The sequence below is a fragment of the Haemorhous mexicanus genome, chromosome 16 (genome assembly GCF_027477595.1).
Source record: "Haemorhous mexicanus isolate bHaeMex1 chromosome 16, bHaeMex1.pri, whole genome shotgun sequence".
Lineage (NCBI taxonomy): Eukaryota > Metazoa > Chordata > Aves > Passeriformes > Fringillidae > Haemorhous > Haemorhous mexicanus.
The window spans coordinates 953,663-1,091,896 of NC_082356.1; the positions used below are offsets into that span (position 1 = coordinate 953,663).

The 138,234-nt window shown below is 54.8% G+C and overlaps 9 protein-coding genes across 9 annotated transcripts; 5 read left to right on the forward strand and 4 right to left on the reverse strand.

The window, feature by feature from the left end:
* Positions 1-2,691: 2,691 nt before the first annotated feature.
* On the reverse strand, positions 2,692-3,609 carry LOC132335039 (olfactory receptor 14J1-like). Its single transcript, XM_059861163.1, has one exon. It carries the CDS (start codon positions 3,607-3,609, stop codon positions 2,692-2,694), a length of 918 nt encoding a protein of 305 aa, XP_059717146.1.
* An 8,008-nt stretch (positions 3,610-11,617) lies between these two features.
* LOC132334522 (low affinity immunoglobulin gamma Fc region receptor III-like) lies at positions 11,618-105,449 on the reverse strand. Its single transcript, XM_059860629.1, has 9 exons — positions 105,401-105,449; positions 104,800-104,820; positions 104,481-104,711; positions 103,963-104,220; positions 103,282-103,359; positions 103,115-103,198; positions 12,139-12,160; positions 11,969-12,048; positions 11,618-11,883 (listed from the first exon to the last, which is right to left on the reverse strand). The coding sequence occupies exons 1-9, from the start codon at positions 105,447-105,449 to the stop codon at positions 11,774-11,776; spliced, it is 933 nt and encodes a 310-aa protein (XP_059716612.1). The 3' UTR covers positions 11,618-11,773.
* On the forward strand, positions 20,993-22,741 carry LOC132335045 (Fc receptor-like protein 5). Its single transcript, XM_059861168.1, has 3 exons — positions 20,993-21,326; positions 21,545-21,799; positions 22,428-22,741. Exons 1-3 carry the CDS (start codon positions 21,029-21,031, stop codon positions 22,739-22,741), a joined length of 867 nt encoding a protein of 288 aa, XP_059717151.1. The 5' UTR covers positions 20,993-21,028.
* Positions 36,239-37,172, forward strand: LOC132334499 (olfactory receptor 14A16-like). Its single transcript, XM_059860613.1, has one exon. It carries the CDS (start codon positions 36,240-36,242, stop codon positions 37,170-37,172), a length of 933 nt encoding a protein of 310 aa, XP_059716596.1. The 5' UTR covers position 36,239.
* Positions 64,464-66,895, reverse strand: LOC132334500 (serine/threonine-protein kinase pim-1-like). The gene is made up of 5 exons (XM_059860614.1): positions 66,353-66,895; positions 66,188-66,238; positions 65,617-65,983; positions 64,826-65,005; positions 64,464-64,570 (listed from the first exon to the last, which is right to left on the reverse strand). Exons 1-5 carry the CDS (start codon positions 66,893-66,895, stop codon positions 64,464-64,466), a joined length of 1,248 nt encoding a protein of 415 aa, XP_059716597.1.
* LOC132334501 (olfactory receptor 14J1-like) lies at positions 74,557-75,473 on the forward strand. Its single transcript, XM_059860615.1, has one exon. The coding sequence runs from the start codon at positions 74,559-74,561 to the stop codon at positions 75,471-75,473; it is 915 nt and encodes a 304-aa protein (XP_059716598.1). The 5' UTR covers positions 74,557-74,558.
* On the reverse strand, positions 84,624-85,556 carry LOC132334502 (olfactory receptor 14A16-like). Its single transcript, XM_059860616.1, has one exon. The coding sequence runs from the start codon at positions 85,554-85,556 to the stop codon at positions 84,624-84,626; it is 933 nt and encodes a 310-aa protein (XP_059716599.1).
* Positions 105,450-111,911: 6,462 nt separating the features above from the next.
* LOC132334523 (Fc receptor-like A) lies at positions 111,912-116,955 on the forward strand. Its single transcript, XM_059860631.1, has 7 exons — positions 111,912-112,372; positions 112,997-113,302; positions 113,386-113,395; positions 113,852-113,873; positions 113,959-114,037; positions 114,121-114,204; positions 116,789-116,955. The coding sequence occupies exons 1-7, from the start codon at positions 112,096-112,098 to the stop codon at positions 116,953-116,955; spliced, it is 945 nt and encodes a 314-aa protein (XP_059716614.1). The 5' UTR covers positions 111,912-112,095.
* Positions 116,956-127,449: 10,494 nt separating this feature from the next.
* LOC132334524 (olfactory receptor 14C36-like) lies at positions 127,450-128,491 on the forward strand. Its single transcript, XM_059860632.1, has one exon. It carries the CDS (start codon positions 127,547-127,549, stop codon positions 128,489-128,491), a length of 945 nt encoding a protein of 314 aa, XP_059716615.1. The 5' UTR covers positions 127,450-127,546.
* The last annotated feature ends 9,743 nt before the right edge of the window (positions 128,492-138,234 follow it).

A 138,234-nucleotide genomic window follows, 5' to 3' on the forward strand; every position in this document is an offset into this window, starting at 1 on the left:
CTTTTAAAGTATGTAAAGAAAACTTCATTAACAGTAACTAAAAGAAGAAATAATAAGAATCAGAATAAAACTTTTAGAACACTTCTCCTCCCTTCTACAACCTTTTCTTTCCCACTTAGAATGTACCAGAACAATTCAGTCAGTTTATCACCTCTAGAATGGTCTTCTTCAGTTCACTTAGGGAGAGGAGTCCCTCTTGTCATTTCATGGAGATTTCTCCACAAGTTCACAGTTCTCTTGTGGCTTTTAATTTCCATTAATAGCACTTCCTAGCAATCAGCAGTCATGAAGTCACTCCCATCTTTTCGTAGCCTTCTCACAGCTGTGTTTGGGGGCTATGTTCACTTATGCGGTGTTATTTTAAGGATGAGCTGTTCAAGAGCCAGAGGTTCTCTTTATCTGTCTCTGACATCATCTTCATCTCTGGGAACAGAGATCCTCTTCTTCTTCTCCTGGGGGCAAAGGGTCTTCATCACTCCTCTCTCTCTGTTCAAACTTCTTATGGGATCACAGCTACTTCAGCATCTGCTTGCTTTAGCAGAAATGCCTTTGCTCATAGCTACAATTTGAACACTCTATCCCCACATACTTTCAATGAGTTACAGGGAAAAAAGAGTCTGATGTGTCAATTATATTTTCTCCGTAGCCTTACAAGAGGTTTACAGCCCAGGACTGAGGCATCTCCTCATCCCTCCCATCTGGGACTTGACTTCTTCTTACTGGCCTTCATGTCTCATGTGGTTCTCTATGTGTCTTCACTCTGTCCTTTTCTCTTACCTGAGAAAGACTGAAGGTCTGTAAGTCTTATCTATGCACTGAAAGAGTTAATATCTCACCTGGGCCTGCAGATGGTCATGTGATTCCTGCCGGGTAGTGGCCAAAGCAATCAGGTGATGGATTTTTCAGGCTGCCCTGGGGGCTGTGTCAGGATCAGCTGCATGGCCGGTCTCTGGCCCCTGCTGTGTTCAATTCCAGGCACAGGGCCACTCTCTGTGTGGGCTTCAAGGCGGCCTCTGGCCTCAGCCACATGATCTCGTGCAGCGGCCAAGCTGGGTGGGGAAATGGCTGAGATCTCAGCTGGAACACGCCACGGACCACTGGCCTCCCCTCCCCCCTGCCTGGCAGCCACTGGTGCCCGGCTCTGCTGGGACAGGGCTTGGCCGGTGCCCTGAGAAGTGGCCTGGCCCCCTCAGCTGGGCCCACTGTGCCTGGCCCAGCCGAGAGGGGAGCCAGGCCAGCCATGTTACCTGTTCCCAGGATGGAAGGAAAAGAGAGCTTTTCCTGGGGTTTGTTAGTTTTTAACATGTGTGTTAATAGAGGTGTGTTAAGCTTTCTAGTGGTTTTACATGGTGTCAGTCTTCAAAACCGGGCACTGATTGGTGCTGTGAGGCACAGAGGAAGCTCTCAGCAGCTCTTCTCAAAAAATCATTTCTGTGGGTGGCTTCTTCCCTCCTCACCAAATGTCAATTAATGCAAAACCAGCACAAAAGGGAACAATTGTGACACTCTGGTGCCCCGTGGAACCAAGGGTCCCTTGTGACACTGCAGGATCTTGTGTGAGCTGGGAGTCCATTGGGACACTGCACCACCAGGGAATCCATTGGGGCACTCTGGAGCCTCATAGAACCAAGGGACCACTGTGACAATGTGTGGCCTGGTGGAACCATGGAGGCCATTGTGACACTGCAGGACCTCTTGTAATGATGGGGCCATTGTGACACTGCAGGGCCCCATGAAACCAAGGGGCCGGTGTTGCTGTGTAGGGACTCATGGAATGAAGGAAACATGTTTGACACTTTGGTGCCCCTTGGGACAAGGTAGCCATTGTGACACTGTGGAACCAAGGAGAGCATTGCTGCAATGTGAGACCTCATGGAACCAAGGATCCCTTGTGACACTGTGGGATGCAAAGATCCAAGAGATTTCATTAAACCAAGGGGTGCCTAGAACAAAGGGGCCATTGTGAGCCTGTTGGGAGTCATGGAATCATGGAGACCATGGTGACAATCTAGGGCTTCATGGAACAGTGGTGACCAATTTGCTGTAGGTGTTGTTCTGCTGGAGGGTAGGAGGGCTCAGAGCACGGACCTACACAGGTTGGATCCAGGGCCCAAATCTGACAAGGTGAGGTTGAACAAGACCAAGTGCTGGGTCCTGCACTTTGGCCACAACAACCCCTGCAGCACTACAGGCTGGGGACAGAGTGGCTGGACAGTGGCCAGGCAGAAAGGGACCTGGGGGCACTGATGGACAGCAGGCTGGACATGAGTCAGCAGTGTGCCCAGGTGGCAGGGGCAGGGCCACGGGAGCAGCACTGGCAACAGCAAGGGCTGCTGCTGCTGGGCACAGCTGCTGTGCCAGCACTGATCTGCCCCCAGCTCTGCACACAGACATTGCTGCTGCAGCTCCAGAGAAGGCAACAAAAGGGCATCTCTGGTGAAAACTTGGCTGGGAAATCTTTTAGTTCATTTATAGCCACTAAGAGGACAGCTCTTCATTGACAAAGTCTGGGGACACAGGATATTTTGAGAGAAACAAAATGAGAAATGGAACAAATATTTGCCCAGGTTTAGGGACAATAATAGAAACTGAAACACAGGAAAATAAATACCCAAACAAGCAGAACTATCAAAGATTACTTTTATTACATGTGACTAGCAGAAACTGGCAACCAATTCAATGCTGCTGAAATTATTCAGTGATTAGTCTTAACAGTGAAGCCTTCAGCTCCTGGTTCCTCAGGCTGTAGATGAGGGGGTTCAGTACTTGAGGAACCACGGAATAGAGAACTGACAGGGCCAGATCCAGGGATGGGGAGGAGATGGAGAGGGGCTTCAGGTGAGCAAATATGATAGTGCTGAGGAACATGGAGACCACAGCCAGGTGAGGGAGGCAGGTGGAAAAGGCTTTGTGCCGTCCCTGCTCAGAAGGTATCCTCAGCACGGCCCTGAAGATCTGCACATAGGAGAAAACAATGAACACAAAACAACCAAATGCTAAAGAGGCAACAGCTACAATAATTCCATGTTCCCTGAGGTGGGAGTGTGAGCAGGAGACCTTGAGGATGTGTGGGATTTCACAGAAGAACTGGCCCAGGGCATTGCCATGGCACAGGGGCAGGGAAAATGTATTGGCCGTGTGCAGAAGGGCATTGAGAAAGGCACTGGCCCAGGCAGCTGCTGCCATGTGGGCACAAGCTCTGCTGCCCAGGAGGGTCCCGTAGTGCAGGGGTTTGCAGATGGACACGTAGCGGTCGTAGCACATGATGGTCAGCAGGGAAAACTCTGTTGCAGTGAAAAAGAGAAACAGAAATACCTGTGCAGCACACCCTGAGTAGGAGATGTTCCTGGTGTCCCAGAGAGAATTGTGCATGGCTTTGGGGACAGTGGTGCAGATGGAGCCCAGGTCGCTGAGGGCCAGGTTGAGCAGGAAGAAGAACATGGGCGTGTGCAGGTGGTGGCCGCAGGCTACGGCGCTGATGATGAGGCCGTTGCCCAGGAGGGCAGCCAGGGAGATGCCCAGCAAGAGGCAGAAGTGCAGGAGCTGCAGCTGCCGCGTGTCTGCCAGTGCCAGCAGGAGGAAGTGGCTGATGGAGCTGCTGTTGGACATTTGCTGCTTCAGGAAATGGTTTTCTTCTGAGAAGGAAAAGGCAGGACAGAGCTGAGACAGAGCAAGATATATTGCATATCCCATAGCAATTCAACCTTCAGGGTCTCTCTTTTAGGAACACTTCTCTGCATTCCCCTCACCTGTGCTCTGGTTTTGCAGGCCTTGAGAGCAGGGACTCACAAATGGGCTCCAGAGGATTCCTTCTTCTTGTGCAGGGAGAGGCAGCTGAGAATGATCTCCAATTAAATGGACTTGTGAGATACCAAAAAAGTTTTCAGCTCTGCTGTTCGCTTTTTGCCCATCTGAACAACTGAGCTGATGGAATTCCTTGAATTTGTTCATCCAGCTGCACCTGCCACAGTTAGGAGTGGTTGTGGGTGTTTGAAATCCCTGACATTTCTAAAGCACTGCAGGTGAAATCGTGTGGGGCTGAGGCACTGGGATGGTCTCTCAGTGCAGGGACAAGAGAGCAGCTCTGCCCAGGAGGGCTGTTCTCAGCTGCCCCTTGCTGGCAGCTTCGAGCTGAAGGAGGGGCACCCAGGGGATTTCCCCTACAGACAAACAGGGCAGTGCTGAGGGCAGAGGGCTCTGGGGGCAGAGAGCAGATGGACAGAGCCCTCCCCTTCTCTCAGGGTGCCCCATTAGGATCTCATCTGTCTCCTGCCAGGCTGGTGCACAGAGGCATCATTGCAATGCCCAGGTGCAGCTGCCTAGCAGCATTTCCCTGGCCCTGCCACTGAGCTGTCTCCTCCATGGGGATCCCAGGCAGCCCAGAGACAGCCCAGGAGAGCTGTGCCCTTTTGGAGGGCACCCTGCAGCCCTGCAGGACATCCAGGGAATCAGCTGAACGGCCCCTGAGGGCACCTGGGCACTCTGCTCTCACTGACACATCTCCACAGCAGGATCCAAAGGGTCCCTGCCTGGACGGGCACCTGCCAGCCCCAAACCCTTGCACTGCCTCAGAAAACCCAATGGTGGCAACAAGGACAGCACAGGCACCTGGGCATGGCAGTGAAATGTCACAGTGCCCTTGCCAGGGCAGGAGGGACACAGAGACTGATCAGGGGCTTGTCCTTCCTTCCCTGGGCTCTGGCTGCTGCAGGGGCTCTGCAGAGCTGAGCCCCCGCGGGATGAGGGCAGGGGCTCTGCTTAGGATGGGAAAGGAGCCCGGGGAGGAGCTGCTGGGGGAAGGTGTCTGAGCCACAGGGACAGCAGGGAGGTGCCACATCCCCCTGCCCAGCATTTGTGGCAGCAGCTCCCTGTCCCTCCCTGCCCGTGTCTCTGCTGAGGGTGGCTGTTCCTGCCAGCTGCGTCTCCCTGTGCCCAGCTCTGCTCCCTGCCAGGGCTCACAGAGCCTATCCCACCCCACAGCCCCGGGGCAGCTCTGCCTGTGCAGGGACCTGTCCTGTGCCTCTGAGGGGGCAGCAGGGAAGCCCCCCTCTGGAGCTTGTTCTGCTCCATGCCAGGACATCCAGGAGAGCCACCCTGACAGGTCCTGTCAGAGACGCTTCCAGGAACTCACCTGCATTGCCCTGCAGCCAGAGACTCACCACGTCCAGGGGCTGTGCAGACTTCTGCCCTGATGGGGTGTCTCCTGTCCTCCCTCCCCAGGCTGCCTTTCACCGCTTTGTCACTTGTGCTGCCTGCCCTTGCTGCCTGCAGGTACTGCCCTGTCTGCCCTATGGCCACCTCCTCTGCACCAGAGGAACTGGGAGAGCCCTTGCAAAATATCATGGAAACTGTGGGATGTGCCAGCCTTAGGAGAAGCCTCCAGGAATGGAAGTTGAACTTTCCTAGAGGCAGAAAATTATTCATTCAAACCCTGGGAAGATTTGTCCCCTAGCGAGAGCTCAGTCACCCTCCCAGCCCAGGCCGCCTCTCCTCTCTCTGTGCCTCTGTGCTGTGGCCGGGGTGGCTGTAGGCAGTGTCCCAGCCCTGCTGGGCTGTGTACAGGAGCTGCTCCTGGCCAGAGCTGTCTCTCTGCAGTACTGCCCTTGCCAGGAGCTGCCTCTCTGCCAGGAGCCCAGCCCAGCTCAGCAGCACGGACACAGCACAAGGACTTCTCTTGTGGGTTGGGTACTGAGACACTGAACATCAGTCCCTGAGAGGGAGTTAGAGAAATCTCTCAAGAATCCAAAGTCACAATCAATTTCCAAAGTTTCTCGAAGTTTTAATGGGTCCCACTGAGGGACACGACTGAGGAAGTGTCCCCAGGTTCCAGTTAGAGCAGAACACTGGAGGCAGTGATGACAGCTGGGGACAAACAAGGCCAAGGTGTCTCTGGTGCTGAGCAAAGCTGGATGTGTTCCAGGAATGCAAAGGGCCAAGGCCTGAGCCCCAGCCCCTGGCCAGGCAGATCCTGTCCCTCCCTCCTTGCTCAGGGCTCTTCCTGGGATGGGCACTGGCATGTGGGGATGTGCAGTGCCAAGGGCAGGAGCATGGGGCGGCCCCTGCCAGGCTGCTGAGCAGGGACAAGGAGGCCATGAGGCCCCAGGCCTGCAAGGGTCACTTGTCTCCTGCTCCTGGCTCAGGCCCAGGCCCAGCAGCCATGGCCAAAGTGCTGCCCAAGTTGGCTCTGTCAGGGCCTGGCAGCTGCTGCACAGCCCTGATGCTTCTGAGGCAGATGAGATGTGACCAGCAGAGGCCAAGAGCTGGCAGGTTTTTTTCTGGGAGATACCCTTGCATACGGGAAATTTTTTACGGGATAGAACAGATTTTCTCCATAGGTGTCTGAAAAGAGAGGCAATTCTTTTCCATGGGAAGGAAAGCATGGAGCCCCAGTGGTTCATGGGCAGATGAGAGGCAGCCCTTGACATTCCAAGATCAGCCAGACCTGTCAGGTCACCCCTGGGAGGCCAAATCAGCCAGAGCTGTTCCATGTTCCCCTGATTGCACAGGGCCCCACAATGTCCCAGTGGTGCCCTTGCTTCCATGAGGCCCTGAGGTGTCACAGTGGCCCCTTGGTGACACAAGGCCTTGAAGGGTCTTAATGGTCTCCATGGTTCCACGAGGCCCCACAGTGTCATGGTGGTCTCTTGGTTCCAAGAAGCCCCACAGTGTCCCCATGGTCCCAAAGTGTCACAATGGTCTCCATGGTTCCACGTGGTCCTCACAGTGTCACAGTGGTCTCCACAGGAAGGAAACAACCAAGCCCCAGTGTTCCAGGGGCAGATGAGCAGCATCCACCAGAGGCCATGGGCAGCCAGATTAGACAGAAGCTTTTTTCTGGGAGCAATTTCTGGACATAGGGAATTTTAGAGGTGGAATACCAGTTTCAGCCATGGATGCCTGGAGGAGAAGGACGGTTCTTTTCCATAGGAAGGAAAGCATGGAACACCAGTGTTTCAGGGCCAGATGAAAGGCAGCAATCACAGGCCAAGGGCAGCCAAACCTCTCTGTCCTGGCAGCTTTTGTCTGAAAGCAGCCCTTGGATATAAGGAATTTTGCAGATGGAATCCAAATTTTGGCCATTTCTGCGTTGATAAGAAGGACAATTCTTTTCCATAGGTAGCAAAGCACAGAGCCCAAGAGTTTCAGGGGCTGAAGTGGTGAGAGAAGGCTTCTGAGAGGCCAAACCAGCCAGACCTGTTTGACCTGGCAGCTTTTGTCACGGAGGAACCCTTGGACATAGGGAATTTGGGAGGTGGAATCTCAGTTTTGACCATGGGCACCTGATAAAGATGAATGGTTTTTCTATAAGAAAGAAAAGTGTGAAGCCCAAGTTTCTTGGAAGAACATAAGAAGTGACCACCCATGGGCCAAGAGAGACAGACCTGTTTCTCCTGACACCTTTCATCTGTGGGAAATCCTAGGATGTAGGGAATTTTTGAAGTGGAATCTCAGTTTTTTTGTGGGCACCTAGCCAGGAAGAAGAGTTCTTTTCATTAGGAAGTAAAGCACAGAGCCCCAGTGCTTTAAAAGCAGACTGGAGCCAGGTCTTTGGAAACCAAGGCCAGCCAGACTTGCCAGTCATGGCAGCTTTAGTCTGGAAGAAATCCTTGGATATAGGGAGTTCTGGAGGTGGATTCCCAACTTCAGCCATGGACACCTGAAGCTGAAAGGTGCTTCATTCCCATAAGAAATAAAAGCATATGGTCCCAGTGTTTGAAAGGCAGATGAGAGGTGGGCCCTGGGTGGCCAAATGTCCTGAGTTAAGTGTGTATTCTATTTGCCACCTGATAGAGATGGGGCAGTTGTCTTCTGTTAACTGGGCAGTTTTCATCTCTTCCACAACCAATCCACCCTCCGAGGAGACATCTGCTGTTAATGGGCCAGTGAGTGTCACTCATGGCTGAGAAAATTACATCATCCCATTGTGAGATGCTCCGCCCAGGGGGGAGAGCCAAGCATTCCTTCCTGGATAGAATCTGAGATTTTGGAACCCCTGAGAGCGCCCAGCAACCACCCTGTCCCTCAGGGTCTCAGCACTGGGAGCCAGATGAAACACTTATGACCCCCCTGACTGTGCACCCTCCCCTCTCTCCAAAACCCCAAGGACCATCCTGCCCTGCCCCCAGCACTGGGATGGAAAACTGTAGATTTTTCCCCCTGGAAATGTGGTGGGCATAGCCCCAAAATAGCTGCTACAGGGCTGAGACACTGCAAGGGTCTTGAACAATTTGGGGCTGCCCCATCCCTCTACTGCTCCCCAAAATTCCCCCTGTGGGATTTCTGTCCTGGGGCATGGGATGATTTGGGTTTATTGGGTTTTGGGAAAAATCCTGTTCCAGACTTCTCCATTCTTGCTTGTCCTCTGCAAGATCTGAGCCGGCTAGTGCAGCTTGGAATGGAGTCTCAGGCAGGAAGGAGCTCCCAAACTCCTGCTCCTTGAGGCCAGTGGCCATCCAAGGGTGGGGCCCAGCCATGGCCCAGCCCTACTGCACAGGGATGGCCATTGCCCAGCCCTGCTCTGGCCAGCCCCAGGTGGCAGCCAGGACCTGAGGGTCCCCCCTGCCCCCTTGGCTTTGATTCTGGCAGCTTTAGAGCTGCTGCAGAGGTGAGAATTCTGTTGGGGAAAGAGGCCTGCCTGTGGTTTGCTCAGCCCTGCAAGAAGCATAAAGCCCAAAGGGAGCCCAAGCAGTGGCTCTGTGAGGGCCTTTGATGGTTTTCAGAGCAGGGCTGGCTTGAAACCTGCCCTGCAGGGGCAGCTGGGAGGGAACCAGTCAAGAAATTCAGCAAGGTATCATTTAGTCCCTAGCAGCAAGGGACTGAGAGAGCCCCAGAACTACTGCAAATACTACACCAATCTGCTCAACAAGCTGACCTGGACCCTCCTTCTTGAACAAAACCTGCAGCCTTCTGGAACCTCATGGAAAGAATGTTTGGGTTCTGGCTCAGCTACCAGACAAGAGGGAAAAGTGTGGAGATACCGAGCAGTGGCTGTGCCCCGCGGCCATGCTGGGGCTGTGGGGAGTGACTCTGTCTGGATTCCAGGTGTCCCCAAAGCCGCTCCATCCCTGCCCTCCTCACCTGCACAGGGCACGGGGAATAGACAGGGCTCTGCCCCGCCCCTGCCTCGCCCTTTCCAGGGTACCCCTCCCCTTCCCAGAGCTGTGGGGGCCTTACCCTGGCAACGCTTGGTCCCGGCACATCGCGACAGTGGCTTCGGACACGCTGCCACAGTCGGTTCGGACACTCCGTGACCGTCCCGGCACTCACAGTGCGATGGCAGCTGGGCCCCTTCCCGGGGCTCCGGGACCACCATTGCTGTCCCTTCTTTCCACAGACCCCACCTCAGGGTCTCTGCTCCCCCGCCGTCCCAAGGTCTCCCCTCCGCCGTTCACTCGGGCTCCAGCAGCCCCAGGTGGGTCCTTCGGGATGTGCCAACTGCTCCCGGAGAGCTGCCCTTTGTCGGGAGCAAGCCCAGAGCACCCGAATCATCCCCAAGGCCTGGGCTGAGACCTCCTGTGAGGCTGAGCCCAAGCCCTGAGTGGTTTGGGAGCCCAATGGGTGTCACAGCTCTGTCCCAAAATCTGGGGGGAGCAGGAATGACAAGCTGTGCCCCACCATGGCCCAGCCCTGTGGGCCTCACCTGAGCATCCTGTGGAATTCCTATCGCTCCTGCTCCACCTGCATGGCCAGGTGCTGTTCCCGTGGGCCCCCTGCTCCAGCCTCTCCCGCCTCAGCTGCTGCTCCAGCTCGGCCTTCCTGGCCAGCCAGCGGAAAGCAGTGGCCACATGGCACAGGCACTGAATCATCCCCAGCACCAGCAAAAACCTTCCCGGAAGTAAAGAAAGCTCCTTGTGGGCAGAGGTGGGGGCATCTGACCCCCAAATGGTATCCAGTGCTACCTTGTGTCCCCTAAAATCCCCGTGACAGGCAGTGGAGCCATGTGTTTGTGCACAGGGATGCTTTAGGAGCCTGGCTGAACTTCAGGAACCCCAGCCCTAATTACAGCACCTCCTTAAGGGTCTGCAGCTCCCCGAGCAGGACAGGGGCATTGGCCCAAGCAGCTCCAGTTTTGCCCCATTTTCCCCTCCCAAGGCACTGCTCCCAGCCAAGGCTGTCCCTGTGCTCCAACTGAAACAGCAGAGCCCTCGGGGCTGTGGCTCTGCTCTCCTCTTACTACTCCCCCAGAGGCTTCTCAGTTGGGGCCAGCAGTGGCCCAGGAAGAGCAGGAACTCCAAACATGCTCTGGACCCCCTGAGGAGTCCCAGCAGAGTCAGCACGGAGCACCAGCTTTCCTCTATATCCCAGGGCAATTAAACATTTCCAGAGCTGCTGTGCCAGGACTGAAGGAGGAAAAGGGAGTGAAAGGCTGAGGCTTTGCAGGTATATTGGCATAAAGCCACCAGAGGTGCTGTTGTGGACCTGAGACTTGCCTTGGGTCAGGCGCTGCCTTCCTTCCTTTCGGGATCATGGACAGTGGTCATGGGTATTCCCTAAGGCATGTGCCTGGCCCCGGGACACTGCTACGCTGCCACTGGGCACAGGGATCCAATCTGCTGCCTTGGCGGCTTCTGCCTGCTGCCAGTGGTGGTGCAAGGACCGACTGGTGCCTGTGAGTTTGCAAAAGGAGCGATTTCCCCTCCTCCCTCCTGTCCGAGGCTGCCATGGCGCCTGAGGGGATGGAGCTCGATTGGGGCACCCCCTGCTGGCCGGGAGTGCTCCCTGCAGCGCCCCCTGCTGGCCGCGGTAATAACTGCCACAGAAGCCAACAGCACTGAGTGGGAGGAAAAGTTCTGGTTTTGTGTTGTTTGTTCTGTTCTGGTTTATAAATTTCCCAGTAAAGAGATGTTATTCCTTTTCCTACACTTCTTCCTGAAAGCTCCATAAACTTTGAAATGAAAAAATGTTTTAGACATGGGTCTTCTTTCCATTCTGGGAATGTTCCCACTTTCCTTGGCAGATATTTCTCATTTAAATGAGTTGCCAACTCCTGGGTTCCAGCATGGAGGGGACAGACACCCCAAGATAAGACAGGGTCAGGGACTGGGCCGCCTCATGCTCTGCCATTTAAGTCAGTCGGGCCACCAAGGGCCCTCTCCCCAGGTGGCACTTCTGGTCACCCAGAAACTCAGGAGCTGGCTTTGGCAGAGTGTCACACTGTCCCCAGTGTGCCACAGCTGACAGACTGATGGACAGATGGGGCCCTGTCTCACCAAAACCAAGGCCTGACCCACCCCTGCCACACACAGGTGTTCTAAAATGTCTGCAGACATCAAACTTTTCCTGTCTCTAGCACCCCACCCTGCACCATGGCCTGATCCCGACTGCCCTGGCAAAGGGGGAGGCTCTGGAACTCCCACAGGGCCTTTGTGACATCCTTGTGTGGGGAACACAGCAGAAGAGGGGTTTGGGAAAGGGGAGAAGAAAATCCAGAGCTTCCTGAAGGCTGCTTTGGCCATTAGAGCAGTGAAGGTCCAGGGCCCTGCCAGGTTCCTCTGGTGGGGGAAATGTGCTGGGAGAAAATGTCTGGGGCTTGGTCCTTTTTGGGGGCTTTCCCTGAAAGTTGTTCCTTTGGTGATAATTTGGACTCTGAACCTTGTTGCAGTTGCTGTTGGTTTTATTCTCTCTTGTTGCTGTTGCAGAAATTGTTCTTTTCTCAGCCCTTTGGGATCTTGGTGCCTCCACAGGGAGGGGAGGGGCAGATTTTAAAGGCAGCACACACACGAGTGGGTGCCCATGGGTGGGGACTCCCAGTGCCCCCCAGTTTCCCTGAGTGTCACAGCACATTCCCGTAGATGTCACTGGGTTCCCGCGGTTGCCCCTGGGATCCCCGCAGTTCCGCGTAGGTCACCTGGGGATCCTGAAGTGTGGTGGCACGGGGGGACACTGTGAGAGACACGGGCTGTGGGATCTGGGTGGGGTGACATTCGGGAGTGACATGTCCCTCTGCGTGTGTCCCCTCCATACTCACCTGCTGCCCTCTTGGTGACCACAACGTGGGTGTACAGCACCTCCCCCTCCTCTGGGGGGGGCGGGGGATCTGGGGGGGCCCTGAGGGAAAAAAGGGGATGTGGGGGAGGGAATAGGAGGTCATGGGGGTTGGGGTAAAAGGGGAGAGTGTGTTTTGAGCCCCCCACTCACCTTTCCTGATTCTTCCTGGAAACTGCAAAGGAAAGAGGGGAGGGGTCACTGTGGGGTCCCAGGCCCCAGACCCCTCTCAGGCATCCTGAATGCCAACCAGACCCTCAATTTCCCACAAGATCCCCAAGCATCCCTGAAGTCTCCCAGAATTCATTAACTTCCCCATTGCCCCCGACCAAATCAGCCTCAAGATCCCAAAGCCCAGCAGAGACAGAGACCTTCCAAACGCCCCCAGGGCCACTGAAAGAACCCCCAACATCCCTGCAAGGACCCTCCAGCAACTGCCCAAACCATACAGGTCCCCCAGTCAAGGTCATAATTATGGGGCTGTGTGTGCTGTCCTATTGTTCCCCAGTGCTGAGGTCCTTTTCAGCTCCTTGGGACCCCTGTCCCCCCATTGCCACCCACCCACAGGGTGCCACCGGTGCCAGGCCACAATGACACCCACGGGCAGGAGCAGGAACAAAAGGGCCCCACCGACCCCTGCAGCCACTGCAAGCAACAGAGGGGGACACATCAGGGTCACCCATCACCCCAGGGGTCCTGCACTCTCTGGTGCCCCTGTGTGACCCCACCTGTGTCCCTGTGTGTCTCTGTGTCCATGGTGTCACCTCCAAGACATCAGGGGTGATGGTGGCATTGGCCGCAGGCACTGTGGGGACAGAGACAGGGCTGAGGCCACAGGGAGGACCTGGCAGCCAGTGTGGGGGGATAGGGACAGGGGGGATGGGTGTGATGGGGGATTTCGGGGATGGGGTCACACCAGAGAGGGGTGAGGGGACAAGGGGAGAGGGGGAAGCACACAAGAAAGGTGTCATGGGGGACAAAGAGGTCCCCAGGCAGCTGACCTGAGCAGGCAGTGGGGGCTCCCCGTGCCATCCCAGCACTCACTGCGCACTGTGACGCAGAGCTGAGTGCTGCTCCTCCGCACGCCCACCTCGAGGTGCACCTGGCAGCTGTAATTCACCCAGTGGGAGACCCCCACAGCAGGGACCAGCATCTGGGGACCGCTGTGGGCCACCCACCACCTACCCATCCCGGTAGAACATGTGCAGGAGGGGTGCTCGAGGCCACAGTGGGCTGGGGGTGCTGAGGCAGCTGAGAGTCAGAGGGGACCCCTCGGTGGGCTGGGGGGATCCTCCAGCACCGGCACAGGGCAGAGCTCAGAGCAGGAGAGAGGAAGGGGATTTGTGGCCCTGAGTCTCTGGGGAGGGCTGTGGGGGTGTTGGGGTGGGGACTTTGGAGTGCTCACCATGCACTGTCACTGTCACCAGCCCTGACTCCTGCCACCCCCAGGATCCCCCCTGGCGCTTGCAGCTGTAGCGGCCGCTGTGGTTCAGCTGCAGAGGGGACAGGGACAGCTGGGTGCCATTGGGGAACACCCCCAGTTCCTCCTCCTCGTGGTAGAAGGACACCAAGGTGATCGGGTTGTCTCGCCAGCTCTGGCAGCACAGTGTCACCGTGTCCCCCTCCAGCAGCGCCTGCGCTGGCACCTGCAGCACCAGCCAGTCTGGGGGACAGGGGGGTCCTGTCACATCTCAGGGATATGGAGGGTCCCCATGTCACCAGGACCTCCCCATTGGGTCACAGCTAGCGCACCAGTGGTCCCCAGTACCCACACAGTTTCACCCATACTGGGATGCTCTAGGATATCCCCAGAGCAGGGGATAGGCTCTGCTCACACCAGGAGCTGACCCATGGACTGGAGCCCACCCAGAGCCCTCGGGGTCCCCGCATGTGCCAAGCTGGGGACGATGAAACCTCCCTCACCATCTGAGATGTTCATGGTGGGGCTGAGCCCACTGCCAGGTCTGTCACATGCGTAGGTGCCACTCAGGGTGACAATGAGGCGGTCACGTCCCTGTTCCCACCAGTGCCGCCCGTCCTTGTACCAGGTGGTTTCACGGGTGCTCCCCGAGCCCTGGCAGGTCAGTGTCACCTGGTCCCACAGCACTGGCGGTGTCCAGGGGGGCTCCACGAGGAGCTGGGTGGTCTCGGCACCTGCGGGTGACAGGGGACAGCAGCCTGCCAGGGCCAGTGCAGGGCTGGTGTCAGCGGGGTGGGGACATGGCATCCACCGAGAACTCACCAGCGAGGCCGAGGGTCTGTGCTGAAAGGGAGAAGGGACAGGGCTGGGAGGGGGTGGCACTGCAGGAACAGTGGCACAGGGGCACGGGGCGTGGGGCTGTCACAAAAGGTCTCAGTGGGGACAGTGGTGTGGCACAGAGGTCTCAAGGACAGGGACACAGCAACCAACACATTCTCAGGCATGGGGATCCTGTGTTGGCACAGGTCACCCTCACCAGCCCCACAGCAGAGCCCCACGGCCCTGTGCCCATGGTCCCATTCCCATGGCACCTGTCTCCATGACCCAAGCACATGGTACTTGTCCCCTTGTCCCTGTCCCTGCATCCCTGTGTCCCTGTCCCTGCCCCCACAGGTGCCCCTGCCCCAAGGTTCTTTCTGCCACATCCTTGTCCCCACATTTCCATGCCCCTCTCCATGTCCCCCCCACCCCTGTTCCACTGTTTCTGCCATCTGTTCCTGTCCCCACGGCCACCCCACAACTCTGGTCACACTGGACTCCATGCCCTGCTGGCATTGGGGACATCAGGGGACCGCACAGCCCCCCTGGGCACCCTCCCCTCCCTATCCCCAGGGTGTCAGGTCCGTGCCCAGGGCACTCACCCCACAGGAGCAGCGCCACCTTCCCGGCCATCCCGGTGTCCCCAGCCATGTGGACTGGCTGTCACTCGCTGCTGTGGCCACCGCTCCCCTGGCTGGCGGCTCTTGGGATGAAGGGGAAGGAAGCGAGGTCACGCCCATCCCCACGTGGAGGTGGCCCTTGGTGGGGGCAGGGTGGCCACAAGCTGGGCACAGGAAGGGGACAAGGTTGTGTGGATCAAGGTGGGACATGGATTTCCCAGGAGTGGGGAGCTCAGGGGGTTTGGGAAGGCAGGGTTGGGGTCCCTGGGGAATGGGGGTTCTGAAGAGGGGGAGTCAGTGGCAATGGGGGTGCCATGGGAATGGGGATCGCCAGAGCTGTGGGGGATTCAGGGAATGGGAGTCCCAGGGGAACGTGGGCTCCAGGGACTTGGGGTCATGGGATGGGGATGCTGGGGGAATGGCAGATCGCATGGGAATTGGGGTCCTGGGAGAATCAAGGTCCTCGGGAAAGGAGCATTTCAGGGGATGGAGTGACCGGGAGAGGGTTCCTTGTGAATGGGGTTCTGGGCCATGGAGATCCTGGGGAATGTCCATAGTGGGATGCAGGTCCCAGGGAAGGGAGGATAGAAGGAATGGGGCTCCCGTGATTGGGATCACTGGGGAATGGGGGCGCCAGGGATGGGCAGTGGCTTGGTGAGCCCGTGGGTCAAAGCTCCTTCCCTGGGTGCCTCAGATTTTGGGGTGACCCAGGGCCCAGCAAAGTCCCCCCAGGGTGCTCATTTTTGTAGGGTCACCCCAGGTAGGTTCCAAGAAGGTCTGGGTCCATGTCCCTATAGTCCCGAGGGGCTTTTTCTCCTCTTTATTTCCATTTCCATCAATTTTCCCCTCAATTTCACAAGCCCCCAGTTCATACCTTGATGATCCTGGAGAGGCCCTGAGCAGGGAAGGGGTTGGGGGAAGCCTAGGGTGGGGGAAGCAGGAGTGAGGGTTCTGCAGGGAGGGCTGGGGAGGCTGTGCAGGATAGGGGTGTCCAGCTTTTCCCTCCCAACACTTTAAATTTCTCTCTCCTGCAGAAGAAGGAAGAGGCTGTTTGACACGTTTTTGCACGGGGGTGGGTTCTTTCCTGGGGGGATCCTGTCCCAGGGGGGACACATGCTGGCCAAGGGGGTCCTGTCCTGGGGCATGGAGGGTCTGGAGGGTGGCCAGACTTCTCCCTTCTTGCTTGTCCCTTGCAGGATCTGAGTCTACAAGAGCAGCTTGGGAATGGAGCCCAGGGCAGGAAGGAGCTCCCAAACTCCTGCTCCTTGAAGCCAGTGGCCATCCAAGGGTAGGGCCCAGCCATGGCCCAGCCCCACTGCACAGGGATGGCCATTGCCCAGCCCTGCTCTGGCTTGCCCCAGGTGGCAGCCAGGACCTCAGGGCCCCCCCCACCCCCTTGGCTTTGATTCTGGCAGCTTTAGAGCTGCTGCAGAGGTGAGAATGCTGTGGGGGAAAAGGCCTGTCTGTGGTTTGCTCAGCCCTGCAAGAAGCACAAAGCCCAAAGGGAGCCCAAGCAGTGGCTCTGGGAGGACCTTTGATGGTTTTCAGAGCACGGCTGGCTGGAAACCCACCCTGCAGGGGCAGCTGTAGGGGAACCAGCCTGGAAATGCAGCAATTGATCATTTTGTCCCTTTGCCCAAGGGACTGAGAGAGCTCCAGAATTACTGCAAATCCCACACCAATCTGCTCAATAACCTGACCCAGACCCTCCTCCTCCTTCCTGCCTTGCCATGGGTGGACAGTGGCCGGATGTCCTGCACCCACCATAGCGGCTCCCTCACTGCCCTCCGCACCTGGATGGGAAGAGAAAATTGAGCAAAGGGTTCCTGGGCTGAGACAGGGACCAGGAGAGATCACTCATCACATCCTGTCATGGGCCAAACTGCCTCGGATTTAGAGATATGAATTGAACTTATTGCTGACAAAATCAGAACAGGATAAGGAGAAGTCAAATAAACCCTTCAATACACCTTCTCCCTGTTATTCATAACTATGGAGCCATTGGCTTTCTCCATTATATTGGTTTTTGCAAACTATTTTGATACAATACAGTTTGTAATCACTTTTTAACGGCTTTTGATACACCACCGTTTGTCAGCCTTTTTACCCTAATCCCTGTGCAGAACATATATTTTAGTGTGATAAATATATTATAGTTTAGGCTCTCACAAAATATCAAGATAGACACAATGTGCTGTGTATTACAACATTAACCATTGCAGAAGTGGCTAATGCCTTTATTTGTGTAACTAAGTGACAATGGTCAGAATAACTCAGATAATTTTGTGAAATAGCTAATGTTGATTTAATGTACTGGTGGAGTATCTCATCTGCATGATAAGAACACATTGAAAAGTAGCAAGTAAATAAACATCAAAAGAAAGAATGCAAAGAGGAATTTACCACTGACCCTTTGTTTATCAAGAACTGTCAAACCACAGAACAGGGGGGCCTTGTGAGAACATAAAATATATAAATTTACTCTGCAGTATGGCATGTACTTTATGAAAAGGAATCAAGGGCCAAACCAAGCAAAAGAATTCCTGGAACATGTAAACTGGAAAGAATATTTGAATATGCGTAACCCTCCTGAGTATGTAGTTAACCAATACAATGAAAAGGTATGTAAGATGAATTGTTGTAGTTAACAGTGTGCCTCTGGCAGTTGCCAAGCACCCAGCATGCTGTTTACTGATCCTTTTATCCCTTATTAATCATTTACAAATTTTAAAGAGTGAGCCAGGTTTCTCACATGGTTTAATCAAAAGCTGCATTTTGTGTACAATAAGAGTGAAAAGGGTCGTGTGCCCCTCTGGAACTGGGAGGGGGCATGAGGAGCCCCATGGGGTGCTGTGAAGAGGAAGAAGAGACCTCTGATGGGAATCAATGCCCCCCAGTGCCCCCCAGTGCCCCCAGTGTCACAGCACGTCATCGTAGTGACAAGGGTCCCTCTGTCCCTCATAGGTTCCCAACAGCTCCACGTTGGTCACATGTGGATCCTGAGGTGGGGCAGGGCCAGGGGACACCTGTGGGGGCCATGAGAGTGACACCAGTTGTGGGGACCTGGGTGGGGGGTGACACCCGTGGGTGATGTGTCCCTGACCCCTCCCTGAATTCTCCCACCGCCCGCTTGGTGCCAACATTCACTTTCTCTTTCCTGCAGCAGAAAGGTCATTGGTCTGGTTTATAGAATCCTTCTTACTGTTGCTCTCCCAACAACTCCCTCACAATGAAAACACAAACAAATCCCAAAGAAATTAGACTTTTTTGTTCCCTTTAGGGTTCCCTTTAGGATTCCCTTGGCGCATCCCACAGCAGCGTTTGCTTGTGGATAACACAAAGTGTGGAATCTCCCTGCGTGTCCAACAGCTCCAGGGGATTGTTCCCTGCCTGCTGGGCAGCAACCCAGCCCCTAAGGAAGCCTTTGGTTGGGCTGCCTTTAGGAACTCTCCCCATTTTCCTCATTCCCACCCTGAAACTTGATTGACTTCTCATGGAGGAAGGGGAGAAGCTCTGTCCATCCTTGGGACAGTGCACAGGAATCTCTGGAAATGCCCGTGTGTGCCTCAGGGTCTGATTCCCTGGTAAATCCACTCCAGCCTGCCCTGAATTCCCCTGCCTGGGCACTCCCTGCTCCTGCTGTGACACCCCTGTTCCCCAGCCCCTCGTGTGCAGCCCCCGCTCAGTATTTCCACACTTCTCCCTCTCCTCTGGTGTGCACATCCAGAACCCAAACATTCTTTCCATGAGGTATCAAAGGGCTGCAGGTTTTGTTCAAGAAGGAGGATCCAGGTCAGCTTGTTGAGCAGATTGGTGTGGGATTTGCAGTAGTTTTGGGGCTCTCTCAGTCCCTTGGGCAAATGGACAAAATGATCAATTGCTGCATTTCAGGGCTGGTTCCCTCCCAGCTGCCCTTGCAGGGCGGGTTTCCAGCCAGCCCTGCTCTGAAAACCATCAAAGGCTCTCGCAGAGCCACTGCTGGGGCTCCCTTTGGGCTTTGTGCTTCTTGCAGGGCTGAGCAAACCACAGGCAGGCCTTTTCCCCCCACAGCATTCTCACCTCTGCAGCAGCTCTAAAACTGCCAGAATCAAAGCCAAGGGGGTGGGGGGGGCCCTGAGGTCCTGGCTGCCACCTGGGGCTGGCCAGAGCAGGGCTGGGCAATGGCCATCCCTGTGCAGTGGGGCTGGGCCATGGCTAGGCCCCACCTTTGGGTTGACAGGGGTCCCCAGGATGTGCCACCCCTGGGACAGGCACCCCATCAGGAATGTGCAGGGACATTTCTGGAACTGCCACCCTCTGGTAAAGGTTCCCCCATGCCAGGATGTGTCACCCCCTGGGACAGGATCCTCCTGGATGTGCCCCCCAGGACAGAACTGCCTCCCTTTCCCATCTGAAACTGAGCACAAACAGCTTCTTCCTTCTTGTCCAGGAAAAAGAGTGAAAATATTGAGGGGCCACAGCCCAACACCTCCATCCCCCACAACCTCCCCACCCTTCCCTGCACCTCCTGCTCCCCATTTTCCCATTCCCCTTGGTCCCCCCAACCCCTTCCCTGCTCAGGTGCTCCCTGGGATTGCTGAGCCAGGAGCCAGGGGTGAGGGGACCTGGTACAAAAGTGAGGAATATAAGGAAGAAAGATAAATAAAGAGAAGAGAAACCAAGGGTAGGGGAGGGCACAGAAGCAGAGGATCGCCATGTGATGGCTGCACAGGAAATGAGCACCCCATGGGGGCTGTGCTGTTCCCTGGGTCACCCCAAAAACTGAGGCACCCAGGGAAGGAGATGAGATGCCTGTGCCCATCCAGACACTGCCCATCCCTGGTACCCCCCTTCCCCTGGGAACCCAACCATGGGGGCCCCATTCCTTATATCCCCCCATCTCTGGGACCCCCATCCCAGTACTTCCATTCCCCAGGATCTCCATGGCCCAGCACGCCATTCCCAAGGAACCCTCACCTGTTCATTCCGTCCCCTGAAGTCTCCCCTTCCCCAGGACCTCTATTCTCCCAGGACTCCCCATTCCCCCGGCAATCTCATCCCCAGGACCCCCATCTCCTGACCCCAAATCCCTGGAGCCCACATTCCTCTAGGACTCCCATCCCTGAGTCCCCCAGGCCCTGGGGACCCCCATTCCCATGGCACCCCCATTCCCAGTGACTCTCCCTCCTCAGCACCCCCATTGGCCAGGGACCCCATCCCTGGGATCCCCCCATTCCCCTGGACATTCTTCCCTAGCTCCCCAAACCCCTGAGCCCCCCCACTCCTTGGAACCCCATGTCCCACCTTGTCCCACCCACCCTCGTCCCCTTCCTGTGCCCAGCTTGTGGCCACCCTGCTCCACCAAGGGCCACCTCCACGTGGGGACGGGCGTGACCTCACTTCCTTCTCCTTCATCCCAAGAGCCGCCAGCCAGGGGAGTGACAGCGAGTGACAGCCAGTCCACATGGCTGGGGACACCGGGATGGCCGGGAAGGTGGCACTGCTCCTGTGGGGTGAGTGCCCTGGGCACGGGCCTGAAAGCCTGGGGATAGGGCAGGGAGGGAGCACAGGGGGGCTGTGGGGTCCCCTGAGGTCCCCAATGACAGCAGAGCCAGTCCGTGTTACCCACAGTGGACCTTGGTGGGACTGGGGATGTGGGGTGGCTTTGGGGACAGAAACGGGGGGCAGGAATTTGGGGATGGGGATGTGGGGACAGGAATGTGGGACTGGCACCTTTGGGCTCAGGTAGCTCTGGGGATAGGGACAAGGGAACCGGGATGCAGGGACAGAAGGGGACAAGAACTGTGAGGATGTGGCCATGGGGATGGGATCATGATCAGGTGGGGGTGACCTGGGCCAGCATGGGCTGTGTCCGTGGTGTCCTTGTGCCTGGGGTGTCCACAGTGTCCCCATGTTCTGCCTCAGTGGTCTCAGTGTCCCTGTTCCCAAGGCAGCCATGTCTCAGGAACGTGGTGCACGGGTGGCTGTGACACAGACCTATCCCCTTGCCTCACCAAATCTTTTGGGGACCACCCCCATGCACTTTCCCAAAAGAACTGCTGTCCCCATGGGGACAGTTCTGGACAGCACCCGCACCCTGTACCCCGTGTGCCTCTGTCCCCTCAGTGCCATCCCCACCCAGCCCTGTCCCTTCTCCCCTCCAGCCTAGACCCTTGGCCTCGCTGGTGAGTCCTCGGCCAATGCCATGGCCCCACAGCGCTGTTCCCACCCCACGCTGGCCCTGGCAGGCTGCTGTCCCCTGTCACCGGCAGGCGCCCAGACCACCCAGATCCTTGTGGAACCCCCCTGGACACCGCCGGTGGTGTGGGACCATGTGACACTGACCTGCCAGGGCTTGGGGACCGCCGGTGCCACCACCTGGTACAAAGACGGGCGGCGCTGGTGGCAGGAGAGACATGACCGCCTCAATGTCACAGAGAGTGGCACCTACGAGTGTGACAGACCTGGCACTGGGCTCAGCCCCGCTGTGACAGTCTTAGATGGTGAGGGGGGATCTTAAATGGTCTGGGTGGCCCCTGAAAGATCTGAGTGGGCTCCACTCCGTGGGTGGCTTCACACCCCTCGTGTGGCAAGAGCCTGTGCCCTGCACACAGGGACATCCCAGTGCATCCCAGTGCACCCAGATGTCCCCAGTGCCATGGGGACCCACCTCTGACCAATCTCGAGCCCCTCAGTAAGATGGGACCCTCCTGTCCCACAGATGATCTGGTGCTGCAGGTGCCAGCACGGGCGCTGCTGGAGGGGGACACGGTGACACTGCGCTGCCGGGCCCGGTGGAACAGCCCGGTCACCAAGGTGCGATTTTTCAAGGATGAGAATAATCTGACGAGGTCCCTTAATGCGACCGAGCTGTCCCTGTCCCCCCTCCAGCTGAACCACAGCGGCAGCTACCGCTGCAAGGGCTGGGTGAGGTCCTGGCCGTCAGGCTCAGCAGCAGTGACAGTGACAGTGCACGGTGAGCACCCCCACGGCTGGAACTCCCATCTCCTGACAGCCCCAAAGCCACTTCCCAGTGCACTCTGAGTCACAGTCCTCACCTCACCTCTCCTTCCCTAACTCTTTCTGGTGCCAGTGCTGGAGGGTCCCCCAAGCTCACCACGGGGTCCCCCCTGACTCTCAGCTGCCTCAGCACCCCCAGCCCCCTGCGGCTCCAAGCCTCCCTCCTGCACTTCCCCTCCTGTTCTACCGGGACAGGCAGTGGTGGGGGGCCCGCAGGGGTCCCCGCAGCTGCTGGTGCCTGCCGTGGGGGTCTCCCACTCAGGGAATTACAGCTGCAAGGTGCCCTCTGAGGGGGGAGGGCTGTGCAGAAGAGCAGCACCCAGCTCCGTGTCGCGGTGCGCAGTGAGTGTGGGGATGGGCACAGGGAGCGCCCATTGCCTCCTCTGGTCCCCTGCCTGGGGACCTCCATGTCCCCCTGACACATTTCTTGGGTCTTCTCTCCTCTGCCCTGTGTCCCCTCACCCCTCCGTGGTGTGACCCCATCCCCAAAATCCCCCATCACACCCATCCCCCCTGTCCCTATCCCCCCCCACATTGGCTGCCAGCCCCTCCCTGTGCCCACAGCCCCCTCTCTGTCCTTGCAGTGCCTGTGGCCAATGCCACCATCACCCCCGGTCACCTGTCACACCAGGTGCGTACAGGTGACCCAGTGACACTGCGCTGCTTAGTGCAGGTGGGCTCAGCACCTGTCACCTTCACCTGGCTGCACAACAGGCAGGAGGTGGCCCGGGGTCCCCTTCTGGAGTTCAGGGCCACCAATGTGGGACATTCAGGCACCTACCAGTGCATGGCCACCAACCAGGCAGACGAGCATCGCGTGTTCCGGGCACTCAGCCCAGAGCTGGCCCTGGAGGTGACACCACGGGACAAGGGACACACGGGGATGCAGGTAAGGTGACACAAGTTCACCAGGGATTGCAGGATCCCTGGGCTGATGGGTGACCCAGATGTGTCCCCCTCTGTTTCTTGCAGTGCCTTCAGGGTATGGTGGGGCCCTTTTGTTCCTGCTCCTGCTCGTGGGTGTCATTGTGGCCTGGCACCGGTGGCACCATGTGGGTGGGTGACAATGGAGAGACCGGTATCCCAGGGAGCTGTAGAGGCTCCCAGAATTGGGGAACCATAATGCAGCTCCCACAGCCCTAGAACTGTGACCTTTGCTGGGGGTCCTGTAGGGTTTGGGGTGGTGCTGGAGGGTCCTGCAGGGATGTTGGGGGTTCTTTCAGGGGCCCGGGGGCGTTTGGGGGGTCTCTGTCCGTGCTGGGCTTTGGATCCTTGAGGCGGAGTTGGTTGGGGGCACTGGGGGGGTTCATCAGTTCTGGGAGACTTCAGGGATGCTTGGGGGTCCTGTGGGAAATTGAGGGTCGTGTGGGGGTTCAGGAATCATGAGAGGGGTCTGGGCGCTGGGACCCCACAGCCACCCCTCCCCTCCTTCCTTTGCAGCTGCCAGGAAGAATCAGGAAAGGTGAGTGGGGGGCTCAAACCACACCCTCCCCTTTTACCCCATCCCCAAGACCTCCAATCCCTCCCCCACATCCCCTTTATTCCCTCAGGGCCCCCCCAGATCCCCTGGACCCCCCAGAGGAGGGGGAGGTGCTGTACACCCACGTCGTGGTCACCAGGAGGGCAGCAGGTGAGTATGGAGGGGACACACGCAGAGGGACATGTCACCCACGAGTGTCACCCCACCCAGGTCCCACAGCCCGTGTCTCTCACAGTGTCCCACCGTGCCACCACACTCCAGGATCCCCAGGTGACCCACGCGGAACTGCGGCGACCCCAGGGGCAACCGCGGGAACCCGGTGACATCTACGGGAATGTGCTGTGACACTCAGGGGAACTGGGGGGCACTGGGGGTCCCCACCCATGGGCACCCACTCGTGTGTGTGCTGCCACCAAAACTGCCCCTCTTCCTCCCTGTGGAGGCAGAAAGATCCCAAAGGGCTGAGAAAAGAACAATTTCTGCAACAGCAACAAGAGAGAATAAAACCAACAGCAACAGCAACAAGGTTCAGAGTCCAAAGGGTCACAAAAAGGAACAACTTTCAGGGAAAGCCCCCAAAAAGGAACAAACCCCAGACATTTTCTCCCAGCACATTTCCCCCACCAGAGGAACCTGGTAGGGCCCTGGACCTTCACTGCTCTGATGGCCAAAGCAGCCTTCAGGAGGCTCTGGATTCTCTTCTCCCCTGTCCCAAATCCCTCCTCTGCTGTGTTCCCCACACAAGGATGTCCAAAGGCCCTGTGGGGGTTCCAGAGCCTCCCCCTTTGCTAGGGCAGTCGGGATCAGGCCATGGTGCAGGGTGGGGTGCCAGAGACAGGAAAAGTTTGTTGTCTGGAGACATTTTGGAACACCTGTGTGTGGCAGGGGTGGGTCAGGCCTTGCTTTTGGTGAGCCCAGGCCCCGTCTGTCCATCAGTCTGTCAGCTGTGGCACACTGGGGACAGTGTGACGCTCTGCCAAAGCCAGCTCCTGAGTTTCCAGGTGACCAGAAGTGCCACATGGGGACAGGGCACTTGGTGGCCCGACTGGCTTAAAGGGCAGAGCATGAGGTGGCCCAGTCCCTGAACCTGTCTCCCTCTGGGGTGTCTGTCCCCTCCATGCTGGAACCAGGAGTTGGCAACTCATTTAAATGAGAAATATCTGCCGAGGAAAGTGGGAACATTCCTGGAATGGAAAGAAGACCCATATTAAAAATTTTTTTTAGTTTCAAAAATGATGGGGCTTCTAAGCAAAAGTGCAAGAAAAGGAACAACAGCTCTTTACTGGAAAATTTATAAACCAGAACAGAACAAACAACACAAAACCAGAACTTTCCCTCCCACTCAGCGCTGTTGGTTTTTGTGGCAGTTATACCCGTGGCCAGCTGGAGGCGCTGCAGGGAGCACTCCCGGCCAGCAGGGGGCGCTACAGGGAGCACTCCCGGCCAGCAGGGGGCGCTGCAGGGAGCACTCCCGGCCAGCAGGGGGCGCTGCAGGGAGCACTCCTGGCCAGCAGGGGGCGCTGCAGGGAGCACTCTCGGCCAGCAGGGGGCACTGCAGGGAGCACTCCTGGCCAGCAGGGGGCGCTGCAGGGAGCACTCCCGGCCAGCAGGGGGCGCTGCAGGGAGCACGCCTGGCCAGTAGGGGGCGCCCCGGTCGAGCTCCATCCCCTCAGGGGCCATGGCGGCCTCACACGGGAGGGAGGAGGGGAAATCGCTCCTTTGCAAACTCACAGGCACCAATCGGTCCCAGCACCACCACCGGCAGCGGGCAGAAGCTGCCAAGATGGCAGATTGGATCCCAGTGCCCAGGGGCACTGTAGCAGTGTCCCTGCCAGGGGCCAGGCAAGCGCCCTGTGCAACACTCGTGACCACTCTCCATGATCCCAAATGGAAGGAAGGCAGTGCCTGACCCCAGGTGGGTCTCAGGTCCACAACAGCACCTCTGGTGTCTTTATGCCACAATTCCTGCAAACCCTCAGCCATTCACTCAGCTGAGGAGGACAGGGATGCAGCAGCTTTGGGGACACCTGGAATCCAGACAGGGTCACTCCCCAGAGCTCCACCACAGCCATGGGGCAGAGCCACTGCTCGATATTGCTAGACGTTTCCCTCTTATTTGGCAGCTACAGCCTGAACCCAAACATTCTTTCCAGGAGGTTCCAGAAGGCTGCAGGTTTTGTTAGAGAAGGAGGGTCCAGGTCAGCTTGTTGAGCAGATTGGTGTGGAATTTGCAGTAGTTCTGGGGCTCTCTCAGTCTCTTACCTAGAGGAACAAATGATCAATTGTTGCATTTCTGGGCTGGTTCCCTCCCAGCTGCCCCTGCAGGGCAGGTTTCCAGCCAGCCCTGCTCTGAAAACCATCAAAGGCCCTCACAGAGCCACTGCTTGGGCTCCCTTTGGGTTTTGTGCTTCTTGCAGGGCTGAGCAAACCACAGGCAGGCCTTTTCCCCCCACAGAATTCTCACCTCTGCAGCAGCTCTAAAGCTGCCAGAATCAAAGCCAAGGGGGTGGGGGGGACCCTGAGGTCCTGGCTGCCACCTGGGGCTGGCCAGAGCAGGGCTGGGCAATGGCCATCCCTGTGCAGTGGGGCTGGGCCATGGCTGGGCCCCACCCTTGGATGGCCACTGGCTTCAAGGAGCAGGAGTTTGGGAGCTCCTTCCTGCCCTGGGCTCCATTCCCAAGCTGCTCTTGTAGGCTCAGATCCTGCAGGGGACCAGGAAAAAGGGAGAAGTCTGGACCCTCCCGGAGCTGCCACACCAGACAGGACCCCCTGGGCCAGCATGTGTCCCCCCTGGGACAGGATCCCACAAGGACAAGAGCACCCTGGATGTGCCCCGCAGGAAAGAACCCATCCCCCATGTGACAAAGGTGTCAAATGGCCTCTTCCTTCTGCTGCAGGAGAGACAAAGTGAAAGTGTTGGGGAGGCACAGCCAGACACCCCCATCCTGCACAGCCCCCCCAGCCCTCCCTGCGAGCCCCTCACCCCTGCTTCCCCCACCCTGGGCTTCCCCCTGTCTCTGTCCCTCTGGGAGCCTTTTCAGGAACCCCCGGCCAGGCCCGAGTGGGCAGACACCGGGGGGGCAACCCCGACACGGCCGACTGCGGGGAACACTCTCTCTCGTGCCCCGAGGGAGCTGAGGGCAGCGAGGCCAGTGACCTTTGCAGCAGAGGAGACACCAGAGACATCGGTGGAAGATAAAGGGCCGACTCTTAGCAGGGGTTAATCCAAGGTTTTATTCAGGAGCCTGGGGAGCTCCTACACCTCAGGGGTCCTCTGCTGAGAGCCCCGGGAGATGTGCCAAGGTTACATTTAAAGGGAGGTGGAAACCAAAAGTAGATAACATTTCACTAACTAATAAATGACCCAAAGGGATGGGTACTGGGGGATAGACATTTAGGACAGCATATAGGGCAAGTCTTGGGGGGGGCTGACCCCTGGCCTCTGGCTAATCACTCAATGTCTTGGACCGAAGCTTCTAGATGGAGGGGATGGGATGCTGAGTGATTGACAGAGAGCCAGGGTGGGGATTTGGGAATTATCTCATCAAGGGAGTGAGATTACATAGGTAAAGGAAAGGGGGTACAATCTGGGATAAACTATTTGGGAAAAATATGGGGATACAAAAACCAGACTACTTCAAAGTATTACAAAGTATAAAAACACACTACAACACAGGACGATCTCCTACTCAGGATGTGCTGCTAAGTGGTTTTTCTTTCTCTTCTTTATGTCAGCAGAGTTTTCTCTACTGACCATCATGTGCTATGACCGCTATGTGTCCATCTGCAAACCCCTGCACTACGGGACCCTCCTGGGCAGCAGAGCTTGTGCCCACACGGCAGCAGCTGCCTGGGCCAGTGCCTTTCTCACTGCTCTGCTGCACACAGCCAAGACATTTTGCCTGCCCCTGTGCCAGGGCAATGTCCCGGGCCAGTTCTCAAATTCACACATCCTCAAGGTCTCCTGCTCCAAATCCTACCTCAGGGAAGTTGGACTTCTTCCTGAAAGTGTTTATTCAGTCTGGCTGTTTTGTGTTCATTGTTTTCTCCTATGTGCAGATCTTCAGGGCCGTGCTGAGGATCCCCTCTGATCAGAGATGGCACAAAGCCTTTTCCACCTGCCTCACTCACCTGGCCATGGTCTCCCTGTTCCTCAGCACTGGCACTTTTGCCTACCTGAAGCCTTCCTCCATCTCCTCCCCATCCCTGGATCGGGGAGTGTCAGTTCTGTACTCGGTGGTGCCTCCAACCCTGAACCCCCTCATCTACAGCCTGAGGAACCAGGAGCTCAAGGATGCCCTGAGGAAAATGATGACTGGATGATTTCTGAAGCAACCAATTTCCCATTTTCTTCTGCATATCTTTTGGAATGGAACTCATGAAAGGCCCAACAGGCCTTCCGATGGCTTTGGTAATGTTCAGTGGGTTTTTCTCTCATAAAAATATCCTCAATGAAACTCTTTAATCCCCCCATCAAATTCACTGATTGCCTCTTGATCTTGACCCAGAAGCTCTGTAAACCAGGGTTTGTGCTATCGCTGCATTTGAAGAAAAGAAACTACCTTGCAGTGCCTGTTTTATCTGGGATCCCAGCTCAGAGACCTGCATGAAGTTAGAGGGGAGAAGGGGAAAAGAGTCCCAGCAGAGCAGCACGGGCAGGGAGCAGCAGGGGTTGGTCCTTTCAGAGCTGCCCTGCCCAACTCCAGCCTGTCCTTCCCAGCCCTGCTGTGGCTGTAAGGCCGGAGTGCTCTGGCAGCTTGGTCACTGTCCTGCTGCGTGTCCCTGCTGTGGCCACAGGCAGGGACAGGCCATGGGCACTGCTGGGACACAGCTGGGCTCCAGCACAGCAGCTCCATCAGCCAAGGCCATCTCCTGAGGCAGGGCAGGGAGGCTTTGCTCTCCTCCAGAGCTGCTGTCAGCAGTGTGCCCCAGGAATGCCCTGGCACAGCAAAGCCCAGTGCCTGGGGCAGAGGGGAGTGTGCAGGGGGGGCTCACAGCAATGTCCTGGCACAGCCAGAGCTCCTGGCATGGACCTGAGGGAGCAACAGAGCAGGGCCTGGGCTGTGTCTTTGTTCTGGGGACAGCCTGGGAAGGTGCCCCAGGGCAATTGTCCCACACCAGCCCCTGCAACCACCATTGCCAGCACTGGCCTCTCCCCACCTGCAGGAGGTTGTTTGTCCCTGCACAGAGGGATACCAAGTGACCAGGCCAGCTGGCCATGTCTGCTCTGTACTGAGGAGATCTCAGCAGTGCATCGTGTGTGTGGGGGGAGATGAACCCCAGTGAGCACAGACACCATCAGCAGCACCCGGGGGTGGCACAATTCCAGTGGCACAAACAGTGCCTTGAGGCCACTTCACTCTGAGAGTAACGTCCTGTGGGAAACCACCTGAATTCTTTGCTGGGTTGTGGTGAGGATTGCATGGAAAGAAACATCCAGGGCAGGGGGGCTCCAGAGAAAGTGCCCAGGTGTCCTGGGGTGGCTTTATGATGCTGAATTGTATCCCCATGTGTCTGTTTAGCCCAGAAATAGGTTCTGCACCTTTAAGACTGTTCCCAAGAACAAAGGCAGGGAAGTCACAGTGTGCAGTCTGTGTGTGCAGAAGCTTCATTTCCACTGCCCTGGAATTCTTTCTCTCTCTGTGTGTTGATCTGCAGCACAGGCAGCAAGCAGGAAAGAGCTCTCCTTTGCTTTTAGTTAGTTTATTTTAGCTGGCTGAGGCAGAGAAAGTCTCTGGACTGTGGTTTTTCCTTTCCTTGGAACTGTTCAGCCATGGTCTGGACCGAAAACCCAGAAGAACCCTGGGAGCTCAGGACTGTGGCCCACCAGGGCCCGGGACACGGCATTCCAGTGCCAGAGGGACTGAGGGAGCTGAGCCACAGCCCATGGAAGGGCTCTGCAAACCCCAGAATGACTTTCTGAATTTGCCATCTCTTCAGAACAGCGAGAGATTTGATTTGTTTAATATTATTCATTTTTTTTCATGTTTGAGTACTTTGCTTGTTAAATAAACAGTTTTATCCACTTTTCTCAAAGGAGATTTTTGTCTCCTCAACAAGTGGGGGGAGGGGCTGCTTAAATTTGTTTTCTAGATGGACCCCTTTGGAGGTTTCCTCCCTAAATTTGACCTAAACCAGGACATCAGGGCAGCCCAGGACTGCACAGAGACACCACTGGAGTGGGAGTCTGTGGGAAGAAATCAGAGCTGCCTCCCTTCTGAACCACCCCGAGGACCTGGACAGGGCTGTGCTGTGTGTGTTCTGGGCACTGACCTGGAACTGAGAGATATGGAAAAGGCCTCTGGTGTCAGCAATGTTGAGAAGGCTGGGCGGTGTCACTGTGGGACCTCTCTCAGACCCCTTGGAAAGGCCAGAGCCATGCCAGAGGGTCCTGGGCCCTTGGGAAGGGCAGACATAGAACCAGTCTGCAAACAGGGCAGGGAGGGGGACTGGGAGAGCCACAGCCTGGTCAGGCTCAGCAGGGAAGGGGATGTGGCAAATCCTCCTGCAGCCGTTCCAGGCACTGGCAGGACAGGGCAGGGACTGCAGAACCCCCGTGGGAGGGAAAAGAAGGGGATGTTGTGTGCCCAGACTTCAGCCAGGCCTGTGACAGGGTCTGCTGTGCTCTCCTCAGAGCCAGACTGGAGAGAGCTGGGCTGAAGGAGTGGAACATGGGGTGGGTGGGAATTTGGCTGAACAATGAGGGTCAAATGTCATCCATGGTACAGAGTCCTCTTGGCAGCCATGCCCTGGTGACATCCCTCAGCCACCAGCCCTTGACCACCAGAGTGGAATATTTCTATTATGTCTACAACTGCATGAAATGCACTTTCAGTTCCTTTGTGGATGCTGCCAAATTGCAGGGAGTCTCTGATTGAACTCATCTGGTTAATGGTGACTGCAAAACGTAATTGGGCAAGATGACTGGGTTTGGCAAATTTGTCTTGCTATCAGGTGCCAAGCAAGCCACAAGAAAGGGCAGAAAAAACTTATGCATCAGAGGAAAGGCAGTTCAATAGTGAAAAACCCAAACCAAATAAAAAAAAAAAAAAGAAAAAAAAAATCAAATAAAATCCAATCAAAAAACCCACAGCAACACCCACGCTCAACAGCACAAAACCCCCACCAAAAATCAAACCACAAAAAGAAAAGGTCACAAACAGAAGAAAAGCAAATCCACAGGAAATCTCCTACCAGCAGAAAATGTTTGACCACCTTGTGGCAGGGGAATATTCTGTATGTGTAGGTGCTGTTTTGAAAGAAAAATGTCTTAAAAAAGAAATTAATCCCCTACCCCCCTTCTCCCCCCACTTCTCTCAGGTGATTGCTGATCATGGTGTGACATGGAATGGAACATCCCTTGGGTCAGTCCAGCCCAGTTGTCCCATCCCTGTTCCCCCAGGAACACCTGCCCACCCCAGGCCCATGGGTTGGGGGGTTGCAGATGCCTCATGCGGGGCGAGCACTGAGACAAGGACAGGAGAAGAGAACAACATTTACTCTTGTCAAGGACAGCAGAACAGAACAGCACAGCCTTGGAGAAACTGATTAAGGATGTACCTCTGGCAAACAGAAGTCACACAAAATGCAAGCAGGATGCCAGCTCAGCTCTGCAAGGCTGACAAAACAGAAGTTATGCAGAACAACAATACTGCTGTAACTCAAAAGGGGGGTCAAAGAACAGCCACCTAAAAAGGACACTGGATGTTGCAGACAAAACCCAAAGAACCATGTAAGGATTTGTGATAAGGGATGCAACTATGTCAAAGAAACTTAAATGAAGTGGGGATAACTAATGGATACATAATCAGTGTGTGTGATAAAAACTCTGGTCATTTGAGGCTCAGTGCACCTGAATGGAGGAAGGATGGCCCAAGTGACCACCATGCTGTAATAAAGAATACCTGCTTTCAAATACTCAAAACTCTGTTCAGAAGTTTGTATCCAGCAGATTTCAGTATCAGTGGTGTCCTTCACTCCATTATGCCCCACAGTTTCACAGGGGCCCCTTGGTTCCATGGGGCCCTGCTGTATAACTATGGACCCTTGGTTCCCTTGGGTTCTGTACTGTCAAAATGGCCTCCTTGGTTCTGCAGTGCCACAATGCTCTCCTTGGTTCCACAGGGCCTTGGTGTGTCACAACAGCCCCTTGGTTCCATGAACTGCCAGAGTGTCACCCTGGTCTCTTGGATCTGCAGTGTCACAATGGACAATTGGTCACAAGCAGCCCTGCTGTGTCACCATGAATATTTGATTCCATGGGACCCCACAGTGTCACAACGGCCCCTTGGTTCCACGAGGTTCCACAGCATCACCATGGTCTCCTTGGATCCGCAGTATCTCTATGGACCATTGGTTCCATCTGTCCCTGCTGTGTCACAGTGGTTCCTTGGTTCCATGAAGCCCCACTGTATCACAATGGAATCTTGGTCACGAGAGGTTCTGTACTTGTCACAATGGTCTCCTTGGTTGTGGACTGTGACAATGGACCCTTGGTTCCATGACGTTCCATGATGTCACAATGGTCTCTGGTTCCTCAAGGCCTTGCTGTGTCACAATGGAACCATGGCTCCATGAGCTTCCATGGTGTCACCATGGTCTCCTCAGATCCACATTGTCACAATGGACAATTGGCTCCATGGGCCCTGCTGTGTCCCAATAAACCCTTAGTGCCATGAGGTTCTGTGGTGTCACAATGCTCTGCCTGGTTCAACGAGGCCCTGGAGTGTCACAATGGCTGCTTGGTTCCATGAGCTTCCATAGCATCAACAATGGTCTCCTTGTTTCTGCAGTGTCCTGCAGAATTGACCCTGGTTCCATGAGGTCCCTAAATGTCACTGGTCTCCTGGGTTCCTTGTGGCCCTGCTGTGTCACCACGGCCCCTTGGATCCATGAGTTTCTGTACTGTCAGCAATGGTTCCTTTGTTTCAATGAGGCCCTGCTGTGTCACAATGGACCCTGGGTTCCATGAAGTTCTCCAGTGTCACAATGGCCCCTTGGATCCATGATTTCCTATAGTGTCACCATGGTCTCCTTGGGTCCACACTGCCATAACGGACCATTGTTGCAGCTGAAATAGCTGCTAATAAAGCCCAGGGTAGGAAAGCAAAAAGGGCCTTTGCAGGGTATCCACAGATGTTTAATTCAGCCGTGCGGTGAGATGTTCCGGGTCACAAGGCAGGGCTCCTGGGGGGAGTCCAGGTTCCTGTATCTCCAGAGGTGGGGGCTGATCAGTGCCATTGGGGCAGTACAAAGATGGGGGCCAAGGGGGGAATATGGAGGGAGTGGCTGAGGGACATAGGACAAGGGGAAGGAGCCAATGGGGTCAAACAGCTTTTGAGGGAAGCTTCTTGTGTCTCCCTAACCCAGGGAATGCCTCTCAGGGTCTCCACAGCTGCAGAATGTCAAAATGGGCCCTGGGTTCTTTTGGGCTCCTCAGGATCACAGTGGCCCCTTGGCTGCATGAGGCCCAGCTGTGTCACACTGGCCCCGTGGTTCCATGGGGCCCCACAGTGTCACAATTGTCCCCCTTAGTTCCATGAGGCCTTGCAATGTCACAATGGACCTTTGGTTCCATGAGTCCCACACTGATCCATGAATCCTTAGTTCCATGGGGCCCTGCAGTGTCACAATGGTCCCTTGGTTCCCTGGTGCCACACAGTGCCACAATTGCCCTTTGGCCCAACAGGGCCTCATAGTGTCACAATGGACTCCTTGGTTCCACGGGGACACAAAGTGCCACAATGGCCCTTTGGTTTCACAAGGCCTCCAAGTGTGAAAATGGCCTCCATGGTTTCATGCTGCAATGCTGTGTCACAATGTCACCTGTGGTTCCATGATGCCCCAGAGTGCCACAATGGTCTCATTGATTCTGCACTATAAGAATCTCTCCTTGGTCACTCACAGCCCCACAGTGTCTCTGTGGTGCCCTTGGTTCCATAAGGACTTGCAATGTCACAATGCTCCTTTGGTTCCACAATGCCCCATGTGTCATAATGGTCTCCATGGTTCCATGAGGCCTTGCTGTGTCACAATGGCCTCCTTGGTTCCATGATGTCCCAAAGCAGAGCGATGGCCTCCTTGGTTCCACGGTGTCACAATGGCCCCTTTGTCCCATGGAGCCCCACAGTGTCACTGGGGTCCCCTTGATTCCACGAGGCCCTGCAGTGTCACAGTGGCCCCTTGGTTCCAGTGGGTTCTGAAGGGCCATAATGGTCTCCATGGTTCCATCAGGCCCTGCAATCTCCCAATGGACCCTTGGTTCCAAGGGCCCCGCAGTGTCACAAGGCTGCCTTAGTTCCACCAGGCCCTGCAGGGTCCTAGTGGCCCCTTGGCTCCATGAGGCAAAGCAGAACCATGATGGCCCCTTGGTTCCATGGAGCACCACGGTGTCACCATGGTCCCATTGGTTCTACAGGGCCCCGCAGTGGAACAATGGACCTTTGGTTCCATGAGGTTCCTGAGGATCTCAGTGGCCCCTTGGCTCCATGTGGCCCCACTGTGTCACAGTGCCAGGTGGTTCCATGAGGCCCCACAGTGTCCAAATGGTCTGCTTGGTTCTGGGAAGCCCTGCAGAGCCACAACGGACCCTTGGTTCCAGGAGGCCTTGCTGTGTCACAATGGACTTTTGGTTCCAGGAGCTTTCACACTGTCACCAATGGTCTGAGCACTGCAGTGTCACCACGGATCCTTTGTTCCATGAGGTTCCAGAGCATACCATGATCCTCTTGATTCCAGAAGGTTCTGCAGTGTCCCAATGGACCATTGATTCCATGCAGCCTCATAGTGTGTCACAATGACCCCAGGGCTCCATGAGCTTCCACACTGTCAGCAATGGTCTCCTTGGTTCCATGAGGCCTTGCTCTGATACAATGGACTTTTGGTTCCATGGGGTTCCACAGTGTCACAGCTAACTCCTTGGTTCTGTGAGCCTCTGCTGTCACCAAATGTCCAAAATATCAGAATAAGTCACCATACCATTAATTTGGTGTTTAAAAGGGCATAATTTATTCTGGCCTAAGGTCGAACATGAAATAAGTCCTATCCTTATGAGGACGTAATTATACCAGTGTGTTGCTTTTACACATTTGCTAAATGCAAATTACAATTTACCCATTTCTATAAAACCCACCCCAAGTTCCAGAGTCAGTCCGTTTTTCTTTTACTGCACCCTTAAACCAGATGCTTTCCTCTTGTGCTGAAAGTTCACAGGCAGGGTAAAAATGGAATGAACCCTTTTGGTATCAGCCCAAGGCTTTGTGTGGGCAGGCAGAGGCAGGCAGGAGGCAGAGCTGTCAGCAAAGGAAGGGGCCAGCCAGGTGGGGCAGCCGGGGGATGAGCACAGCCTGCAGGGACAGAGGCGCAGGGCAGGGACACCGTAGCACAGCCTGGGCTGCACAGGGCACAGGCATGGGCAGCAGCTGCCAGGCCCTGACAGAGCCAACTTGGGCAGCACTTTGGCCATGGCTGCTGGGCCTGGGCCTGAGCCAGGAGCAGGAGACAAGTGACCCTTGCAGGCCTGGGGCCTCATGGCCTCCTTGTCCCTGCTCAGCAGCCTGGCAGGGGCCGCCCCATGCTCCTGCCCTTGGCACTGCACATCCCCACATGCCAGTGCCCATCCCGGGAAGAGCCCTGAGCAAGGAGGGAGGGACAGGATCTGCCTGGCCAGGGGCTGGGGCTCAGGCCTTGGCCCTTTGCATTCCTGAAACACATCCAGCTTTGCTCAGCACCAGAGACACCTTTGCCTTGTTTGTCCCCAGCTGTAATCAGTGCCTCCAGTGTTCTGCTCTAACTGGAATCTGGGGACACTTTCTCAGTTGTGCCCCTCAGTGGGACCCATTAAAACTTCACGAAACTTTGGAGTTTAAATTTAACTCTTAATTCTTTAGAAGTTTTTTGAAGACACTCTCAGGGACTGAGTCTGATGTAAACAACACCAAATCCCTGAGAGAGTCATTAAAGTCCTTGTGCTGTGTCTGTGCTGCTGAGCTGGGCCAGGCTCCTGGCACAGAAGAAGGTCTTGGAAACCAAGAAGAGATTCCTCCTTCTGTGAAGATGGCACTGCATGGCCAGGGCTGCTCTCACCTTTCTCTTAAAGGGAAGGGAAAGGGGCTGTCAGCTTTGGCTGTGTCACTGAGACTCCTGCACTGTCACCCTGGGCATCAGCAGATGTGCCTCAGATTTCCCTCAGAAAGTGCCTCCTCAGACTCCTCTCCCTACAGACAGCAGCAGCAGCACCTTGGCTTGCAGCCTCTCTGTTTGCCTTCCCTGCCTTTAAGGCCCTGCTGCCAGGGAGATGCCCCTGGGCAGTGCCCTGTGCTGGGAGGGGTCTGCAGGGCAGAGCTGAGCCCCCAGGGCTGGGATGGGCTCTGGCATCACTGGCAGGGACAGGGCTTGGATAGAGAGAAACAGCTCCCAGTAGGCACAACTCCAGGCAGCAGAGAGCCATAAAAACCCTTGGCATCCCTCAACTTTCAGTGCATAGGGAAAGTGCGAAGAGTTTGGGGAGACTGTTTTTGAAGCTGGAGTCTTCCAAAAGGCCACGTTATTTTTAACTAGTTTAAATTTGTCCATGCTGTTCTAGAAGGAGGTAAAATCAGCAGAGGACACCTGTGTGGGACCAGCAGGTCTGACTGCACTGGGGCACAGGGAGCTGTATTTTCCCTCTGGGCTCCACAGTGTTCAGGCTGAGAGCAATGCTAAGAACAGGATTTTGCCCCTTCTAAAAAACACAGTTACTTAGCAGCCCAAGCCTAAACTTAAAGAAAAAAAACGTAAAAAGTAAATGAAATTTCCACAAAGAAAGAGAAGCAATTTTGAGGGATTGTGTAATAAAACAGGATAGGAGTGACTCAAGCTACTTTGTCCAAATTGTCAATGTCGTCTTTGAACAGCTCACAATACCCAGAGTGAAGAAATGTCCAACAGCAGCTCCATCAGCCACTTCCTCCTGCTGGCACTGGCAGACACGCGGCAGCTGCAGCTCCTGCACTTCTGCCTCTTGCTGGGCATCTCCCTGGCTGCCCTCCTGGGCAACGGCCTCATCATCAGCGCCGTAGCCTGCGGCCACCACCTGCACACGCCCATGTTCTTCTTCCTGCTCAACCTGGCCCTCAGCGACCTGGGCTCCATCTGCACCACTGTCCCCAAAGCCATGCACAATTCCCTCTGGGACACCAGGGACATCTCCTACTCAGGATATGCTGCACAGGTGTTTCTGGTTTTCTTCTTCTTTGGAGCCGAGTTTTCCCTCCTGACCATAATGTGCTACGACCGCTACGTGTCCATCTGCAAACCCCTGCACCACGGGACCCTCCTGGGCAGCAGAGCTTGTGCCCACATGGCAGCAGCTGCCTGGGCCAGTGCCTTTCTCAATGCTCTGCTGCACATGGCCAATACATTTTCCCTGCCCCTGTGCCATGGCAATAGCCTGGGCCAGTTCTTCTGTGAAATCCCAGAGAGCCTCAAGCTCTCCTGCTCCAAATCCTACCTCAGGGAACTTGGGCTTCTTGCTGTTAGTGTTGTTTTAGCCTTTGGCTGTTTTGTGTTCATGGTTTACTCCTATGTGCAGATCTTCAGGGCTGTGCTGAGGATCCCCTCTGAGCAGGGCCGGCACAAAGCCTTTTCCACCTGCCTCCCTCACCTGGCTGTGGTCTCTCTGTTTGTCAGCACTGGCTTTTTTTCCTACCTGAAGCCCCCCTCCATGTCCTCCCCATCTCTGGATCTGGCAGTGTCAGTTCTGTACTCGGTGGTGCCTCCAGCCCTGAACCCCCTCATCTACAGCCTGAGGAACCAGGAGCTCAAGGCTGCAGTGTGGAGACTGATGATTGGACAATTACAGAAGCATTAAACCAATTGCCAATTTCTGCAAATCACTTGTAATTAAAGTAATCTTTGATAGTTCTGATGGTTTGGTTATTTTTTTCGTCTGTTTTCATTTTTCTAATATTCTCCCTAAACAAAGGCCATTGTTTCAGCCACTTATCATTTTGATTCTCTCCAACTATGCTCTGGCCTCCATCTGTGTCAGTGAGGAGCTGTGCTCTTGGTGGCTTCAAATGAACTAAAGGATCTCCCAGCAGAGTTTTCACCACAGATCCCCATTTTATTGCCTCCTCTGGAGCTGCAGCAGCAATGTCTGTGTGCAGAGCTGGGGGCAGATCAGTGCTGGCACAGCAGCTGTGCCCAGCAGCAGCAGCCCTTGCTGCTGCCTGTGCTGCTCCCGTGGCCCTGCCCCGCTGCCCTGGTGGCCCTGGTGTTGCTGTAGGGCCTGAGTGCTCTCGGGGCCGGGCACAGCCCTGGGGGTGGCAGTGCCAGGGCTGCAGCAGGGACAGGCCATGGGCACTGCTGGGGCAGCGCTGACAGCTCAGGCCAGGCCCTGGGGGCTCCAGGCTCCTTGCCCAGGCCCTCTCAAGAAAACACCCAGGCCAATGCTCAGCACAGAAAAGCCCTGTGAGCAGCCCCAGGGTGGCCGTGGGCAGGCTGGGGGCAAACAGCATGGCTGGTGCTCTGCAAGGGCCCTGGGGAGAGAGGAAGGAGCAGCAGAGCCGGGGCTGATCCATCCCCACTGCGCTGGACAGCCGAGGGCAGCGTCCCAGAGCGTCCTCATGGAGCTGCCAACAACATCCCCCCTCTGCAGCCCTGGCCTCTCCCCCAGCTCACACAGGTGCCCCATCCTTGCAGGCACAGACACGGCAGCACTGCCTCAGCAGCCCCTGTTTGCATTGCACAGAGCAGGGGGAGCACCCCCATGCTGTTGGTGTGGGGACATGAACCTGAGGGAGCACAAATGCCATCAGTCTCTGGGGCCAGGAAGGGCTGGGGGACACCATGGAAATCACTCAGCTTTGTCTTGGGCTCTGCAGTCAGCCAGAAAGTTTGTTTCCATCAGCTGGGAGTTCCCTGTCCCACTGCAGACGCTGTTGCTCAGAGCCAGGGCTGCCTGGCAGCCACCCCCAAACTGCCCCAAGCATTTCCTTGGCTTCACCTTTGAGTTCTGTCCTGGAATCACAAGTGCTGCAGGAATTGTCTGCAGGCTCCTGCAGTGCCTTGTGCTGCTTCCTTGCCAGAGGCACCACAGGCCAGGGGGGCACATCTGGGCTGCTGTGTCTGGCTCTGGGGCTCCCTGTTCTGGGCAATGAGGAGGAGCTGCAGAGGCTCTGCAAGACTGACAGGATGAGCTTTGGGGCTGGCAGGAGAAGCTGAGGGACCTGGGCTGCTGGAGCTTCTGAAGAGGAGGCCCGGGGCACATCCTACAACTGCTCCAAGGGTGGTTTCAGAGAATCCCAGAATCAGCAAGGTTGGAAAAGACCTTGGAGATCATCAAGTCCAACCTGTGCCCTGACACCGCCTTGTCTCCCTGAGCCTTCTCTTCTCCAGGATAAACAACCTCAGCTCCCTCAGCCACTCCTCACAGGACTTGTGCTCCAGACCCCTCCCCAGCCTTGTTTCCCTTCTTTGGACACGCTCCAGCCCCTCCAGGTCCTTCCTAAACTGGGGGAATCACTGCCCTGCTCCTGCTGGCCACACCATTCCTGATCCAGGCCAGGTGCCATTGGCCTTCTTGCCCACCTGGGCACACTGCTGGCTCATGTCCAGCCTGCTGTCCATCAGTGCCCCCAGGTCCCTTACTGCCTGGCCACTGTCCAGCCACTCTGTCCCCAGCCTGTAGCCCTGCAGGGGTTTGTGGCCAAAATGCAGGACTCAGCACTTGGACTTATTAAACTTCATCTTACTGGACTCTGCCCATCCATCCAACTGCTCCAGGTCTCTCTGCAGAGCCCTCCTACCTTCCAGCAGAAGGACACACACTCCCAGCTTGGTGTGATCTGCAGATTTACTAACGAAAGCCTCAACACCCTCATCCATGTTGTCAGTAAAATACTGAACAGAACTGGCCCCAGCAGAGAGCCCTGAGAGCACCACTGCTGGCTGGCTGCCAGCTGGATGCAGCAGTGTTCACCACCAATCTCTGGGCCTGGCCATCCAGCCAGGTGTAGATGTGCTGTGGATGCCCCTCCTTCTTTTAGGGAATATTTTAAAAACTCTATATTTTCATGGTCACTGTGCCCCAAACAGCCTCTGACCACCACATCTCCCTCCAGCCCTTCTCTCTTTGTGAGCAGCAGGAGACAGAGCTTTCCTTGGCAATGGGAATTGCAGGAAACTTCCCCAAAGTGCAGCTTGGAAGGCTCAGCCTGGAGCTGAGGAGAAAGAAAAGTCCCTCCCAGGGCAGAATGTTGGTGCTGGAGGTGTCCCAGCGTGAGGCTGGGCCATGGCTGGGCTCTGTGTGCCAGGAGCCAGCAGTGCTGGGTGCAGGGAGCCCAGGGAGGGCCCAGAAACGCTGGGTGAGAAATGCTGGGGCACAGCGAGATGGGTGAGTGCAGCCGGCCAGGGCAGAGGAGCAGCACGCCCAGGGGGCACAGCCTGCAGGACAGATGGCCAAGGGCTGGGCAGGGCTGGCAGGGCCACAGGCACCCAGGCCTTTGTGCCCTGGGCTCGGGCAGCGCCTCCGGAGGCCCAACAGGAGGAACTTTCCTGGCAGGGGCTGCACTTTGGTTCTCCCTCGGCCTCCTCGGGAGGCTGGCAGGGGCTGCAGGCTGATGGCGTTTGTCCTTGCTGCCCCTCACATCCCCCTGCCCCACAAAGAGCCCCGAGCCAGCCGTGAGGGACGGGCCCTGCTGGCCCAGGCTGGGCTCAGGGCTTGGCCTTTCTGCTTCCTGCAGCCAAGCCAGGCCTTGCTCAGCATTGCAGTTCCCTGCCCAGAGCCTTGGGCTCCCTGCACTCCTGCCCTCAAGGATCTGCTCTCAGCACTCCCTGGGCAGCCTTTGGCACTCCCTGCCCTCCCTGGGGCCCAGCCATGCTCCAAGGCACTTGGAGTTTTGCTGCTGACTCCTTGAGCAGCTTCTTCCTCCTTCTCTCAGTGCCTGAGGCTCCTGGACCCAGCCCCAAATCCACCGTGGGGCTGATTAAAATACAGAAAGCCCTCAGGAGCTCTTTGTCTCCCTTCCATTGTCTTTGAGTCTCCAAAGCTTGAGCAGAGATTGGGGAGAGCTTGGAGTTCTGATAAGGAGGAAGATTCCAAAGTGCACCTCATTATTTTTCGTTTTAGTCAGGGAAATATTTTTTTTACTTTTCATTTCAGAGAAGAGGGGATAGAAGCATTCCTAAGTGATCTTGATGCTGAATGTCTCCTTAGGAGGTCTGGGACTGGAGAAGAATGAGCTCCTTGCAAGCTGAGTCTGTTTGGAGAAGCTGCTCCTCACCCCTAGCCTCACCATGTCTGACATCGCCCACCTGGGACTGACATGCCAAAACATATAAAAAATCATAGAATTTTTCTGTATAAAATAAATTTATTTAATAAAATTATAAATATAGTTATCTTATTTATAATAGCCTTGTACTATATTTTTATGTCTGCATAAAAAACGTATACATTTTTAGCAACTAAAAAAATGATTTGTCATTAGTTTAAAGTCATATATTTTCCTTCATTAATAATTTTCCACCTATTGGCTACTGATTTCTCCTTCTTTATGCTAATAATTTAGTACACCTACCATTTTATTTAGCATTTTCTCAGGCAGCATAAAAGGGGCCACTCTGGGGTCCACAGAGACATTTCTGGGGCACATTTGGGGCAGTTTTGGGTCTCAGGAGGGGATTCAGAGAGAACTTGAGGCTCTGGAGAACACTTGGGGGAGCCGAGTAGGCCCTTGGAGTGGCACTCAGGGATTCTGAGGGACAGTTCGGGGTCTGGGGCAGCACTTGGGGATCCAGGGGGGCCCTTGGAGGTCAGGGAGGGGAATTTGGGGCCCTTCGGGGTCCGGGCGGGCCCCTGGGGGACTCGAACGGGGCTCTCTGGGGCGCGGGGGGTGATGGGAGTTGTAGGCGCGGGTATCATTCGGTTGAACGGGGCCGCGAAGCATCACGGGAGTTCTGGGTGAACCCGCAATGGCTCTCGGCGGGTCGTGGAGCATTACGGGAGATGAAGTCCCGGCTGGAATAGCTCTGGGCTTGCGCCGCGGTGCATCGTGGGCGCAGTAGTCCCGGAAGTGGGTCAAACACGATGTTTGGGGGTCCAGGAAGGATCGTGGGGGGAACTTTTGAGTCCGAGCCGCAACTTGAGGTTCTCGGGGGAACTTAAACGGCTTGGGAGCACTTTCGGGGCGCTCGGGGAGCTCTAAGTGGGCTGTTTAGGGCGCAGGGCAGGGCAGCAGCTTTAGGCGCGGGACTGTGTTCTGAGGGGCTCTGGGGCAGCGGGGGCTGAGAGGAAATGAATTCCCAGAAGTGGCTGTGCCGGGCATCTGTGGGATGCACTCAGGGGGAGCACTCAGGGGGTCCAGGGACGCTTTTAGGGGGGTCCCGAATGGACGCTGAGGGGGCACTGAGGGATCCTGGTGGGTCTGGGGGACACTTACGGGACAGATGGAGGGCGGATCCCAGGGTTCTATGGAGCGCGGGGCATGACGGGTGTTGTATTCTCGGCCCTAGTGGGGCTCAATCAAACCGTGGGGCATGACAGGAGTTGTATGCAAAAAGAAAAAATGGCAGCCATGCTTGGCACCGCCCTTGAGACCCTGATCCCAGCGCTGATTGGCTGCTGGTATTGATGGGTGGGAGCTTTGGCAAATGGGATGCGGTGGAGGCGGGAACTGCCCATTCAACCTCTCCAGTCCCTCCCAGTACAGCCCAGTTCATCCCAAGCAGAATCCAGTACAACCCCAGTGCCCCTCCAATCCCTCCTAATACACCGGAGTTTATTCCCAGTCCCTTCCTGTTCACCCCCAATGTCATCCACAGGATGCCCCAGTGTCCCCAGTCTTCTCCACAATGTCCCCAGTGTCCCCAGTTTGTCCTACTCCTCCCCAGTGTCACTCCCAGTATGTCCCAGGATGTCCCAGTGTCTCCTACAGCTCAAGGCACAGCTTCTGTGAGCAGGCCAGAGCTCCTGAGGAGAGACTCTGGGTCAATATCAATCACAGATTGCTGCAATCACCTCTGCTCTAAAGAGAACAGTAATAAAATACACTCGTTAAAATAGGAATGTGTATTTCTTACAAGGTCTTTGAAATCTTTTTCCATAACTAGATTAGGAAAACTTTAATGACACTCTCAGGGCTTTGATGTTGCTTACATCAGATTCAGTCCCTGAGAGTGTCTTCAAAAACCTTCTCAGGAACTCAAACTTTTAAATTTAAACTCCAAAGCTTCTTCAAGTTTTAATGGGTCCCACTGAGGGACACGACTGAGAAAGTATCCCCAGGTTCTAGTTACAGCAGAACACTGGAGGCAGTTCAAATAAACAGGGCAGGAGATATCTCTCCTTTTTTGATGCCTTTATTAAAAGTGAACAGCTCAAGGTTGAGGGACCCAACAGTTCCACGGGTTTGCCGTTGCAGCTCCCTGGAGTGCCTCAGAGGAGGAGGCAAATGGCAGCTTTGGCCCCCGGGGGGCAAAGCTGGAGAGTCCAGCCTTACATCAGCAGGGGAAAGTTTATGCACCCCCAGAATCCCACTTTTGAGTTGGCAGCCTTGGGTCCTGCCTCTAATCAACATCTTCTCAAGTTGTGGTGAGCGACCATTAAGGTTTTCAGAGTCTCTGCTGGCTTCTCACCTCACCCCTGATGTCTAGAGACCACTTTGATCTCTGAATTCCATATTGGCTCGCTGGTTTAGGGGTTTATTAATTGTGTTTGGAATGGGGGCTTGCCCCATTGCATTTTGGCTCTAAACTTATCTGCATATCAACTCCTGGTTCCCTCCCCTCCACCATCCGGGGGGATGCCATCCTCCCACCTGGCCACAAGCAGGATGATGCTGATACAATAGAGTGAATTCTCAACCATAGATGGCTAAGGACCCGATACTTAACAGGTGATTACAACAAGCAGCTAACAAAAGCACTCCTCTGCCAGAACTGGTTAAACTTGTAATTCTACAACTTTTGGAAAAAAAATGGGTAACCCTTTTTTTGTTCATAACAGCAGTGATGACAGCTGGGGACAGACAAGGCAAAGGTGTCTCTGGGGCTGAGCAAAGCTAGATGTGTTCCAGGAATGCAAAGGGCCAAGGCCTGAGCCCCAGCCCCTGGCCAGGCAGATCCTGTCCCTCCCTCCTTGCTCAGGGCTCTTCCCGGGATGGGCACTGGCATGTGGGGATGTGCAGTGCCAAGGGCAGGAGCATGGGGCGGCCCCTGCCAGGCTGCTGAGCAGGGACAAGGAGGCCATGAGGCCCCAGGCCTGCAAGGGTCACTTGTCTCCTGCTCCTGGCTCAGGCCCAGGCCCAGCAGCCATGGCCAAAGTGCTGCCCAAGTTGGCTCTGTCAGGGCCTGGCAGCTGCTGCCCATGCCTGTGCCCTGTGCAGCCCAGGCTGTGCTACGGTGTCCCTGCCCTGCGCCTCTGTCCCTGCAGGCTGTGCTCATCCCCCGGCTGCCCCACCTGGCTGGCCCCTTCCTTTGCTGACAGCTCTGCCTCCTGCCTGCCTCTGCCTGCCCACACAAAGCCTTGGGCTGACCCAGGCTCCTTCTGAGGGATGTGTTGCTCCACAGCCCTGCCCTGGCAGGGAAATTCCTTGCTCTTTTTTCCCAATCTGGGCCTCCTTAGCTGCATTGATTTTTTTCTTTTTCAGGCTGTTCTCTACTATGTCAAAAGGATCCACCATCTCTGAATCCACCCTTCAGTCCCTCCCAGGGCTCTCCCCTTCTGTCCTCAGTCTGCACCCCACTGAGCACAGAGCTCCTCTGTCCCTATACAGTGCTTATGTGCTTGAGGACATGGGCGCCTGGACAAGAAGGACGGTTTGGTTCTTTCCTACAGGAAGGAAACCACAGAGCCCCAGGGTTTTGAAGGCAGATGAGAGGCAGGCACTGGAGGCCAAGGCCAGCCAGACCTGTCTGTCCTTGCAGCTTTTGTCTGAAAGCAACCCTTGGATATTTGGGGAGTTTTGGAAGTGGAATTCCATTTCAGCCATGAGTGCCTGGACCAGAATGACAGCTCTTCTGCACAGGAAGGAAATGGCAGAGCCCCAGTGTTTCAAAGGCTGATTAGAGGCAGCCCCAAGGAGGCCAAGGCCAGCCAGACCTGTTTGTCTCGGCAGCTTTTGTCTGGGACCAATCCTTGGATAGATAGAGTCTGGGAGGCCAAATCCCACTTTTCTCCATGAGCACTTAGACAAGAAGGACAGTTCTTTTCCATAGGAAGTAAAGTAGAGAGCCCCAGTGTTTCACAGGCAGGTGAGAACTGGCCCTCAGGAAGCCTAGGGATCCTAGACAGTCCTGGTAGCTTTTGTCTGAGAGCTGTCTTTGGATATAAGGAATTTTGGAGGTGTCCTGGTTTTGGGCAAATTTGGGAGAAAACTTTCAAAAGGGGCTCCTCTAGAAACCAAACTCACACGGCTTTTCTTCTAACCAGTTTGGGAAGGATTCCTCGGAGAGAAGTGGAAAGAACCTGTTTATTTAACAGGCACAGCACTCCCCAAGCACACAAAATGAACAATATTGGGTGGCACCACTCTGTCACCGTACTGAAAAAGATGACAAATTCAGAAAGTCTCTCTTGGGGGTGGTCGCTCTGTTATCAGTCCCTCCGGTGCTGGGGTAGCTGCTGCAGCCACAAGGTACAAACTTGGCGTTTCCCAGGTCCCAGTCCAGAGCAGGTTCGAGTAGGTCCAAAAAAGGGAAAGGAAAAACAGTCCAAGAAAAAATTTGGAGACACAAATGGGGATACAAGCATCATAACGTCACCCTAGGACATTCCACTCCTTATCTCCATATTGTCAATATACTACCACACATCATGCATTTTATTCACATAAACATTTATCTGTTACCCCAGAAATTACAAGCAATACCCATCATGCCTTCATCACATCTCTACACTGGACTACTGAATCTAGGCCCCATACTACAGAGCTGCAGGATTCCTCACTTTCACTTCACTCACTCAAAACTCCATCTTTCACTTGCTCAGACCTTCAACACTTACACATTTCTTTCTCCATCTTTCACCTGCTCAGACCTTTGACAGGCATTTCTTTCTATCTCCTGTCTGTGTGGTTTAATGTACAGACAATGGCAGTAACATCCAACAAACAGTGATATTTGCATATCATTCTCACCCCACAATCAGATCTCCCTGAGGTACACATTGTGTTGTTCCATCTCTCTGCATTATCCACCATGTGCAACCTGGTCCCTGAGCAAAGACAACCCCACAGATGGGTTTGTCTGTACTCAAGGCAGAATTGATCCACACAGTCTTCCCTAACAGACCTCTGACATGTACCACTGGGATCTTATCTCCAACAATTATATTCAGGGACTCAGACTGGGCGGGACCTGCTTGGTTGGTGGAACCTCAGGTGTTGCCTAACCAGGTAGCCTTTGCTAAATGCTGCTCCCAATTTTTGAAGGATGCCCCACCCAAGGCTTTCAGCTGGGTTTTTAGTAGTCCACCTCTCCACTTTCCCTGCAGCTGGTGCATGGTAGGGGATATGGTACACCCACTTAGTGTACCATGCTCCCTGGCCCAGGTGTTGATAAGGCTGTTCTTGAAATGAGTCCCGTTGTCTGACTCAATCCTCTCAGGGGTACCATGTCTCCACAGGACTTGCTTTTCCAGGCCCAGGAGGTGTTCTGGGCAGTGGTGTGAGGCACAGGATGGATCTCCAACCATCCTGTGGTGGCTTCCACCATGGTCAGCATGTAGCGCTTGCCCTGGCGTGTCGGGGGCAGTGTGATGTAGTCAATCTGCCAGGCCTACCCATACCTGTACTTGGACCACCGCCCACCATACCATAGGGGCTTCACCCGCTGGGCCTGCTTGATGGCAGCACACATCTCACAGTCATGGATAACCTGAGAAATACTGTCCATGGTTAGATCCACCCCTCGGTCTCATGCCCACTCATAGGTGGCATCTCTGCCCTGATGACCTGAGGCATCATGGGCCCATCGAGCTGGGAACAACTCCACCTTATGTTGCCAATCTAAGTCTATCTTTGACACCTCTATCTCTGCAGCCTGACCTACCTGCTCATTGCTTCGGTGCTCCTCATTGGCTCTACTCTTGGGGACATGGGCATCTACATGACAGACTTTCACAGATAGATTTGCTACCCCAGAGGCAATGTCTTTCCCCTCATCAGCAGCCCAGACTGGCTTTGCTCTATGCTGCCAGTTGCCCTTTTTCCACCTTTCCAGCCAGCCCCAAAGAGCATTGGCTACCATCCACAAATCAGTATAAAGGTGGAGCTTTGGCCACTTTTTCATTTCAGCAATGTGCAGGGCCAGCTGAATGGCCTTGAGTTCAGCAAGTTGACTTGATCCACCTTCTCCTTTGGTAGCTTGTGAAACCTGTCATGTGGGGCTCCATACGGCTGCTTTCCATTTCTGGTTCATCCCTTCAATGCAACAGGAACCTTCAGTGAAAAGAGCGTAGCGTGTTTCTTCTGCTGGTAGTTGGTTGGATGGTGGAGCTTCCTCAGCTCGTGTCACTTGTTCCTGCTCCTCTTCGTCAGTGAGACCAAAGTTCTCACCTTCCAGCCAGTTTGTAATTATCTCCAAACTCCCAGGGTGATTCAGGTTTCCAATATGAGCTCGCTGTGTGATAAGAGCAATCCACTTGCTCCATGCAGTGTTGGTGGTGTGGTGGGTAGAGGGAACCTTTCCTTTAAACATCCACCCCAGCACTGGTGGTCAAGGTGGCAGGAGGAGTTGTGCTTCTCTGCCAAATCCCCTCCGAGGCAGCTTGAACTCCTTCATAGGTGGCCAAGATTTCCTTCTCTGTGGGAGTGGAGTTGGCTTTGGACCCTCTGTAACTTTGGCTCCAGAATCCCAGTGCTCGGCCTCAAGCCTCCCCAGGCACCTTCTGCCAAAGACTCCAGGACAGACCATGGCTCCCAGCTGCAGAGTAGAGCACATTCTTCACCTCTGGTCCTGTCCTGACTGGGCCAAGGGCTACGGCATGAGTGATCTCCTGCGTGATCTGGGCAAAGGCTTCCTGCTGCTCCAGGGCCCTTGTGGAAATTGTTCTTCTTGCAGGTGACCAGGTAGAGAGGGCTCACAATCTGGCTGTACTCGGGAATGTTCATTCTCCAAAACCCTGTGGCAAAAGCTTGTGTTCCCTTCTTGCTGGTTGGTGGAGACATTGCAGTGATCTTGTTGATGACCTCAGTTGGAATCTAACACCATCTTGCTACTTTACTCCCAGGAACTGGATCTTTTGGGCAGGTCCTTTGACTTGTCTCTTCTTGTCAGAGAAGCCAGCTTCCAGCAGAATTTGGATGATCCTCTCTCTTTTTTAAATATTTCTTTTGCCGTGTTCCCCCAATGATGTCACTGATGTACTGCAGTACTACTGATGTACTGCACTGATGTACTGCAGATGTTCTGGAGCCTCACCCTTTTCCAGTGCAGCCTGGATCAGTCCATGGCAGATGGTGGGGCTGTGCTTCCACCTCTGGGGCAATCAGTTCCAGGTGTACTGCACACCTCTCCAGGTGAAAGCAAACTGAGGCCTGCATTCTGCTGCCAGAGGAGTGGAGAAAAACATGTTGGCAATGTCAACAGTGGCAAAGCACTTTGCTACCTTTGACTCCAGCTCATACTGGAGTTCCAGCATGTCTGGCAGAGCAGCGCTCAGTGGTGGAGTCACTTCATTCAAGCCATGATAGTCCACAGTCAATCTCCATTCTCTGTCAGAATTGCACACAGAGCAAGTGGGGCTGTTGAAGGGTGAGTGGGTTTTGCTGACTACCCCTTGGCTCTCCAGCTCACAGATCATTTTGTGGATGGGGATCACAGCATCTTGATTCATCTGACACTGCTGGCAGTGCACTGTCCAGATGGCAATTGGCACTTGCTGCTCTTCCACGTTCAGGAGTCCTACTGTAGATGAGTTTTCTGATAGTCCAGGCAGAGTGTTCAGCTGCTTAATGTCCTCTGCCTCTACAGCAGCTATGCCAAAAGCCCACCTGAGTCCCTTTGGTTCTCTGTAATAGCCATTCTGGAGGAAGTCTATGCCCAGAATACACGGGGCCTCTGGGCCAGTCACAATGGGATGTTTCTTCCAGTCCTTCCCAGTCAGGCTCACCTGGGCTCCCAACAGGGTAAATTGCTGCCATTTCCCCCATCACCCCAGCAATGGAAACAGATTCTGCCCCAACATGTACTGATGGTATCAGGGTACACTGCACACCAGTATCAACCAAGGCATCATATTTTTGTCACTATGATGTGCCAGGCCATCTGATGCACACCGTCCAGAAGACCTGGTTTGGCTGTGCCTCTTCCCAGCTAGAGGCAGGGCCCCTCTAACCCTGGTTATTATGTCTTTCCTGGGCATACACGGTAGAGGTTCCTTCAAGGGGATCTGACAGATCATACCTGGTAGCTTGGACATGGGAGGTTGAGGCTACCTTCACTTTAGTGGAACTCCCTCCGTTAGTGTTTCCCTCCTTGAGCTGACGCACCGTGCTGCCAGGACAGAAGTGGGTTTCCCATCCCACCTTCCCACGTCTTCCCCATGGTCACACAGAAAGAACCACAGGTCAGCCCTTGGGGTGTAGCCTCTCTCTCTAGCTGGGGAACGCTGGGCTGTGACTTTGGGGCCTGTGACTCACACTGGTGCCATGTGGGAACTGTTCTTCCTCCCTCCACCCTCATCTCTTCTTGTAGGCTCTTAATAATAGCAGAGACATGAGCCTGCATTGGGCCATTGATTATACTCTCACAATTTCTAAGCTTGTTGGCGACAGAGCCCACTGTCTTTTGGTTGGTATCGGCATTAATCGTAGCAATGAAGGTGGTGTATTGAGATGGCCCCAGATCTGCCAGACTCCACAGCATTTGCCCTGTGCACCTGATTTTGTCAGGGTCATTGTCATGCTGTCCATCCCTCCCAAAGAGTACCTCCAATACTGCCACTTCTCTCAGCTGTTGGATCCCTTCCTCGAGGGTCTTCCAGCACATTCTATGGTGGTGCTCCTGCATTCTCTCCCTGTGGAGAAACCTCTCTCTGACACTCATTATAAGCAGCTCCCAGAGGGAAAGGGACCCTGGATCCGATACAAATACCTGATTCATACAGGAGTCCTGGGTCAAGGGTCCCGAATTCCTTACCTCACCACCATCCAGTTGCACGCCTGTGACCATAAGGTCCCCGACCCGGAGTAACCAGGTTGTATAAGCCTCACATCCCTGGCGTACAATGTCCTTGTGCAGTTCATCCACAGGGACTTTCGTACATCAGGGACTCAGTGATGATCTCAACCACTGGCTCCCCTGTGGGTTGTGAGGGCCCTCCATTCTTATCCTTTCCTTGAAGCTCTGATTTCATCTTAGACCTCCTTGTTTCTGCAGGAGCGACTGCTGCTGGCTGTGACTGCCTTTGCAGTTCAGCTGGAACCTGGATGGTTGTAACATCTGTGGGTTCCACTGCTGCACCATCAGACTCTCCCTCTTTGAGGCAGGGGGAGGGTTTTCACCAGCTGGGGAAATGTACTCCTTCAGCATCTGGCCCATCTCCTTCACCAGTACCCCCACTCAGTCTGGGTGGTTCATTTCTGAGGTGGGCTGTGGGGCAGGGTCAGGCTCTGGGGCAGCAGCATCCCTTGTCTCTGGGGTAGGTGTCAGCGTAGTTTTCCAGGTTAATCTTCCCTTATCTCTGAATGCTAAATAGAACAGGCCTATCAGCAAAAACAACCACTCTATGATATCATTAGCATTTAGAGTGGATCTGAACCCTTTGAAAACTGATGGGGCAGACCCAAAGAGCTGGGTGAAGGGTTGAGAGAAAGTCTACCCCAATGTCATTTCCTCACAGTAAGTACCATTATTAAAATACCCCAAAAACACACAGTTAGTGTGTCATAGCTCTGAATCCATGTGCTCGCCTTCCAGAGGAAGTTAAAAATCCATTAATTTCTCACCTTATTAGGCCATAAAACAAACTGGATAACAGCCACAGCAGCCTTAGATATGGTTAGCCTGTGTTCCCAGGGAGGGCCAGGCTGCTCCTGATGGGGCAGAAGGAAGAGTTCCAGGCCCTCCACGAGGGTGAGTGAGGGCAGCGGGCTGTCAGCAGGGGCTGGCTGGGTGAGCTGCAATGCCTGGGCAGGGAGCTGCAATCCCTGCCCTGGCTGCAGTGGGCTTTGCTCCTTGTGTGGATGAGGGTGGCGTGGGCAGAGCACACAGAGATTTCAGGGACATGGGTGAGGGGATTCATGGCCAGCACCTTGCAGCTGATCCCCTTGGCCCCTCCTGTCTTGTGGCCATGGCAAGAGCTGGGTGGGATGGCCCTGGCAGGAAGGTCTCCTTGGATTCCTGCACATCCACGTTCTGGCTGTGGCTCTGTTCCTCTCTCTTCCAGCCCTTCAAGGCCTGAGTGGAAACGACATCCCTTCCCATATAAGCACATTTATACAGATGATGTTTGATGGAAGAGCTGCAGAACTACTTTCATCTCCTGGCTCAGAAGAACCAGTGTCTCTTTAAGACCTCCAGATCCCTTGGAAGGTGAAAGCACCTGGAGACCAGAGGAGACCAGCTGGAGCTCCAGGCACAGCTGATGACTGGCACAGCTGAGCCTGTGGGAAGCTCCCATAGCTCCCACCTTCTCCCTCCCTGATGACAGCTCCCTCCCTCCAGCCCTCAGACCCTGCCCATCCCCTTTCGTCCCTCCCAGCTCATCCCTTTGCTTCGCCTTCCATTAATAAACTATTTGGCTTCTTCACTTTACCCACATCTCTGTGGAGCTGGAGCGATGCAAATCCAGAGCCCTGGGACACACAGGCCCCTCCTGGTGTTCTCTTCCACGCCGTGTTTTGTGCACAGACACAGAGGAACGAGGGCAGATCAGGCTGGAAGGGTCCCTGTGCTGAAGGTCCATTTCCATGACGCTGTGGAGGTACAGACCTTGCTGAGCCCCCTGGAGCCCCTGGACTTTGGAAGAGCCAAGCTGAGGATGCTCGGAACCCAGCTGTGAGGCATTCCATGGCAAGCATCCATGGAGGGCAAAGGAGCTTGGAATGCTGGAAGGTTTCAAGAACACCTTCCTGAAAGCACTGCACAGCTCCATCCCTGCACAGGATGAGGAAGAGGGCAGAACCAGAGACCATGTGGGCTCAACAGAGAGCTTTGGGTGTGCCTAAGAGCAAATGAAGTAGCAGCATGGTGCCCGAGACTCAGACGCATGATCGTGCCAGTGCCTGGAGCGCTGCATGGCAGTGCTGGGATCCCGGGTGTGGTTCTTGTCCCCACAACCAAGGAATGGCAGCCCCAGGCTCAGACTCAGTCAGAAAGCCAACCAAGTGAGACCAGAGCAAGGGCACCTTTCCAGTTTCTCTTGGGCATGGCCGCGAAACAACCCCTGCTGCTTCTTCCTCCACCTGTGTTTGGGGCGTGCTGGTGGCAGAGCCAGCCAGGGTGTGCTCTGCATTCCAAAGCCTATTGGGAGCGGGCATGAAAAGCTCTGCGTGCACAGCAGAGAGTTCTGGAAGGTTCTGGCAAGAGCATCCTGTGGGGACAGGGCTCTGGGCTCTGGCTGGGAACAGCCTGGTTTTCCTGCCGTGAGCGCAGGCAGGAGTTGAGGCAGGTGAAGAGGCAGCGGGCACCTTGTGTTTGTAGAGGGCCTGGGGCTGCACCCCTGAACCTCCACCTGGAAACACACTTGGGGGAATAGGAGCTAGAGCTGGAGTGCCTGTCCTGAAAGGACCTGAAGTCATTCAGCCTTGCCAGCTTTTCTTAAGAGTGTGTTGGTGTTCCCCAGGAAATCTACACATTTGGGGAAATGCCTTTGGAGCTTGCTTCTCAAGGAAAGTGCTTCCCTGGGAGCTCCCAGTGAGGTGGGAAGGGTGATCCAGGAACCCCAGGCCTGGCAGCCTGAGCTTGCCACCGGGGAAGGCCTTGGAGCAGATCCTCCTGAGTGCCATCCCACGGCTCCTGCAGGGAACCAGGGCGTCAGCTGGAGGGTGGGAAAGCTCTGTGGAGGGACGGGGTCAGCTGGGGGCCCTGGTGGGGTGTTGAGGGCTTCTGGGTGGGAGTTTGGGGAGGTTGGTATTGGTGGAGTGTTGGGGAAGGAGTTGTCTGGAAGGTGAGAGGTCTAGGCTGGAATTTGTATCAGTTTGAAGGCAGCATCTGTGGTTTGGCACAGCTTTGGTTATGGAGGGCAGAAAGAATATCTGTGACTCTTCCTGTTCATGGTCCTGATTCTCCTGCAGGGAACAAGAAGGGAGAGCTGTACTTTACTGGCCACTTAGATATCTCTACCAGGGGGAGGATTAGCCCTTTTGCCATCTACTCATTTGTTTGGGCTACTTTTGTAACACTGAGTGGACTTTCATTTCTGGACAGCTTTTTTTCCTTAAGAGAATTAGGATATTATCATGCCTTCATAGAAAACCATTTGCAAACCAAAGAATGGCCTTTTTTTTGCCTCTGTGTAGTGTTATGTTCTGTAAAGTGACTCTCAGTGGATGACATTAGGGCAAATGAGTTGCTGCTTTGGGATGGGAATCAAAATTCCAACTCTTCACCTTCTCAGGCCATCCCAATGAATTGGGGAAGTTTGCAACTTTTTGGAACTCCTTGAGTTGAGCAATGGGAAGTAAAGCTTTCCTGAAGTGAGGAGTCTTAAACGCCAGATTCTTCTGTGCCTTCACCACTAAGGTGTTTCTGTGCTAAAGGAAATTACTTCAATAGAAAATAATTTCAGCATGGAGTGAGAGCTTCTGACCAAGTCTTGCCAGCATTTGCTCCAGGTGCTCTTGCCAACAGCCCCTGCAGGAAGGAGCACAGCCCCCAATGCACATTGGCTTTGGTTCCCTCTGGCACAGAAGCCCCCCGGGGGCACAGGTCTCTGGAGCAGGAGATGGGCACCAGCGCTGTCAGGGCTCAGGGGGTGGCAGGTCTGCTTGGGCAGGGACTCTGCCACACCTGCTGATGTCAGTGCTCCCCAGGCCCAGGGGTCAGAGCAGCATTTGTGCCCTGGCCTACACGTTCCCTGTCCATGTCACACCCACAGGTTTAGGATGGCCCCCAGCTGGGACGTGTCCCAAGGAGGCCATGCCAGCTTCTGTGGAAGGCCCCGTGCCCTTCCCAGAGCGGCTGCCTCAGCAGCCCTGGGGTCTCCTTCTGCTGCCCTGAGCCCAGAGAGCAGGGCACCGTTTGCTGATGGTCTGAGCTGTTCCTAAAGACCCTGTTGGGCTGCCTTAAACACTTGGGGTGAGAGATTCCTTCCAGCCTGGGCCACTTTGGTTCAGCTGGGGGCAGCCCCAGGGCAGGGGGCAGTGTGTGCAGGGGCCCTTTGTGACACGGTGCAGCATGGTAACCATGGCACAGAAGGGGTGTCCAAGGGCTCTTTGTGACACGTGGTGACATAGGAGCTGGTGGTGACAAGAGCAGGCCACAGTGCTCGGAGCAGGCAACGGGACAGGACAGCACAGAGCAGTGCCGTGAGGAGCCCCCGCACAGCGCGTTCGATCGTGTCTGACTCAGAGCCTTTCCGAGGCATTGTTCCTGCAGCTGACCTCGAGGCCAGACCACAGGACTTGCTGACCCGTGGCCGTCCGAAGCTTCTATTCTGCACTGCCCTCAAGGGCAGAGCGTGGGACTTGGTGCCGCGGAGCTTTTCCAAGGCATTTCTCCTGCAAGTAGCTCCAGTCACTGACATGGAGCAGAGACGCCCAAAAGTGCCCAAGCTGGCCTGGGTGGAAGGGGAGGAAGAAGGCCTTGGAGCTGCCCCAGCAGAGGAGACTGAAGAGGTGGTGCCATTCCATCCACAGCAGGAGGGTGAGTGGCAGAGCTCGGCCACAGGACTGGTGCCTGGAGCCAGCTTGACCCCATGCCATGCCATGCCATGCCATGCCATGCCATGCCATGCCATGCCATGCCATGCCATGCCATGCCATGCCATGCCATGCCATGCCATGCCATGCCATGCCACCCCCTGGGGACATGCCTATGGACAGGATGGAAGAGTCGCTGGGCAGACACCCTGCAGTAGCCGTGCTCCATCCCCCTGGAGCATCCCGGGGCTCTCCCTGCCTGGGGAGAGCAGGGCTGGGCTCTGTTCTCCAGCCCCTCCCGCATGCCCTCAGCTCTGCCTGTGCTTGCTCTTTGCCCGATCCAGCCCTGGAGCTCACACAAGAGCAGGAATCCAGCCGTGGCCGCTTCCGCAGAACAGCGCAGGTACCTGTAGCCACCCCCACCTGGGCTGGGCCTGCTGTCCCTGCTCAGCCGAGCACGGTGTGTGCAGCACTCCATGGAATACCCCTGGCTTCTTGACCTTCTCCTACAGTTCATCTGCAAATTCATCAAGAGCATTCGGCAGGAAGAGACCAGGGCCATGGGCATTGGCCTTAGAGCACATTCAGAGGTCCTCAAACATGAGACCATTGCTGCCCTCCTGTGTATGCTTGTAGAGGAAGTTTTTTACAATCCAAAGCAAGTAAGCAGCCTGTGGCCAGGGTTTGATCCTCCCAGGAATTGCTTGGCCTCCCAAGCCACGCCTGCTGGTCCCTGTGAGCATTTGAGGCCACATGGCAGTGTGGTGGGAAGGGCAGCACTTCTCTGGGGAAGCTGGGGACATTCCTCCCTCTGGCAGCTTTCAAAATCTCCCTGTGCCTTCTCCAGGTGCCCGCCCTGGTCAGGTACATCCACCAGCGGATCATGGCCAATGATTCTGTGGAGCACAGGCTGGACAAGCCCCTGCTGGATCTCACCGAAGCACAGCCAAATGATGCAGTAATGACGCTCCTGCGTGTGTCCCCGTCCTGTGACAGGTATGGGGCCCACCTGCCCAGAGGGCTCAGGGCTCCCCAGCCCATCAGCCTGTACAGCCTGTTGCAGGTGTCTGACCAACAGAGAGTTCCAGGGCCCTCTGGCTGCTCCCTTTGCCAGCCCTGGCGTGTCAGCCCCTGAGCCCGAGTGCTGCTGGCAAGGGCCAGTGGGCAGAGGCAGAACCAGCGGTCCACCTGGGCCCCTAGAGACGCCCAGGCCATGGTGCTGTGTCTGAGACCCCCCTGAGACAGAGCTCTAACCCCATAGAGCTTCCATGGCCATGTGGAAGACCATCATGGGCTCAGCCAGGACTGCGGAGCTGGCACAGCTGATACTCCTGGATGTGCTGGGGAGCTGGCCAGAGCACAGCACGTGCACCTCGGATGGGGACAAAACAGGTGTCTTTGCCCTGGCTGTGAGTTTCTGCAACTGGCCTTTGCTGGCCTCAAGGCTGCCTCTCCAGCAGCTCTCCATCTTCCTTCCCCCACTGTATCTCCCTGCCTCAGGCACTCGCCTGAAACCTGGCCCAGCTTCAGGCCCACCAGGCCCGGTGCTCCCCCTGCGTCTCTCCGGGCCTCTCCCTGCCACACTTGGGCCCTGCCACACGGACACCTCGGCACTGAGCACGGTCTTGGGGGACTTTGTCCTTTGCAGGCAACCGTGGTGATGTGGAAGATCCTCCAGGAGCCTTGTGTCCCATGTGTGGTGACGGCGTATTTCCCCCGCCTCTTTGTGCATCTGCTCTTCCAAGTGTTCTTCAGCACTCTGGATGTGCCAGAGGAGGTCGATACCTTCTGGATGGGATGCCAGGAAGAGCATGGCCTTGCCACCAGCCCCAACAGGTGCTCCATCCCACTCCTCTTGTCCCTGCCACGTGGCTGGTGAAGGAGCCAGTGCTGCCAGTGTGACCTGGGCTTTGCTCTGCATGCAGGTTTGCAGTGCAGACCCTGAAGTCCCTACTCTGCCGAACGCAACAGGAGGATGTGGTGGTGGCAATGGAACACAGGTGTGGCTGCGACACGCTGCTCTCTGTTGACACCAGCCACTATGCCGTGGGTCTGCTGGCCAGGTGAGACCCCCTTCTCCTCACTGCCTCTGACATTTGTGCTCTGTGTCCAGGTGCCCCACATAGTCCCCCTGGTTGTAGCCCAGAGGGCCTTGTCACTGAGGGACGGCCAAGCAGACTGGAAAAGGCTGGGAGAGGAGGGTGGACAAAAGGAGCCACCTCCGAAATATCCCAGGTGCACTTGCAGGATGCTGGGGAAAGACCAGACCTCTGTGAGTCAGTCCTGGGAAACATTTGTCCCCCTGGCTCACAGTCTTGGTTCCTTTTTCTCCTGCCAGGGAGATGTGCTGTGTCTCCCTCCCCTCCTGTTCCCGGATTTTTCGTTACCTGCTCCGGCTGCTCAGCACACAGGAGCCACGCTGGGATCTGCCCGCCCTGGCATTCCTTGTGGAGGTGAGCCTGATGGCCAGCACTGCCTCGCTCAGCTGCCTCCCAGCTCTCTGCCCTCTCGGAGCCACAGCTGCCTGGGACGGTGCCCGCGCCCTGTGCTGCTGCCTGGGCCCAGCCCTGTGCAGTTCTGGGCTCCTGCCGGCCAGGTCCCCTGTCACTGCCCTGTGCCTTTCAGGTCCTCGAGTTCCTGGGCTTGAGGGAATGCGATGCTGACAGAGTCCTGCAAATCTTCTCACGGTACCTGAAGAGCGAGTGCAGGGAGAGGCGTCTCCTGGCATTCAAGGCCCTCCTCAGGCTCACTGACAATCCCTTGATGGTGAGAAGGGGGCAGCAGCTGAAGCTGCACTGGGGAATGCAGTCGCTTGGGCTTGGCTGGGCTTTGGGTGCTGGGGCAGTTGCTCCCAGCTCTCCTGCCTCCCCTTCAGCTGCCCGAGTGCTTTGGGACAGGCATTTGGCCTCTAGGCCCTGCACCAGCAGGGTGGAATTTCATAAACTTGTGATCCACACAGACCAGAAAAATGTGGAGCCTGACTCAAGGACTTGTGAGGCTCCTGTGGGATGAAGATGGAGAGATAGTTAAGATAAAGGTCATGGTACTCAGCTTTATAATCTTGGACAAGGACACGCCAATACCCAGCCTGATCGCACTGCAGCTGGCTGAGGCACTCCCGCCTCTCTTTGACCATGTAAGGCTCTGTGCGCCCAGCCACAGCCACTGGGTGCTGCCTGGACACTTGGTGCCCTGTGGATTTGCAGGCTTGCACCCAGCTGAGCCCCTTGCAGCCCATGCCGAGGTCTTCTTTTCCTCTCTTCATTCAGAATAATAGCCAGGTGCAGCAGCTCTCCATATTGCTCTTCCAAACATTGCTGACTCTTCCACTGGAAAAGAAAATAAAGGCCCTGAAGACACAAGTGAGCCACAGCCTGCTCCCACTTTTCTTCCACTGCCATGATGGGAATCGGCGTGTGGCACAGGTGAGGACTCGTGGGCTGCTGCTGTCCCCCTGGCAGGGGGCTCGGCTGCCTCCTGCCCTGGCGCCTGCTGGGCTGCAGCCTCCTCCAGGCCTTGGCACAGGAATGTGAGTCCTGCGCCCTGGGCTGTGGGGCCATTTCTGTGTCTCTGCTACTCTCCAGGCTTCTAAGGAAACGCTACATTGTTTGCTCAAGTTCCTGAAGAGGAAAGATCTAGAAAAACTGGTGACGAAGGAGAAACTCTGGATTTTCGCCAACTGCCTAGTAAGGACAGCCTGCAAGCCCCAGCCTCAGCCTGGAGAAGGCCCCTGAGTGCGGTGCTCAGAGTGCGGGGCTGGCAGCTGTGCCCCTGCCCGCTGCTGCACCCAGAGGCCGCGCGGGCTCTTCTCCAGGCTCCTGTGGGCCCCAGCCAGGCGCCGATGCAGCCCTGGCCCAGTGGAGCTGTGGGGCGGGCCGGCACCGCGGCTCCCCGGGCAGCAGCTGGCCCTCTGTCCCCTCCAGAGCCCGGCACCAGCAGCTGCTGGCCGCGCCTCAGGGCTGTCCAGGCAGGGGAGGCCGAGGCTGGACACAGGCAGCGCCCAGCCAAGGGGCTGAGCCCTCACCAACCCTTCCCTCCTGCCGCTCTCTCCAGCTGGCAGACGATGAGGGCAGAGCGGCCGAGCACCTGCGCCGGGCCCTGCCCTACCTGCAGAGCCCACAGGAGTCCCTGCGAGTAGCGGCCATCAGGTTCATAGGTGAGCCACGAGCCCAGGCTCCCTCCCCAGCCCTCCGTAGCTCGGCCCCAGCCCCACCTGCTGCCACGTCAGCGCCACCCGGGCCCGGCGCCATGGAGCCCTGCCTGGCCACGGCGCTGCTGCCGCCCTCTCCCAGCCGTGCCCTGGGGCGGCAGCGTGAAGCAAAGGCTGGGCTGAGCCCTGCCGGGCCAGCAGGGCGTGTAGCCACAGTGCCGGCAGCAATGCTGGCAGAATGCTGTGCCGCTGGGGCTGTGACAGGCTCTGTGTTCCCAGGGATGGCCGGGCGGAGCTTGACGGGGAAGTATCAAGAGCTGAAGCTTATCTACAGTGGTGAGTGAGGGCAGCAGGCTGGCAGCGGGGGCTGGCAAGGGGAAAGCTGCAAGCACTGTCCCGGCTGTGGAGGGCTCTGCTCCTTGTGCGGACGAGGGCTGGCCTGGGTGGAGCACACTGAGATTTAAGGGCCATGTGGGGGATTCATGGCTGCTCTTTGGGCTGATCCCCTTGGACCCTTCTCCATCCTGGCCATGGCTAGTGCGGGCCGGGATGGCCCTGGCAGGGCGCTCTCCTCAGCTCCCTGCAGATGTGGCATCTGACCATGGCTCTGTTCCTCTCTGTTACAGCCCTGGAAGTAATGGCAAATGACATCAGCCCCTCTGTCAGCAGCCTGTCAATTCAAACTTGGCATATCCTCAGGGCATTAGACAGACCTCGATATTCCACCTTCAGGAATCTGCATGGTGAGCTCCGTGGGCCATGGAGGACAAGGCTTCGTCTGCTGGGGCTCAGCTGCCTGCGCTGCTGGAGCTCTGCACAGAGATGAGCCCAGAGGCTCTGTCTGCTGGGGCCACCTGAGCCAGCAGAGATTTTCAGTTTGTTCAAGACTGTTCTTTTCTTCTTTTTGTTTTTCTTTAGTATATAAATATAAGATGTGTTGTAATAGACAGACACCCAGGATCTTTCTTTTGCTGCCAGGACCTGCAGGGCATTGAAGAAGAGGGGAAAAGGGTGCTTGTGCTCAGTGAGCTGCCCAGGTGTGCAGTGCTGCAGGAAAAATGGCCCGAAGCCTTTTGGCCTTTGGTGGTTCTGCTGAAGCCTTTGTGGTGCCAGCAGAACAGTTGGGCAGGGGTTGGAGCTGTGGGGATCCCTGCGAGAGCGGTGCCTGGAGATGGCCACAAGCCCTGTCCCTGGTAGGCACCGCTATCTGTGTCCTCCTGCCTGTGTGCTGCTCACTGCGTTGCTGAGGGCTCCGAGGTGCCTCTGGATGGGGCTCCTCTGGAGCTGCTGTGGGGCTGCGGCGCTGCTGCCGGGCAGTTTGGCTGGGCTGGGGGAGACCCTGAGGGGCTGGGGCACTGGGAAGCCATGAGCAATTGTGTGCCAGAGGCCGCAAGCAGCCCCCTGGCAGCCGCCTTGTTCCTGGCACCCGGCTGCTCTGGCGCTTCCTCAGTGGGCGGTTGGAGGGACCTCCTGGAATCAGGCATGGAACCCTGGTCCCGGCCTTTCAGGGCTGTGGGGCCAGGAGTTGTGGGGCTGGGCGTGTGCCCTCCCTGTGCTTGAGACTGGGCCCCTCAGCCTTAGGCATTGAGCTCCACTGCCTGCTTGCTGAGTCTTGTTCCTGTGGGGGAGGCTGTTGCTGTGGGGGAGGCTGAGCTCTGAGCTTTAGGTGCCGTTGAGCCAGAAGAACAGCAGCTTTGAGCCCAGAGGGGCCTCAGAAAGGCCTGGACAGGGCATTCCTGGCATTCCCAGGGCAGGGACACATGGTAGTGTGGCACCTTCAGGGTGCCACACTGGCTTTGCACTGGGCCACCTCCCTGTGTGTGCAGGGCTGGCTCTTTGCTTTGCTGTGCTTGGCCTTTTGCCATCGTGCTCCTTTGGCTGCCTGCAGAGAGAGGCAGCCCTATAAGAAGGGGGAAAGGCCCTGTCTCCAACATTTCAAAGGGGGAAATGGAGCTCTCCCGGCCCTCAGCCCACGCTGTAAGCAGAGCAGAGCCTTTCCCCCAGCTCTGATGGCTTTCTGCCTGCTGCTGGGCCCTGGCCACCATGACCCACTGCACTTGCTCTGAGTCACCTACAGGATGGCTGCTGCCTCTTGATTTGCTGGCGGGACGTGAGGGTCACTGAGGGAAAGGTGGGTGTCCCAGTGCTGAGGGCACACATGGGTCACTGAGCAGACTTGAGGCTTCCCCAGCAGGTTGCAGGTGCCTTATGTGTCACTGAAGGGAAGGCAGATGCCCCATGTGTGGCCGAGGTGTCATGAAGGTCTCTGAATGGCATGCAGATGCCCAGCATGCCACTGAGGGCACATGAGAGTCCCTGAGGGGAGGTGGGTGTCTGTCTTGTCCCTCAGCGTACAACGTCGGTGTTCCTGAGGGAACCTGAGCGTCCCTTGAAGGGGACACAGGCACGCCACGTGTCGCCGAGCACACATGCCGCTCGCTGAAGAGACACCAGGGCCGCTGAGGGGACGTGGGCTCGCCCTGAGGGACACGGCAGGGCCGGGCCGGTCCCCGCTGCGCCGCCGCCGCCCGCTCCCCGCCGCAGGGAGCGTTTCCCGCCCAGGTGCGGGCGGCCCCGCCCTGCTGGTCCCCTCAGCCGCGGGCGGGAGCTCCAACCCACTGTGGCCGCCCCTCGGGGCCAGGTGCCGGGCGGCCTTCCAGAAGCCATAGGGGAGCTGCCCTTGGGCTGCCCTGTGCTCATACACACCAAGGAGGATGGGGCAGTGTTGTCTCAGGACTAGGGAGTGTTTCACTTTGAGAGGGGTAAAGCTGCAGTAGCTTAGAGCAAGAGAACTTCACAGCACAGGAATGCTGGAATTGCCTGGTGTCACCTGTAGGGCACGCAATGAACATTTGGGCTTTCAAGTTGAGATAATCACTGGACTGTGAGAATAATGAAATTGGAGGTCATCTGTCGAGTACATGTAGTGGGTGGACATTTCAGCAGGAAGATTTGAGGTCATCTCTAGGGGACAAAATTACTTTTGAGGAGAAGTCTGAGTAATTTCTAGAGGACACATAGAGATCATTTTGTGACAAAACCTGAGGGAAATGTTAGGGCAAAGACAGAACATTTGGGGGGTAAAACCTCAGGTTCTCTGACTTCCCACTACCTCATCCCATGCCCCAGCAGGGGAGCTTTGCCCTCCCTGTCCCCAGCCAGCCCAGCCTGGGCACCTCGGGGGTGCCCCCACCCTCCTGCTGAGGCCCGGCCTCGAGGGCTTCTGCCGCAGGCCTGGGAGACGCTCTGGGAAAGCACCAGAGCAGCCGGGTGCCAGGGACAAGGCGGCTGCCTGGGGCTGCTTGTGGCCTCTGACACCCAATTCCTCAGGGCTTCCCACCGCCCTGGCTCCTCAGGGGCCTCCTGGTGTTCTGACAATGAACAGAGGTGATTTAATGGACACACCACTGGAAATAATGTTCTTATTTTACTGTCAATAAGAAAGAACCACAGTGTAAGATGATAAATTCAATAAAAATGTGTGCTCGGTTTTTGTGACAAGCAAAAACAAGCAAGATAGTGCACCTAAATAAGTACTATAAGAGAGAGAGAGAGCTATTTAGAAAGAATCATTACCAATTGCCTAAATTGTTTATCATCTTGCAGATCTGCACTTGCTGGGGAGCCGCATTTTACACCAAGGACCTGGGGAACTGTTCCCAGCAATTGGGAAAATCCTAGGTCATCCATTCACCCAGAGATGAGGTTTCCAAATTTGCCCTGAAAGTGGATCCAGCTTTTATAGGCCAAAAAGAGCAATTCAACGTGACTCAATTATATTTTTAGCCCAGAAACCCCTGCAGCTGATGGTATACTTCACAGCCAGCAGGGACACAGCTAGCCCAAAGCTCAAACCTCTGCTGGGAGGGTTTCCCCTCAAATACCCTACAAACAAACCTCTATTCAAGTCAGTTGGGAAAGTTTCTTAAAATGATACATTTCTGGCACCTAACTACACAGGATTATGTGAAAGTTTCTGAAGCAGCTGGTTTGGAGTCAAAGAGCCAGCAATAAGAGTCCTTGTCATTTATTTGTAGCTAAATCACACTTCAGGGGACTTGAAGGAGTTTGGAATGAGTTAGAGACCAGACCTCTGAATTTTTTAGCTGTTGCAATTTCTTTTTCTTCTACATAGACAGGAAGGATGAGTTTGGCTCACATCTCCACCGCAAGGCTCAGAAGGTCACAAGACTCCTAGTTACAAGACCTTTTTAAGGATTTATTGGCCAATCAAACACTGCCAACAAGGATATTTATGTTTGTCTGGGTTTGAAAAGACAGGTGTCTGCTAAGGAAGGCAGGAGCCTCCCCTGAAATGGAAAATGTGAACCCCCTCCCTTTGAATTGTTATAAGTTTGAAATTAAGGGGCTCTAAGGCAAAGACATGGGACAAGGAATAACTTCTTTAGTAGGAAGGAAAAAAAAACCCAAAAAAACAATGCAGTAATACAAAACAACACTGGCAGAGTCAGAATATGGTCTGACTCCCTGTGTGTCAGGGTGTTGGTAGTAATCCCATTAAATGGTGGCTGCAGTTCTTCTGGAGAGACAGGTGAGGTTCTGTTAAAGCAGTGACCATGTAGAAGGGTGGAGTTTTCCTTTGAAGATCCAGTGGTGGTGTGGATTGGTCTGGTCTTCCTCTGGGAATCCAGTGGGAAAGGTGCTGTGGTGTTCCAACTGTCAGATTACATCCAGGAAGGAATGCTAGGCTCCATCCCCTGGGTGGAGCTTCTCCCAATGGGATAATATAATTTTATCAGTCATGCAGTCAGCATCTGCAGAGCCCGGCTGCAAGGAGAGAAAGCAGAAACCACCCGTCAGCTGAAGGCTCCTGTGCCCTTGTCCCAGCTGCCCACGGTGCCCAGGCCATGCTGGCTGTGCTCAGAGCGGTGCCCAGAGCTGCCCATCACTGCTGCTTTTGGCAGCAGGGCAGGAGGGCAGGACATGTGCCCAGCCTGCAGCCAGCCAGGGCACATCCACCTCCTCAGAAGCTGCCCAGAGCAAGAGGCTCCTGTGCTCGCTGCCATCTCCCAGAAGCTCTGATCCCACCATGCCAGGCAGACGGGGACCCACCTCACGCCCTCCCCTGCTGGAAGAAAAGCTGGTCCCAAACGATGTCCTCAGCCTTCTCCAAGGGCACGGCCCATCCACACTGCAGCTGGTCTCAAGCACTTCCTGATCCAGACTGGACCCAACCTATAAGGCTTCATCTAGGAAAACAAACAACAAATTATTGAAAATAGATTACAGACAAAAAGGGGAAACAAGAAAAGAGTTAAAAAAATCTTCTCTGTGTGGGGCTTAAGGAAGGCCACCCCCTGCATGCAAGGAAAAACCCACACACGGGTGAGGGAAGCCCAGGCTTTCTCCCTTCCCCCCTGCACTGCCCCCCACAATAACGCTGATCCCAAAGCAAACAAGGGCAGTGGAGCAGCCCAAGCCCTTCCTTGCCTGCACAGCAAAGCAGCCTCAGCACAGGTGCTGGAGTGCCACCTCTGCTCCCACCATGGGGTTTGTTTGTGTTGGGCTGGCTGCCCCAGCCCCAGCCCGGGGCACGGTGGGGGCTGGGGGCTGTTGGCAGGGCCAGGAGCCCACTCCCATTTCGTACCCAGCCCAGCCCATCCCCCCAGCCCTGCCAAAACCAGCTGGGCAGGCGACTGAAGGATCAGCTGCATCTGCCCCAGCAAAGGGTGAACCTTTGGTTCCCGGCCAGGTTGTGCAATGGCCAAATGTGGGAGCATCCCCCTGGGTGTGGACTCATCTGTAAATTCGCTGTGGAGCCTGGCTTTGGAGAAGGTGCCAAAGTCCATCATCTTCAGCTGGCCAGTGGCCAGGTCCAGGAAGAGGTTGCCATCCTTGATGTCATCCTCGCTGTCTCCAGCAGCAGCAGTCCCACCTGATACAGCTTCTCCAGGGGCTCCTTCTCCTTCCCTGGGGTGAGACCAGGCTCTCAGGTTCTGCCCAAGGCCCCAGCTGTCAGGAAACCAGGACAAGCAAAACCAGCTCGGATGGTGGCCACCAGTGCTGGGCAGAGCAGCTCAGCTCCAGCACAAGGGCTGTGTGTTCCCATCTGATGAGCCCTGGGCAGTGACACAGGCAGGAAAAAAAAGTCTGGCTTCCTTTGCTTCTGACTGCCAAGGCATGTGTGGAGCTGTAACTTACCAGGGCCCTGCATCACAGTGTGCCTGTGGCTCTCTCCCTTCTTCTAGGGCAGATGAATATCCTGCATCCAAGGATGACAGAGCAGCTCTTCTAATGAGGGCCTTTCCAAGTCCAGCATGGATAAACACCGCCTGATCAGATCTTGGCACTCTGGGCAGAGAAACCACAAACCGCTGGTCAGTTGGAGAAGGCTCCTGTTGGCTTTGCCCCACTATTCCCGTGCCCAGGCCATGCTGGATGTGCTCAGAGCTGGGCCTAAGCTTTCCCATCCATTCCCTGGTTTGGAGGAGAGCAGGAGAGCAGGACATGTGCCACCTCCTGAGCAGCTGCCAGAGCGGGATGCTCACGAGCCCGCTGCTGTCTCCCAGCACTGGTATTCCCCCGTGCCCAGAGATGAGGATCCACCTTGAGAGAGCCCTTGTGGCAGCGAGAGCTGATGGTCCCAGCTGATGTTCTGGCTCTTCCTGAAAGGGTGCTCCCTACAGACCATCTGGTGCAGCAGGATGCCCAGGGACCAGATGGTAGCTGGCCTGCCATAGTACCAGCCAAAGTGGGTCCATTCCGGGGGGCTGTATGACCGTGTTCCTATGGAATACAGATGGAGTTCATCAGGGGGATGCTGCTGCTCCCAGAGCCTGGCCCCAGCATCCCTGCTCCAGTGGCACATGGGGTGTGACGCACTGCCCTCTCACCAGCACCTGGGACTTGTGTAACGACTTGGGGTTGGAAAAGAAGCCACTGGGGTTGGAAGAGGGCAGTGGAAGCCCTGGCAAGGCCCCACCATAACAAAGAAGAAACCACTCAGTGCTGGGGGAAAATCCATGCCTGCATTGCTCCAAAAAACATTATGAACCCAAAACAAACCAGGCGAGTGGAGCAGTCCAAGCCCTTTCTCACCTGCACACCAGACTGGCTGGGGCACTGGTTCAGACCATGCCTTTCAGCTACCCCCACCCACGGGTGTTTTTGCTGGGCTGGCTGCCCCAGCCCCAGTCCTGGGCAGAGTGGTGGGCAAAGGCTGCCTGCAGGGCTGGAAGCTGGCTCCACACCCAGCCCTGCTCAAAAGCAACTTGGCTGAAGTCTCAGTGCCATGAAGGGCTGCAGAAGGGAGAATCCCCACTGCCACACCCAGCTTGGGCTCTGAGATGTTGGGCCATGAGATGCTGGGACCAGGAGCACACCCTGTGTGGGCTCACCTGCAAAGTGAGTGTAGGCTGTGTCCTGCAGGTAGGTGCCACAGCCAAAGTCAATCAATTTGGCCTGCCCGGTGGCCAGGTCAACCAGGATGTTCTCTGGTTTGATGTCCCTGTGCAGGACCCCGCAGCTGGTGCAGTGCCGCACGGCCTCCAGCACCTGGCGGAACAGCTCCCGTGCCACCTCCTCAGGCAGGAAACCCCGTGCCCGAATGAAATGCTGCAGGTCCTGACACCGCTCCGGGCGCTCCAGCACCATCAAGACGTCGTTGGGGAGCTCAAGCCACTCCAGCAGCTGGACCACACCAGGGAAGCCAGTGGACACCTTGGCCAGCAGCACGATCTCCAGGGGTGCGCTGGTGCCGTCGGGCTGCGGGAGGAGCACGATGCCGTCAGTGGGGCTGATGCCGTGCTGGGGCTCGGGAAGCCCTCAGCCAGCCTGGGATGCTCTGTGCCCTGCGCTGGCCCCACGCCCGCTCTCCCTCGAGGCGTCCTGGCGGCTTCCACCCTGTCGGGCCTCAGCTCATCCCCGCCCGGCACGGCCCGGCTGCTCCCGCTGGCCCTGCTCATTCACCAGCTCGCCCCAGTGCCCGACGCGCTTCCGGGGCACGCTTTTGATGGCCACCTGCAAGCCAAGGGAAGCAGCGGGCTGAGTTTGCCGCCCGCCTTGCTCAGCCCCATCCTCCGCCCTCCTCCTCCTCCGCCCCCTCCTCCTCCTTCTCCTGCGCCCGCCGCTCACCGGGGCGCCGTCCGAGAGCCGCGTGGCCGCGAAGACGCTGCCGAAGCTGCCGCACCCCAGCAGCGAGCCCAGCCGGTACTGCTCCTTCAGGCCCTGCTGCGCCTTCCCTGCCGGCGGGACGCGGCTGTCAGCGCTCGGCCCGGGGCCGGCAACGGCCCCCGAGCGCCCCTCAAGCGCCCCGGGCCGGCCATCCCCAGGCATTCGCTCCCTGCAGCGGGGCAACAGCGGCTCGGGGCCGGCGGCCGCGCTGCCGAGTGGTGGAGCTTGGGCCGGGCAAGCGGCAGCGGAGGCGGCGGGAGCGACTGAGCTGCATGTGTCCTTCGCGGGCACCGGGAGGGGCCGGGGCCGGCGCTGGGGCCGGGGCCAGGCTCCGGCCAGACGGAGCCAAAGGGAGGCGATGCCGCCCCAACCCCAGGCACAGATGGCTGCCCAGCAGTGCCACCACCAGTACGGCCAGAGCCGGCCGGAGGCGAGAACGCGGCGGGACGGCCGGGGCCAGGCACGATGCAGCCCTGCCCGGGGCTGGGGCCGGGCTGGGGGCATGGCCCGACCGGGCATGGGGAGAGAGTGGGAGAGGAGGGGACCCCGGGAAAGGGAGACCGGGAGAGGGAGAGACAAGCGGGACTGCGGGACAAGCGGGACTGCGGGAGAGGGAGAGGACAAGCAAGGGGGGCTCGGGAAAGTCGCTGCTTTCGCTGCTGCTTTCGCTGCTGCTGCTGCCGCTGCAACTGAAGTGCTGGGGCCGTTTGTCCCCGTGTCCGTTTGCCCGTTGCCCACTCGCCCCTGCGCCGAGCCAGGCGCTCCCCGGGGGCAGCCCCTGAGCCTGTCCAAACACGGGAACTTTGCCGTGTTCAGCCAAGACCCAGAGTCTGGAGTCCTGCCCAGTGGCACAGGAATCCCCTCAGTCCCTGCTGTGCATTGTCCCTGCTGAGGGTCAAACACTATCAGAGTGCATTCCCTGAGTGCTGAATTTGTACGTGACCCAGGCACTGCACTTACCTCTCCAGCATTGCTTTCCAAAGAAAACCAGGGGAAGGCAAACTGGGTGTAGCTCATGGTATTTGACAGTGTCTACAACTTGCCAAGTCATGGATCTTCGAGGTGAGATCCATTTGGAATTAATGGGAAGGAGAAGTAGTGCAAGATGGGAAAGGGGAGCATAAAAATAAATCGAGTAAAACATCTCAGATGGTTTCTTTCTGTTTTCTTTGAATTTCTTCAAAGCTCTTTCAGTTTTCCCATCATCTGCTCCTCAGTCCTCTTTGCTCTTTCCAAGAATCTTTCCTGGAGAACGAGGTGCAGCTTCTGTCACAAGATGTGCCACCAAATGAAGCTCCTCTTGGCTTTCCACACCGTGCGTGCAGCACGACCCTTGCAGCAAAGCAGGACAAATATTTGAAGAACTTGACAGCTTGTTCTTTCTTTTCCTTGTGGGCTGGGCAGTTGTTCCATTGGTGAGGTTTTCATTGTTACTGTTCTACCCTCAGAAAACATGATGGGCTACCAGGAATTGTTAGGGAATGCAAACCTGACTGAATGCAGAGTAAGAACCTCCAGAGCCTGCAGCCAGAAATGGAGAGCTGTGGGATAATCATTCCAACATGCCCGTGGACATAGGGAAAGTGAGCTAGAAGATGAAAATGGGCTGACAGAGGGAGTTTGTTTCACTGTTCAGTTCAGATGCTTCTCCATCTCATGCATTGATATGACTCATGAGTTCAGTCAGTTCATGAAAAGTACCAGAACATGCTGGACCTCTCAGGAAATGACTGGAAGAATCTGAAAAGGAGAAATGCAGGGAATGAGTTGATGAACTTTGTCTATAAGAAGGGTCATTTTATCCTAATAATTTCTGATCAATTCCCTCTGCTTTTGTGCTTCCTAACAAGTCCATTTTCATCCCAGATTGCCCATGAAATGGGAACCCAGAGCTTGTGGAAGTGCCTGAAAGATGCCCTGTTCCTCTGCAGGGACCCTGAGGCTGAAGCAGGAGCCTGAGCCCTCTCTGGGGAAGCCTCCTCCGGGCTGGAATTTGTGCTGTGCTGGGAGAGGAGGAGGAGGGGGAGAGCGCTGGCGCTGTGTGGCAGGAGCAGGAGGTTTGGGCCGCAGGACATTCCGTCTGCGCCGCTGCCCCGCAATGGGCGGCCGTGCCCGGGGCTCTGGGCCTGGCCCTGCGTGCGCTGAGCTCCCGACACTGCGGGAGCTCCCCGGGCTGGGCTCAGCTTCCCGCTGGGACTGGGCAGCAGGCTGGGCTCCAGCTGGGATCAGCAGCAGCTGGAAATACCTCTGCGCATCTCCACTTGCTGCTGCTGCTGCTCAGAAGGAGAAACAATGAAGTGAGTCGAGAAGTTCTGGTTTCTCTTTCTCCTGGTGGATTTTTTCATTTGATTTGACACTTGAGAGGCAATTTCTGTGATGGCCTCTGTCAGATGATTTTATTTCAGCAGCAGCAGCAACAGGGCCGTGTTTGAGCACTGCAAATGTGGTCTGTGGGGCTTTAATTCTCCTTGACTTAGTGCTCAGGGACTTTAGGGGATTTCAAGATCTGCTAATCATGATGCCTGTGACCAAAAGCCTGAGCTCACCTATTGCCAGCCGGGGGTCTATGTACAAAATCACAAACAGGACGGGACTGCTAAAGAATGTGTCTTGAGGTGTTTATTTTCCAGCATCAATCTCATTACATGGTTATGACAATGGGAAGATGCCGGCAGTTTGTGTCCTCCGCAGCAGACAAAGAACTCAATGTTACAACTTACTTTAAAAGTTTTTTGACCAATCACACAAAGCAGAAGCATATTGACAGTAGTTCTATCCAACCATTATAAGCACACGTACCTTCGATTAAAACAATGCCTGATTATTTTGAATACAATACCTGCTTCTAAGCCTAAAAACAAAATGCTCAGAGCTCATTTATTAAGCTCAGTACTTCCAAATATCAGGCTAGATATACTTTTCTGCAGCTTAGGGAGTTTTTTTAGCCAAGCGTTAATACACAAACTATTGTTTTATTTGTCCATACTTTTCTACTTCTTATTTAACTTTTCTGCTGCCCTATCTCATGGTTACAGCTTAGCTCTAATCACAGTTCAGCTGTCTCTGAGGCCTGCCTTTTTCAGCTTTCCCAAAATCCTCTGATTTTAAGGATTCCCACATTCACCATCACGAAAAAAGCACTCTGGGTAGCACTGATCAAAAAAGGCAATTGCAGTTTTACAGATAAATTTCAAGTGGCAAGAGCAGCCATGATCTCCAATTGCCAAGGCAAAGGCAGGAGCAGCCTCCTGCTGTCACCTCAGGGTGAGTTAAAGCAGTGCTGAAAACAGCGCTGGAACCCGATCCTTTCTTTCTCTGAGGGCTGGGTCAGGGCAGCACAGGCGGGCCCTGCGCAGTCAGGGCTGGGTGTGGGTGATTGCTGCTCTACTCCAGAACTGAGCTGGAAAAAGCCCTCGGGAGCCGAGGCAGGAGCAGGCGGGAAGGGGCCGGCGCTGCTGCTGCTCCTGGCCGGGAGCCCCGGCTGGGCCGGGCCGGCGCCCCCTGCGCTGCGGCTGCTGCTGCTGCCAGAGCCGGGCGGGACTCCGGGACAGGGAACGGACACGGGGGGACAGCAAAGGCCTGGCGGCTGCAGGGATGGTGGCGCTCGGGCCAGCGCCAGCACAGAGCTTCAGCCCGCAATGAACCCCGAGGGAAACGCTGGGGAAAGGCTCCATTTCAGCCTTTCTTCACTCGTGGCTGTGAAGGGACTGAAATAAAAGGAGAACAAGCAGGGCCCGACCCCTTCTCCTTTGGGAGGAGCCCCAGGCCTGGGGCTGTGAGGGGCCGTGAGGGGCTGAGAGGGGCTGAGAGGGGGAGAAGGGTCTCTGAGAGGCTGTGGGAGGCCTGGCACCTCATGGAACCAAGGGTTGGTTATGACACTGCAGAACCAAGGTGATTCCTGCTGACAGTACAGAACCTCATGGAACCAAGGGCCAATTCTGGACAGCAGGGCCATGGAACCAGGGGGTCCATTGGGACATTACAGAACCTCATGGAATCGAGGTGTCCATCTCACTCTACTGAACCTCATGGAACAAAGGGTCCCTTGTGACACTGTGGAGCCAAGGACACTGCTGTTGGCTGTACGAAAGCTCGTGGAACCAAAAGTCCATTGTGACATTCTGGGGCCTCATGGAACCATGGAGACCATTATGACACTTCAGGACTCACGGGAACCAAGGGGCCATTTAACCTATGGGTCATTGTAGCACGGTGGGGCCTCATGGAATCAAGGGGATCATAGTGGGGCTCCGTGAGACCACAGAGAGATTCTGACTCTGTGAACCAAGGAGACCATTGTGACACTACAGGGTGCAGTGGAACTAAGAACTTGTGTGACAGGGAGGAGCCCAATGGAATCAGGGGGCCATTCCCTATTTTAGTGTTTCATGGAGCCAAGGTGTCCTTGTGACACTAGGGGGCATCATGGAGTCCTGGAGACCATTCTGGCACTTTGAGGCCTTGTTGAATCAAGGAGCTCTGCAGGCCCTTGTGGAACCAAGGAGCTCTTTGTGACACTGCAGGGATTCATGAAAGCAATGAGACCATTCTGGCACTCTGAGTCCCCATGGAACCAAGGGGCCAGTGTGACACTATGGGTCCCCATGGAACCAAGGGGCCAGTGTGACACAGCCATGCCCTGTGGAACCAAGGGTCCATTGTGATCTTGGGGAGCCCAATAGAACCAAGAGGCCATTGTGGCACTCTGCACAGTCCCATGGAACCAAGGAAACCATTTTGGCACTGCATCACCTCATGGAAGCAAGGGGCCACTGTGCCACTGCAGAGCCGAGGAGATCCTGGTAGTATTGCTGGGTCTCCTGGAAATAAAGATCTCTTGTGATACTACGGGGCCTCATGGAACCAAGTGGCAATTGTGATCCTGCATGTCCCAAAGAATTCAAGAACATGGAACAGGTCTGGCTGGCTTGGCCTCCTTGTGGCCACCCGACTGCTTCAGCTGACCTTGGCATGTTGAGGGTTGATTCTCATCTAGCCCTGGAGTTCCGTGCATTCCTTCCTGTGGGAAAGAACTCTCCTCCTCCTCGTCCAGGGGTTCATGGCTAAAATTGGGATTCTACCTCCATATATGATAAAATCCAAAGATTGTCCCATATGAAACAGACAGATCTGGATGGCCCTTGGCATCTGGGTGGGCCACCTCTCATCTGCCTTGAAAATACTGCAGGGCTGTGCTTTTCTTTCCATGGAAAAAACCATCTTTCCAGTCCAGGTGTCCATAGCCAGAATTGGGAATTGCCTCCAAAATTCCTTATATCCAAGGCTAACTCTCAGACAAAACTTGCCAGGACTGTCTAGGTTCCTTTGGCTTCCTGAGGGCCAGCTCTCTTCTGCCTGTGAAACACTGGGGCTCTCTACTTTACTTCCTATGGAAAAGAACTGTCCTTCTTGTCCAGGTGCCCATGGAGAAAACTGAGATTTGGCCTCCAAACTCCATCTATCCAAGGATTGCTCCCAGACAAAAGCTGCTGAGACAAACAGGTCTGGCTGGCCTTGGCCTCCATGGGGCTGCCTCTAATTAGCCTTTGAAACACTGGGGCTCCGCCATTTCCTTCCTGTGGAGAAGAACTGTCATTCTGGTGCAGGCACTCATGGCTGAAATGGAATTCCACCTCCAAAACTCCCCAAATATCCAAGGGCGGCTTTTAGACAAAAGCTGCAAGGACAGACAGGTCTGGCTGGCCTTGGCCTCTGGTGACTGCGTCAGTATAGGGACAAAGGAGCTCTGTGCTCAGTGAGGTGGGGACTGAGGACAGCAGAGGAGAGGCATGGGAGGGATTCAAGGGTGGTTTCAGAGATGGTGGATCCTTTTGATGTAGTAGAGAAGAGCCAGAGAAAGAAAAAAATCAAAGCTAAGACCAGCTGGGGAAGCCCATATTAGGAACAAAGAGAAAGGAATTTCCCTCCCAGGCAGGGCTGAGGTGCAACACATCCCCCAGAAGGAGCCTGGGTCAGCCCAAGGCTTTGTGTGGGCAGGCAGAGGCAGGCAGGAGGCAGAGCTGTCAGCAAAGGAAGGGGCCAGCCAGGTAGGGCAGCCGGGGGATGAGCACAGCCTGCAGGGATAGAGGCACAGGGCAGGGACACCGTAGCACAGCCTGGGCTGCACAGGGCACAGGCATGGGCAGCAGCTGCCAGGCCCTGACAGAGCCAACTTGGGCAGCACTTTGGCCATGGCTGCTGGGCCTGGGCCTGAGCCAGGAGCAGGAGACAAGTGACCCTTGCAGGCCTGGGGCCTCATGCCTCCTTGTCCCTGCTCAGCAGCCTGGCAGGGGCCGCCCCATGCTCCTGCCCTTGGCACTGCACATCCCCACATGCCAGTGCCCATCCTGGGAAGAGCCCTGAGCAAGGAGGGAGGGACAGGATCTGCCTGGCCAGGGGCTGGGGCTCAGGCCTTGGCCCTTTGCATTCCTGGAACACATCCAGCTTTGCTCAGCACCAGAGACACTTTTGCCTTGTTTGTCCCCAGCTGGCATCACTGCCTCCAGTGTTCTGCTCTACCTGGAACCTGGGGACACGTTCTCAGACGGACCCATTAAACTTCACGAAACTTTAGAGTCTAAATTTAACTTTGAGTTCTTGAGAAGTTTTTTGAAGACTCTCTCAGGGACTGAGTCTGATGTAAACAACACCAAATCCCTGAGAGGGTCATTAAAGTCTTTGTGCTGTGTCTGTGCTGCTGAGCTGGGCCAGGCTCCTGGCACAGAAGAAGGTCTTGGAAACCAAGAAGAGCTCAAAAAGACATTTCTCCTGAGGAGCAGCTCCTCTCCTAGCCCAGCAGGGCTGAGGGCACTGCCTGCAGGTACCTGACAGCAGTGAAGCAGACAGAGGCTCAAAGCAGCTGGAAGGACAATTCTGAGCTCATTCTTGGAGACATCTTCACTACTTCTGACACAGTCAGTCTCTGGCTGCAGGGATCTCCTGAAGCTGACCCAGGACAGGACTGATGTGACTGTAAGAATGGCTCTGGTGCTGTTTCTGCTTTGGGGGAGGATGTGCTGCAGAGCAGGGCTGCCCTGGGCACCGTCAGAGGGACAGGGCAGGATGGCTCCTGCTGCCAGGGATGGCTGCAGGGGGTGAAGCTGGGACTGAAGCCAGGGCTGCCCAGGGCTGTCCTGCAGAGCAGGTCCTGCAGCCCTCAGGGCTCTTGGCCAGCCAAGGGCATGTGCCACCTGCCAGGGGCAGCTCTCAGCCTGCCTGGCAGCTCCCCATGGATGGTGCAGGGGAGAAGTTGGAGGTGGAAGGAGCGACCCCCATCAGGGCAGATTCTTTCTGCTGTGGAGATGGTGCTGTATGGCCAGGGCCGCTCTCACATTTCTCCTAAAGGGAAGGGAAAGGGGCTGTCAGCTTTGGCTGTGTCACTGAGACTCCTGCACTGTCACCCTGGGCATCAGCAGATGTGCCCCAGATTTCCCTCAGAAAGTGCCTCCTCAGACTCCTCTCCCTACAGACAGCAGCAGCAGCACCTTGGCTTGCAGCATCTCTGTTTGCCTTCCCTGCCTTTAAGGCCCTGCTGCCAGGGAGATGGCCCTGGGCAGTGCCCTGTGCTGGGAGGGGTCTGCAGGGCAGAGCTGAGCTCCCGGGGCTGGGCTGGGCTCTGGCAGCACTGGCAGGGACAAGGCTTGGATAGAGAGAAACAGCTCCCAGTAGGCACAACTCCAGGCAGCAGAGAACCAGACCAACCCTTTGTATTCCTTCCTGTCCAGCTGCACAGGCAAAGAGCGAAGAGTTTGGAGAGATTGATTTGTAAACTGGAGTCTTTAAAAAGGCCACATTATTTTTAAGTGTAGTTTTAAATTTGTTCATCATGTACTCGAGGGAGGTGAAATGAGCAAAGGGCACCTGTGTGGGAACAGCAGGTCTGGCTGCTGTGGGAGCCCTATTTTCCTCTGGCGTCCCCAGTGTTCAGGCTGAGAGCAATGCTAACAACAGGACTTCTGACCCCTCTAAAAAACAGACAGTTACTTAGGAGCCCAAACCTAAACTCAAAAAAAAAAAAAAAAAAAAAAAAGGAAAATGAAATGAAAGGGAAAGGAAGAGAAGCAATTTTGAGTGATTGTGTAAGAAAACAATATAGGATTAACTCAAGGTACTTTGTCCAATTTGTCAGTGTTGTCTGTGAGCAGATCACAATGCCCAGAGTGAAGAAATGTCCAACAGCAGCTCCATCAGCCACTTCCTCCTGCTGGCACTGGCAGACACGCAGCAGCTGCAGCTCCTGCACTTCTGCCTCTTGCTGGGCATCTCCCTGGCTGCCCTCCTGGGCAATGGCCTCATCATCAGCGCCGTAGCCTGCGGCCACCACCTGCACACGCCCATGTTCTTCTTCCTGCTCAACCTGGCCCTCAGCGACCTGGGCTCCATCTGCACCACTGTCCCCAAAGCCATGCACAATTCCCTCCGGGACACCAGAACCATCTCCTACTCAGGATGTGCTGCACAGCTATTTCTCTTTGTCTTTTTCATTTCAGCAGAATTTTCCCTGCTGACCATCATGTGCTACGACCGCTACGTGTCCATCTGCAAACCCCTGCACTACGGGACCCTCCTGGGCAGCAGAGCTTGTGCCCACATGGCAGCAGCTGCCTGGGCCAGTGCCTTTCTCACTGCTCTTCTGCACACAGCCAATACATTTTCCCTGCCCCTGTGCCAGGGCAATGCCCTAGGCCAGTTCTTCTGTGAAATCCCACACATCCTCAAGCTCTCCTGCTCCAAATCCTACCTCAGGGAACTTGGAGTTTCTGTTTTCACTACCTCTTTAGCATTTGGTTGTTTTGTGTTCATTGTTTTCTCCTATGTGCAAATCTTCAGGACTGTGCTGAGGATCCCATCTGAGCAGGGCCGGCACAAAGCCTTTTCCACCTGCCTCCCTCACCTGGCTGTGGTCTCCCTGTTCCTCAGCACTGCAGCCTTTGCCTACCTGAAGCCCCCCTCCATCTCCTCCCCTGCCCTGGATCTGTTGGTGTCATTTCTTTACGCAGTGGTGCCTCCAGCCCTAAACCCCCTCATCTACAGCCTGAGGATTCAGGAGCTCAGGGCTACAGTGTGGAGACTGATGACTTGACGATTTCAGGAACACTAAACTGCTGGCCAGTCTCTGCAAGTCACTTTTAATTTGGGTTATCTTTGATAGTTCTTATTTTTTTTGTTGTGGTGGTTTTTTTTACCTTTGTTGTAGGTTTTTAATATTGTCCACAAAGAAATGCCACTGTTTCTTCCATTTGTCATTTTGTTTCTGTCCACCTTTAGTATAGTCCCAGACTTTGTCAAGGAGGAGCTCTGCTCTCAATGTCTTTAAACAAACGAAAGGATCTCCAGGCAAAGTTTTCACTGGAGGTGCTCCTTTTGTTCCCTTCTCTGGAGCTGCAGCAGCAATGTCTGTGTGCAGCTCTGCTCCTGCTTGCCGCACCATTCCTGATCCAGGCCTGGAGCCATGGGCCTTCTTGCCCACCTGGGCACACTGCTGGCTCATGTCCAGCCTGCTGTCCATCAGTGCCCCCAGGTCCCTTTCTGCCTGGCCACTGTCCAGCCACTCTGTCCCCAGTCTGTGGCACTGCAGGGATTGTTGTGGCCTAAGTGCAGGACCCAGCACTTGGTCTTGTTCAACCTGACCTCATTGGATTTGGCCCTGGATGCAGCCTGTCCAGGTCCCTCTGCAGAGCCCTCCTACCCTCCAGCAGAATCACACTTGCAGCCAACTTGGTCACCACAGTTCCATGAGGCCCTACAGTGTCACAATGGTCTCCATTATTCCAGGAGGCTGCATAGAGTCACAATGGCTCCTTTGTTCCATGAGACCCCTTTGGTGTCACAAATTCCCTGGGATCCTTGAGCCCTGCAGTGTCACACTGTCCCTTGGTCCCATGAGGTCTCACAGTACAACAATGCTCTCCTTGGTTCCAAGGTGTCACAGGGGCCACTCAGTCACAAGGGGCACCACGGTGTCAAACATGATTCCTTCATTCCATGAGTCCCTGCAGAGCAACACTGGCCCCTTAGTTCCATGGGGCCCTGCAGTGTCACAATGGCTCCATCATTGCACGAGGTCCTGCAGTGTCACACTGGTCTCCATGGTTCCACAAGGTCACACAGTGTCTCAGTGGTCCCTTGGTTCCATGAGGCCCCAGAGTGCCCCAATGGATTCCCTGGTAGTGCAGTGTCACCCTGCTTACACAAGACCCTGCAGTGTCACAAGAGACCCTTGGTTCCATGGGGCACCAGAGTGTCACAATTGTTTCCTTAGTTCCACAAGTCCCTGCAGTGTCACAATGGTCCCTTGGTTCTGTTGGGCCCCAGGGTCTCACAAGGCTCTCCTCGGTTCTGGAGTGCCACAATGGCCCCTTGGATCAACGAGGCCCTCCAGTGTCACAGTGACTTCCATGGTTCCGCGAGGACCCAGAGTGTCACACTGGACTCCTCGCTTCCATCCAGCCCCACAGTGTCACAATGGGGCCTTGGTTCTATGGTGCCTTCAGCACACAGTGTCACTGTGATCCTCTTAGTTCCATGGGGCCCTGCAGTGTCACAATGGTCCCTTGCTTCCCCAGGGCCCTGCAGGGTCACAATCATCCCAGAATCACAGAATTAACCAGGTTGGAAAAGACCTTGGAAATCACCACATCCAACCTGTGCCCCAACACCTCCTTGTCACCCCAACCATGGCACCGAGTGCCACATCCAGTCTTTGCTTAAACACCTCCAGGGACGGTGACTCCACCATCTCCCTGGGCAGCCCATTCCAATGCCCAGTCACCCTTTCTGTGAAGAACCTGTTCCTAATGTCCAGCCTAAACCTCCCATGGCACAGCTTAAGGCTGTGTCCTCTTGTCCTGTCATTGTTCCCTGGGAGAAGAGCCCAACCCCCCCTGGCTGCACCCTCCTGTCAGGGAGTTGTAGAGAGTGATGAGGTCTCCCCTGAGCCTCCTCTTCTCCAGGACAAACAACCCCACTCCCTCAGCTGCTTCTCACAAGACTTGTATTCTAGATCCCTCCCCAGCCTTGTTGCTCTTCTCTGGACACGCTCCAGCTGCTCCATGGCCTTCCTAAATTGGGGGCCCAGAACTGGACACAGCACTCGAGGTGTAGCCTCACCAGTGCCGAGTGCAGGGGAAGAATCACTGCCCTGCTCCTGCTGGCCACACCATTCCTGATCCATAGGAGTTCCAGGGGTTGGATGGGGGAAATGGTAGGGTGGGGGTAGGGACAAAGTCTGATTGATTGTCAGCCACGAAGGGTCTTGATTTTCATATCTGTTCAGAATGCATTAGGAGGTGCTAGGGGTCAATATCAACTGGGGATTGCTGATAGCTATATAAAAAAAAGAAAACTAAACTGATCTAAACAGCACAAAATAATTTATTCTTTTCAATCTAATATGTTCATTTGCATACATTTCTGAAATCTTTCTAATTAACCACAGAAGAATTGAAGACTTGAATTCTTCCCATGAGCTTGTCTTCTTTGGGTGTTTTGAACAAATGGGAATGAGCCTTTCTCACTGAATTTCTCATCTGAAGAGCTGAAGAAAGAAGAGGCCTCTGGAAAACTAAAATTCATCACCAACCTCCAAGATACTGAGGATCCATCCCCATCAGAGCAGGAATCAATAGAAATGGGCACAGCTTTGTAGCTGCCCCAGCTTTGGGATGGGCCCTGAGCCTGGAGCAGGAGCAGCTCTGGAGGGCCCCAAGGCTGGGGCTCTTGTGCTGCCCTGGGCAGATGGGATGGCAGCAGGGGCTGCAGAGCTCTCAGGATCTCCTGCAGAGGAGAGCAGGGCACCCAGGGAGCCTCCTTTCTCTTGGCCAGGCACGTTCCCCCATGGTGGGGCTGAGTCCTGTGGGAGCTGCAGCTGCTGCTGTGCCCTTGCCAGGGGCTGAGGCCGTGGGGCTGTGCCCAGAGCAGCCTGGCCTGAGCAGAGCTGTGGGGCCAGAGCCGGCTGGGCTGGGCTGGGGAGAGGCCCTTGGTGCTGCCCAGAGCTCAGGGCAGCTGGGAGAGCTTGCAGGCAGCTGGGCCGGGCTCAGAGAGCCTGGCCCAGAAACCATTAGTGTCCATCTCAGCCTGGCTGAGTGTGCAGGGGCCAAGAAGAGCAGCCCAGGGTCTGCAAGTTCTCTGTGTGGGAGCTGAGCTTGTGAGCCCTTGAGCCCTGCCAAGTGCTGGGGCTGCACCTCCAGCTCCAGAGGAGATGGGACAGATGGGAGCAGAGACAAATCATTCCTGCTGCATTCTTTCTTGTTTTTGCTCATACAGGTGACCTGGATCCATATGTAGAGGAGGTGTTTTGTGACAGATAACTCTGGTAGAGTGAGAAAAATAATGCTATGTAGCTGAAAATATTATTTCAAGCATAATACACAATGAGGGAAAAAGACACATATGATCAGAAGAGCATCTGAGTTTTTCAGAGGATGAGAGACTCATTGATGTTCCAGTAGTCCAACCTGTACAAATACTTTCCTCAGGACTGCCTTGAGATAAGAGGTGACCACCAGAGGCCAAGACCAGCCAGAGCTCTCTGTCCTGGCAGCTTTTGTCTGGGAGAAACCCTTGCATATAGGGAATTTTTCAGGGGGAGTATCAAATTTGGCCGTGAGCAAATGAAAAGACGGATAGTTCTTTTTCCATAGGAGGGAAAGCACAGAGCCCCAGTGCTCCAGGGGCTGATGAGAGGCAGCCATCAGCATGCCAGGATCAGCTGGACCTGTCAGGTGGGCTCTGGGAGGCCAAACCAGCCAGATCAGATCCATATCCCCTTGGTTCCACAAGGCCCTGCAGCGTCACAATGTTCTCCTTGCTTCTGCAGTGTCACAATGGCCCCGTGCTTCCATGAGGCCCTGCAGGGTCACAGTGGCCCTTTGGTTCCATGGGGCCACACAGTGTCACCATGGTCTCCATGATTCCATGGGGCCTTGCAATTCCACAAGAGAAGTCCATTGTTGTGTTTTTTACAAAATGCTGTAGTATTTCTCTTAGCATTTCTACATTAATAGCTATCTTTCTTTTGAAATACAAAGACTTGCAAGAGGCTTTTTCCCTTGGCATTTAAATAAAAACAAGTGGTTACCCTGACCTGTGTGTCCAGGATTCTTCCTGAGCCCTTCTCTGTCCCTGCAGGGGCAGTGCCTGTGAGCAGAGGTGGAGGGAAGAGACTCCCAGCACAGCAGCACAGACAGGGACAATGGCCCTGGCTCTTCCCACATCTGCCCTGCCCAACTCCAGCCTCTCCTTCCCAGCCCTGCTGTGGCTGTAAGGCCAGAGTGCTCTGGCAGCTTGGTCACTGTCCTGCTGCGTGTCCCTGCTGTGGCCACAGGCAGGGACAGGCCATGGGCACTGCTGGGACACAGCTGGGCTCCAGCACAGCAGCTCCATCAGCCAAGGCCATCTCCTGAGGGCAGGGCAGGGAGGCTTTGCTCTCCTCCAGAGCTGCTGTCAGCAATGTGCCCCAGGAATGCCCTGGCACAGCAAAGCCCAGTGCCTGGGGCAGAGGGGGAGTGTGCAGGGGGGGCTCACAGCAATGTCCTGGCACAGCCAGAGCTCCTGGCATGGACCTGAGGGAGCAGCAGAGCAGGGCCTGGGCTGTGTCTTTGTTCTGGGAACAGCTTGGGAAGGTGCCCCAGGGCAATTGTCCCACACCAGCCCCTGCAACCACCATTGCCAGCACTGGCCTCTCCCCACCTGCAGGAGGTTGTTTGTCCCAGCACAGAGGGACACCAAGTGACCAGGCCAGCTGGCCATGTCTGCTCTGTACTGAGGAGATCTCAGCAGTGCATCGTGTGTGTGTGGGGAGATGAACCCCAGTGAGCACAGACACCATCAGCAGCACCCGGGGGTGGCACAATTCCAGTGGCACAAACAGTGCCTTGAGGCCACTTCACTCTGAGAGTAACGTCCTCTGGGAAACCACCTGAATTCTTTGCTGGGTTGTGGTGAGGATTGCATAGAGAGAAATATCCCAAGCAGGGAGGCTCTAGGGGAAATGCTCAAGGCAGCCGTGGACTGCACAAAGAGACACTGGATAGAGTGAGGGTCTGTGGGAAGAAATCAGAGCTGCCTCCCTTTTGAACCACCCCAAGGACCTGGACAGGGCTGTGCTGTGTTCTGGGCACTGACCTGGAACTGAGAGATATGGAAAAGGCCTTTGGTGTCAGGACTGTTGAGAAGGCTGGGCAGTGTCCCTGTGGGACCTCTCTCAAACCCCTTGGAAAGGCCAGAGCCATGCCAGAGGGTCCTGGGCCCTTGGGAAGGGCAGACATGGAACCAGTCTGCAAACAGGGCAGGGAGGGGGACTGGGAGAGCCACAGCCTGGTCAGGCTCAGCAGGGAAGGGGATGTGGCAAATCCTCCTGCAGCCATTCCAGACACTGGCAGGACAGGGCAGGGACTGCAGAACCCCCATGGGAGGGAAAAGAAGGGGATGTTGTGTGCCCAGACTTCAGCCAGGCCTGTGACAGGGTCTGCGGTGCTCTCCTCAGAGCCAGACTGGAGAGAGCTGGGCTGAAGGAGTGGAACATGGGGTGGGTGGGAATTTGGCTGAACAATGAGGGTCAAATGTCATCCACGGTACAGAGTCCTCTTGGCAGCCAGGCCCTGGTGACAGCCCTCAGTGACCAGCCCTTGACCACCAGAGTGGAATATTTCTATTGTCTCTAAAATGGCATGAAATGCACTTTCAATTCCTTTGTGGATGCTGCCAAATTGCAGGGAGTCTCTGATTGAACTCATCTGGTTAATGGTGACTGCAAAATGTAATTGGGCAAGATGACTGGGTTGGGTAAATTTGTCTTGCCATCAGGTGCTAAGCAAGCCACAAGAAAGGGTAGAAAACCTTATGCATCAAAAGAAAGGCAGTTTAATAGAGAAAAACCCAAACCCAACCAAAAAAAAACCCAACTACACCCAATCAAAAAAACCAAAGTACCACCCACCCACAACAACACAAAAACTCCACAAACAAACCAACCACAAAATAAAAAGGCCACAAACAGAAGTAAAGCAAATCCACAGGAAATTTCCTATCAGCAGAAAATGTTTGACCACCTTGTGGCAAGGGAATATTCTGTATGTGTAGGTGATGTTTTGAAAGAAAAATGTCTTAAAAAATAAATTAATCCCCTACCCCCTTTCTCCCCCCACTTCTCTCAGGTGATTGCTGATCATGGTGTGACATGGAATGGAACATCCCTTGGGTCAGTCCAGCCCAGCTGTCCCACCCCTGTTCCCCAGGAACACTTGCCCACCCCAGGCCCATGGGTTGGGGGGTTGCAGATGCCTCATGTGGGGTGAGCACTGAGACAAGGACAGGAGAACAGAACAACATTTACTCTTGTCAAGGACAGCAGAACAGAACAGCACAGCCTTGGAGAAACTGATTAAGGATGTACCTCTGGCAAACAGAAGTCACACAAAATGCAATCAGGATGCCAGCTCAGCTCTGCTAGGCTGACAAAACAGAAGTTATGCAAAACAATAATACTGCTCTTACTCAAAAGGGGGAGTTGAAGAACAGCCACCTAAAAAGGACACTGGATGCTGCAGACAAAACCCAAAGAACCATGTAAGGATTTGTGATAAGGGATGCAACTATGTCAAAGAAACTTAAATGAAGTGGGGATAACTAATGGATACATAATCAGTGTCTGTGATAAAAACTCTGGTCATTTAATGCTCAGTGCACCCGAATGGAGGAAGGATGGCCTGAGTGACCGCCATGCTGTAATAAAGAATACCTGCTTTCAAATACTCAAAACTCTGTTCAGAAATTTGTATCCAGCAGATTTCAGTATCAGTGGTGTCCTTGACTCCATTATGCCCCACAGTTTCACAGGGGCCCCTTGGTTCCATGAGGCCCTGCTGTATAACAATGGACCCTTGGTTCCCTTGGGTTCTGTACTGTCAAAATGGCCTCCTTGGTTCTGCAGTGCCACAATGCTCTCCTTGGTTCCACAGGGCCTTGGTGTGTCACAACAGCCCCTTGGTTCCATGAACTGCCAGAGTGTCACCCTGGTCTCTTGGATCTGCAGTGTCACAATGGACAATTGGTCACAAGCAGCCCTGCTGTGTCACCATGAATATTTGGTTCCATGGGGCCCCACAGTGTCACAACAGCCCCTTGGTTCCACGAGGTTCCACAGCATCACCATGGTCTCCTTGGATCCGCAGTATCTCTATGGACCATTGGTTCCATGTGGCCCTGCTGGTTCACAGTGGTTCCTTGGTTCCATGAAGCCCCACTGCATAGCAATGGAATCTTGGTCCTGTGAGGTTTTGTACTGTCACAATGGTCTCCTTGGTTATGGACTGTGACAATGGACTGTAGCCATGATATTTTCTGAAAAATCCTTTCTTTAGGATTTTTCCTCCTGAGAAGCTGAGAGGCCTCAGGAACAAAATGTAAACAATGATTATCTGCTTCAGTGGAATGCAACAGGTGGATTTGTGATTGGTCTCATGTGGTTGTTTCCGATTAATGGCCAATCACAGTCCAGCTGTCCAGACTGTCTCGGTTAGAGACAAGCCTTTGTTATTCATTCCTTTTCTATTCTTAGCTAAGCCTTCTGATGAAATCCTTTCTTTAATTCTTTTAGTATAGCTTTTAACATAATATATATAATAAAATAATAAATCAAGCCTTCTGAAACATGGAGTCAACTTTCTCGTCTCTTCCCTCATCCTAAGACCCCTGCGAACACGGTCACAAATGGTGACCCCGAGGAAAGAACCATCACAAATGATGACCCCGAGTGAGTGAAGAAACCACCACAATTGGACCCCGAGTCGTGAAAAATTCGCACAATTTGCTGACCCTGAGTGAAGAACAATTCCTCATTTGGTGAGACCCCAGAGGAGCATTGCTACATTTGGGTAAACCCCGAGTGTGTGGCATTGATGGTCACTACACAAGTGACTGCAGAAGTGGCTTCTAGCCAGGAGCTGGAGGGCTGAAGACCCTGATTCAGACAGAGTTTACTGCCAAGGCTGACCACAGAGGAACCTTTTGAAAAGTCTCCCAGACAAGATGTCCAGAAGTCTTCACAGCACAGAGCAGCCTGCTGGAGCCCAGAGGACACTGTCAGCATAGTATAGTATAGTATAGTATAGTATAGTATAATATAGTATAGTATAGTATAGTATAGTATAGTTTATTATAATATAGTATTGTAAAGTAATAATTTAGCCTTCTGAGAACATGGAGTCAGATGCATCATTCCTGCCTTCACCAGGTCTCCCTGCAAATACAATACAAAAAAACCAAACCAAAGTCCCGTTTGTCTCTCAGTCCTGGCACAGAAATTTTTAGGGATCTCCCCATCAGGGGATCCATGGGGGGTTTTCCACAGTTGTCCACAATGGGTCAGAGCTCAAGGCACAGCTTCTCTGAGCAGGCCATACTTCCAGAGGAGAGACCCTGGATCAATATCAATCACAGAATGCTGCAATCAACTCTGCTTGAAAGAGAACAGCAATAAAATACACCCTTTAAAATAGGAATTAGAAGTCTTTTTATATCTTAACATATGATCTGCATGAGGGAATTGAGTTCACCATCAGCAAATTTGCAGATGACACCAAGCTGGGCATGAGTGTGGATCTGCTGGAAGGTAGGAGGGCTCTGCAGAGGGACCTGGACAGGCTGCATCCAGGGCCCAAATCCAACAAGGTGAGGTTGAACAAGACCAAGTGCTGGGTCCTGCACTTAGGCCACAACAATCCCTGCAGTGCCACAGGCTAGGGACAGAGTGGCTGGACAGTGGCCAGGCAGAAAGGGGCCTGGGGGCACTGATGGACAGCAGGCTGGACATGAGCCAGCAGTGTGCCCAGGTGGGCAAGAAGGCCAATGGCTCCTGGCTTGGATCAGGAATGGTCTGGCCAGCAGGAGCGCAGCTGCTGTGCTGCCCCTTACCTGCCCCCAGTTCTGCACACAGACATTGCTGCTGCAGCTCCATAGAAGGCAACAAAAGGGGAATTGCCAGGAATAACTTGGCTGGGAGATGCTTTAGGTCACTTAAAACCACTGAGGGCACAGCTCCTCATGGGCACAGTCTGTGGCCACAGCAAAGGTGGAGAGAAACAAAATTAAAAAGGGCACAAGCAAATGCATTTCTTTTGGACAATATTAAAAACCTAAGACATAGGAAAGAAAAGAACAAATCAAATACAAAACCCAAGTATTTTCAAAGACAAAATGTATTACAAGTGACTTGCAGAAACTGGTCAGCAGTTTAGTGTTTCTGAAACCATCCAGTCATCAGTGCCCACCCTGCAGCATTGAGCTCCTGGTTCCTCAGGCTGTAGATGAGGGGGTTCAGGGCTGGAGGCACCACCGAGTACAGAACTGACACTGACAGATCCAGGGATGGGGAGGAGACGGAGGGGGGCTTCAGGTAGGCAAAAAAGCCAGTGGTTACAAAGAGTGAGACCACGGCCAGGTGAGGGAGGCAGGTGGAAAAGGCTTTGTGCCGGCCCTGCTCAGAGGGGATCCTCAGCACAGCCCTGAAGATTTGCACATAGGAGAAAACAATGAACACAAAACAACTAAAATATAGAAGAGCACTAAGCACAATGAGCCCAAGTTCCCTGAGTTTGGAGTGTGAGCAGGAGAGCTTGAGGATGTGTGGGATTTCACAGAAGAACTGGCCCAGGGCATTGCCATGGCACAGGGGCAGGGAAAATGTATTGGCCGTGTGCAGCAGAGCATTGAGAAAGGCACTGGCCCAGGCAGCTGCTGCCATGTGGGCACAAGCTCTGCTGCCCAGGAGGGTCCCGTAGTGCAGGGGTTTGCAGATGGACACGTAGCGGTCGTAGCACATGACAGTGAGAAGTGCAAAATCTGCTGACATGAAAAAGGAAAAGAAAAACACCTGTGCAGCACACCCTGAGTAGGAGATGGTCCTGGTGTCCCAGAGGGAATTGTGCATGGCTTTGGGGACAGTGGTGCAGATGGAGCCCAGGTCGCTGAGGGCCAGGTTGAGCAGGAAGAAGAACATGGGCGTGTGCAGGTGGTGGCCGCAGGCTACGGCGCTGATGATGAGGCCGTTGCCCAGGAGGGCAGCCAGGGAGATGCCCAGCAAGAGGCAGAAGTGCAGGAGCTGCAGCTGCTGCGTGTCTGCCAGTGCCAGCAGGAGGAAGTGGCTGATGGAGCTGCTGTTGGACATTTGCTGTGTCTGCATATTTCAACCTACAGAAGGAGCAAAGAAAGGGCAATGGAGGGGAGATTTCTCACAGAAAAGTCAAAGCCCTTTCTCACAGACCCTTTCCTGCCACCAAACAACTCCCCCATCTATGTCTAGGGGAACTTCCTTCACCTTGGTTGCTGGAACCCTGATTGCTGCTGGCCAATGTTGTGTGAGGAGCTTGGCCTGCAGGACAGCTGGGAGTCAGCCCTGACCCCCAGTCAGTGCAGGGGAACAGTGAGGGCAGGGGCCTGTCCTGGTGTTGGGACATGGATAAAGAATGTTCCACTAAGGCAGAAGAGCTGCCTGGGTGAAGGGATGGGTATTGCAGGAGGCAGAACGAGAGATTCTGCTGCAATGTGAAAGAACAGAGAGTCCAGAGAGGCAGGAGGATTGTCTGAGGCTTAGTGCTGACTGAGGGGAGCTGCTCTGTCCAGGTGACCTTTTCCAGCTCCCCTGGACTTGCACCTTTCTGAAATCCACTCCTGTGCTACTCTGGAAAGGTAGGAGACACGGCTGGGAGCAGAGGGATCCCTGGCACACAAAGTGGCTCCTGCCTTTCCCATAGTCAGGAGAGTGGGCTCATTGCCAGCCCCCAGGCTGCCCTGCCCAGAGCTCCCCGGGCACAGGGAGCTGGGACACCCCATTGCTGTGCTCAGCCTGCACAGGAGGAGCCCAAGGGCTGGGCCTGACCCTGCAGCTGGAACTGCCATTCCAGAGAGCCCCTCAGCACTGCCAGGAGCACCTGGGCAAGGCCAGGAGAGAGAGAGAGCCAGGCCTGAGGAAAAGCCTTTCCCTGCCCAGCCCTGCCCAGCCCCTGCCAGGCAGCAGCAGGGCAGGACAGTGGCCCTCAGGCCCTGGTCAGCAGGGAATGGGCACATGGCCAGAGAGATGCCCTTCATCTCTTGAGCTGCTCTGCTTGCCCAGGAGGGACTGAGGGCCCCGAGCCCCCGGGCTGAGGGCTGTGCTGGCTGGGAGGGGACACAAGAGCTGTGCTGCTCAGGGCAGTGTCTGCCCTGCAGGGCAGGGCCAGCAGGTGCCACATCTGCCTGCAGCAGGGCTTCCCTCAGCACTGCCTCCCTCCCTCCCTGCCCACGGCTCTGCTGCTGGAGCTGTCCCAGCCCGAGCTGCTCCTGTGGCCCCGGGCTCCTTCCCTGCCAGAGCTGCCAGAGCCCAGCCCAGCCCCTGGGCCAGCCCTGCCCTGCAGCTGCTTGGGGCTGCAGGGATGAAAGAACAGCTCCCCCAGCCTGGGCACCATGGAAAGGTGATGCTGGATGGATCTGGAGGCTGGGCAGGTGCAGGCACTTGCAGAGGTCCCCAGGAATCCTCAGTGTGGTGGTTTAAGAGTCTCAGCCCCTTCTCTGCCCTGCACAGATGAGTTTCCATTGCCGCCAAACTGAGCCAGGGAAAAGTGGGAGCACAGATTCAGAAAAGCTGAGACCCAAGCTGTCACCGACATGTTCTATAAAAAATCCTTTCCTTAGGATTTTTCCCTCATGAGAAGCTGAGAGGCCTCAAGAAAAAAATGCAAACAATTCTTATCTGCTGCTGTGGAAAGCAACAGGTGGATTTGTGATTGGTCTCATCTGGTTGTTTCTAATTAATGGCCAATCAGAATCCATGTGCCCAGACTGTCTCGGTCAGACACAAGCCTTTGTTCTTCATTCCTTTTCTATTCTTAGCTAAGCCTTCTGATGAAATCCTTTCTTCTATTCTTTTAGTATAGTTTTAATATATTACATATCATAAAAAAATTAACCAAGCCTTCTGAAACATAGAGTCAAGATTCTCGTCTCTTCCCTCATCCTAAGACCCCTGTGAACAATGCATCACCAAGCAGGAAACTCCTGCCCTGAATGTGCTCATGAAAAGTCCCCTCAGAAATGAGCTGGGCATGAGCTGGAGCTCTGAGCAGCCCTGACCCACACAGCACCCTCTCCACAGCAGCAGGACCTGCCCTGGCAGGAGTCACTCCTTGCACCCACAGCTGCCCTGCACCATCCATGGGGAGGTGCCAGGCAGGCTGAGAGCTGCCCCTGGCAGGTGGCACATGCCCGGGGCTGGCCAGGAGCCCTGAGGGCTGCAGGAGCTGCTCTGCAGGACAGCCCTGGGCAGCCCTGGCTGCAGTCCCAGCTTCACCCCCTGCAGCCATCCCTGGCAGCAGGAGCCATCCTGCCCTGTCCCTCTGACGGTGCCCAGGGCAGCCCTGCTCTGCAGCACATCCTCCCCCAAAGCAGAAAGGGCAGCAGAGCCATCCTTACAGTCACATCAGTCCTGTCCTGGGTCAGCTTCAGGAGATCCCTTCAGGAGCACAGGGGATCTATCCCTGCATCCACAGACTAACCACATAGTGGGCTGTGAAGATTTCCCAAGTGAAGTCTCAGCTCAATGTCTTCCCAATCCTGATTGCCTTCAGGCTATCTGTTCCTGGCTCCTGTCCCCTCAGTGCCTGCAGGCAGAGCCCTCAGACATGCTGGGCTGGGAGAGGAGCTGGTCCTGGGAAGAGCTGTTCCTTTAAAGCTCAGCAGCACAGAAAAAGCAAGGGACTTTTATGACCCTGTCACGACTTAGATGTTGTTTACATCAGACTCAATCCCTGAGAGAGTCTTCAGAAAACTTCTCAAGAACTCAAACTTCAATTAAACTCCAAACTTTTGCGAAGTTTAATGGGTCCCACTGAGGGACACGACTTAGAAAGTGTCCCCAGGTTCCAGTTAGAGCAGAACACTGGAGGCAGTGATGCCAGCTGGGGACAAACAAGGCAAAGGTGTCTCTGGGGCTGAGCAAAGCTGGATGTGTTCCAGGAATGCAAAGGGCCAAGGCCTGAGCCCCAGCCCCTGGCCAGGCAGATCCTGTCCCTCCCTCCTTGCTCAGGGCTCTTCCCGGGATGGGCACTAGCATGTGGGGATGTGCAATGCCAAGGGCAGGAGCATGGGGCGGCCCCTGCCAGGCTGCTGAGCAGGGACAAGGAGGCCATGAGGCCCCAGGCCTGCAAGGGTCACTTGTCTCCTGCTCCTGGCTCAGGCCCAGGCCCAGCAGCCATGGCCAAAGTGCTGCCCAAGTTGGCTCTGTCAGGGCCTGGCAGCTGCTGCCCATGCCTGTGCCCTGTGCAGCCCAGGCTGTGCTACGGTGTCCCTGCCCTGCGCCTCTGTCCCTGCAGGCTGTGCTCATCCCCCGGCTGCCCCACCTGGCTGGCCCCTTCCTTTGCTGACAGCTCTGCCTCCTGCCTGCCTCTGCCTGCCCACACAAAGCCTTGGGCTGACCCAGACTCCTTCTGGGGGGCGCGTTGTACCACAGCCCTGCTCTGGTGCCTGCTTCCTCTTTTGTGTCCGCTCTGGGCCTCTCCACCTGCATTTTTGCTATAATTTCTCTATCTGGCTCTTTCCCGCTATGGAGAAAAAGCTCCACCATTTGTGAATCCACCCTTCAAGCCCTGCCAGGCCTCTCCTGTTCTGTCCTCAGTCTCTTCTCAACTGAGACCAGGCACATCAACCTCCATGGTTTATGTTCTTGAGGCCTGCAAGCCCCAGCTTGGGAGATCTTTGGGCCCTCTCCAAGGTGTTTGCAAATGAAAACATTCTGCTCATAGTCTAAGAACAGCACCAGAGGCTAAGGCCAGGCAGAGGTGTCTGTCTTGGCAGCTTTTGTCTGGGAGCAGTCCTGGGATAGATGGAATGTTGGCAACAAAATTCCAATTTCTGCCATGGCCCCTGGACAAGAAGGCTGGTACTTTTCCATAGAAAGGAAGGCACAGAGCATGGGTGCTTCTGAGGCAGATGAGATGTGACCACCAGAGGTCAAGGCCAGACAGAGGTGACAGGTTTTTGTCTGCAACATAGCCTTGCATTTGGGAAATTTTTTAGGGCAAGTACCAATTTTCTCCATGGGTGTCTGAGAAGAGAGGAAATTCTTCTACACAGGAAGGAAAGCATGGAACCCCAGTGATTCATGGGCAGATGAGAGGCAGCCCTTGACATTCCAAGATCAGCCAGACCTGTCAGGTCACCCCTGGGAGGCCAAATCAGCCAGAGCTGTTCCATGTTCCCCTGATTCCACAGGGCCCCACAATGCCCCAGTGGTGCCCTTGCTTCCATGAGGCCCTGAGGTGTCACAGTGGCCCCTTGGTGACACAAGGCCCTGAAGGGTCTTAATGGTCTCCATGGTTCCACGAGGCCCCACAGTGTCACGGTGGTCTCTTGGTTCCAAGAAGCCCCACGGTGTCACCATGGTCCCAAAGTGTCACAATGGTGTCCATGGTTCCACGTGGTCCTCACAGTGTCACAGTGGTCTCCACAGGAAGGAAACAACCAAGCCCCAGTGTTCCAGGGGCAGATGGGCAGCATCCACCAGAGGACATGGGCAGCCAAATTAGACAGAAGCTTTTTTCTGGGAGCAATTTCTGGACATAGGGAATTTTAGAGGTGGAATACCAGTTTCAGCCATGGATGCCTGGAGGAGAAGGACGGTTCTTTTCCATAGGAAGGAAAGCATGGAACACCAGTGTTTCAGGGCCAGATGAAAGGCAGCTACCAGAGGCCAAGGGCAGCAAGACCTCTCTGTCATGGCAGCTTTTGTCTGAAAGCAGCCCTTAGATACAGGGAATTTTACAGATGGAATCCAAATTTTGGCCATTTCTGCCTTGATAAGAAGGACAATTCTTTTCCATAGGTAGCAAAGCACAGAGCCCAAGAGTTTCAGGGGCTGAAGTGGTGAGAGAAGGCTCCTGAGAGGCCAAACCAGCCAAACCTTTTGGTCCTGGCAGCTTTTGTCACGGAGGAATCCTTGGACATAGGGAATTTGGGAGGTGGAATCTCAGTTTTGACCATGGGCACCTGATAAAGATGGATGGTTTTTCTATAAGGAAGAAAAGTGTGAAGCCCAAGTTTCTTGGAAGAACATGAGAGGTGACCACCCATGGGCCAAGAGAGACAGACCTGTTTCTCCTGACACCTTTCATCTGTGGGAAATCCTAGGATGTAGGGAATTTTGGAGGTGGAGTCTCAGTTTTTGTTGTGGGCACCTAGCCAGGAAGAAGAGTTCTTTTCGTTAGGAAGGAAAGCACAGAACCCCAGTGTTTTAAAAGCAGATTGGAGCCAGGTCTTTGGAAACCAAGGCCAGCCAGACTTGCCAGTCATGGCAGCTTTTGTCTGGAAGAAATCCTAGGATATATGGAATTCTGGAGGTGGATTCTCAACTTCAGCCATGGACACCTGAAGCTGAAAGGTGCTTTTTTTTCCCATAAGAAAGAAAAGCATGTGGTCCCAGTGTTTGAAAGGCAGATGAGAGGTGGGCCCTGGGTGGCCAAATGTCCTGGGTTAAGTGTGTATTCTGTTTGCCACCTGATAGAGATGGGGCAGTTGTCTTCTGTTAACTGGGCAGTTTTCATCTCTTGCACAACCAATCCACCCTCCGAGGAGACATCTGCTGTTAATGGGCCAGTGAGTGTCACTCATGGCTGAGAAAATTACGTCATCCCATTGTGAGATGCTCCGCCCAGGGGGGAGAGCCAAGCATTCCTTCCTGGATAGAATCTGAGATGCTGGAACCCCTGAGAGCGCCCAGCAACCACCCTGTCCCTCAGGGTCTCAGCACTGGGAGCCAGATGAAACAAACATGACCCCCCTGACTGTGCACCCTCCCCTCTCTCCAAAACCCCAAGGACCATCCTGCCCTGCCCCCAGCACTGGGATGGAAAACTGTAGATTCTTCCCCCTGGAAAAAAGTGGCTGACTTGGCCCCAAAATAGCTGCTACGAGGCTGAGACACTGCAAGGGTCTGGAACGATTTGGGGCTGCCCCATCCCTCTACTGCTCCCCAAAATTCCCCCTGTGGGATTTCTGTCCTGGGGCATGGGATGATTTGGGTTTATTGGGTTTTGGGAGAAATCCTGTTCCAGACTTGTCCATTCTTGCTTGTCCTTTGCAGGATCTGAGCTGGCAAGAGCAGCTCGGGAATGGAGTCTTGGGCAGGAAAGGGATCCCAAACTCCTGCTTCTTGAGGCATCCAAGGGTGGGGCCCAGCCATGGCCCAGCCCCACTGCACAGGGATGGCCATTGCCCAGCCCTGCTCTGGCCAGCCCCAGGTGGCAGCCGGGACCTCAGGGTCCCCCCTGCCCCCTTGGCTTTGATTCTGGCAGCTTTGGAGCTGCTGCAGAGGTGAGAATTCTGGGGGGGAGGAGGCCTGGCTGTGGTTTGCTCAGCCCTGCAAGAAGCACAAAGCCCAAAGGGAGCCCAAGCAGTGGCTCTGGGAGGGCCTTTGATGGTTTTCAGAGCAGGGCTGGCTGGAAACCCGCCCTGCAGGAGCAGCTGGGAGGGAACCAGTCCAGAAATTCAGCAAGGTATCATTTAGTCCCCAGCATCAAGGGAGTGAGAGAGCCCCAAAACTACTGAAAATACTACACCAATCTGCTCAACAAGCTGACCTGGACCCTCCTTCTTGAACAAAACCTGCAGCCTTCTGGAACCTCATGGAAAGAATGTTTGGGTTCTGGCTCGGCTACCAGACAAGAGGGAAAAGTGTGGAGATACCGAGCAGTGGCTGTGCCCCGCGGCCATGCTGGGGCTGTGGGGAGTGACTCTGTCTGGATTCCAGGTGTCCCCAAAGCCGCTCCATCCCTGCCCTTCTCACCTGCACAGGGCACGGGGAATAGACAGGGCTCTGCCCCGCCCCTGCCCGGCCCCTTCCAGGGTACCCCTCCCCTTCCCAGAGCTGTGGGGGCCTTACCCTGGCAATGCTCGGTCCCGGCACATCGCGACAGTGGCTTCGGACACGCTGCCACAGTCGGTTCGGACACCCCGTGACCGTCCCGGCACTCACAGTGCGATGGCAGCTGGGCCCCTTCCTGGGGCTCCGGGACCACCATTGCTGTCCCTTCTTTCCACAGACCCCACCGCAGGGTCTCTGCTCCCCCGCCGTCCCAAGGTCTCCCCTCCGCCGTTCACTCGGGCTCCAGCAGCCCCAGGTGGGTCCTTCGGGATGTGCCAACTGCTCCCGGAGAGCTGCCCTTTATCGGGAGCAAGCCCAGAGCACCCGAATCATCCCCAAGGCCTGGGCTGAGACCTCCTGTGAGGCTGAGCCCAAGCCCTGAGTGGTTTGGGAGCCCAATGGGTGTCACTGCTCTGTCCCAAAATCTGGGGGGAGCAGGAATGACAAGCTGTGCCCCACCATGGCCCAGCCCCGTGGGCCTCACCTGAACATTCTGTGGAATTCCTGGCACTCCTGCTCCACCTGCATGGCCAGGTGCTGTTCCCGTGGGCCCCCTGCTCCAGCCTCTCCTGCCTCAGCTGCTGCTCCAGCTCGGCCTTCCTGGCCAGCCAGCAGGAAGCAGTGGCCACATGGCACAGGCACTGAATCATCCCCAGCACCAGCAAAAACCTTCCCGGAAGTAAAGAAAGCTCCTTGTGGGCAGAGGTGGGGGCATCTGACCCCCAAATGGTATCCAGTGCTACCTTGTGTCCCCCAAAACCCCTGTGAGAGGCAGTGGAGCCATATGCTTGTGCACAGGGATGCTTTAGGAGCATGGCTGAATCTGGGGTCGGCTGTCTGTCTCTGCCCCCAGACACGCTTAGGATGGTTCTTGCACGCTGGGCTTCAAAGGATGAGACTGGACGCTAGGTTTTTTCGGTCTTCAGTTTGTTTATTATCTCTTATCTAAAAAGTCCTTTTCCCTGCCTGAAGGATCTGACCAGCACGGCAGCCAAAGGCACTCTGCCCACCCCTAAGGCGGCCGCATCTTTTATAACAAAAACTATGTATATCATATTTACATTTTTGTCCCCAATACCTATCATCTTCGTCACTAAGTACACCCTCATCCCAGACCAATCCACAAGTGCCAACACCACCCCAGAAGATGGAAGACAGGAAGAAGAAGGAAAAGCCTGGTGGCACACCCTGATTCCTCCATCTTGTCTCTACCACCCCCCTGTACCAAAACCCCAAAATTTGTAATTCACCCTATAATAATATCTTCCCTTCACTATTTACACCTGAGTGGTTCTCGCATGTTCCATTTCCTCATACATCGGTGGCACATCTCTAGATGGATCAAAATCAAGCCACCAAGTGCTTTTGGCAACATTCCAGGACTCCCGAGCCCCCCAAGGGTTCTCTCGGTAGCTCTGGACATCAGGAGTGATGTGCTGAGCTCCCACATCTCCCCCTTCTGTTTGCACAAAAAGCACTTCCTTTGTAATCGAACGTACAATGCGCCGTACACTCAAAAGGATGCATGGTATGAAAACTATGAGAACTGCAAGAATTAACAAAATATAAAATCCTACCTTCAAAAGCTCTCTCCATATGGGAGAAAGATCAAAAAACTTTACTACATCATCAATCCATGATCCAGTGATCTCACCAAGTTTTTCTATGCTGTCTTTTATCTTTTTGATGTTTTCTGTAATTGATTGTGAATGGTCTGAGAGATTCATGCAACACATCCCTGCAAATTCTTCACATCCATGTCCATGGGCAAGCAACAGATAATCGACCGCTGCCCTGTTTTGCAGAGTTGCCTGTCTTACACTGCTCACGTCTTTCAACATGTCACTCAGTGCAAGAGAGACTGATTGAGCATGTTTGCTTAACCAACAACCCATGTGGTCCAATTGAGTCAAGGCCACCCCCGACGCTGTCTGAGGTGAGAAAATTGCTGTCGCAATTCTCCTTGCCTTGTCCCAAGTGTACACTGTATCATCGCAATTTGTGCTATAATGTTGTAATGTTCTTTTTTCTTTACGTTTTGACTTTTTTAGCATTTTTGAATCTGGTGACAACATTGAAATTTTTCCAATGCTGCATGGACCTCCCATTGCATTCGCAGGAACACCATACCAAATTCTGTCCCCGCAAATCAAAAACAATCCCTTTGGCAATTGCACTGGAACTTGGAGTGACCCTGTAGTTGTTATTGTGTTTTTGCACCAAGCTGATGCATTCTTATAATATTCATGATTTGGTGTGACATCAATGGTCTTATTTTTTGCCACATTTAAGACTCCGAATTGCATGCACAATTCCATTGTCATGGACCCAAAAATCTCCAATTCCTGAGGCTCAATAGAATCCACAGGAAGAAGATGCGTCCAAGCACGCCACTCCGTCACAGGATCTTTAACAACCTGTGAGATTTTGACTGGATCGTGCCCTGGAATTGGCCATTCGTCCACCGGCATCCCAATCATGCATGCCGAAAATGGACTCCCTGGTCTGGAGTGAGTTAGACAAATACTATCTAAATTCGCTGTCTGAGCTAAAGCTTCCCAGACATTCTTTTTTGGTTGTTTAACTGGCAAATTTGCTTCGTCATTTGAAGCAATTGGTGACGAAATGGAACACATGAGAATCACAAACCTTATGATCCCATTCCCGTAACATAACATTGCCATTTTTTCTTCCCAAACCTTTTTTTTTTTTTTTTTCCCCAAAGAAAGAAAAATCCCCAAAGTCTTTTTATTCTTTTGTCTTCTCCGAACTGCTGTTTGTAACTTCAACTTCCTCTTCTGTCTGAGTACTCGTCTCTCTGCTTCCGGAACCGGTGCTTTCCTGCTCTTGAGTCCGGAACGGTTTCACGTGCCGCACTGACACCCACTTCGGACCTCGCCCTGTGGAAACACAAGCAAAACCCTTGCCCCAAGTGATTAGTCTGAAAGGACCCTCTATTTGTCCTGACTCGGGGTTTCTGACCAAGACTAAAGGATTCTCCCTTAATCTTGCCTGAGAACTGTTTGAAAAATGTCTCAAGATGGGTGGATTGGGCTCTGAGGATGAACTATTGAGAAAGTTCAACACATACAATGCTTTGTTTAACTTCATGTGAGTTTCAGTGTGGTGAGTGCCGCAATGACCCCGACTAAAAATCCACTTCGATCTTCGTGCCCCATTGTGCCAAAAGATCTCTTCCCCAAATGGTGATTGGCTTTTGCACAACAAAAGGACGAATGATCGCCGTCTTGTCTCCTGGTCCGGTGACAACGATGGAATTTTCACTTTGCAGACAAAGAGAAGCTCCCCCTATGCCTGAGAGAGTCTCCAAGGGTGCAATCAAGCTCCAATCATGGGGCCAAAAGATGTAGGATATTACTGTGACGTCTGCCCCGGTGTCCAACATTCCTCTGACCTCTATCGTTCTGTCTCCACAAGTCAGTTGACAAGTGAGCGTGGGTCGATCTCGGCCTATGTGCTTTATCCATGTAGCATGTATCTCAACATGTTCCTTCAGTGGAAACCCTTCCTCGTCAAAAATCGACATGACCTGTTTGACGGCGTGTGGTGGCAAGGCGAAAGCCCTTGCGACTTGGGTGTTTTCCGCCACGGTCAATGGTGGACAGAGAGCTTTTGCCAAAACTGTGAGTTCCGTATTTTTGTCTGCTGAGACAACAGACGGATAAACAATGAGTCCAAGGGTACTACTTCTGTCCAACCCCACTATCAAAAAATCCTGCTTCTTGTGTGAATCCACGCAGATACCTGTGGGTATCTCTGCGTGACTCTCATCCAAGAAACACACTAATTTGGAAGCTGCCAATGTGCACTGTGCCCCTGGTGGGAGGAGGTCTGGGTCGCTGGGGAGTCGGCTGAGGACTTTGCTGAGTGCATTTGCCTGGCGTTCTCTGATGATTGCCCTGTCTGCTCTTGGGCCATCGCCATCACTTGTGTCGTAGCGCGTTGGCGATTGTTCACGCTGAAACTGGGGTTTCCCGGACGCGGTAGAGGGTTCCCGTCCACGTCCATCTGGGAGTAACATTCATTCACAGCATGTCTTCCTTTTCTGCACCGTGCGCAGATTGGTTTTTGCAGCTTTGGTGCTTGCACTTGTATGTTCGCTTGTGGACAATTCTTCCTCATGTGCCCAAATGCTCCACACCTGTAACACTGTCCTCCCAATGGGTTGTTCTTCTTGATGACTGCATGAATTTCGTTCATTATTTCGCTCTTCTGTTGTTGGAGCATCTTTTCCAGCGTCTTCTCCTCTGACTGTTTTGCTAGATGTCCTTCCAGCTGTCTCTTTATCTGTTCTTCCCACTCTCCTTTCAACTCGTCCCTCACGATCGACGCAACATGCTGAGGCGTCCCCACTTTGCTGCAAGCCTCCACCATCTCTGCCAAGGATGGCCGTCCTGGCATTGCTGAGATGACCCGTTGGCAATCCAGGTTGGCACCGCCGTAGGCTAAACTTTCCATGAGTGGCTGCTTTACCTGTTCATCTACCACCTGTCGATCCACAGCTTGTGAGAGTCGATCTATATATGATGAAAATGATTCTGTGGGACCTTGCTTGATGGATGCGAATGGGGTATCTGGAACTCCTGCTGGTGGAATCTGCAGGATTGCTCTTCGCGCCGCTTCTTTGATGGCATTCAGCACTTGCCTCGGAAGTCGTGCTGCTTGTTCCGCTGGATTGTCATTTGGAGGATCTCCTGCCAACTGTGCTACAGTGAGGTTCGCATTTGGTCCACCTTGATAACTGTTCCTCAATCCTTCGAGGTATCGTCGCCATCTTCTGTCCCAGATGAGATTCTCCGTGTCCGTGAGGATAATTGACACAAGGCTTCGGATGTCGTAAGGTGTAAATTCATAATTGTCGAATGTCCCCTTCAGCAGTTGTTTGAAGTACCGTGAGTTCAACCCGTTGCTTTGAATGGCCTTTGCTAAATCTTTGACCACGTCGTGACCCAGCCTCTCCCACCTTGGGTTCTGTCCCTGTGCATCATACGTCACTGGCATTGTCAGATCTCCTGATCCTCTTAACAAACCCTTCTCCTTGGACAACTCCTTTCTGATGTTTTTCCAATCTATTGGCCTCTTCGGTTGCCTTTCTTCTTCCTCTGGAAATTCCTCTTCTGGTAGTTCTGATGGCAACAGGTTGCACAGTGGAACCCTGGAAGTCATTGGTGATTCCTCGGTCCACATCCTTCGACTTGAGGTTTTTGGCCTCGCTCCCAAATCCGGAAAAGGAATTTCAAATTCTCGTGACTTCTTCTTCTTTTTCTTCACTGTATCAAATGATTGCAGAAAGCCTTTTGCTGCTTCTGCCATTGTAAACATCCATGCTGGAGTTCCCTCTGAAGCTGTGATTTGTATCATGTCTTCTCCTTCTTCTTCTTCTTCTTCCGTTTCTGATGATGTGTCTTCGAATCCTTGAAGCTCTAAAGTTGACTGAAAATCTGTTTGCTGAGTTGCTTTTTCCTTCTTTGTCGCTGTTTTCTTTTTGTATGTTGTTGGGAAAAACTGCTGCATTGTTATCGTTTTGCCACGAGATGGCGCTGTGACGCGACCGACCGGGTCTGGCATGTCCTGCACTTTGGTGTTCCCGCCACTAGGTGGCGCTGTGGTCCGCCTGGACGGCCGTAATGGCGTCCCGGACTCGATCGGCTCCTCAGCCGCTTCGGCTGAATGCAGCGTTTCTGATTTTTGGAACCGAGCTCGCACGGGTTTTGAATGAGCCAACAATGAAGCCTGAACACATGAATGTCCCTCAGGAATGGGAGAGGTTTGAATCGCAGGGATTGGGATCGGGGAAGCCGAAACCGAAGAGAGGGTGGAGCCCCGGGATGTGGAACCCCGCGCGCGGCCCCTCCTCGCCCGCAACGTCACAGGGGATCGGGCTAGCCCCCGACCACGCTCCTTCCGCACTCTCTGCGCATGCGCGGGTTCGGGAATGCCCCCTGTCTCCCCTGAACTGACGTCACTGTCTCCGTCCCGCTCCGCCTCTGATGACTCCTCCCCTATGTCTGTCCCTGACTCCCTCTCCTCCTCCTCTGACGCTGTATTCACGCCCCCTGCTCGCGCGTACAACCCCTGCCCCGCCCGTGCCTGCGTGCGCAGCGCAATCCGAGCAGACCGTCGTGGCTCGACTTCCGGGTCCTGCATCATCACGCGTCTCCTACGTCTACCTACGGGTGCCGCTTGGAGCTCTGCAGTTGCTCCTAGCCCATTGCCCGCGTCTGACGTGGACGCTGTATTTTGAGAGCCCTTCCCGGATGTCCCGCGGGTCTCACCCTGCGCGTGCGTCTTTGGCACTGCGCCAGCTGAGGCTGCCGCTGTCGGTGTCGCGCTCACAGCCCCCGCGCCGAAACTCGCGTCCCCCACTGCCTCCGCGCTCCCCCCACAGCTCGCCGCCGCCGCCGCGCAGCCACACTCGCCGCGAGAGAGCAATCCCTCCTCCCCCTCCGGTCCCCGTTCGCCCCCCCTTTCCGACTTGGGCGCTTTTCCCGTCCCTTTCTCCTGCTGTTTTCGCGAACTGGGAGGGTTTGCCCCTACAGGGCGTTCTTGTCCCTCCGGTTCGCTAGATGAAAATCCTAATTCATCTGGGGTAAGGACCGTATTTGCGTCCGAATCGGAACCCGAACTCCCCGCTGTTTCTGGGGTTTCAGGGCGTTTTGGAGGCCTCCTGGACTTTCGGGGTAGAGGAATTGAAGGCGGTAAAGCTACTTCCCGCTCCCTCTCATCGGGAGCTACTTCCCGCTCCCTCTCATCGGGAGCTACTTCCCGCTCCCTCTCATCGGGAGCTACTTCTCCAGGGCTGGTTGGGACCAGAGACAATCTCTGCTTTGAGCTTTGCTCTCCTCCCCCCGCCCCTGTGGGATTCACAATTAATGACCTTTTAGCTCTACTCCGGGATCTTGCCGTAATTGCCTCTAACATGATCCTTGCTGGAGACAGTAACTTCAAGGCCTTTCCATCACCCTTCGTGGCCAAAAGATATACGTGTCTATTAACTTCTTGCCAGAAACCCGTTTCGAATAACACACGGGTTTCCAGATGTGGGTAATTAAGTCTCACCCACATCAATAAATCTTTGAGTGCTTTCTTAGAAATTCCCTTTGTGTTTGCCTCTGCCACACTTTGTAGTGCGGACAAAACCTCTATTTGTTCCTGGGAGTATGTTTTCCCCATGTTTTTAATTTCTGACCTTCTTACCGAATTCACGTCGTCAGAGCAGTCCGAAGGCTCCCGGTCTCTGTCCAGCAGGTCACAGGAGATGGGGTCGGAGGCGCCTTTCCAATCCCGGTCCGGGCTGTTCTGGTACGATTTTTCTTCGGCAGAGGTAGAGTGCGATGTCCTTTTTGGCCGCTGCTTCTTCGGATCCCTCTGGCTGTTTTCCCAAGGAGTTATCAGTGGTCTCCTGGGAACCCGTCCAACTCAGGGAGCTGCCCGCCGGCGAGACTGCTTGCTTAACCGCAGTCCTCGATGGCCTTGCAGCACTGCCCTTGCAGCCCAGCTTCGTGGCCCACCTTTGTGGCCCACCTCTGTGGCCCACCTCGTGGCCCACCTCGTGGCCCACCCAGGGACGCCAAGTCTGGGGTCGGCTGTCTGTCTCTGCCCCCAGACACGCTTAGGATGGTTCTTGCACGCTGGGCTTCAAAGGATGAGACTGGACGCTAGGTTTTTTCGGTCTTCAGTTTGTTTATTATCTCTTATCTAAAAAGTCCTTTTCCCTGCCTGAAGGATCTGACCAGCACGGCAGCCAAAGGCACTCTGCCCACCCCTAAGGCGGCCGCATCTTTTATAACAAAAACTACGTATATCATATTTACATTTTTGTCCCCAATATCTATCATCTTCGTCACTAAGTACACCCTCATCCCAGACCAATCCACAAGTGCCAACACCACCCCAGAAGATGGAAGACAGGAAGAAGAAGGAAAAGCGTGGTGGCACACCCTGATTCCTCCATCTTGTCTCTACCACCCCCCTGTACCAAAACCCCAAAATTTGTAATTCACCCTATAATAATATCTTCCCTTCACTATTTACACCTGAGTGGTTCTCGCATGTTCCATTTCCTCATACATCGGTGGCACATCTCTAGATGGATCAAAATCAAGCCACCAAGTGCTTTTGGCAACATTCCAGGACTCCCGAGCCCCCCAAGGGTTCTCTCGGTAGCTCTGGACATCAGGAGTGATGTGCTGAGCTCCCACAGCTGAACTTCAGGAACCCCAGCCCTAATTACAGCACCTCCTTAAGGGTCTGCAGCTCCCTGAGCAGGACAGAGGCATTGGCCCAAGCAGCTCCAGTTTTGCCCCATTTTCCCCTCCCAAGGCACTGCTCCCAGCCAAGGCTGTCCCTGTGCTCCAACTGAAACAGCAGAGCCCTTGGGGCTGTGGCTCTGCTCTCCTCTTACTACTCCCCCTGAGACTTCTAAGTTGGAGCCAGCAGTGGCCCAGGAAGAGCAGGAATTCCAAACGTGCTCTGGACCCCCTGAGGAGTCCCAGCAGAGTCAGCACACGGAGCACCAGCTTTCCTCTATATCCCAGGGCAATTCAATATTTCCAGAGCTGCTGTGCCAGGACTGAAGGAGGAAAAGGGAGTGAAAGGCTGAGGCTTTGCAGGTATATTGGCATAAAGCCACCAGAGGTGCTGTTGTGGACCTGAGACCTGCCTTGGGTCAGGTGCTGCCTTCCTTCCTTTCGGAATCATGGTCAGTGGTCATGGGTATTCCTTAAGGCATGTGCCTGGCCCCAGGACACTGCTACGCTGCCACTGGGCTCTGGGATCCAATCTGCTGCCTTGGCGGCTTCTGCCCACTGCCAGTGGTGGTGCAAGGACCGACTGGTGCCTGTGAGTTTGCAAAAGGAGCGATTTCCCCTCCTCCCTCCTGTCCGAGGCTGCCATGGCGCCTGAGGGGATGGAGCTCGATTGGGGCGCCCCCTGCTGGCCGGGAGTGCTCCCTGCAGCGCCCCCTGCTGGCCGGGAGTGCTCCCTGCAGCGCCCCCAGCTGGCCGCGGTTATAACTGCCACAGAAGCCAACAGAGCTGAGTGGAGGAGAAAGTTCTGGTTTTGTGTTGTTTGTTCTGTTCTGGTTTATAAATTTCCCAGTAAAGAGATGTTATTCCTTTTCCTACACTTCTGCCTTAAAGCCCCATAAACTTTGAAACTAAAAAAATGTTTTAGGCATGGGTCTTCTTTCCATTCTGGGAATGTTCCCACTTTCCTCGGCAGATATTTCTCATTTAAATAAGTTGCCAACTCCTGGGTTCCAGCATGGAGGGGACAGACACCCCAAGATAAGACAGGGTCAGGGACTGGGCTGCCTCATGCTCTGCCCTTTAAGCCAGTCAGGCCACCAAGGGCCCTCTCCCCAGGTGGCACTTCTGGTCACCTGTCCGCTCAGGAGCTGGCTTTGGCAGAGTGTCACACTGTCCCCAGTGTGCCACAGCTGACAGACTGATGGACAGATGGGGCCCTGTCTCACCAAAACCAAGGCCTGACCCACCCCTGCCACACACAGGTGTTCTAAAATGTCTCCAGACATCAAACTTTTCCTGTCTCTGGCACCCCACCCTGTGCCATGGCCTGATCCCGACTGCCTGGGAAAAGGGGGAGGCTCTGGAACCCCCACAGGGCCTTTGGACATCCTCGTGTGGGGAACACAGCAGAGGAGGGGTTTGGGAAAGGGGAGAAGAAAATCCAGAGCTTCCTGAAGGCTGCTTTGGCTATCAGAGCAGTGAAGGTCCAGGGCCCTACCAGGTTCCTCTGGTGGGGGAAATGTGCTGGGAGAAAATGTCTGGGGTTTGTTCCTTTTTGGGGGCTTTCCCTGAAAGTTGTTCCTTTTTGTGACCCTTTGGACTCTGAACCTTGTTGCTGTTGCTGTTGGTTTTATTCTCTCTCGTTGCTGTTGCAGGAAATTGTTCTTTTCTCAGCCCTTTGGGATCTTGGTGCCTCCACGGGGAGGGGAGGGGCAGATTTTAAAGGCAGCACACACACACGAGTGGGTGCCCATGGGTGGGGACCCCCAGTGCCCCCCAGTTTCCCTGAGTGTCACAGCACATTCCCGTAGGTGTCACCGGGTTCCCGCGGTTGCCCCTGGGATCCCCGCAGTTCCGCGTAGGTCACCTGGGGATCCTGGAGTGTGGTGGCATGGGGGGACACTGCGAGAGACAAGGGCTGTGGGATCTGGGTGGGGTGACACTCATGGGTGACATGTCCCTCTGCGTGTGTCCCCTCCATACTCACCTGCTGCCCTCTTGGTGACCACAACGTGGGTGTACAGCACCTCCCCCTCCTCTGGGGGGGGCGGGGGATCTGGGGGGGCCCTGAGGGAAAAAAGGGGATGTGGGGGAGGGAATAGGAGGTCATGGGGGTTGGGGTAAAAGGGGAGAGTGTGTTTTGAGCCCCCCACTCACCTTTCCTGATTCTTCCTGGCAGCTGCAAAGGAAAGAGGGGAGGGGTCACTGTGGGGTCCCAGCGCCCAGACCCCTCTCAGGATTCCTGAACCCCCACACGACCCTCAATTTCCCACAAGATCCCCAAGCATCCCTGAAGTCTCCCAGAATTCATTAACTTCCCCAGTGCCCCTGACCAAATCAGCCTCAAGATCCCAAAGCCCAGCAGAGACAGAGACCTTCCAAACGCCCCCAGGGCCCCTGAAAGAACCCCCAACATCCCTGCAAGGACCCTCCAGCAACTGCCCAAACCATACAGGTCCCCTAGTCAAGGTCATAATTATGGGGCTGTGTGTGCTGTCCTCTTGTTCCCCAGTGCTGAGGTCCTTTTCAGCTCCTTGGGACCCCTGTCCCCCCATTGCCACCCACCCACAAGGTGCCACTGGTGCCAGGCCACAATGACACCCACGAGCAGGAGCAGGAACAAAAGGGCCCCACCGATCCCTGCAGCCACTGCAAGAAACAGAGGGGGACACATCAGGGTCACCCATCACCCCAGGGGTCCTGCACTCTCTGGTGCCCCTGTGTGACCCCACCTGCGTCCCTGTGTGTCTCTGTGTCCTGCGGTGTCACCTCCAGGACATCAGGGGTGATGGTGGCATTGGCCACAGGCACTGTGGGGACAGAGACAGGGCTGAGGCCACAGGGAGGGGCTGGCAGCCAGTGTGGGGGGATAGGAACAGGGGGGATGGGTGTGATGGGGGATTTCGGGAATGGGGTCACACCAGAGGGGGGTGAGGGGACAAGGGGAGAGGGGGAAGCACACAAGAAAGGTGGTTTGGGGGACAAAGAGGTCCCCAGGCAGGTGACCTGAGCAGGCAGTGGGGGCTCCCCGTGCCATCCCCGCACTCACTGCGCACTGTGACGCAGAGCTGAGTGCTGCTCCTCCACACGCCCCCCCCTCGAGGTGCACCTGGCAGCTGTAATTCACCCAGTGGGAGACCCCCACAGCAGGGACCAGCAGCTGGGGACCACTGTGGGCCCCCCACCACCTACCCATCCAGGTAGAACATGTGCAGGAGGAGGGCTCGGGGCCACAGGGGGCTGAGGGTGCTGAGGCAGCTGAGAGTCAGAGGGGACCCCTCGGTGGGCTTGGGGGGATCCTCCAGCACCGGCACAGAGCAGAGCTCAGAGCAGGAGAGAGGAGGGGGATTTGTGGCCCAGAGTCTCTGGGGAGGGCTGTGGAGGTTTTGGGGTGGGGACTTTGGAGTGCTCACCATGCACTGTCACTGTCACCAGCGCTGACTCCTGCCACCCCCAGGATCCCCCCTGGCCCTTGCAGCTGTAGCGGCCACTGTGGTTCAGCTGCAGAGGGGACAGGGACAGCTGGGTGCCATTGGGGAACACCCCCAGTTCCTCCTCCTCGTGGTAGAAGGACACCAAGGTGATCGGGTTGTCTCGCCAGCTCCGGCAGCACAGTGTCACCGTGTCCCCCTCCAGCAGCGCCTGCGCCGGCACCTGCAGCACCAGCCAGTCTGGGGGACAGGGGGGTCCTGTCACATCTCAGGGATATGGAGGGTCCCCATGTCACCGGGACCTCCCCATTGGGTCACAGCCAGCACACCAGTGGTCCCCAGTACCCACACGGTTTTGCCCACACTGGGATGCTCTGGGATATCCCCAGAGCAGGGGACAGGCTCTGCTCACACCAGGAGCTGACCCATGGACTGGAGCCCACCCAGAGCCCTCGGGGTCCCTGCAGGTGCCAAGCTGGGGACAACCAAACCTCCCTCACCATCTGAGACGTTCATGGTGGGGCTGAGCCCACTGCCAGGTCTGTCACATGCGTAGGTGCCACTATGGGTGACAATGAGGCGGTCACGTCCCTGTTCCCACCAGCGCCACCCGTCCTTGTACCAGGTGGTGTCACGGGTGCTCCCCAAGCCCTGGCAGGTCAGTGTCACCCAGTCCCACAGCACTGGCGGTGTCCAGGGGGGCTCCACGAGGAGCTGGGTGGTCTGGGCACCTGTAGGTGAGAGGGGACAGCAGCCTGTCAGGGCCAGCGCGGGGCTGGGGACAGTGAGGTGGGGACATGACATCCACCGAGGACTCACCAGCGAGGCTGAGGGTCTGTGCTGAAAGGGAGAAGGGACAGGGCTGGGAGGGGGTGGCACTGCAGGAACAGTGGCACAGGGGCACGGGGTGTGGGGCTGTGCCCGAAAGGTCTCAGTGGGGACAGTGGTGTGGCACAGAGGTCTCAAGGACAGGGACACAGCAACCAACACAAGCTCAGGCATGGGGACCCTGTGCTGGCACAGGTCACCCCCACCAGCCCCACAGCCACAGCCCCACGGCCCTGTGCCCATGGTCCCATTCCCATGGCACCTGTCTCCATGACCCAAAAACATGGTACTTGACCCCTTGTCCCTGTCCCTGCATCCCTGTGTCCCTGTCCCTGCCCCCACAGGTGCCCCTGCCCCAAGGTTCCTTCTGCCACATCCTTGTCCCCACATTTCCATGCCCCTCTCCATGTCCCCCCCACCACAGTTCCACTGTTTCTGCCATCTGTTCCTGTCCCCACGGCCACCCCACAACTCTGGTCACACTGGACTCCATGCCCTGCTGGCATTGGGGACATCAGGGGACCCAGCAGCCCCCCTGGGCACCCTCCCCTCCCTATCCCTGGGGTGTCAGGCCCGTGCCCAGGGCGCTCACCCCACAGAAGCAGCGCCACCTTCCCGGCCATCCTGGTGTCCCCAGCCATGTGGACTGGCTGTCACTCGCTGCTGTGGCCACCGCTCCCCTGGCTGGTGGCTCTTGGGATGAAGGGGAAGGAAGCGAGGTCACGCCCGTCCCCACGTGGAGGTGGCCCTTGGTGGGGGCAGGATGGCCACAAGCTGGGCACAGGAAGGGGACAAGGTTGTGTGGATCAAGGTGGGACATGGGGCTCCCAGGAGTGGGGAGCTCAGGGGGTTTGGGAAGGCAGGGTTGGGGTCTCTGGGGAATGGGGGTTCTGAAGAGGGGGAGTCAGTGACAATGGGGGTGCCATGGGAATGGGGATCACCAGAGCTGTGGGGGATTCAGGGATGGGAGTCCCAGGGGAATGTGGGCTCCAGGGACTTGGGGTCATGGGATGGGGATGCTGGGGGAATGGCAGATCTCATGGGAATGGGGGTCCTGGGAGAATCAAGGTCCTCGGGGAAGGAGCATTTCAGGGGATGGAGTGACCGGGAGAGGGTTCCTTGTGAATGGGGTTCTGGGCCATGGAGATCCTGGGGAATGTCCGTAGTGGGATGCAGGTCCCAGGGAAGGGAGGATAGAAGGAATGGGGCTCCCGTGATTGGGATCCCTGGGGAAGGGGGGCGCCAGGGATGGGCAGTGGCTTGGAGAGCCCATGGGTCAAAGCTCCTTCCCTGGGTGCCTCAGATTTTGGGGTGACCCAGGGCCCAGCAAAGTCCCCCCAGGGTGCTCATTTTTGTAGGGTCACCCCAGGTAGGTTCCAAGAAGGTCTGGGTCCATGTCCCTATAGTCCCGAGGGGCTTTTTCTCCTCTTTATTTCCATTTCCATCATTTTTCCCCTCAATTTCACAAGCCCCCAGTTCATACCTTGATGATCCTGGAGAGGCCCTGAGCAGGGAAGGGGTTGGGGGAAGCCTAGGGTGGAGGAAGCAGGGGTGAGGGGTCTGCAGGGAGGGCTGGGGAGGCTGTGCAGGATAGGGGTGTCCAGCTTTTCCCCCCTCAACACTTTAAATTTCTCTCTCCTGCAGAAGAAGGAAGAGGCTGTTTGACACGTTTTTTACACGGGGGTGGGTTCTTTCCTGGGGGGATCCTGTCCCAGGGGGGACACATGCTGGCCAAGGGGGTCCTGTCCTGGGGCATGGAGGGTCTGGAGGGTGGCCAGACTTCTCCCTTCTTGCTCGTCCCTTGCAGGATCTGAGTCTACAAGAGCAGCTTGGGAATGGAGCCCAGGGCAGGAAGGAGATGCCAAACTCCCGCTCCTCGAAGCCAGTGGCCATCCAAGGGTGGGGCCCAGCCATGGCCCAGCCCCACTGCACAGGGATGGCCATTGCCCAGCCCTGCTCTGGCTTGCCCCAGGTGGCAGCCAGGACCTCAGGCCCCCCCCCACCCCCTTGGCTTTGATTCTGGCAGCTTTAGAGCTGCTGCAGAGGTGAGAATTCTGTGGGGGGAAAAGGCCTGCCTGTGGTTTGCTCAGCCCTGCAAGAAGCACAAAGCCCAAAGGGAGCCCCAGCAGTGGCTCTGGGAGGACCTTTGATGGTTTTCAGAGCAGGGCTGGCTGGAAACCCACCCTGCAGGGGCAGCTGGGAGGGAACCAGCCCGGAAATGCAGCAATTGATCATTTTGTCCCTTTGCCCAAGGGACTGAGAGAGCCCCAGAATTACTGCAAATCCCACACCAATCTGCTCAGTAACCTGACCCAGACCCTCCTCCTCCTTCCTGCCTTGCTGTGGGTGGACAGTGGCCGGATGTCCTGCACCCACCACAGCGGCTCCCTCACTGCCCTCCGCACCTGGATGGGAAGAGAAAATTGAGCAAAGGGTTCCTGGGTTGAGACAAGGAGCAGGAGAGATCACTCATCACATCCTGTCATGGGCCAAACTGCCTCGGATTTAGAGATATGAATTGAACTTACTGCTGACAAAATCAGAGCAGGATAAGGAGAAGTCTAATAAACCCTTCAATACACCTTCTCCCTGTTATTCATAACTATGGAGCCATTGACTTTCTCCATTATATTGGTTTTTGCAAACTATTTTGATACAATACAGTTTGTAATCACTTTTTAACGGCTTTTGATACACCACCGTTTGTCAGCCTTTTTACCCTAATCCCTGTGCAGAACATATATTTTAGTGGGATAAATATATTATAGTTTAGGCTCTCACAAAATATCAAGATAGACACAATGTGCTGTGTATTACAACATTAACCATTGCAGAAGTGGCTAATGCCTTTATTTGTGTAACTAAGTGACAATGGTCAGAATAACTCAGATAATTTTGTGAAATGGCTAATGTTGATTTAATGTACTGGTGGAGTATCTCATCTGCATGATAAGAACACATTGAAAAGTAGCAAGTAAATAAACATCAAAAGAAAGAATGCAAAGAGGAATTTACCACTGACCCTTTGTTTATCAAGAACTGTCAAACCACAGAACGGGGGGCCTTGTGAGAACATAAAATATATAAATTTACTCTGCAGTATGGCATGTACTTTATGAAAAGGAATCAAGGGCCAAACCAAGCAAAAGAATTCCTGGAACATGTAAACTGGAAAGAATATTTGAATATGCGTAACCCTCCTGAGTATGTAGTTAACCAATACAATGAAAATGTATGTAAGATGAATTGTTGTAGTTAACAGTGTGCCTCTGGCAGTTGCCAAGCACCCAGCATGCTGTTTACTGATCCTTTTATCCCTTATTAATCATTTACAAATTTTAAAGAGTGAGCCAGGTTTCTCACATGGTTTAATCAAAAGCTGCATTTTGTGTACAATAAGAGTGAAAAGGGTCGTGTGCCCCTCTGGAACTGGGAGGGGGCATGAGGAGCCCCATGGGGTGCTGTGAAGAGGAAGAAGAGACCCCTGATGGGAATCAATGCCCCCCAGTGCCCCCCAGTGCCCCCAGTGTCACAGCACGTCATCGTAGTGACAAGGGTCCCTCTGTCCCTCATAGGTTCCCAACAGCTCCATGTTGGTCACATGTGGATCCTGAGGTGGGGCAGGGCCAGGGGACACTGTGGGGGCCATGAGAGTGACACCAGTTGTGGGGACCTGGGTGGGGGGTGACACCCGTGGGTGATGTGTCCCTGACCCCTCCCTGAATTCTCCCACCGCCCGCTTGGTGCCAACATTCACTTTCTCTTTCCTGCAGCAGAAAGGTCATTGGTCTGGTTTATAGAATCCTTCTTACTGTTGCTCTCCCAACAACTCCCTCACAATGAAAACACAAACAATTCCCGAAGAAATGAGACTTTTTTGTTCCCTTTAGGGTTCCCTTTAGGATTCCCTTAGTGCATCCCACAGCAGCATTTGCTTGTGGATAACACAAAGTGTGGAATCTCCCTGCGTGTCCAACAGCTCGATGGGATTGTTCCCTGCCTGCTGGGCAGCAATCCAGCCCCTAAGGAAGCCTTTGGTTGGGCTGCCTTTAGGAACTCTCCCCATTTTCCTCATTCCCACCCTGAAACTTGATTGACTTCTCATGGAGGAAGGGGAGAAGCTCTGTCCATCCTTGGGACAGTGCACAGGAATCTCTGGAAATGCCCGTGTGTGCCTCAGGGTCTGATTCCCTGGTAAATCCACTCCAGCCTGCCCTGAATTCCCCTGCCTGGGCACTCCCTGCTCCTGCTGTGACACCCCTGTTCCCCAGCCCCTCGTGTGCAGCCCCCGCTCAGTATTTCCACACTTCTCCCTCTCCTCTGGTGTGCACATCCAGAACCCAAACATTCTTTCCATGAGGTACCAAAGGGCTGCAGGTTTTGTTCAAGAAGGAGGATCCAGGTCAGCTTGTTGAGCAGATTGGTGTGGGATTTGCAGTAGTTTTGGGGCTCTCTCAGTCCCTTGGGCAAATGGACAAAATGATCAATTGCTGCATTTCAGGGCTGGTTCCCTCCCAGCTGCCCTTGCAGGGCGGGTTTCCAGCCAGCCCTGCTCTGAAAACCATCAAAGGCCCTCACAGAGCCACTGCTGGGGCTCCCTTTAGGCTTTGTGCTTCTTGCAGGGCTGAGCAAACCACAGGCAGGCCTTTTCCCCCCACAGAATTCTCACCTCTGCAGCAGCTCTAAAACTGCCAGAATCAAAGCCAAGGGGGTGGGGGGGGCCCTGAGGTCCTGGCTGCCACCTGGGGCTGGCCAGAGCAGGGCTGGGCAATGGCCATCCCTGTGCAGTGGGGCTGGGCCATGGCTAGGCCCCACCTTTGGGTTGACAGGGGTCCCCAGGATGTGCCACCCCTGGGACAGGCACCCCATCAGGAATGTGCAGGGACATTTCTGGAACTGCCACCCTCTGGTAAAGGTTCCCCCATGCCAGGATGTGTCACCCCCTGGGACAGGATCCTCCTGGATGTGCCCCCCAGGACAGAACTGCCTCCCTTTCCCATCTGAAACTGAGCACAAACAGCTTCTTCCTTCTTGTCCAGGAAAAAGAGTGAAAATATTGAGGGGCCACAGCCCAACACCTCCATCCCCCACAACCTCCCCACCCTTCCCTGCACCTCCTGCTCCCCATTTTCCCATTCCCCTTGGTCCCCCCAACCCCTTCCCTGCTCAGGTGCTCCCTGGGATTGCTGAGCCAGGAGCCAGGGGTGAGGGGACCTGGTACAAAAGTGAGGAATATAAGGAAGAAAGATAAATAAAGAGAAGAGAAACCAAGGGTAGGGGAGGGCACAGAAGCAGAGGATCGCCATGTGATGGCTGCACAGGAAATGAGCACCCCATGGGGGCTGTGCTGTTCCCTGGGTCACCCCAAAAACTGAGGCACCCAGGGAAGGAGATGAGATGCCTGTGCCCATCCAGACACTGCCCATCCCTGGTACCCCCCTTCCCCTGGGAACCCAACCATGGGGGCCCCATTCCTTATATCCCCCCATCTCTGGGACCCCCATCCCAGTACTTCCATTCCCCAGGATCTCCATGGCCCAGCACGCCATTCCCAAGGAACCCTCACCTGTTCATTCCGTCCCCTGAAGTCTCCCCTTCCCCAGGACCTCTATTCTCCCAGGACTCCCCATTCCCCCGGCAATCTCATCCCCAGGACCCCCATCTCCTGACCCCAAATCCCTGGAGCCCACATTCCTCTAGGACTCCCATCCCTGAGTCCCCCAGGCCCTGGGGACCCCCATTCCCATGGCACCCCCATTCCCAGTGACTCTCCCTCCTCAGCACCCCCATTGGCCAGGGACCCCATCCCTGGGATCCCCCCATTCCCCTGGACATTCTTCCCTAGCTCCCCAAACCCCTGAGCCCCCCCACTCCTTGGAACCCCATGTCCCACCTTGTCCCACCCACCCTCGTCCCCTTCCTGTGCCCAGCTTGTGGCCACCCTGCTCCACCAAGGGCCACCTCCACGTGGGGACGGGCGTGACCTCACTTCCTTCTCCTTCATCCCAAGAGCCGCCAGCCAGGGGAGTGACAGCGAGTGACAGCCAGTCCACATGGCTGGGGACACCGGGATGGCCGGGAAGGTGGCACTGCTCCTGTGGGGTGAGTGCCCTGGGCACGGGCCTGAAAGCCTGGAGATAGGGCAGGGAGGGAGCACAGGGGGGCTGTGGGGTCCCCTGAGGTCCCCAATGACAGCAGAGCCAGTCCGTGTTACCCACAGTGGACCTTGGTGGGACTGGGGATGTGGGGTGGCTTTGGGGACAGAAACGGGGGGCAGGAATTTGGGGATGGGGATGTGGGGACAGGAATGTGGGACTGGCACCTTTGGGCTCAGGTAGCTCTGGGGATAGGGACAAGGGAACCGGGATGCAGGGACAGAAGGGGACAAGAACTGTGAGGATGTGGCCATGGGGATGGGATCATGATCAGGTGGGGGTGACCTGGGCCAGCATGGGCTGTGTCCGTGGTGTCCTTGTGCCTGGGGTGTCCACAGTGTCCCCATGTTCTGACTCAGTGGTCTCAGTGTCCCTGTTCCCAAGGCGGCCATGTCTCAGGAACGTGGTGCACGGGTGGCTGTGACACAGACCTATCCCCTTGCCTCACCAAATCTTTTGGGGACCACCCCCATGCACTTTCCCAAAAGAACTGCTGTCCCCATGGGGACAGTTCTGGACAGCACCCGCACCCTGTACCCCGTGTGCCTCTGTCCCCTCAGTGCCATCCCCACCCAGCCCTGTCCCTTCTCCCCTCCAGCCTAGACCCTTGGCCTCGCTGGTGAGTCCTCGGCCAATGCCATGGCCCCACAGCGCTGTTCCCACCCCACGCTGGCCCTGGCAGGCTGCTGTCCCCTGTCACCGGCAGGCGCCCAGACCACCCAGATCCTTGTGGAACCCCCCTGGACACCGCCGGTGGTGTGGGACCATGTGACACTGACCTGCCAGGGCTTGGGGACCGCCGGTGCCACCACCTGGTACAAAGACGGGCGGCGCTGGTGGCAGGAGAGACATGACCGCCTCAATGTCACAGAGAGTGGCACCTACGAGTGTGACAGACCTGGCATTGGGCTCAGCCCCACTGTGACAGTCTTAGATGGTGAGGGGGATCTTAAATGGTCTGGGTGGCCCCTGACAGGTCTGGGTGGGCTCCACTCCGTGGGTGGCTTCACACCCCTCGTGTGGCAGGAGCCTGTGCCCTGCACACAGGGACATCCCAGTGCATCCCAGTGCACCCAGATATCCCCGGTGCCATGGGGACCCACCTCTGACCTTTCCCAAGCCCCTCAGTAAGATGGGACCCTCCTGTCCCACAGATGATCTGGTGCTGCAGGTGCCAGCACGGGCGCTGCTGGAGGGGGACATAGTGACACTGCGCTGCCGGGGGCGGTGGAACAGCCCAGTCACCAAGGTGCGATTTTTCAAGGATAAGAATAATCTGAAGAGGTCCCTTAATGCGACCGAGCTGTCCCTGTCCCCCCTCCAGCTGAACCACAGCGGCAGCTACCGCTGCAAGGGCTGGGTGAGGTCCTGGCCGTCAGGCTCAGCAGCAGTGACAGTGACAGTGCACGGTGAGCACCCCCACGGCTGGAACTCCCATCTCCTGACAGCCCCAAAGCCACTTCCCAGTGCACTCTGAGTCACAGTCCTCACCTCACCTCTCCTTCCCTAACTCTTTCTGGTGCCGGTGCTGGAGGGTCCCCCAAGCTCACCACGGGGTCCCCCCTGACTCTCAGCTGGCTCAGCACCCCCAGCCCCCTGAGGCTCCAAGACGCCCTCCTGCACTTCCCCTCCTGTTCTACCGGGACAGGCAGGTGGTGGGGGGCCCGCAGGGGTCCCCGCAGCTGCTGGTGCCTGCCGTGGGGGTCTCCCACTCAGGGAATTATAGCTGCGAGGTGCCTTCTGAGGGGGGAGGGCTGTGCAGAAGAGCAGCACCCGACTCCGTTTCATGGTGAAGTGAATGTGGGGATGGGCACGGGGAGCGCCCATTGCCTCCTCTGGTTCCCTGCCTGGGGACCTCCCTGTCCCCCTGACACATTTCTTGGGTCTCCTCTCCTCTGCCCTGTGTCGCCTCACCCCTCCGTGGTGTGACCCCATCCCGAAATCCCCCATCACACCCATCCCCCCTGTCCCTAACCCCCGACATTGGCTGCCAGCCCCTCACTGTGCCCTCAGCCCCGTCTCTGTCCTTGTAGTGCCTGTGGCCAATGCCACCATCACCCCTGGTCCCCTGTCACACCAGGTGCATACAGGTGACCCAGTGACCCTGCGCTGCTTAGTGCAGGTGGGCTCAGCACCTGTCACCTTCACCTGGCTGCACAACAGGCAGGAGGTGGCCCGGGGTCCCCTTCTGGAGTTCAGGGCCACCAATGTGGGACATTCAGGCACCTACCAGTGCATGGCCACCAACCAGGCAGACGAGCATTGCGTGTTCCGGGACCTCAGCCCAGAGCTGGCCCTGGAGGTGACACCACGGGACACAGGGACACACAGGGATGCAGGTAAGGTGACACAAGTTCACCAGGGACTGCAGGATACCTGGGCTGATGGGTGACCCTGATGTGTCCCCCTCTGCTTCTTGCAGTGCCTTCAGGGTATGGTGGGGCCCTTTTGTTCCTGCTCCTGCGCGTGGGTGTCATTGTGGCCTGGCACCGGTGGCACCGTGTGGGTGGGTGACAATGGAGAGACCGGTATCCAAGGGAGCTAAAGAGGCTCCCAGAATTGGGGAACCATAATGCAGCTCCCACAGCCCTAGAACTGTGACCTTGGCTGGGGGTCCTGTAAGGTTTGGGGTGGTGCTGGAGGGTCCTGCAGGGATGTTGGGGGTTCTTTCAGTGGCCCCGGGGGCTTTTGTGGGGGTCTCTGTCTCTGCTGGGCTTTGGATCCTTGAGGCAGAGTTGGTTGGGGGCACTGGGGGGGTTCATCAGTTCTGGGAGACTTCAGGGATGCTTGGGGGTCCTGTGGGAAATTGAGGGTCGTGTGGGGGTTCAGGAATCCTGAGAGGGGTCTGGGCGCTGGGACCCCACAGTGACCCCTCCCCTCTTTTGCAGCTGCCAGGAAGAATCAGGAAAGGTGAGGCTCAAAACACACCCTCCCCTTTTATCCCAACCCCCAAGACCTCCCATTCCCTCCCCCACATCCCCTTTATTCCCTCAAGGCCCCCCCAGATCCCCCGGCCCCCCCAGAGGAGGGGGAGGTGCTGTACACCCACCTCGTGGTCACCAGGAGGGCAGCAGGTGAGTATGGAGGGGACACACGCAGAGGGACATGTCACCCATAAGTGGGACCCCACAGGTCCCACAGCCCTTGTCTCTCGCAGTGTCCCCCCGTGCCACCACCCCCCAGGATCCCCAGGTGACCTACACGGAACTGCGGGGATCCCAGGGGCAACCGCGGGAACCCGGTGACATCTACAGGAATGTGCTGTGACACGCGGGGGAACTGGGGGGCACTGGGGGTCCCCACCCATGGGCACCCACTCGTGTGTGTGCTGCCACCAAAACTGCCCCTCTTCCTCCCTGTGGAGGCAGAAAGGTCCCAAAGGGCTGAGAAAAGAACAATTTCCTGCAACAGCAACGAGAGAGAATAAAACCAACAGCAACAGCAACAAGGTTCAGAGTCCAAAGGGTCACAAAAAGGAACAACTTTCAGGGAAAGCCCCCAAAAAGGAACAAACCCTGGATTTTTCCCCCAGAACATTTCCCCCATCAGAGGAACCTGGTAGGGCCCTGGACCTTCACTGCTCTGATGGCCAAAGCGGCCTTCAGGAGGCTCTGGATTCTCTTCTCCCCTGTCCCAAATCCCTCCTCTGCCGTGTTCCCCACATGAGGATGTCCAAAGGCCCTGTGGGAGTTCCAGAGCCTCCCCTTTTGCCAGGGCAGGCAGGATCAGGCCATGGTGCAAGGTGGGGTGCCAGAGACAGGAAAAGTTTGATGTCTGGAGGCATTTTAGAACACCTGTGTGTGGCAGGGGTGGGTCAGGCCTTGCTTTTGATGAGTCCAGGTCCTGTCTGTCCATCAGTCTGTCAGCTGTGGCACACTGGGGACAGTGTGACACTCTGCCAAAGCCAGCTTCTGATTTTCCGGGTGACCAGAAGTGCCACCTGGGGAGAGGGCACTTGGTGGCCTGACTGGCTTAAAGGGCAGAGCATGAGGTGGCCCAGTCCCTGAACCTATCTCCCTCTGGGGTGTCTGTTCCCTCCACGCTGGAACCCAGAAGTTGGCAACTCATTTAAATGAGAAATATCTGCTGAGGAAAGTGGGAACGTTCCTGGAATGGAAAGTAGACCCATGTTAAAAATTTTTTTAGTTTCAAAAATGATGGGTCTTCTAAGCAAAAGTGCAAGAAAAGGAGCAACAGCTCTTTACTGGGAAATTTATAAACCAGAACAGAACAAACAACACAAAACCAGAACTTTCCCTCCCGCTCAGCGCTGTTGGTTTTTGTGGCAGTTATACCCGCGGCCAGCAGGGGGCGCTGCAGGGAGCACTCCCGGCCAGCAGGGGGCGCTGCAGGGAGCACTCCCGGCCAGCAGGGGGCGCTGCAGGGAGCACTCCTGGCCAGCAGGGGGCGCTGCAGGGAGCAGTCCCGGCCAGCAGGGGGCGCCCCGGTCGAGCTCCATCCCCTCAGGGGCCATGGCGGCCTCACACGGGAGGGAGGAGGGGAAATCGCTCCTTTTGCAAACTCACAGGCACCAATCGGTCCCAGCACCACCACCAGCAGCGGGCAGAAGCTGCCAAGGTGGCAGATTGGATCCCAGTGCCCAGGGGCACTGTAGCAGTGTCCCTGCCAGGGGCCAGGCAAACGCCCTGTGCAACACTCGTGACCACTCTCCATGATCCCAAATGGAAGGAAGGCAGTGCCTGACCCCAGGCGGGTCTCAGGTCCACAACAGCACCTCTGGTGTCTTTATGCCACAATTCCTGCAAACCCTCAGCCATTCACTCAGCTGAGGAGGGCAGGGATGCAGCAGCTTTGGGGACACCTGGAATCCAGACAGGGTCACTCCCCAGAGCTCCACCACAGCCATGGGGCAGAGCCACTGCTCGATATTGCTAGACTTTTCCCTCTTATTTGGCAGCTACAGCCTGAACCCAAACATTCTTTCCAGGAGGTTCCAGAAGGCTGCAGGTTTTGTTAGAGAAGGAGGGTCCAGGTCAGCTTGTTGAGCAGATTGGTGTGGAATTCGCAGTAGTTCTGGGGCTCTCTCAGTCTCTTACCTAGAGGAACAAATGATCAATTGTTGCATTTCTGGGCTGGTTCCCTCCCAGCTGCCTCTGCAGGGGGAGTTTCCAGCCAGCCCTGCTCTGAAAACCATCAAAGGCCCTCGCAGAGCCACTGCTTGGGCTCCCTTTGGGTTTTGTGCTTCTTGCAGGGCTGAGCAAACCACAGGCAGGCCTTTTCCCCCCACAGAATTCTCACCTCTGCAGCAGCTCTAAAGCTGCCAGAATCAAAGCCAGGGGGGTGGGGGGGACCCTGAGGTCCTGGCTGCCACTGGGGCTGGCCAGAGCAGGGCTGGGCAATGGCCATCCCTGTGCAGTGGGGCTGGGCCATGGCTGGGCCCCACCCTTGGATGGCCACTGGCCTCAAGGAGCAGGAGTTTGGGAGCTCCTTCCTGCCCTGGGCTCCATTCCCAAGCTGCTCTTGTAGGCTCAGATCCTGCAGGGGACCAGGAAAAAGGGAGAAGTCTGGACCCTCCCGGAGCTGCCACACCAGACAGAACTCCTTGGCCAGCATGTGTCCCCCCTGGGACAGGATCCCCCCAGGACAGGAGCACCCTGGATTTGCCCCCCAGGAAAGAACCCATCCCCCGTGTGACAAAGGTGTCAAATGGCCTCTTCCTTCTGCTGCAGGAGAGACAAAGTGAAAGTGTTGGGGAGGCACAACCAGACACCCCCATCCTGCACAGCCCCCCCTGCCCTCCCTGCGAGCCCCTCACCCCTGCTTCCCCCACCCTGGGCTTCCCCCTGTCTCTGTCCCTCTGGGAGCCTTCTCAGGAACCCCCGGCCAGGCCCGAGTGGGCAGACACCGGGGGGGCAACCCCGACACGGCCGACTGCGGGGAACACTCTCTCTCGTGCCCCGAGGGAGCTGAGGGCAGCGAGGCCAGTGACCTTTGCAGCAGAGGAGACACCAGAGACATCGGTGGAAGATAAAGGGCCGACTCTTAGCAGGGGTTAATCCAAGGTTTTATTCAGGAGCCTGGGGAGCTCCTACACCTCAGGGGTCCTCTGCTGAGAGCCCCGGGAGATGTGCCAAGGTTACATTTAAAGGGAGGTGGAAACCAAAAGTAGGTAACATTTCACTAACCAATAAATGACCCAAAGGGATGGGTACTGGGGGATAGACATTTAGGACAGCATATAGGGCAAGTCTTGGGGGGGCTGACCCCTGGCCTCTGGCTAATCACTCAATGTCTTGGACCGAAGCTTCTAGATGGAGGGGATGGGATGCTGAGTGATTGACAGAGAGCCAGGGTGGGGATTTGGGAATTATCTCATCAAGGGAGTGAGATTACATAGGTAAAGAAAAGGGGGTACAATCTGGGATAAACTATTTGGGAAAAATATGGGGATACAAAAACCAGACTACTTCAAAGTATTACAAAGTATAAAAACACACTACAACACAGGACGATCTCCTACTCAGGATGTGCTGCTCAGTGGTTTTTCTTTCTCTTCTTTATGTCAGCAGAGTTTTCTCTCCTGACCATCACGTGCTATGACCGCTATGTGTCCATCTGCAAACCCCTGCACTACGGGACCCTCCTGGGCAGCAGAGCTTGTGCCCACACGGCAGCAGCTGCCTGGGCCAGTGCCTTTCTCACTGCTCTGCTGCACACAGCCAAGACATTTTCCCTGCCCTTGTGCCAGGGCAATGTCCCGGGCCAGTTCTCAAATTCACACATCCTCAAGCTCTCCTGCTCCAAATCCTACCTCAGGGAAGTTGGACTTCTTCCTGAAAGTGTTTATTCAGTCTGGCTGTTTTGTATTCATTGTATTCTCCTATGTGCAGATCTTCAGGGCCGTGCTGAGGATCCCCTCTGAGCAGGGACAGCACAAAGCCTTTTCCACCTGCCTCCCTCACCTGGCCATTGTCTCCCTGTTCCTCAGGACTGCAATATTTGCCTACCTGAAGTCCCCCTCCATCTCTTCCCCATCTCTGGATCTGGCAGTGTCAGTTCTGTACTCGGTGGTGCCTCCAGCCCTGAACCCCCTTATCTACAGCCTGAGGAACCAGGAGCTCAAGAATGCCCTGAGGAAAATGATGACTCAGGGCAACCAATTTCCCATTTTCTTCTGCATATCTTTTGGAATGGAACTCATGAAAGGCCCAACAGGCCTTCCGAGGGCTTTGGTAATGTTCAGTGGGTTTTTCTCTCATAAAAATATCCTCAATGAAACTCTTTAATCCCCCCATCAAATTCACTGATTGCCTCTTGATCTTGACCCAGAAGCTCTGTAAACCAGGGCTACAGTGCTATCGCTGCATTTGAAGAAAATAAACTACCTTGCAGTGCCTGTTTTATCTGGGATCCCAGCTCAGAGACCTGCATGAAGTTAGAGGGGAGAAGGGGAAAAGAGTCCCAGCAGAGCAGCACGGCCAGGGAGCAGCAGGGGTTGGTTCTTTCAGAGCTGCCCTGCCCAACTCCACCCTGTCCTTCCCATCCCTGCTGTGGCTGTAAGGCCAGAGTGCTCTGGCAGCTTGGTCACTGTCCTGCTGCGTGTCCCTGCTGTGGCCACAGGCAGGGACAGGCCATGGGCACTGCTGGGACACAGCTGGGCTCCAGCACAGCAGCTCCATCAGCCAAGGCCATCTCCTGAGGGCAGGGCAGGGAGGCTTTGCTCTCCTCCAGAGCTGCTGTCAGCACTGTGCCCCAGGAATGCCCTGGCACAGCAAAGCCCAGTGCCTGGGGCAGAGGGGAGTGTGCAGGGGGGGCTGACAGCAGTGTCCTGGCACAGCCAGAGCTCCTGGCATGGACCTGAGGGAGCAGCAGAGCAGGGCCTGGGCTGTGTCTTTGTTCTGGGAACAGCTTGGGAAGGTGCCCCAGGGCAATTGTCCCACACCAGCCCCTGCAACCACCATTGCCAGCACTGGCCTCTCCCCACCTGCAGGAGGTTGTTTGTCCCTGCACGGAGGGACACCAAGTGACCAGGCCAGCTGGCCATGTCTGCTCTGTACTGAGGAGATCTCAGCAGTGCATCGTGTGTGTGTGGGGAGATGAACCCCAGTGAGCACAGACACCATCAGCAGCACCCGGGGGTGGCACAATTCCAGTGGCACAAACAGTGCCTTGAGGCCACTTCACTCTGAAAGTAACGTCCTCTGGGAAACCACCTGAATTCTTTGCTGGGCCGTGCTGAGGATTGCATGGAAAGAAACATCCAGGGCAGGGAGGCTCCAGAGAAAGTGCTCAGGTGTCCTGGGGTGGCTTTATGATGCTGAATTGTATCCCCATGTGTCTGTTTAGCCCAGAAATAAGTTCTGCACCTTTAAGACTTGTTTCAAGAACAAAGGCAGGGAAGTCACAGTGTGCAGTTTCTGTGTGCAGAAGCTTCATTTTCCCTGCCCTGGAATTCTTTCTCTCTCTGTGTGTTGATCTGCAGCACAGGCAGCAAGCAGGAGAGAGCTCTCCTTTGCTTTTAGTTAGTTTATTTTAGCTAGCTGAGGCAGAGAAAGTCTCTGGACTGTGGTTTTTCCTTTCCTTGGAACTGTTCAGCCATGGTCTGGACCGAAAACCCAGAAGAACCCTGGGAGCTCACGCCTGTGGCCGTCCAGGGCCCGGGAGGCGACATTCCAGTGCCAGCGGGACTGACAGAGACTGAGGGAGCCAAACCACAGCCCAGGGAAGGGCTCTGTGAACCCCAGAAGGACTTTCTGAATTTGCCATCTCTTCAGAACAGCGAGAGGTTTCATTTGTTTATTATTATTCTTTTTTTTTTTTTCATGTTTGTGAGTACTTTGCTTGTTAAATAAACAGTTTTTTCCACTTTTCTCAAAGGAGATTTTTGTCTCCTCAACAAGTGGGGGGAGGGGCTGCTTGGATTTGTTTTCTAGAGGGACCCCTTTGGAGGTTTCCTCCCTAAATTTGACCTAAACCAGGACATCAGGGCAGCCAAGGACTGCACAGAGACACCACTGGAGGCTGGATCAGTGGGAAGGAATCAGAGCTGCCTCCCTTCTGAACCACCCCGAGGACCTGGACAGGGCTGTGCTGTGTTCTGGGCACTGACCTGGAACTGAGAGATATGGAAAAGGCCTCTGGTGTCAGCAATGTTGAGAAGGCTGGGCAGTGTCACTGTGGGACCTCTGTCAGACCCCTTGGAAAGGCCAGAGCCATGCCAGAGGGTCCTGGGCCCTTGGGAAGGGCAGACATGGAACCAGTCTGCAAACAGGGCAGGGAGGGGGACTGGGAGAGCCACAGCCTGGTCAGGCTCAGCAGGGAAGGAGATGTGGCAAATCCTCCTGCAGCCATTCCAGGCACTGGCAGGACAGGGCAGGGACTGCAGAACCCCCGTGGGAGGGAAAAGAAGGGGATGTTGTGTGCCCAGACTTCAGCCAGGCCTGTGACAGGGTCTGCTGTGCTCTCCTCAGAGCCAGACTGGAGAGAGCTGGGCTGAAGGAGTGGAACATGGGGTGGGTGGGAATTTGGCTGAACAATGAGGGTCAAATGTCATCCATGGTACAGAGTCCTCTTGGCAGCCAGGCCCTGGTGACAGCCCTCAGTGACCAGCCCTTGACCACCACTGTGGAATATTTCTATTATGTCTACAACGGCATGAAATGCACTTTCAATTCCTTTGTGGATGCTGCCAAATTGCAGGGAGTCTCTGATTGAACTCATCTGGTTAATGGTGACTGCAAAACGTAATTGGGCAAAATGACTGGGTTTGGCAAATTTGTCTTGCTATCAGGTGCCAAGCAAGCCACAAGAAAGGGCAGAAAAAACTTATGCATCAGAGGAAAGGCAGTTCAATAGGGAAAAACCCAAACCAAATAAAAAAAAAAAAAAAAAAAATCCAATCAAAAAACCCACAGCAACACCCACCCACAACAGCACAAAACCCCCACCAAAAAAACAAACCACAAAAAGAAAAGGTCACAAACAGAAGAAAAGCAAATCCACAGGAAATCTCCTACCAGCAGAAAATGTTTGACCACCTTGTGGCAGGAGAGGGTTCTGTATGTGTAGGTGCTGTTTTGAAAGAAAAATGTCTTAAAAAATAAATGAATCCCCTACCCCCCTTCTCCCCCCACTTCTCTCAGGTGATTGCTGATCATGGTGTGACATGGAATGGAACATCCCTTGGGTCAGTCCAGCCCAGCTGTCCCATCCCTGTTCCCCAGGAACACCTGCCCACCCCAGGCCCATAGGTTGGGGGGTTGCAGATGCCTCATGCGGGGTGAGCACTGAGGCAAGGACAGGAGAAAAGAACAACATTTACTCTTGTCAAGGACAGCAGAACAGAACAGCACAGCCTTGGAGAAACTGATTAAGGATGTACCTCTGGCAAACAGAAGTCACACAAAATGCAAGCAGGATGCCAGCTCAGCTCTGCAAGGCTGACAAAACAGAAGTTATGCAGAACAATAATACTGCTCTTACTCAAAAGGGGGGGTCAAAGAACAGCCACCTAAAAAGGACACTGGATGTTGCAGACAAAACCCAAAGAACCATGTAAGGATTTGTGATAAGGGGTGCAACTATGTCAAAGAAACTTAAATGAAGTGGGGATAACTAATGGATACATAATCAGTGTGTGTGATAAAAACTCTGGTCACTTGAGGCTCAGTGCACTCGAATGGAGGAAGGATGGCCCAAGTGACCACCATGCTGTAATAAAGAATACCTGCTTTCAAATACTCAAAACTCTGTTCAGAAGTTCCTTTCCAGTGGATTTCTATATCAGTGGTGTCCTTGACTCCATTATGCCCCACAGTTTCACAGGGGCCCCTTGGTTCCATGGGGCCCTGCTGTATAACAATGGACCCTTGGTTCCCTTGGGTTCTGTACTGTCAAAATGGCCTCCTTGGTTCTGCAGTGCCACAATGCTCTCCTTGGTTCCACAGGGCCTTGGTGTGTCACAACAGCCCCTTGGTTCCATGAACTGCCAGTGTCACCCTGGTCCCTTGGATCTGCAGTGTCACAATGGACAATTGGTCACAAGCAGCCCCACTGTGTCACCATGAATATTTGGTTCCATGGGGCCCCACAGTGTCACAACAGCCCCTTGGTTCCACGAGGTTCCACAGCATCACCATGGTCTCCTTGGATCCGCAGTATCTCTATGGACCATTGGTTCCATCTGGCCCTGCTGTGTCACAGTGGTTCCTTGGTTCCATGAAGCCCCACTGCATAGCAATGGAATCTTGGTCCTGTGAGGTTTTGTACTGTCACAATGGTCTCCTTGGTTCTGGACTGTGACAATGGACCCTTGGTTCCATGAGGTTCCATGATGTCACAATGATGTCCTTGGTTCCATGAGGCCTTGCTGTGTCACAATGGAACCATGGCTCCATGAGCTTCCATGGTGTCACCATGGTCTCCTCGGATCCACACTGTCACAATGGACAATTGGCTCCATGGGCCCTGTTGTGTCACAACAAACACTTAGTGCCATGAGGTTCTGTGGTGTCACAATGCTCTGCCTGGTTCAACGAGGCCCTGGAGTGTCACAATGGCTGCTTGGTTCCATGAGCTTCCATAGCATCAACAATGGCCTCCTTGTTTCTGCAGTGTCATAATGGACCCTGGTTCCATGAGGTCCCTAAATGTCACTGGTCTCCTGGGTTCCTTGTGGCCCTGCTGTGTCACCACGGCCCCTTGGATCCATGAGTTTCTGTACTGTCAGCAATGGTTCCTTTGTTCCAATGAGGCCCTGCTGTGTCACAATGGACCCTGGGTTCCATGAAGTTCTTCAGTGTCACAATGGCCCCTTGGATCCATGATTTCCTATAGTGTCACCATGGTGTCCTTGGGTCCACACTGCCATAATGCACCATGGTTGCAGCTGAAATAGCTGCTAATAAAGGCCAGGATAGGGAAGCAAAAATGGCCTTTGCAGGGTATCCACAGATGTTCAATTCAGCCGTGCGGTGAGATGTTCAGGGTCACAAGGCAGGACTCCTTGGGGGAGTCCAGGTTCCTGTATCTCCAGAGGTGGGGGCTGATCAGTGCCATTGGGGCAGTACAAAGATGGGGGCCAAGGGGGGAATATGGAGGGAGTGGCTGAGGGACATAGGACAAGGGGAAGGAGCCAATGGGGTCAAACAGCTTTTGAGGGAAGCTTCTTGTGTCTCTCTAACCCAGGGAATGCCTCTCAGGGTCTCCACAGCTGCAGAGTGTCAAAATGGCCCCTGGGTTATTTTGGGCTCCTCAGGATCACAGTGGCCCCTTGGCTGCATGAGGCCCAGCTGTGTCACACTGGCCCCATGGTTCCATGAGGCCCCACAGTGTCACAATTATCCCCCCTTAGTTCCATGAGGCCTTGCAATGTCACAATGGACCTTTGGTTCCATGAGTCCCACATTGATCCATGAATCCTTAGCTCCATGGGGCCCTGCAGTGTCACAATGGTCCCTTGGTTCCCTGGTGCCACACAGTGCCACAATTGCCCTTTGGCCCAACAGGGCCTCATAGTGTCACAATGGACTCCTTGGTTCCACGGGGACGCAAAGTGCCACAATGGCCCTTTGGTTTCACAAGGCCTCCAAGTGTGAAAATGGCCTCCGTGGTTTCATGAGGCTATGCTGTGTCACAATGTCACCTGTGGTTCCATGATGCCCCAGAGTGTCACAATGGTCTCATTGATTCTGCACTATAAGAATCTCTCCTTGGTCACTCACAGCCCCACAGTGTCTCTGTGGTGCCCTTGGTTCCATAAGGACTTGCAATGTCACAATGCTCCTTTGGTTCCACGAGGCCCCATGTGTCATAATGGTCTCCATGGTTCCACGAGGCCTTGCTGTGTCACAATGGCCACCTTGGTTCCATGATGTCCCAAAGCAGAGCAATGGCCTCCTTGGTTCCACGGTGTCAAAATGGCCGCTCTGTCCCATGGAGCCCCACAGTGTCACTATTGTGCCCTTGTTTCCATGAGGCTTTGCTGTGTCACAATGCTCCTTTGGTTCCACGAGGCCCCATGTGTCACAATGGCCTCCTTGGTTCCATGGTGTCAGAATGGCCCCTCTGTCCCATGGAACCCCACAGTGTCACTGGGGTCCCCTTGATTCCACAAGGTCCTGCAGTATAACAACGGCCCCTTGGTTCCCATGGGTTCTGAAGGTCCATGATGGTCTCCATGGTTCCATGAGGCCTTGCTGTGTCACAATGGCCTCCTTGGTTCCATGATGTCCCATAGCAGCGCAATGGTCTCCTTGGTTCCACGGTGTCACAATGCCCCCTTTGTCCCATGGAGCCCCACAGTGTCACTGGGGTCCCCTTGATTCCACGAGGCCCTGCAGTGTCACAGTGGCCCCTTGGTTCCAATGGGTTCTGAAGGGCCATAATGGTCTCCATGGTTCCATCAGGCCCTGCAATCTCCCAATGGACCCTTGGTTCCAAGGGCCCCGCAGTGTCACAAGGCTGCCTTAGTTCCACCAGGCCCTGCAGGGTCCTAGTGGCCCCTTGGCTCCACAAGGCAAAGCAGAACCAGAATGGCCCCTTGGTTCCATGGAGCACCACGGTGTCACCATGGTCCCATTGGTTCCACAGGGCCCCACAGTGGAACAATGGACCTTTGGTTCCATGAGGTTCCTCAGGGTCTCAGTGGCCCCTTGGCTCCATGTGGCCCCGCTGTGTCACAGTGCCAGGTGGTTCCATGAGGCCCCACAGTGTCCAAATGGTCTGCTTGGTTCTGGGAAGCCCTGCAGAGCCACAACGGACCCTTGGTTCCAGGAGGCCTTGCTGTGTCACAATGGACTTTTGGTTCCAGGAGCTTTCACACTGTCACCAATGGTCTGAGCACTGCAGTGTCACCACGGATCCTCTGTTCCATAAGGTTCCAGAGCATACCATGATCCTCTTGATTCCAGAAGGTTCTGCAGTGTCCCAATGGACCGTTGATTCCATGCAGCCCCACACTGCCACAATGACCCCATGGATCCATGAGCTTCCTCACTGCCAGCAATGGTCTCCTTGGTTCCATGAGGCCTTGCTCTGATACAATGGACTTTTGGTTCCATGGGGTCCCACTGCATCCCAATGGACCCTTTGTTCCATGGGGTTCCACAGTGTCACAGCTGGGTCCTTGGTTCTGTCAGCCCCTGCTGTCACCAAATGTCCAAAACATCAGAATAAGACACCACACCATAAATTTGGTGTTTAAAAGGGCATAATTTATTCTGGCCTAAGGTCCAACATGAAATAAGTCCTATCCTTATGAGGACGTAATTGTACCAGTGTGTTGCTTTTACACATTTGCTAAATGCAAATTACAATTTACCCATTTCTATAAAACCCACCCCAAGTTCCAGATTCAGTCCTTTTTTCTTTTACTGCACCCTTGAGCCAGATGTCTTCCTCTTGTGCTGAAAGTTTACAGGCAGGGTAAAAATGGAATGAACCCTTTTGGTATCAGCCCAAGGCTTTGTGTGGGCAGGCAGAGGCAGGCAGGAGGCAGAGCTGTCAGCAAAGGAAGGGGCCAGCCAGGTGGGGCAGCCGGGGGATGAGCACAGCCTGCAGGGACAGAGGCGCAGGGCAGGGACACCGTAGCACAGCCTGGGCTGCACAGGGCACAGGCATGGGCAGCAGCTGCCAGGCCCTGACAGAGCCAACTTGGGCAGCACTTTGGCCATGGCTGCTGGGCCTGGGCCTGAGCCAGGAGCAGGAGACAAGTGACCCTTGCAGGCCTGGGGCCTCATGGCCTCCTTGTCCCTGCTCAGCAGCCTGGCGGGGGCCGCCCCATGCTCCTGCCCTTGGCACTGCACATCCCCACATGCCAGTGCCCATCCCAGGAAGAGCCCTGAGCAAGGAGGGAGGGACAGGATCTGCCTGGCCAGGGGCTGGGGCTCAGGCCTTGGCCCTTTGCATTCCTGGAACACATCCAGCTTTGCTCAGCACCAGAGACACCTTTGCCTTGTTTGTCCCCAGCTGTCATCACTGCCTCCAGTGTTCTGCTCTAACTGGAATCTGGGGACACTTTCTCAGTCGTGTCCCTCAGTGGGACCCATTAAAACTTCACGAAACTTTGGAGTTTAAATTTAACTTTGAATTCTTGAGAAGTTTTTTGAATACACTCTCAGGGACTGAGTCTGATGTAAACAACACCAAATCCCTGAGAGGGTCATTGAAGTCCTTGTGCTGTGTCTGTGCTGCTGAGCTGGGCCAGGCTCCTGGCACAGAGACACCTCGTGGGAAAACAAGAAGAGCTTCAAAAAGACATTTCCCCCGAGGAGCAGCTCCTCTCCCAGCCCAGCAGGGCTGAGGGCACTGCCTGCATGTACCTGTCAGCAGTGAAGCAGACAGAGGCTCAAAGCAGCTGGAAGGACAATTCTGAGCTCATTCGTGGAGACATCTTCACTACTTCTGACACAGTCAGTCTCTGGCTGCAGGGATCTCCTGAAGCTGACCCAGGACAGGACTGATGTGACTGTAAGGATGGCTCTGGTGCTGTTTCTGCTTTGGGGGAGGATGTGCTGCAGAGCAGGGCTGCCCTGGGCACCGTCAGAGGGACAGGGCAGGATGGCTCCTGCTGCCAGGGATGGCTGCAGGGGGTGAAGCTGGGGCTGCAGCCAGGGCTGCCCAGGGCTGTCCTGCAGAGCAGGTCCTGCAGCCCTCAAGGCTCCTGGCCAGCCCCGGGCATGTGCCACCTGCCAGGGGCAGCTCTCAGCCTGCCTGGTAGCTCCACATGGACAGTGCAGGGGAGAAGTTGGAGGTGGAAGGAGCGACCCTCATCAGGGCAGATTCCTCCTGCTTTGGAGATGGTGCTGAATGGCCAGGGCCGCTCTCTCCTTTCTCTTAATGGGAAGGGAACGGGGCTGTCAGCTTTGGCTGTGTCACTGAGACTCCTGCACTGTCACCCTGGGCAGCAGCAGATGTGCCTCACATCTCCCTCAGAAAGTGCCTCCTCAGACTCCTCTCCCTACAGACAGCAGCAGCAGCACCTTGGCTTGCAGCATCTCTGTTTGCCTTCCCTGCCCTTAAGGCCCTGCTGCCAGGGAGATGCCCCTGGGCAGTGCCCTGTGCTGGGAGGGGTCTGCAGGGCAGAGCTGAGCCCCCAAGGCTGGGCTGGGCTCTGGCAGCACTGGCAGGAACAAGGCTTCGATAGAGAGTGCCCAGTAGGCTCAACTCCAGGCAGCAGAGAACCAGACCAACCCTTTGTATTCCTTCCTGTCCAGCTGCACAGGGAAAGAGAGAAGGGTTTGGAGAAAATTATTTTTAAACCGTAGAGTTCAGAATGTCTACTTTATTTTTCAAGAAATGTTTGAGTGCTGGCACCATGAAACAGAGGAATTGTAATATTCAAAGGGCTCCTGTGTTGGGACTAGCATCAACTGCATTGGGGCACAGAGAGATCTGTTTTCCCTCAGGTCTCCCCAGTGTTCCGGCTGTGAGAATTGGTAAAGATGAGGCAGGGCCTCAGCAGCACAAACTCAAAATCAAAAATAGTCTAGCAAAATTTCACTCACAGGAAGAGAAGTGATTTTGCTGAGATTCCACATAAAATACATAGGATTGACTCAAAGAAATTGGTCGCACTTTGTCAATGTCTTCTTTCAACAGTCCACCATGCCCAGAGTGAAGAAATGTCCAACAGCAGCTCCATCAGCCACTTCCTCCTGCTGGCACTGGCAGACACGCGGCAGCTGCAGCTCCTGCACTTCTGCCTCTTGCTGGGCATCTCCCTGGCTGCCCTCCTAGGCAATGGCCTCATCATCAGCGCCGTAGCCTGCGGCCACCACCTGCACACGCCCATGTTCTTCTTCCTGCTCAACCTGGCCCTCAGCGACCTGGGCTCCATCTGCACCACTGTCCCCAAAGCCATGCACAATTCCCTCTGGGACACCAGGACCATCTCCTACTCAGGGTGTGCTGCACAGGTTTTCTTCTTTCTTTTCTTTATCTCAGCAGAGATTTCCCGGCTGACCATCATGTGCTACGACCGCTACGTGTCCATCTGCAAACCCCTGCACTACGGGACCCTTCTGGGCAGCAGAGCTTGTGCCCACATGGCAGCAGCTGCCTGGGCCAGTGCCTTTCTCTATGCTCTGCTGCACACGGCCAATACATTTTCCCTGCCCCTGTGCCATGGCAATGCCCTGGATCAGTTCTTCTGTGAAATTCCTCAGATCCTCAAGCTCTCCTGCTCCAAATCCTACCTCAGGGAACTTAAGGTTTCTGTTTTCACTGTCTGTATAGCTTTTGGTTGTTTTGTGTTCATTGTTTTCTCCTATGTGCAGATCTTCAGGGCTGTGCTGAGGATCCCCTCTGAGCAGGGACGGCACAAAGCCTTTTCCACCTGCTTCCTTCACCTGGCCGTGGTCTCCCTGTTCCTCAGCACTATCATGTTTGCTCACCTGAAGCCCCCCTCCATCTCCTCCCCATCCCTGGATCTGGCCCTGTCAGTTCTGTACTCGGTGGTGCCTCCAGCCCTGAACCCCCTCATCTACAGCCTGAGGAACCAGGAGCTCAAGGCTGCAGTGCGGACACTGATAACTGGATGGTTTTACAAACATCAAGCTGCTTTCTAGTTTCTGGAAGTCACTTGTAATAAAAATCATCTTTGATAGTACTTGGGTTTGATGGTTTGTTCTTTTCATTCCTTTGTTTTAGTTTTTTAATATTGTCCACAAAGAAATGCCACTGTTTCTGCCATTTCTCATTTTGTTTCTCTCCACCTTTACTGTGGCCACAGACTGTGTCAGTGAGGAGCTGTTCTATCAGTGTCTTTAAATGAGCTAAAGGATCTCCCAGCAGAGTTTCCACTGGAGATCCCCCTTTTGTTGCCTTCTATGGAGCTGCAGCAGCAATGTCTGTGTGCAGAGCTGGGGGCAGGTTAGGGGCAGCACAGCAGCTTGGCTCCTGCTGGCCACACCATTCCTGATCCTGGCCAGGAGCCACGGGCCTTCTTGCCCACCTGGGCACACTGCTGGCTCATGTCCAGCCTGCTGTCCATCAGTACCCCCAGGCCCCTTTCTGCCTGGTCACTGTCCAGCCACTCTGTCCCAGCCTGTAGCGCTGCAGGGGTTGTTGTGGCCAAAGTGCAGGACTCAGCCCTTGGTCTTGTTCAACCTCACCTTGTTGGATTTGGGCCCTGGATCCAGCCTGTCCAGGTCCCTCTGCAGAGCCCTCCTACCCTCCAGCAGATCCACACTCACGCCCAGCTTGGTGTAATCTGCAAATTTGCTGATGCTGGACTCAGTCCCCTCATGCAGATCATCAATGCAGATATTGAAATCCACGCTGGCTGGCTCTGATCCCTCGGCCATCCTGTGGGTGCCCTGGGATGGCACTCAGGGTGATCTGTTCCATAACCTTGCTGGGCACCCAGGTCAGGCTGACAGGCCTGGAGTTCCCCAGCTCCTCTTTCCAGCCCTTCTTGGGGATGGGCTCACATTGGCACCTCCAGTCCTCTGGGACCTCCCTGCTGAGCCAGGACTGATAGTAAATGATGGAGAGCAGCTTGGGGAGCTCATCCACCAGCTCCCTCATTCCCCTGGGATGGATCCCATCTGATCCCAGAGACACCTGTGAGCATCTGAGTGCCTCAGCAGGTCACCAGCTGCTTCCTCCTGGATTACAGGGGGGCTGTTCTGCTCCCTGTGCCCATCTACCAGCTCAGGTAAGTCAAGACAACTTGACTTCCTCTTGAAAAGTGAAGCTAAGAAGGGGTTAAGTACCTCAGCCTTTTCCTTGTCTTTGAGGAACCATATGCCCCCCAATAAGGAATGGAGGTTCTCCTTTCCACTCCTTTTGCCATTAATTTATTTATTAAATCATTTTTATTATCCTTCAAAGAAGTGGCCAGGTTAAATCCTAATTGAGCTTTCACCTCTCTAATTTTCTTTCTGCATGACCTAACAATATTCTTAAACATGTCCTGAGTTTCCTGCCCCTCTGTCCAAAGGTCATGCACCCTAATTTTTCCCCTGAGCTCCTGGAAAAACCTTCATGCCTTGCCAGACCAGTTGTTTTCCTTCCTAGGTCACTTTTGGGCACAGAGGGACAGGCTGTTGCTGCTCCTTCAAAATTTCTTTCTTGAAGGGTGTCCATCCTTCCTGGTATCCTTTGTTTTAGTTTCTGATTCCCTTTAATAAATCATTACCTGATTTGGCACTTGCCAAATCTGCAAATAGGCCAAACTCTCCTCTCATAAGTCCATTGCAGAAGACTTGTTGATGTCCTCCCTTCACAGAATGCTTAAAAACTCAATAATTTCATGGTCACTGTGCCCCAAACAGCCTCTGACCACCATATCGCCCTCCAGCCCTTCTCTGTTTGTGACCAGCAGGAGACAGAGCTTTCCTTGGAAGTGGGAATTGCAGGAAACCTCCCCAGACTTCAGCTTGGAAGGCTCAGCCTGGAGCTGAGGAGAAAGAAAAGTCCCTCCCAGGGCAGAATGTTGGTGCTGGAGGTGTCCCAGCGTGAGGCTGGGCCATGGCCGGGCTCTGTGTGCCAGGAGCCAGCAGCGCTGGGTGCAGGGAGCCCAGGGAGGGCCCAGAAACGCTGGGTGAGAAATGCTGGGGCACAGTGAAATGGGCGAGTGCAGCTGGCCAGGGCAGAGGAGCAGCACGCCCAGGGGGCACAGCCTGCAGGACAGATGGCCAAGGGCTGGGCAGGGCTGGCAGGGCCACAGGCACCCAGGCCTTCGTGCCCTGGGCTCGGGCAGCGCCTCCAGAGGCCCAACAGGAGGAACTTTCCTGGCAGGGGCTGCACTTTGTTTCTCCCTCGGCCTCCCTGGGGAGGCTGGCAGGGGCTGCAGGTGGATGGCGTTTGTCCTTGCTGCCCCTCACATCCCCCTGCCCCACAAAGAGCCCCGAGCCAGCCGTGAGGGACAGGCCCTGCTGGCCCAGGCTGGGCTCAGGGCTTGGCCTTTCTGCTTCCTGCAGCCAAGCCAGGCCTTGCTCAGCATTGCAGTTCCCTGCCCAGAGCCTTGGGCTCCCTGCACTCCTGCCCTCAAGGATATGCTCTCAGCACTCCCTGGGCAGCCTTTTGTTATAAATAAGAAGCTTAACTATGCCAATATTCAAGCAGCAATCAATTTTTTAATTAAATGGTAAAGTATGAGCAACACAGCGCTGGGTACAGTAGGGGAAGTTTTCCCTCCAACTTCACACTGATAACTGGGGCTTACAGGTATTTATAGGGGTACTCATAAGCTTTCTCAGTAGTTTCTATTCCAATTTTTACTCATCAGCAGCTTTTATTTTCCAGTTTTTACATTACAATTCTATACGCTATTGTGATTTAGTTTTTCTCAGGATGCATCCCAAAAAGGAGTAACCCCCCAGATGGTAGTAGTAGTTTCCAAATTACTGGTCCAGGTTTCCGCAAGAATAAAGACGAATCCCATCTGGTGGAGTCTAGCTCCAGGTGTAAATGCTGGGTCCTAGGAACTGATCTAACCTTTCAGACACCCCCAGCGGATCTTCAAGTAACCCTCTCCTTTTTTTTAAAAAGCTCTCACATCCCCAGTGCTCAGGGGGGATGACACATACCCAATGACTGGTCTCCCTTGATTTCCTACTAATGGTACTTCCCTTAATGGGTACAAGTGCCCCCCTTCCCTTCTTTATTGCTATCCCCACTGCTTTCTGCTCGTGCCTTTTCCTGGCTCCTAGTTCTGTGTGCTGGTGGTGAATCTGGTACCGGGAGTGGAGCCATCGGAGCTTGTGGTGCAAGGGGTGCAGGATTAGGTGCAAAGGGTACAGGATTAGGTGCAAGGGGTGCAGGATTAGGTGCAAAGGGTGCAGGATTAGGTGCAAGGGGTGCAGGATTAGGTGCAAAAGGTGCAGGATTAGGTGCAAAGGGTGCAGGATTAGGTGCAAAGGGTGCTAGATTAGGTGCAAGGGGTGCAGGATTAGGTGCAAAGGGTGCAGGATTAGGTGCAAAGGGTGCAGGATTAGGTGCAAGGGGTGCAGGATTAGGTGCAAAGGGTGCAGGATTAGGTGCAAGGGGTGCAGGATTAGGTGCAAAGGGTGCAGGATTAGGTGCAAAGGGTGCTAGATTGGGTGCAAAGGGTGCAGGATTAGGTGCAAGGGGTGGATTGGGTACTGGATGAGGCACCTCTGGCAGAGCAGCTGGCTGTGGTAGAGAAGGGGGCTGAAGGTTATCTAAGGGGTCTCACTGATTCTTTTCCTTTTTGTTTTTTAATGCATACAGGGGAGTAGGCCAGGACCTGTGCCATAAAGCTGCATTATCGCTTTCTTCTTGGTTAATAAGGTCCTTTTTATTTACATAGGTATTCAAGGCCTGACAGATCCACCCTTCAGATGACCCGTACATTTGGCCAATATAAATTATCAGGTCACATCATTTCCTTAGTCCATTCTACCATACAATACTGTATTATATTATCTTTGCTTTTTCCTCTCCTGGTTTCACATTTATTCCACAATTTTAACATTACCCCAAGGGGGCTGTCCTGGGGTATCTTTGGTAAAATGCTCCCTCTTTTTCCACTACCTTCAGTACCTCTATTTTCTTCCTGGTGTATACCAGCTCTTGGGTTTTTGCTTTGGCATTTACCCATTTTATCCTAACAAGTGTTCCCTCACTCGCCTTGACCACACTTGTTCAGACCTTGGTCCCTTTTTGTCAAGGATTTTTCTGATAAAAAGTCCCTTCTACCATTACCACTACCCGCCTCCAATTCCTAAGAAAAATAAATCCCACTTAACTATTATTTCTTCTCACCTTCAACCTTTTATATACAGGAAATCCTACTTCACTCGCTTTGTTCCTTCACCTGCCATTCCCCTCACAGGGAGACGAAACCGAGGTTAGAAGAACTCCACGATCGCTTTGTGACTGGGTCACGTCTCACACACACCACTCACACTCTTACACACCTACACCCGTTCTTATCCCACCTAACCAAGCAATACTTACAGCCTCCTTTTCTCGCCTGGGTCTTCGTACACGAGTTATTACAGTTGAATTTACTGCAGTCTACTCTGGGAGCTCAAAATTCTTTGCTCATAAATTACCTTAAAGATTTCCTCTTCCCTGAGAGATTCCCCAGTCACTCAGGGCCACCTGAGGCAGAAGCCTCCAAGGTGGGGCGCCTCCCTGAGATCAGGAGTCTCCCTCAATGGATTTGGAAATTCCCAGCCAATGCACCAAATCTGTTATAAATAAGAAGCTTGACTATGCCAATATTCAAGCAGCAATCAATTTATTAATAATTATGGTAAAAGAATGAGCAACACAGCGCTGGGTACAGTGGGGGCAGTTTCCCTCCAAGTGCACGCCAATAGTTGGGGCTTACAGGTATTTATAGGGGTACTCATAAGCTTTCTCAGCAGTTTCTATTCCAATTTTTACTCATCAGCAGTTTCTATTTTCCAATTTTTACATCACAATTCTATACACTATTGTGACTTAGTTTTTCTCAGGATGCATCCCAAAAAGGAGTAGCCCCCAGACAGCAGTAGTAGTTTCCAAAATACTGGTCCAGGTTTCCACAAGAATAAAGACGAATCCCATCTGGTGAAGTCCAGCTCCCCAGATGTGGCTCCACCTTTTTAATTACAATGACTATAAATCTCATAACAGTGATGTCCAGCTTCCCTTGGTCAAAATTATAAATCCTTGAGATGATGTTCATCTTCCTTTCTCAAGCTGTTTTTCTCTGTTTTGTTAAGGCATGAGATAAGCATATTTCCTTTATATAGATTCATAAACTCTAGTTTCAAGGATACAAGCAATATTCTAAAACTATACTTCAAAAGGGTTGTTATTGCAGCACTCTTTAAGGCCTGACTACAAGCAAAAAGCAACATACTTAACGCTTTAATTCAAATGCTCCTAAATCAACCAAGGTTAATTGCAAACAAAAGATAGGTTCAAAGGCCTTCTTCCATGCTTTCCTCAGTTATTATTAGAATTCTCAACTGTCCCATTGTCGGCCTCCATACATATCACAATCACAAATACACACATTGCCTCTATGTACCTGACACGAAACACAGCTTTGTATTTCACAAGAAGAAACACCAACCAGATATTCTCAAGAGGTCAAAATGACACAAAATTTTACTGGCAAAGTACAAAAATCCAAGAAACTTTGGAAAAGGGTTCAATGTCACATCCAGTTCAACATAAAACACTTATCATAGCAGGAACTTCATTAACTTGGCCCATTGAACCTGGAAACCTTTAAACAATTAGGTTGTTGAGGTACCCAAAAATGTTCCATAGAAACAAAATTAGAAGGAGAGGAAAGAGAGAGACAGAAAGACAGAAGCTCTATAGAAGGACACGCATATGGCTCCAAGTTCCTGGGGTTCCAGTGTGGGTGAGACCCAAACCCCAGGAGAAGGCAGGGTCCATACCAGGGGCTGACCTTGTGCTCTGTGTTTTTAAGCCCCTGGGCCTTTGTGGGGCTCCCCTCAGGTGGGATTTGTGATTGCTCAGGCAGTCAGGGCTGGCTCAGCGCTGTCCCCACTGTGTGACTGATTGACAGCTCATCCCAAGGTGTCTGAGGACATTGATCTCATCCAGCCTCAGACAGCGACCATGGTGACACTGGGGAACCTCATGGAACTGTGGGTCAGTTGTGACAATGCGGATCCAAGGACACCAGGGTGACACTGGGGAACCTCATGGAGCCAAGGGGCCCTTGTGACAGAGTGGGGCCCCATGGAAATGAGGAGTCCATTGTGACTGATAGGGAAGATTCTTTACAGACAGTTCGATGGGTGAAGGTTTTGGTGTTAACATCTTTGAAATGATCTTAATGTCTCCATTAACTTCATTACAGAGCCCAGACAGCTTGGCTCCTGAAACAGACACGTGGGTCTGCATGAGCTTGAGTTTATGAACTTTGGGGTAAAATGACAGGTTCAAGAGGGGAAAATGTGACAGGTGGTTTGGGAAGGCTGAACCTTCCCAGTACCTCGGCCAATGGGGACAGGAAGAGGGCAACATGCGGCCGGGAGTTTGGATAAAAGGAGGCTGCACCCTCTGGAACCTCGAGAGAGAAAACCCCGTGGGTGTGTGCCCTGGTGGACTCTTTCCCTTTATTGGAATAAAGTTGCAGGACTCCTCTGTCTCCTTTATTGACACTGGCTTTCCATTGTGTGATTTTCCGTACATGACACTTTGGAATGTCACGGAACCAAGGAGCCCTTGGGACACATCAAGGCCCCCTTGGAACAAAGAATCCATTGCTGACAGTACAGCACTCATGGAACCAAGGGGCCATGGAGGCAATGCAGATCCAAGGACACCATAGTGACACTATGGAACCTCATGGAATCAGAGACCATTGTGACACTCTGGTGCCTCATGGAATCAAGAAGACAGTTGTGAAACCCAGGGACCCTATGGAAACAAGGGTCAAGGATGAAGATGTGGGGCCATAAAACCAAGGAGCCATTGTGACATTGTAAGACCTCATGGAAGCAAAGATCCATTGTGACTCTACAGAAGCAAGGGGAACATTGTGACAAGGAGAATATTGTCACACTACAGGGATTCATGGAACCAAGGAGACCATTGTGATACTGTGGGACCCCGTGGAACCCAGAGAACATGGAACAGGTCTTGACTGTTTGACTGGCTTGGCTTTCTCGGGGCCGCCTGACAGGTCTGGCTGACCTTGGCATGTTGAGGCCTGCTTCTCATCAGCCCCTGAAGTACTGGGGCTCTGTGCTCTCCTTCCTATGGAAAGAACTGTCCCGCTTTCCAGGTGTCCATTGCCAAAATTGGGATTCCTTCTCCATATTTCCTTGTATGCACAGATTGTTCCCAGATGAAATCTGCCAGGACAGACAGACCTGGCTGGCTTGACCACCCTGAGCCCACCTCTATTCTGCCTTTGAAGCACTGGGACCATCTGCTTTTCTTTCCTATGGGAAAAAAAGCACTTTTCATGTCTAGGTCCCCTTGGCCAATGTTGAGAATCCACCTCCAGAATTCCCATATCCAAGGATTTCTCCCAGACAAAACCTGCTAGAAGATACAAGTCTGGCTGGCTTTGGTTTCCTGAGGGCTATTTCTCATCTGCCTTTGAAACACTGGGGCTCTGAGCTTTCCTCATGAAAAGAACTCTTCTTCCATTCCAGGCACCCACAACCAAAACTGAGATTCCACTTCCAAAAATCCCTATGTCCAAAGACTTCCCACAAATGAAAGGTGCCAGGAGAGACAGCTCTGGCTGCCTTGGCCCATGGGAGGCCACCTCTCATCTTCTTCATAAACACTTGGAGTTTGTGCTTTTCTTTCCTATGGAAAAACCATCCACCTCGACCAGGTGCTCATGGCCAAAGTGGGATTCCACCTCCAAAACTCTGTCCATCCAAGGATTGCTCCCAGGTGAAAGCTGCCAGGACAGACAGGTCTGGCTGCCCTTGGCCTCTTGGGGGCTTCCTCTCACCTGCTTTTGAAACACTGGGGCTCGGTGCTTTCCTTCCAGTGAAAAGAACCATCCTTTTCATCAGGATGTCCAGGCTGAAATTGAGACTCAGCCCCCCAAATTCTGTATACCCAAGGATTTCTCGGTGACGAAAGCTGCCTGGACAAACAGGTCTGGCTGGCTTGGCCTCCCAGGAGCCACCTGTCTCCTCTTCTGCCTTTGAAACACTTGGGCTCTGTGCTCTCCTTCCTGTGGGAAAGAACCATCCTTTATATCTATGCTGAAATGGCCGAAATTGGGATTCTACCTCCAGAAGTCCCGATATCCAAGGGCTGCTTTCAGACAAAAGCTGCCAGGACAGAGAGATCTGCCTGGCCTTGGCCTATGATTGCTGCCTTTCATCTGGCCCTGAAACACCAGTGTTCTGTGCTTTCCTTCCTATGGAAAAGAGCCGTCCTTCACCTCCAGGTGTCCATGGCTGAAATTGATATTCTGCCTCTAAAATTCTGTGTATCCAACTGGCTTGGTTTGAAAAGACAGGTGTCTGCTAAAAAAGGCAGGAACCTCCCCTGAAACAGAAAATGGAAACCTCCTCCGTCCAAATTCTTACAATTTTGAAATTAAAAGGCAAAGATATGGGAATAGGAATAACAGTCCGTTACTAGGAAAACTAAAAATACAAATGCAATCATACAGACAACAAAAAAAAAACACTGACAGACTCAGAACACAACCTGACTCCCTGTGTGTCAGGGTGTTGGCAGCAGTCCCATTAAATGGTGGCTGCAGTGACAGATGGGGATCTGTTGGAGCAGTGATCCTGTAGAAGGGTGGAGTTTTCCTCTGAAGGTCCAGGGGTGCTGTAGATGGGCCTGGTCTTCCTCTGGGAATCCAGAGGGAAAGAGCTGCTCCTGTGGGAATCCAGTGGGAAAAGTCTGCTCTGGTGTCCTAAAATCTCAGATTATGTCCAGGTAGGAATGCTTGGCTCCTCCCCCTTGGTGGAGCATCTCCCAATGGGATGATGTAATGTTATCAGCAATTTTATGCAGTGACACTCAATGGCCCATGGACAGAAGATATTTCCCAGAGCGAGGATTGGTTTGTGGAAGAGATAAAGAAAACTGCCCAATTAACAGAAGATAACTGCCACACCTCTAACAGATGGAAAATAGAATATACACATTAATTACCTTGCAATTCAGGACATTATCCAGCCTTTATTCTATTTCCATCTGCATCACAATGAAACCTTACACACAGTTCTCACTGAAGACTGGGTTTCCCTGTGGTACACAATGGCTTTCTCCATCTTTCTGCATTACCCAGCAAGTGTAACCAGGTCCTTGGGCAAAACCAATCCCATGGATGGGTTTGTCTTTGCCTGAGGTGGGATTAATCCAAACAGTCTTTCCTAAAATACCTTTCATGGGTACCACAGGGACTTTATCTCCATCCACTGTGTGCAGGGGTTCAGACTGGGCAGGACCAGCTTGATTGATGAACCCTCAGGTGTTTACCATCCAGGCTGCTTTTCCTAAGTTCATTTCCCAATTTCTGAAGGTTCCCCTGCCAAGTGCCTTCAGGGCAGTCAGAAGTAGTCTGTTACACCGTTGAACTTTCCCTGCAGCTGGTGCATGATAGGGGATATGATATATCCATTCAATACCATGTTCCCTGGCCCAGGTGTTGATAAGGCCATTCTTGAAATGGATCCCATTGCCCAAATCAGTTGTCTCAGGGGTGCCATGTCTCCACAGGACTTGCTTTTCCAGGCCCAGGATGGTGTTCTGGGCAGTGGCATGAGGCACAGTGTGGGTCTCCAACCATCCTGTGGTGGCTTCCACCATGGTCAGCACATAGCACTTGCCCTGGTGTGTCTGGGGCAGTGGGATGTAGTCAATCTGCCAGGCCTCC

What these genes read in the sequence shown, in the direction of transcription:
- LOC132335039 (XM_059861163.1), bottom strand. Translation starts at nt 3,609, where the DNA reads ATGTCCAACAGCAGCTCCATCAGCCACTTCCTCCTGCTGGCACTGGCA.
- LOC132335045 (XM_059861168.1), top strand. Translation starts at nt 21,029, where the DNA reads ATGGCCCCACAGCGCTGTTCCCACCCCACGCTGGCCCTGGCAGGCTGC. An exon ending in CGCTGTGACAGTCTTAGATG is followed by an intron (nt 21,327 to 21,544) that starts GTGAGGGGGGAT and finishes CCTGTCCCACAG; the next exon opens with ATGATCTGGTGCTGCAGGTG. An exon ending in AGTGACAGTGACAGTGCACG is followed by an intron (nt 21,800 to 22,427) that starts GTGAGCACCCCC and finishes CTGTCCTTGCAG; the next exon opens with TGCCTGTGGCCAATGCCACC.
- LOC132334499 (XM_059860613.1), top strand. Translation starts at nt 36,240, where the DNA reads ATGTCCAACAGCAGCTCCATCAGCCACTTCCTCCTGCTGGCACTGGCA.
- LOC132334500 (XM_059860614.1), bottom strand. Translation starts at nt 66,895, where the DNA reads ATGCCCCCAGCCCGGCCCCAGCCCCGGGCAGGGCTGCATCGTGCCTGG. An exon ending in GGCTCTCGGACGGCGCCCCG is followed by an intron (nt 66,239 to 66,352) that starts GTGAGCGGCGGG and finishes CTTGGCTTGCAG; the next exon opens with GTGGCCATCAAAAGCGTGCC. An exon ending in GCCACAAGGGCTCTCTCAAG is followed by an intron (nt 64,571 to 64,825) that starts GTGGATCCTCAT and finishes TTCTCTGCCCAG; the next exon opens with AGTGCCAAGATCTGATCAGG.
- LOC132334501 (XM_059860615.1), top strand. Translation starts at nt 74,559, where the DNA reads ATGTCCAACAGCAGCTCCATCAGCCACTTCCTCCTGCTGGCACTGGCA.
- LOC132334502 (XM_059860616.1), bottom strand. Translation starts at nt 85,556, where the DNA reads ATGTCCAACAGCAGCTCCATCAGCCACTTCCTCCTGCTGGCACTGGCA.
- LOC132334522 (XM_059860629.1), bottom strand. Translation starts at nt 105,449, where the DNA reads ATGGCTGGGGACACCAGGATGGCCGGGAAGGTGGCGCTGCTTCTGTGG. An exon ending in TCCAGGAAGAATCAGGAAAG is followed by an intron (nt 12,049 to 12,138) that starts GTGAGTGGGGGG and finishes TTTTTCCCTCAG; the next exon opens with GGCCCCCCCAGATCCCCCGC. An exon ending in GGTCACCAAGAGGGCAGCAG is followed by an intron (nt 11,884 to 11,968) that starts GTGAGTATGGAG and finishes TGTCTCTCACAG; the next exon opens with TGTCCCCCCGTGCCACCACA.
- LOC132334523 (XM_059860631.1), top strand. Translation starts at nt 112,096, where the DNA reads ATGGGACCCTCCTGTCCCACAGATGATCTGGTGCTGCAGGTGCCAGCA. An exon ending in AGTGACAGTGACAGTGCACG is followed by an intron (nt 112,373 to 112,996) that starts GTGAGCACCCCC and finishes CTGTCCTTGTAG; the next exon opens with TGCCTGTGGCCAATGCCACC. An exon ending in GGGGCAACCGCGGGAACCCG is followed by an intron (nt 114,205 to 116,788) that starts GTGACATCTACA and finishes TCCCTCTGGGAG; the next exon opens with CCTTCTCAGGAACCCCCGGC.
- LOC132334524 (XM_059860632.1), top strand. Translation starts at nt 127,547, where the DNA reads ATGTCCAACAGCAGCTCCATCAGCCACTTCCTCCTGCTGGCACTGGCA.